The sequence below is a fragment of the Papilio polytes genome, unplaced genomic scaffold, assembly GCF_000836215.1.
Source record: "Papilio polytes unplaced genomic scaffold, Ppol_1.0 DF824135.1, whole genome shotgun sequence".
Taxonomy (NCBI): Eukaryota; Metazoa; Arthropoda; class Insecta; order Lepidoptera; family Papilionidae; genus Papilio; species Papilio polytes.
Window position 1 is genome coordinate 1,455,239 of NW_013525069.1, and position 144,179 is coordinate 1,599,417.

Genomic DNA, 144,179 nt, shown 5'->3' on the forward strand with positions numbered 1-144,179 from the left:
TTGGACGAAGACATATTTATCTAGGCTAGTGTAAGAAAATGTTTACATTCTGTTAGAGTTTTCAGGTTAAGACGACAGTTAAATGAATATAGTTATAAAAATTACAGTTAAATTGCTATAGTTAAATGTGATACTTATAGTTTAATGAAACAAAATAATCTTAAATACTTTAAATTTGTACTTTCTAAACAACTAACTTTAACAGTTCTCAAGTTACTTTCAAATTAGTTAGCTTGATGCGAAACTTTCCACGATACTTGGAAATAAGACGAAAAAGAGAATAAATTGTTAAGCCTGTTTATATTAAACTTTTAAATTGTCTTTAGAATTTTATCTTCTGTAAAAACTCGCTAATTATGTTTATATCGATTTTATTTTTGCATTATTCAACATTTGACATTTACCTTTATTTAAAGAAAAAAGAGGGAAAATATACTCGTATATGGATTCAGGTCCCAAAGCACAACTAGACAAAGGGAGTTATAAAATTGTAAGTAAGATGAAGTGGCACTTACCACTCGAAGCCCATTCACTGCATGCACTGGTCTGGTCACTCTGTCGGTCTCAATCGAGTCAACTTCTGTCAAAAATCTGAAGGCCAATATTGCCCTGCTGTTGTTCTCGTACGTGCTAATAGATTTCGTCGGTACTGGTGCGAACACAATACCGAACTACCGTCATCCGCATCCTTAATATGACCGAGAAATTTAAATTCGATAGTTCGCCGTCAAATATGGCGTACACATATTATATACCGAACAGAGTTTATGCATTAATAATAATGCCTTTTCAATTCGTTTAAAAGGAGTAACAAAACTTTGCAACAACAGGCTTTGTACCGGAGACTGAGCTATTTTTAGTTGGCGTCGTGTTTCTTAAATTAATACAAAGTTCGCCGACAGCGATGTTAATTCCTTTCAAGTGAAGACAATTTCCATTAATTAGTTACAAGGGAAATTTTGTAAAGGTTACGGAAACACAAAGGTAATTTTTTTAGTAAACTGTTTATGATACATAAACGAATCCTACGTGTGATTTATGTAAGAAAACAATGTCGCTATAATCTTTACAATAGTATTTTATTTGAAACGAATAGTATCAAATACATATTTTTTTAAATTAAATGTACTACTAAATATTCATAGTAAGAAAATTATGATGTGTACAAGCTGTTTATTTTACGTTAAGACCTTAATTTTATGGAGCTTCTGATGACAGGGTACGCGCAGAGGTGGAAATTTACGAGAGAAGAGGCCCGTATCTCAATTACTTTGTAAATAGACGTTCTTATTTTACACGTATGTTTAAAGTAAATATGCGTCACGTTAAGTTGACTTATTACTGTGCTGAATTAAATGACGTTAATCTGTTAGTATGTTGATAACAGAATTGAATTAATTGCAAATTAATCATTATTAATATTTGCAATGTAAAATTACAGATAATAAAAAAATTAATGCCTTATTAATATTGGCATTTTTATATTTTTTATGGATATGCGTGAATATGTATTTATTTTATCATTAAGTTAGATAATATAGAATTTAATTGATTTATATATTAATCAAAATTAAAATGGTTTAAATTAAATTTGTGACGGCGACTTTCATTGTTTTGTCGTTGTTGAGTAGCGTAATTAATTGTGCGCCTTGGGCGATGTTGTAATTTGTGTAATTGCCGCGTCGAAAGCGAGAAATTAATGAGTTTGATGTACTGTCAGTAATTTATCTCAATGTGCAAAATGGCGGCACAAGGATTTACCGTTTCCTTTCAAAGGCCCTTCGTACACGAGGCAATTTAATGAACAGAACCTACCGATTTCAGTAACTAAACTATTTTGCAACATTCGTAGGGGTTCGTACACGCGATGTCAACATTTTTATCCAAAGCCAAAACGGTTGTCCGCCATGTCAAAATCGTGGTAAGAAAAGTCGCAGCGACTTTCAAGATGGCGGAGCTAATCTATGTAGCTGACATTTTAAACACTAAAAAATTAAATCGTGTACTGACCAAATAGACAACTCGTGTTGGCGACATTGTAGTGGTTACACTATTTACGACACAAGTATTATAGATTTCAAAGATTTGTCATCTTGAGTGCAAAGGGCCTTATACTACAGCTCTGACTTAACTTAATTCTACATGTTACGTTCATTGAAATTACATTTAAAGGTAAAGTAGCATTTGTAGCGTTAGAACTAAGAAAACGTACGTATAAGCTGATTTTAATCTTATAGAAGTATAGTCATAATTTTATTTTTCATTTACAAGCTTTTTAGAATAAAATGTAACACCTTTATACATTAAAAGTTGTCTAAAATTCTACCCGATAAATTTGAATTGGTCGCTAACACTGAACACTTGTGTATAAGTTATAATAAATTAAATAGCATGATATAAGAGAATTATTTGAAGAGCTCAGTAAACAGCAGCATGTCTCTACGGGGAACGTAAACTTTCAATTCATTTACATTATTTTAAGTTTGACGAGTGCTCGCTCGTTTCGTCATTTAGAATTGTGAAATATTTTATTACCATGTGTAAAAGTCTCAAAAAATGATTACAAAGCGCATAAAGAATACGATAATTATTTAAGAAAGTTCAATTTCATTCTTAAATAGAATTAAGAAGGTAAAAATGAAAGCAAAAATATGAATCCGATCTCTTAATAAAACTATTTTATTTACAATTGTTAACTTTATACGTCACAAAGACTTTATAAAAATGAAATCATCTTATAGAATATTAGTAAAATAATTTTATTTGCAGATAACACAATGAAAATTTACCAAGAAGGGATGATTGGATTCGATAATTGAATTGAAGGCGTCTGGGAGCCTCGCCCTAAACCGACACTAAGAGGATTTATTTGGCAACCTCCGAACCCAGAGTTTAAACATATCTCTATGACAACAATAAAGCATAACTTGAAACATATCCCGGCTTCACAACGATTTATTCGATCTACATTTTGTTTTAGATTTCAAAAATTAGCTCCGTCTCTAAATATAATGGTATTTTATTACAGGAAATAAGGAAAATAAAGACATAAAATACATTATTTCTTCACTTCGTCATACATTATTAATTAAAATGACAAGGGTGAACTTTGAATGGGCACTCAGCGTATGCAACAAAGACCGTTTCCGTCTCCAGTAGACGCTTGGGAACGAGGAATATTTTTATTTAAATATGTTACTAAACTTTCTTGACTCGTAAAAATATATTCATTTCGCTTAATTCTTTCGAACGCTCGTCTTTCTGTAGGCTAAGACACCCGAGGAATTAACGGACAGTATTTCATGTCTATATTGTAAAGAAAAAAGATAAGATCATTTTACTAAACATTTTTTTGAAAGAGAATCGCACTATAACCTTAAGCGGATATTTAGTACCACTAAACAACTACTTAAGTATCCATTAAATTGAATCTGAGGAATTCCCTCAGTATAACCTTGTAATAATCTCACTCGCCAGAGGGCGCCATAAGAGATGCGGTACAAATATCAACAAACATGCAGTTGACGTCAAACTTGAAGTTTTCTCTGCGGTCCGGAGAGATTGAAAATCTTCTACACGAACTTGTTACTAACCAAATAGAAAACTGGATGAAATCTCAATAGTACACTCCTATACCTTTGTTGTCGAAACTAGAACTTTCTAGAATTTCAATAAACTATTACATGTTGCCGAACTATGAAAAACAAAGAACTGCGTATCCATCGGGAACCTCACATTTTTAGGATTAAAGTATATGTTCTTCCAGGCTTTTTATTAAGATTCGTTCAGCTATTAATGCTACAAACTTTAACAAACATCCATCCATCTAAACTTTCATATTTACATATTTGTAAGATAAAACAAAAGAAAAACAATGTGTTTTTAAAAATTTTTGACAGTCGTAACCAACAATTATATTTTCATCGCGCAGAGTATTGCAAATTAAAACTCTCTTTATTTAAATATCGAACTTAAAGTTTTCTTAAAAATATCATGCATAAAGTGTGCTCAGAGACCCTGAAATTATTATGTTCACTGAAGTGGAATAACGGCCTCAAGTTTGCTTTCATCTCAACGGATCTTATCGAAATACATGAAACGATAAGTTATTGCCATACCAAATACATTTCTTTTTATATTTTTTTTGTAGAATACTAATTAATTTGAGAGGAATAACTGCATAATCATCACAATATACGTCCACGAAAGGGCATGGAGTCCACTTTTAGTTTGACTAGGTAATAGTCAACCACGCAGAACCACCCATACTAATATTTGACATGATTTGATAAATGGACAGCAACCTCTATAGCGTTCGTCTATTTATTTTATTCGTAGTCCGTAATCTGACGGAAATACTGACGTCGGTAATTTGTCTTTGAACCTTTTTTCGGGTTATAAATGAACATTTTAAACGGAAAAAGTAAGCGAGTGACGTTGAAGGAACATTAATCTAGACAAATGACGATCGCAACGCAATGATTTTTAATTTCAAAATCTGGGGATCTATCACGAATATTTGCGTGTCAGTACGAGAACATACTCGTATTACTTTACGTCCGGTATCCGCTGCACAAATGTAATAAAAAAATGTTGAAAACGTTACGAGGACGTGCTCACGACTATTCATGATAAGCTCTTGCAGGAGCAAAACATCATTGTGTGCAAATTTATCACTATGTGATTTAGTGATGAGATACATTTGGAGTAGTCTCTATTGTGCCTTGAATCTGTGTGAAACTTCAGATTTTCGAGATATCATCCTTCATCAACAAACATCCATCGATCCAACTAAACTTTTGCATTCATAATATTAGGAAGATTTTTGGTTACTTAAGTTTCGTTGTGATTTTAACATGATATGAAACGCTTATTTGATTTTTTAAATTTACGGAAATCTTTTCCGATTACAAAATCTTTGTAAATTTCTCATAATGTGATAATGAAAATAAATTAAAACCCTCGTAATGGTTAAATCATTTTCTAATATTCTTACGCTTCGTTGCTCCAAAAATTTCAAAGACGAGATTAGGCAAATGCGGTTTGGAAAGCCGTCCGCATCGTTTCCTGCTTAAAGTCAGGATCAAATTCGCATCACTGCGGTTCCTATCCCTGGCACCAATATTTCTTTCGTTTCACGCATCGCCGCACGGAAAAATCGCCTTTTATGAACTGTCCCGAAGTGTAATGCTCCTATTGCGGTTGTCGATTTTATAAATTCATTTTCATTTATTACATCCCTTCTGTTTTATACATCGATGTAAACATTAAATGTATAACATTCCTAAATAAATACGTCTAAAACTTTAATATTGGTATACTAAAAACTTTTTCTATCAAAGCATGTTTTGTACTTTGAAATATACGGTTAAAATGTAGTACACCCGTATTTCGTTGGAATTTCAAAATAATTTAAATATTTGTTAATAATATTTTCGTATAAAGTATTCAAGGTAAAAAGATATAAAAGTGCTATTGCGATACAATCCAACGGAGCATTCGCCAACGCGTGAAATATTTAAGGTAGATTATTCAGTCAGCTTGAAAGGGGTATTTTGGGGGCAAGTGAGGTGAAACTCGATACAGATTATGGACGCTTTAGCAACCTTTAACATACTGACGAGATTTTTTTTATATTTGTACGGAAAGTTATGAACTATACTATTTTTACTACAAAAGTACCTTTTTGTGTCAAAAGTATTAAAGAAGCCATAATTTTTAAGTTTTTTTTACACAAGAAATGGTTCTTACAAAAGCCTATTATACTGAAACAAAGTAAAGAAAACTGCAACCGTGAAAGAGTTTTAGCTTTTAACAATTAAAGTATTTTCACTTTGACTCACTGTATAACTTTGTCCAGCGAAAATGAAATATAAAAAAATTCATATTTCAAAAGTCTAATGAAAAATTTCATTTCGAAATATTAACTAAAATTTGAAACAGTTTGGAAATTTGTTCATCTTTTACTTTCTATTAACAATGTTTACATAAAAATGACTTCTCGTAGGCATAAAAAAGCTCTTTTGTCTTGTTACCTTAACTTTATTTATAGAGTAGTTTGAGCGGAGTATAATCTGTTGAATTATTCAGGTGGGCTTCCAGATTCTGTGATGGAGATCGACTACATGACAGTTGTACGAACTCAATTTTGCTATGACTAGATTTTTTAGTAAAAAAATATTTATACAGTAAACTCATCTCACAAATTTAGCGGGAATAGCTAAAATGATCGGAAGTTTTTTATGATAAAAGGCAAATGAGTGAGCTTTTATTTCGCCGAAACAGCGAAGTATCCCCAGCCCATAATGCAAAGGGTTAGAAGGATACGGATGCGTTATCTACCTTTATTGGGCAAAGAAACGTAAAGAACGCGAATATTTTCGACCCCCATTCCTTTCCCTACTTTCTACTTTCTATTTGTGTGAAACGTTTTACAAAGTCTCTTGTTACAAGTATATTTATGATTGTAAAAGCTACGATAATTTGATTTCTTTAAATATTTAGAATAATTTTGACATTTGTGTCTTCAAAGTCGGTTGTTAAAACCCAAGTAATCCTACGAGATTTGAGATTTACTTTTCGAAAATTGTATCCGATGTTTCTCGAAAAGGATTTTCGCCTATCGCATTTGACATCGAGCTGACTGAATAACATATAAGGTTTGCAATTTCTTTTTACGCTATTTGGGTTAAAAGATGTTATGTAGGAGTTTTCACAATAAAAATAAAAATAAAAAGGAATACGTAATGTATCAAGAAATGCCTCGGGAATATTAGAGAGAAACGACGCGCTTCGCTGACTCGGAAACAAAGATCAAGAACGAACAGAGGCCGAGTGGGTACGGTGGAGATATAAATGTAATTTTATTGTCATATAACATACCGTACATTGTCAAGGAAACATCTATTTACACTGTCTATTTATAGCTCTACAAAATAAACACATTTAGTTTATTAGGTAACAGTTTTTAATTTTTACCTCAAAACAATAAAAAAGATTTAGAGCGCGCGCACACCTTTAGCTAAACTATCGCACAACTGTGTAGTCTCGCTTTGATTCCTATGAGCTTATATGGAGGTGCGCACACTACTTGATTTCCAGTTGTGCAACTAAACAGTTGAAGTGGCTGCGAAACAATCGACAATCGCCCAACAATTATGCGACAGTTTAGCAAAGATGTACGCCACTCTTAACGTGATAACGTCATAAGCCGAACACGCAGGCAGATCATACCTCAATTTCGCTTTTACCATACTCTCGCTTGCACACTCGGCTCAAAAATATCATTACAATGATTCACGATTTTTCCTGCGTGCAGCCAGCTTTCATCAATTTGATGTACTCTGGTGTTTGGTCAAAAAGCTTCTATGTCGACAAAATCCAATCACGTAAGTGCTGATCAATTTTTATGGCGGTAATTAATCAACGGAGAGTACGAGTACATACGCCTGCCTGTATGCGTGGAGAGAAATATCTAATAAAAAAATTTCTGAAAGGAAAAATTCTCTCAAAATCTTTTAATTCGTACTAGCCTAAAGCAGTTTTGGGAAAATTATTTGTCCAAATTTTGAAGTAACATGAAATGTCGTGTTTTTATCTTACAAAGTCAAATACCTTTCTTTTTTGGTTAGAATAAAATAATGGAATTAAAAAAAATGTTTTCGCAATACTAGAAATATGCACAACATTCATTACACAATCCTAAAAATTACAACAAGTAAAAACCACACGAAAATATAAAATAAAAACAGGAACATTATTAAAACATAAAGATTATTATTTCTATGTCGAGATCAAGGACAGTAAAGCTGTTATGGGACATACCTTAACAGCTTCTTTTATAGCAGCAAAAGTTGGGCGCTGAACAAAATTGCCCCCAATAAATAATGTAGGCGATCAATTGCCTCCCGTAATGAAAACCCCGATCTGCTGTTGCCATAAACAAAATCCTCTTTTATAGGGTAAGATAGCAAATTTTACACAGCCATTTCTTAGGCGATGAAATCCTTTTTACTCGTAAAATGTCTTTACATGTTCCTCTATCAGTAGCAGTAAAATGCAAGATATTATTCAATAAAACTGCAAGTTTTCTGAGAAATCTTTGTTTAGTATTTGAAACGTAAATGTATGTGGCTTACGTTATATCATTTTGTAGTAATAGTTACAGTACATTTTTATTGTAATGTTAAAAGAGTTGAATTATTATTTTCTCACGAAACTAACCTAACCAGGTTCTATTTAATAATTACAGTAACAAGTAATAACATCAATGCTGATGTATAAAATGAGTAAACTGTTTATTTGTTGTTACAGAGAGTATCGACAAATCTGGGGAAGATCCCGTGGTAGCTGCTCTAAGACCATACAGCGCGCCAGACGAAGACGAACCCAAAGAGTCAGCCGAACTCTTCCACAAACTGTTCGGCAACATCTCTACAAACACTCACAAACAAGAATCTATCGATGATGTGTCTTTACTCGATCACTTGTATAACGTAGAACATAGTTACGACAACAACGAAACACAAAAACTGACTATGGAAGATATTTTAAGTGTGGACAATGCTAAAGATAGTTTATTTAATGATACTTTAAATGATTCTGACAATATGACTATAGTGCGTCCAACTGTGCACGAAGATGTAGTGACTAAATTTTTAAGATTGATAGAAACGCAACATTTGTTAGGTGAAAATTGTACAGCGGGTACACATTTAAATTTAGGGGAAGGAGTGGTAGATAGATATGCTCAAGAAAGGTTTAGGATAGAAGCGGAGGTAGCCGTTAATAGAGCTAATATGTTGACAAGGTTATGGAAATATGCGGGGCCGTCTGTAATGCATAATGAATATTTGTTGCACGCGAGTGTATTTTCTATGGTGGAGTTCGATGATGACGTATTCGCGGCCGGTAATTGTTACGACCAATATCAATACAAGGACTACCAATTATTTTGTCCGTTCGCATACAGACTGCCCGAAGGACCAATTCTAGCAAAGGATCTGGCTGTTGAATACAAATATTTAAGTAACACATCAGAATGGTTTTACATCGCCCGCAAGAATGCTGAACGAGTTATTCGTAATCATAATCAATTTAAAAGGGGTAAGTTTTCATTGTTAAAATGTATATATCTCGTTTTAACTTTGTATCATAGCAATATTAACATAACATCTTAATTACTCCTACGAGAATAACAGGGAAGGACATCAAGCGATGGCCACTTGCATCTTGCGTACTCGATGCTGCGTAGTGTGAGATTTGTTTTGTCGTAAAATATTAAAACTGACTATATTTTTAATTTAAAAAAAAGAAATTACGCTGTAAACAAATGCGATTTAAAGGAATATGCTTGCATTTTCGGGCTAATTGTAGCATAACCATCAACTTTTTGTCAAAATTACATCGCTTACCGGGCAGTACATAGTCTGCAAGCTAAATCTAATCTTATACACAACAGGTTACAACACGTATACGTATAACGATACAGCACATACTGAGAGAGAGTTCGACGAGATACTATCAGTGACGTACGAGGACGGCAAGTGGTCCAAGCCGTACTACGACTGCGGCGGCGGTAACATCTGGATGTTGACGTACACCGTACCTTTCTTCGGTTACAACAATGGCACTTATTTCTTCAAGTAAGTTAAAATTAATTGTATTTTCAACATAGATATATAACCTGTTACATTTATATATTTACTAACGTTCCCTGCGATTCCGTCTACTTGGAATAAAAAAAAATGTGCAAACATCAAATTTCTTTGTAATCCGTTCACCAATTTCGATTACAAAATAACAATCTTATCTTCGCATTTAACATTAGTAAGACTGATGTAACTCTTTTCATGAATGTTACGGTTTCAAATTCCTCAAAAGCTGAAATAGCTTGTACAAGCGTATGTATAAATATCACTAAACACTTGGTGTTAAAATTTTTTTGATATAATAATAATATATATGATAATAATAGAGACAAAATTCTGTTTAGAAAGTCTTACTTAGAAATTCATAATATAGGTTATTGAAAAAAATTAAAACAGACTAAAACATGAGAAAGTGTTTGGAATATAAAGTTCTTTGATAAATTGATCAAAGAAGACACCCATTTTTACTTAGCGGTTTGGCAGACCCAATTTTAGACAATTCAGTAAAAAATCTTTTAAAACTTTGTAAAATTTGTAAAACCTTTGAGTAACTTATTTTATTTTCTTATATATTTTTATAGAATTTTGTAAATTACAACTTCATTATTGTTATTGCTTACATAAAATATATTTGCAAATAGATGTTATCAAATAACGAAGGTCAAAACAATGTCACAAAACGCTAGCACGATTTGCCTAATGTTCTTTTTTAAAAGCAATTTAACATTCTGCCGAGTAAGGTGCAATATAACACTATAAGTGTTCTTTCCTGACTTTTTGATACAATTTCTTGATACTGGAAATAAGCGTAATTCGTAAACTTCATAATAAACGTAAACGTACAAAACATCATTACATTAAAATTATGCCTAGAGAAATAAAACGGTTATAAACGTGTTATACTACCCTTTCTATTTTGGGGTTGTAAATAATGTTGTTAGTATATGTGTTGTTTGTTAAATGTTTTACAGTACTCAAACACATTAATATGAAGTAAAATGTAAATTATCAAGTAAAACAATAACATTATAAATGTGAAAATCTAAATGGAGGGATGTTTGTTAGAGCTTGTAGCCCAAACTGGTGAACGAATCTCGATTAAAGGCATAGATGTAGAGCATAGTCTGAAAGAAAACATAGACTAAATATTTTACTTTTTTAATTTCACGCCAACGGAGTCACGGACGAAAGCTAGTCAGTAATAAAAGGGATAGCTTAACCACTGTTAAAATTTGCGTGTTTACAAAAACAGTACAAAAACGGTATTGGTAATTTATTTAAAAGCGAGACAACAATGTCAAAACATCTATTTATCCTTATAAATAAAGCTTTCCATTTGATGACATTTACAAATTACCTTCAATTCTTAGACAGGCATGTACCGTATCAAAAAATGAAAGCGTAAACCTTTTCCTTTTTATCGGTTCCGTACGTAATTTATTTCTTTTCTAACATTAGTATACAAAACCAGCAGAACTCTGATGGGTAGAATATTCTCGTATCACTCGTAATCCAACATTTATGTGATTTTTTAACATTAACATTTCCGAGCGTCTACATTTCTTCAACTAAGGAACCCTAAATTGGTTACTTGTCATTCGCCAGTCCCATTCGACAATGTCGGGGCAATAGCTGAGATTGGGTCGACTGATAGACCGGGCGAAATGGATTATTCTGTGACATCACGAAAGTATTCAATCGGTAGATGATAACCGTTTCACCTTTGACAAATGTTATTTTTTACATTTTTCCTATGGATAGCAAACGGTTGACTTGTCTATACTGAGTTAGTTTTTTTTTTTTTTGTCAAGTATCTAATAGAATCTAGTAGTTCAAAGTTAAATATTCACTTATTAAGTGTGAAATAAATGATTAATTTTGTTAAAGAAATATCTTATATTATGACTAATATTTAAAAGACGGTATAATTATGGCTTTTATTAAGGACGCACTCAGTGCTTCATAAATATTAATTATTTCATAAAGCAACATATAAACGTGTTTATGCCATTATTAGTACCTACTATAAAGATAGACTCATTATACTATTATTTCTGCCCCGCACAGCCGCGTTGTGGAACGGTCTGTCCTCGATGATATTTCCAAACCAATGCGACTTAGGGTCCTTCAAGGAGCGAGCCTACGATTTCCTCAAAGGCCGGCGACGCATATTTAGTTCCTCTGGTGTTGCGGATGCCCATGGGCGTCGTTGACCACCTCTGTGTTCCCGCCGCTCGTTTGCCCCCTTCTCATTTAAAATAAAAATACGTAGTAGTAATAAAACTGTGTGTTCATTTGTTTTTTTTTAATTTTGTGTCTTTAAGCATGGCAATAAGACTTTAAATAAAAGTCTTCTATAATACATACTAGTAAAATATTTTTAGTTACAAGAAATTAATCAAGGTTTATCTATAACTAGCTGTTTCCGTGCGGCTTCATCCGCATGAAATTATATAAAAAAACTTAATTTTATTGTTTACATTTGTCAAATTATCAATACCAAATGTCAAAATGACATAACATGACCAACCTTGGCAACCTTGCTACCTTGATGTTGGTAGCAACTTATTGTCTCTTTCCCACATTAGGGTTTTAATTCAAAATATTTACCCCCTAAGTTCATTTGCGTAAAAATATATAGCCTAAAGCGTGACGTAAGGTTAGGGCTTTTTATTAAAAAACGAATTATTCAAGAATATGCTGTAATTGTTGACATCTTAGGCAACAAAGAAGTGTGTGTTTACGCTTTATTATAATAGTATAGATATAGATATAAAATGTAGATAAATTATTTCGCAATAATTTTAACTCAACTTGCGGCCTGTTCTGAATGTTACTAGGTCAGACATTTTTCTTTGCACGAAATTATGAAGCATAACGCACGAGTATTTAATTTTTTTCATAAAGATAAAAGTGTCCATCGTAGTTCTTAGAAATTCAAACTGTATATGATGTTTCTTAGAAATTTAAACTGTGCAATGTACAAATAAAAATTTAATGAAAATTGAATAATGTTGTATATTTAAAAATTCCGCTTTACGGAGATTGTATTTGAAAGAATTCAATATTTGCTTCGTTCATTAAATTGTTGATATTTTTTATTACTCGTAAATGGTTATAATTCTTTTTCCTTTTACCTATCGTCTACAAAACGTGACACACGTTCACATCAACGTCGCTCCTTTCTCAAACATATCTTAAGTAACCTATCTATGTGCACAGCTCGACCATAATGCTTACAATATTCGTGTTAAGAGCCACCGCAAGTACAAATACACCCGACTAAATGCCGATAAAGTCTGTGATATGCTGAGTCAATTAAGCTATTCTTTTTTATATCTGTCACTAGATGGCGCTATCTAAATCATAATGAGTTGGTTTTCAAAAGTTTATTTTATAAAACATTCATTAAGTTTAGAATAACTAGATTTATACACTTTCTTTACTGTAATATTATTCAGTGCATATATCAGTTCGCTGAAGGAAGGCATTGTCTACAGCTTATCTCACGCACCAACATTCACCCCGGTTTAGTTTTTATACTTTGTTACATGGTATTTTTTTACTACAATGTGTGTGTATTATGAGTAAGTTATTTGAAGAGATATTTATTAAAATTACAGGTGGCATAGGTCGTGCCAAATGTTCATCCTCTCAGAATGTTGTGTACCTCTTTGAGTAGGAATATTTTTGTACTTAGTGACTGTCTACATCGTCCCTTAGTGTGATATCCATACATACACTGAATTAGTCACCTAATTAATATCTCTTAATGTACTTTTGTGAAATGTTCATTATTAACTAATGTTCACTTTAGAGGTACGAGTGGTATCGACATAGACTTACGACGCGTCGACATCGACCAATGCCCGCTCAAGCCCGGCTCCACGCAACTCAATATATTTGCAGGAACCGATAAATGCAAGAAGAAAACCACTGAGGTAAGATTTACATTTAAAAAATAATGTATCATTTACATCTCTATGCATTTTATATAGTTATTGGCTTCTTTAATTGACGTTGTATTTAAGAAAAAAAAGTGACTACAAATAAATTTTAGCGTAAAATATTTAACTTCATGCTATCACGAATTAAAAGTTACAAATTCCTCATACAGCTGTACCACTTAACATGTATTTTAAGCAACAAAGTTGCAATTACAAACATCGCTACTTCAACAAATTTACTTTCTCGCACGAGAACATTTTCTCTTCAAACTTCAACATGCGGATGGTGTTTAACATGAAGCATATTAACTTTCTTCATGCATTGAACATGTAAACAAGCACTAAACGTATAATTGTCAGCTGCCATGACCTTTTACATGTTAATGTGTAAAATTAAACATGTATTACATAGTAATTTAATGGATATTGAACAGAATAACGGGAAGTCAAAGATTATAAACACTTAAGATGTTAAAAAACAAACTACTACACTTAAAGATAAGGTTTTTACTTGACCTTTTAAATCCAAACGCATCCAATTCTGTAGTAAATAAAACATTAAGTAGTTAAATTTTTGACAAACAAAATAATTAGATTTTTTTCTTTTGTGTCTGTTAAATGTACTCCGTTCAATTAATAACCGCCAAATACAAATTGCTGTCATAAAAGAGATCTAAATGCGAATTTATTTCGTGAACAAAAATTTGTTGAAGGAAAATAATTTATAAAACACCGGTCACTGAGGGATTCTGTCCATCAAAAAGCAGAGCCGTATTTCTTTGTTCCGTAAAGAAAATCGGCTTAAGCTTCGGGGACTTACATAACAGCGGCGAAAAATTGAACGGCGCGGGAAACAGATGTTTTCAAGACCGCTCTTCACTCTTTTAAGTCTATGCTTTGTTGGAGTCATTTATCAGAAAGTTTGCGGCAAAATTATACTTGTGCAGTTTGCGGAAATGTTTCTTGATTGTCGGTGTTTAAAATCCACTTCGTACAAGCAGTTAAAAGGGATGTTTTTGAAAGATTAAGTATTTTTTGTAGAAAAAATGTTCCTTTTTCTATTAATCAAAATCTTTTATTTATAAAACTCTATATCACTCAGTCTTACTCGGACCATCAGAGAAATTTAAAACATGAATAATTATCAACAATTTCTAATTTAAACAGGTACTTTTTCAATCAAAGTTAATGAGGTCTATAAAGCGACAAACAATACTTATACGACTTGACTTTTCTTTATCCTGTCCGACAAATTGCTGTATTTTCCGAGAACAGTAAGCGCTCTGACAAAGTAGTCAATTACGGCTATACTCTGGAGGCTTGTTTCATAATGAATTCTTTGTATAATAATGATTTCCCAGTGCGTGCCTGTACCCGGGCTGGGGTTCAGGCGGGGCTCGTACCGCTGCCTCTGTCGCAGAGGATTCTACTTCCCCAACACCACCGCAGAAAATCGCTACTACAATGGAAGCGATATTGAAGAGGAGTATGAGAAACATCTTTTGGTAAACCTTTTGAATACTACGAGTGTGTTTCATTCCTCTCTTTAATTTGAATTTCCTTTCAGTTTCTAATACTGTTTTAATTTGCAGCATCAGCTTTCTCTGTACTCGATGATCTCCGCGTTCGAGTGCCTGCCATGTGCGGAGGGGTGCGAGGCGTGTGTAGATGGGTCGCCGTGCGTCGCCGCCCTCAACTGGGTCGTCAGAAGCTCCATCTTAGCGTTGGCCTGCTTCGTCATATCCTGTTTGCCGTTTATCGTTTACTTCACTATTAAGTACGGACACGTCAGGGTGAGTGGTGAACGTGTACTTAGCGAAGAGTGGACTTACAGTAGGGTGACGTAACCTTTCTTCTGTACGCCTCCTCTTTTTACTTCTTTCAAATGTTTTACGTGCAGTGGTCATATCGCTTTGGCAAAATCAAGTCCACGTACTCCATTTCTAATGTAATCAATACTTCAGCGTCTTGTATGTTGTCTTTCATAATCTAGGTTGTCCGAGCGGCCAGTCCAGCGCTTCTCAGAGTGATAGTACTGGGTGCAGCTCTGATCTACTGCACCACGCTAGTGATGTACGGCAGGCCGACCGTCTTCACCTGCACGCTGAGGGTCTGGCTCCGGGAGGTCGGCTTCTGTCTTACATATGGAGCGCTTATGCTCAAGACATGGAGGTTCGCAATATTTGTTCTATCAATGTCTTTTGCTATTTTTTTACCTACCTTAAAATGGATCAACGATCAAACACGTAATGAATCAAGTAAACGCTTTATTAAAAAAGTAGGGAGTAAACTTACAACCCGTGTCGAAACGTCTTTTAGATTGATTTATTAAAATAATTGCCATAACTTGGGTAACCTTACATATGCTTTCAACCATTTGTATTTATTAAAAGCAATTCGTTTGATGTCACCGGGCGGATCCGACGCTCGGTTTAAGATAACTCGTTGATTTCCCAGCCCCGGGATCATTTCATTACGGAGCGAGAAAATTTCTACGAGTCGCGAAGCTTTTAATAAAACCCTCAACCTTAAAGGTCGACATCTTATTCAATTTCCAGGTCGTAAATATTTAGATGACACGGTTAACGCGAACTCCGGCAACTGGAGCTACCAAACAAATTGTATTCATTTATCCCGGTGACGACTTAACCTTGTTGTGCGTCAGATTTGTAAACATTTAAGTACCACTTGACATTGCAACTTAGGGAAAGATATTTACATTCAGGAGAAAATAAACTATAAAGCCTTTTAACCCCTTCAAAGGTGGCAGTAATAATAATCGCTTTGAAAAGAACTTATAGAAAATTAGCTTTCGCCTGCGATACCGGTCGCGTGGTATTTAAAAAAACAAAAGAAGGTATGTGTTCTTCCAAATATTCAGACATCCAGATCAGTTCAGCCTTTTAGGCTGCAAACTCTAACGAACAACCTTCCAAACTTCCGCATTTATAATGTTAGTAAGATTATCAACCATTTGTGTTGCTTGCGATTTCGTCCACGTTAATTTTTTTTTAAATCGGCCTAGTAGTTTTTGCGTTATTTCAATAAATACAAATCTTTCTTCTTGATAATATTAGTATAGATTTGATAAAGACTTAATTCAACAGGATATCAATGATATTCGAAGTGCGGTCAGCGAAAGCTGTGAAGATATCAGACATGTACCTGCTGCGTCGTATCGGTGTGATAGTAGGCGTGGCGTGCGTGCTGCTCTCTATACGGACGCTGGTAGCACCGCCCGCCGTCATCGTAGGCCGCACCAGAGAAGACCTTAAAGCTTACTTATGTAACACTGACTGGTGGGATCATTCCTTCACAACATGTGAGTATATGTAGCCAACACATGAAAGACAAACATTAGTGTGTACAAACCCTACAGTTTTCCTATAAAAGTTTATGACTATTGCTTATGCTTGAAGATTTACAACCTACAAAACCTAACGTATGTGCCTTACCTTGTAACTTGTAAATATTGTCTTTTAGTGAATGAATTGAGAGTTTTAAGACATCAGAGTAAAATAAAGGAGCTCATGTCATTATAGTGTGATTTGTTTGTTGTCAGTGGAAGTGATATTTCTGATGTGGGGCATCCGGTTGTGCATCATGGTACGGAAAGCGCCTTCAGACTTCAACGAGAGTCGCTTCATCTCGATGGCCATCTACAATGAGTTCTTACTTTCTGGCTTCCTTAATATATCTATGTGAGTAACATTACTAGTCCTCCATACTCTTACTATTGACGCAGAGTCGTTAAGTGTTCACATAGAGAGCCCAATAGTATAATTTTATCAAGCAATAATATGCACTATGATTTTTCACCAAACTATGTTATCAGTTTCAATTTTCGTAACAATTGTTTTAACAACAACTATACGCTAAGGATCCTATGGAATGTTTAAATAAACCGCAAATGTATACTATTATAATAAAGCGTAAACATACACTTCTTTGTTGCCTAAAATTTCAGCAATTACAGCCTGTTTTTGAATAATTCTTTTTTCAATAAAAAGGCCTACACTTACGTCACGCTTTAGGCTATATATTTTCACGATATTAAATTTAGTGGGTAAATAAATTGGATAAAAATACTAATGTGGGAAAGAGACCATAAGTTGCTGCCAACATCAACGAAACAAGATTGTCATGGATTAACATCATTTCATGTCATTTTGATATTTGCAATTGATTATTTGACACATGTAAACGATAAAATAAAGTTTTTATAATCTGCTGCGGATGAAGCCGCATGGGAATAGCTAGTTACTAGTATACAAATAACAAGTATTGGAGTACTACCTATATATTTAGTTAGAAACGTAACCATTCATCAAGTCTTATTGCTCAAGTCTGATTTCAATCAAATTGAAAGGATTACTTTAGTTAAATGTTGTTTTGTCATATATTCCACAGTATCGAAAGGTTAAGTGATTAAGCACAGAGAGGAATTATTTGTGAACGTTTTGTTTTGATAATAACTTGATACAAACCGTCAAAGTCAGGTTATTTGTTATTTATGTTATAAATCTACAATTAAAATGTAAGTTTGTTATAAGAAAATAAATGTTGATTATTTTTTCATATTAATATGAAAAAAACAATCATGGATATATGTTTTGATATAATCTTCCTTTCCAGGTTGTTCTTGCAATCTCCAGCGAATCCGGATTTACTCTACATAATATTTTTCTGTCACACGCAACTGACAGTCACGTTACTCTTGCTGTTCATATTTGGAAGTAAGGTAACGAATATTTTAGTTACTTTATAAATGTACGTGAAATCTTTTAGCGTAATAGATCCACAAAACAGAAACACTACGGATTTGATAAAACTATTTAAGAAAATACAATAAGCCGGCAGACTTCAAAAATTATGACTACGCTATTTCATACAAACTATATAACATACAATAGGAATAATATGTTGAAAATACGCCATGTTAGGCAGTTGTTTTTGTTTTCAGTTTGTTGTATGTAGGAAGAAAGCTGTTTATAAGTGTAATATTATTGCAGGCGTATATGGTGTTTAGAGGACACGGCAAGGACGACAAGGACAAGACAGGCAAGTTCCGAACCCGACCTGCTGACTCTACCTACACTATGACAACAAACAACACACATTTTTGTGACAATATGACTGAACGAGAATTAGAGGTAAATAATTTTTAATGACTATGAACGTAATATCTCGTTTGCCTTATAAGTTCTTTGACAAAATGTTGTTGCATATTCTGTTTTTTCTTTAATTAGGAGGAATTCAAAAAGCTGTGCAGTCAACTCGATAGACTACGCGAGCGTTGCGGCTCCAGTTCTAATATTGCGAGATGTATCTCGGAGATGCGAGAAGCTGCAAACCGCAATGAACGCAGAGGTAACTGCGCCGAGCACTCAGCACCTTTAAGACTGAATAACGTGTTCAACGCAGTTGCCGGCAGACTCATGTGCAACGTCACCCCAGGGGAGGAGTCCAGTAGTAGTGGCAGGGATATAATTTGTGAAGCACCACCTACTTGTAGACAAAGAGCCACACCAACTAAAAGCGGGGAAACTAGCAATGCAGAACAAAGTCAAACTGACGTCACAACTGACTCGCCGAAAAAGAAAGACGACCAGGAACCCAATGAGGAAACACAAAATGGTGTTTTTAGAATATCCGGGGAAGCTAATTGCAGCGATGTTCGGCCACCAGACATGTCTAACATAAACGCACCGAGTACTAGTTCTGCGAACAGAAATCTACCAAGTACTAGTACAGCTAGAAATTTACCCAGTACTAGTAGGGACAGTAGAGATATACCAAGCACTAGTACGGCATATATAGACGTGCCGAGCACTAGTACAGCCTATAGAGACGTACCGAGCACTAGTACGTCATACAGAGATGAACCGAGCACTAGTACGGCATATAGAGATGCACCGAGCACTAGTACAGCATATAGAGATGAACCGAGCACTAGTACAGCATATAGAGTTGAACCGAGCACTAGTACATCATACAGAGATGTACCGAGCACTAGCACGGCATATAGAGATGAACCGAGCACTAGTACATCATACAGAGATGTGCCGAGCACTAGCACGGCATATAGAGATGAACCGAGCACTAGTACTTCATACAGAGATGTACCGAGCACTAGTGCGGCAAACAGCGATGTGCCAAGCACTAATAAAGCTAACAGAAATGGACCAAGCTCTAGTACAGTCAACAGAAATGATCCAAGCACGAGTACAAATAATAAAAACAATAGTACAAGTGATAGAAGTGAAACGAGAACGAGTCCGAGTGCTTCAGAATCAGTGAGAGGTGGTGTGAGATCAGGACACGCTAGAACTCATGCTATAGTTATTAATTTAGATGACAAAAGTCGTTTCACGGAAGAAGTGACAGTGTGAAAAGTGTATTTATATAAGGCGCGGGATATCTGCCGATTTAAAAAAATAATCCCCCGCAGTTCTCGTGAGATAGTCCGTTCAGTACTGTAACCGTGACGTCATGAGGCAAAAAGTAATAACTCAGCACGAGTAATGTCTGTACTTACCACTGAGTATTCACTAAAATATATTAATTTAAAGCAATATTACCAAATACATTGTGTTATTTTTAAGGTTTTAATTATAATTTAAGTTTATATTGTTATGTGACATATAAATGTTTTTGATATCGGGTTTAAATTTAAAATATTTGAAACAGTATTATAGAGTAACCAAATATAAAAAAAATGTACATGCTAGTCTTTTCTGTGATTATTAGTTTGTTAAGATTAGAAACAAAAATATGGATAATATTTCGATAATAAAGCATATCAGATTTGTTTGTTACTTGTATATAAAATAAAAATATTAAAACATAATAGTGTTAATATTTACTTTATATTTGATGTTATAAGGACACTGTTATTTTAAAAACTTTGTAGAATAATGTTAAAATGATTAAGTAATTAACTACGTTTATGAAAAAATTTACTTCACATGATTTTATTCGTCAAAATAATTTTAATTAATTTCAGAAAGATCTCTATTTATACAATGACATGTACTTGTAATATATATAATGGCTATGAAAGACGATTAGTGAATATGTGTTGTAAATATAGATATAAGTGTTAATGTATATGAATGGGGTTATCTTGGCTTCCATACATCAGTCATACAAATCAAACTTTACATTTAAACATTAGTAAACTATTAATAAAAAATTCTATGAAATCTACAGATTAAAAAAAAAACTTTATATCCAATATTCATAATCCAATTCGCTTTCATTATTCATTAGGCTTTTTTAGATCTCTGTATTGTAGAGAAATAAGATTTCATGTATACTATAGAACTTTTTTTTATTCTTCCTTGATGTTCAAACTTCACCTTCTATAAAAATCTTGTTTAGTCCTGTTTGAGTTATAAGTTGTACCGGCCAAATACTGAAACGGCATCAAATATGTAACAAAGTATTAAACACTTAAAACTAAATATAGCGTCTGGCAGATTATAAGCGACGATTACGTGAAGTGTTTAAAATTCGTTTTAGAGTTTGGCCGTTACAAAACGTGATTTTATATACGAATTGATCGTAGTTGTTAGTACATCTAATTCCAACCACATGAAAGTTGTAAAGGTCTCAGATATGAGCCTTGAGGAATCCCCACTCTGATATGATTTAAACATTTTGTTTTTGTTATCTAAGTTACGTTATTTATTAGAAAAAGAATTTATAAATTAAAACATTGAAATTGTACATTATTGTATATTATATGCTTTAATTGTAAAATTATTATAAATATTAGTTTATAAGAAGCTAAACAATGTCCGCATTTATAAGGCTTGTCGATTTTCAACGGAGATTCAAAATATTGTATAAACGAATACTTTAAATTCTCAGTAAGCTAGAATATCTTCTTCCTCACATTGTATTACGTAGATAAAAGTGATCAGATAAAAATATTCAAAACAGAGATCATAATAAACTGAATTAAACAAAATATTAATGTGTTTCATTGACCGCACCATTTTTTTAATTTTGTTCAAACCTCACTGTAAAAACTTTTTTGTTAAAACAACGTATAAAAATAAATCAATTATATTTCAATTGACAAATAACGAAAAATCGAATCAAAAACCTCACGTCAAACATGATACATCGAATTTGTTGAACATCGAAGCGTGAGAACAGTTATGTAATATTTATTATTTTACGTTGTTTTGAAATTATAAAAATGGCTAAACAATTCTCATCAACATGCTACAAATTATATCAATTCCAGGTTTGAATTAAACTCTATTATTTCATATTATGAAACTGGCGATCCCATCTTTTAAATCTCATGTCTACCATATACCCTTCCTGTCGGTATCCGTTTATTTATTTTTTTATATTATAAGGTGGCAAACGAGCAAGCGGCCACCTACTCCACCAAAATGGTGAAGCGACCGCTGCCCATAGATTTCCACAATTGCAGATGCTTTGCCTATCCTTAATCGACGGAGGAGACGCACATAAAGAGGATATATCCCTTGTGTCTCCGCCGTCAAATCCACTTTTCCTTCCCATCCTCTCCTCTCAAGAAAAGGGTGGATAGGAAAAGGGACAAAAATTAGGCCTCCGGCACCACACTCATCAGACGAAACGCGGAATTGCTCCCACTTCACGCCTGTCTTCTGTGTGGCTGTGATATTACAAAGGCTATTTTATTTAATGAGATTGTTGCTTTCGATTAGCAAAAGAATTTTTAAAATCGAGTAAGTAGTTTCAACAGTAGTAACTTACAATCAAAACTTTTCTGTCTATAATTATTTCAAATATTCAGAAAATCTTGTAATAAAGATGAATCTTAAGTTATGCTCTAAATATGTATCATTTAGTAAAGAAATAAACAATTTCTATATTCTTGACAAAATTATGGTTAAAAGCTTCCATCCCTTAATAATTTTTTATGAATAAAATCCATTAATAGCCAATATCATAATTAATTGTCTATTGTCTACATATATATTACATTAATAAATAATGAATTATAATCCTAATGAAGTAAGAAAGTTGATCAATTTAGTAACCTCTTATTAATAGGCATTTGTTGTAATTCGAACATACATTATTAATAAGACCGCAGTTAATAATCCTTGTTATAAATTGTCCTATAAATATTCTTATTCCAGACCGTCGATGTTTAAAGAAAAGTCTCTTATTATCACTTCTTACTTCAGCGCATATTTTAAACAGTGTTTCCGAAGGCAGGTATACCATGGATGCCTGGGAAAAACCATTTGTAGGTCGCTCTGTACGTACTAGAAATATACTATACATGTTTTATCCACAACTTTAAACATAACCACTAATTAATTTATATTTAATTTTCTAGTTTAGCATGTCTCAAGCGTCCTGTAATCAATACGCGAGCGAATCTAAAAAAGCCGTCGAATTTTTTCGATCCTGGCTGCAAACGCATGAAGAAGCTCAGGTAATTTTTGAGTCATTTATGAAGTCTTAGATGAGTAATGAAATTTACAGCAGTATAGTTGGATCGCTTGACCGGTATAACCACGACCACACAGAAGACTGAAGAAGTGAAGTTAAAGTGGAAGTGATTTTGTCTCTTGATGGAGATAGACGCGGACCGTATCTCGTCCAATGCCCCTCTCCCCAAGACTTTCTAAGAATAGATGGGAAGAAATAGTGGATTTAGGAAAGAAATATCCTCAATATAAAAGTAGAGTCGATCGTTCTTTATTTCTTTTATTATAGTAGTTGCATAAATTTGTCCAAACACAGATAATGGTGGGCAGTGTGCTGATCGTATTCGGGCTATGGTGGCTGGCCCGCACGCTGTTCGCTCTTGTCGTCAACCTACTCTGTCCACTTCTGTTTGTCCTGCTTGCTGTTGTAAGTTCTTAGACTTATTAAAAGTGTACTTATAGAGCGTTTCATAGTAAATACATTTCGGTACAAAAGTACAGTAATACATTGTAATAAGTAGTAAGTTTGTTTTTATTCTTTAATTTATTTTAATTAAAAAAATTAAAAAAAAAATAAAGTGCAAAACACGATGAAAGTAATTCTTTAATAGTAATTTTCTTTACAGATTTGCGTGCCACAGCTTCGAGTATCTCTCTTGGGTCATAATTATCCAGTAGTTGCGAATTTGTTGCGAAGTATTTTACTCAAAATGGCCGATAGTCTCAGTACCACTGCCTAGCTTGTTCACGTAATAAATTTCAGTTTTTAAATATGTTTTTTAGTAGTTTTATTGCATAAAATAAAACGTTTTAGTCAGTTTGTGTTGATAGTGTTTTAGTCTGAAACACATTAACAACAAAAGGTTGAATAAGCTAATGGATGGATGGATGGATGTTTGTAACTAATTGTATGTAACCAGAATGACTCAACGGATCTCGAAATTTGGTATAGAATTTGGGTAACGGCCGCTTCGCCATTTCGGCGGATTCGGATGGTCATATTATTTAAAAAAAGTTAAACAGTTTTCTTTTTAATTCGGTCTTTATTTAAAACCAAATGACTTCCGCCAATTTCGATAAATGAACAAGAAAAACATTAAAGTTAAAAGCAATCGGAAAAGCTGCAAAATTTGTATAAAACTTTACAAACCTTTTTACCTCAAATGTAAGAGCAATCTCAATTCAAACAGCATAATTACAAAGCGATTCGACTGCGGAAAGTTGCCAACTTCAACACAAACCAAAGATTATTTGAAGTGAAATCGTTCGCCAACCAGAACACCTTTAATTTGCTTCTAACAATTTCTACGAAGAAAGTTTAGCAATAAAATGTTTCTATACAACTTCACTAATTATTAAAAAAATATTTCCATGAAAAGGTTAACGGACCACTTTCCCATATCTTAAATTTAAAGTTAAAGTGGTAGAATTTCGCTTACACTAAGGTGTCTCTTAGTCATATTTTTGTTTTATAAAGAGAACCTTAAAAAGAGACACCTGCCTAAGAATACTTTACGGACTAGTTGGTGGAAATCATGATTCTTTAAGTCATAGAGTAATATTTAAAATCAAACAATAATTTACAATGTTATTTTCGGTTAGTGTTTTAGAAATATAATCTTTGGCCTTATTAATATACTAAAAAAAGTTTCCTAGAATGATATTTTCCCTTATCAGTGGAATATAACAAAACTAATAACAAATAGAGGTTGCCGCCAGTTCCAAGAGAATTCATGTTCAAGTACAAAAGTATCACAAAGCCGAGTGATATTGAAAAAGTACGCGGAGAGTTCGCGTGTTGAATAAACATGTAAACGTTTCATCAAAAAGTTTGGACAAAGTTAAATGAACACGGAGACTGGAAAGATATTTAGTAACATTACATTCAGAACCCGAACTTATTTTATATTCATTAAATAACTTTAAATTTTAATGAGAAATATGTGACAATTATCAACAAAGATTATTGTATACCAAACTTCACTTTTCTAAAACACCCGCCGGTTCCGCCTACAAAAATACTACAACCCTGTACTTGTTACATTATCAGGACAAAAATACACACAAGAAATATGAGTGTCAGCCGTAACTTGTCACAAGCGCGTCATTCCGTGTTACTTATTTTGTTAGCGCGACATCGCTCGTCAATCATTCACTACACGGATTGTAGTGAAAATACATTTTCCGATGTCTCCAGCAAATAGAAATTAATAATAGAAATAGACCCTACGTTTAACCCACTGACATATTAACTTCATTTGTACTTGAGTTTAAGTATTGTTTCCAGATTTTAAATGATCAAATAACCAAACTTATCGAGGCACATTTATTGTCCCGCGAAGTTTTCAGCATTCTGTCGTGACTGCTATTGATTTTGCTCTGATAGGCTTATTAAAACATATAATATGTGTATACCACTGTAAAACGCGGTCGATGGTTTCACCTTATACCTCTCCTCCTTAATTCGTGACGTAGGAATTCCCCGCATAGCAAGTTTTTCAACAGGACAAAGCCATTAATCGCATTATAAGGAGGTTCCACTTTTAAAAATTGTTGGGAATATTCGCGTTATAGGGTTTAATTTCCCTTAAGGGCCCTCCCCTTACAGTTTTACTATATACGATAATCTTGTCATAGACAGATGGCTAGTGACGAGTTTAAGGCATCGAAACACTTTTAATTTTTCAGATCTACGTTCAAGTCCTGAGCAAACTCATGGCTGTAGACTTGTCTCAAGTCATCCTTAAGAATCTCCAACTATTTCTAATGATACAAATGACATACTTTTATAATTACAACATATTTCATACTTCATATTAATATTATAAATTCGAAAGTTTAGATGGATGGATGGATGTTTGTTAGAGTTTGCAGTCTAAACTGCTGAACAGATTTTGATAAGATTGTTATAGTAGTAGAGGATAGAACAGTGTTTGTAATCTCATGCATGTACTTTCATTTGATTTTTGTTAATACCACGAGGACGGAGTCGCGGGCGAAAGCTAATTTATACTAAAAAATGAAATGACTGGTAAAAGAAACACGATTATTTGTACGTTGTTGCACTGATTACTGAATTTCAGAGAAACGTATATCAAATAACACGGCGTACGCCACAAGAATAAAATTTGGCAATGAGCAGCGATAACGTAAACATTGCGGGAAGCTGACGGAAATACGCGAAGCAAAAATGTTTTCAGTAATTTGATTTACAGTAAAATATTTCTGGTAAATTTCATAACCAAATAACGTACTTGTAATATTTTGGTAGACTGGCTGTTGCCCAACACTTATGCAGGAAAATTTAAAAGTTACAAACCTTTTCGATGTACCAGGAAATTTTATCCAGATTGGTTTAAAGAATACTATGTGAATGCAAGATACCTGAAGTGTAATTTTCAAATTATTTCTATATTAGTTACAAAGTAAAATATAAATTTAAATAAATATAAATTAAGTGCACGAAATAACAATTAGGACCGTTATAAATAAGGAAGGCGAGTACAATAACCTGTTTATAATGAGTCTTGTGGGAGCCACTAAGCGGCCATTTTGATAATAACGCTCGCCTTTCCAATAAAATAAACAATACATTATTGATAATAAAATGTCAGAAATTTCATATTAACTTTTTAAAGAAAAATCTGTACGAAAATACTGAATGAAGATATAATAAAAATAGTGTTGTTCTTATAAATATATTTTAATCGTGCTATTCTAAAATGTCAACTCCTAGAACGGAGGCCACGGAAGGGGAACAGGGACATGGGGTATTCTCTCTCCTAAATTAGTTACGAGAGTATCTGGGGCTCTCGGGTGCATAGGATAGGGCCCTAAGCACCAATACCGAGGCTCCGAGATGGCCGTAAAAATGTGCAGGACGAGCTGCATTCGTAGCAAAGCGTTGGGGGGTCAAGGTCGCGTTCCAAATGGAGATCCCGTGGCCCCTCGTTAGCGCTGTGGGAGACCACCGTGGGGTTTTTAGTTGGTGCAAGCCCAACATCAGTTATCTTTACCTATAAAGTTGAGTATGCGTCTAGGCCCCACGCTAAAAAAAAAAACAAAAAAAAGGTGGACCGACGACTTAGTGCACACGGCGGGAAGTCGATGAAAGGCGGAGGACCGCATAATGCGGAAGGTCTATGTCCAGCAGTGGGCAGATAAAGGCTGGTGATGATGATGATGATGTTAACATTCTACATTCATTAGATATAAACCGTACAGAAATTTTAATTCAAAACATCGTCATTTGCATTAAAACGTAGATAAATCTTGTCAGCTGTAGATACGAAAATCGTAAAGGTAAAACTTATTACCACACAATTTAACTTTGAAACTCGCTGCTCGATTCAATAATTCTGTTATGAAACTTTCGCCAGAGTTTTGTAATTACGCCGCTTTTGCCAGTCGTGAATTGTATCAAAGAAAATTTAACACTTAAATACTTTCGCTTCTAATTACGAAATTCAACATAAATAAAGTATTAGCCAATGATGGTGAGTCGATGACTTTTGTTTTGAAATTTAATATATTTCATTTAAGTTAAAATTGTTCATTATAAAGATATACTAAACTGCTATATATATGTAACACCTATATGAGGAAACAACCAATAACTTTGAACATAAACTAATTGAAATTGAAAATAACACTTCAGAGTGATATTTCATACTTTAAATTTTGAAATAACAAAACTTTCACAAAAAGCGATTAATACTATTCAAATTTAGTTTACCTAAACATTGTTACATTTATCAAACAGTTTTCCAGCAACAGTAAATATTTCATTACTTTAAGCGTCAAAACGAATGGGTATAGTAGTATAAGTAAAGTATAGTAACAAGTGTGATTTTCCATATACTAAGTGATTTGACTGATTTTAAAGATTCACATATTCTATTCTTATACTTTTTCGTAATAGAAATATAGTAATTTCAAGTTTAATGTAAACTTTGGCATGGATTTTCTTCAAACCAATATTTTCTTCAGAGTAAAACAAGATAAATGGACATTTGCGTTGCTCCGTTGGTAACAGAGTTTCTGGAGAAACATATCGAATAACGCCCAATAACTGAAGTAATGTTTTCCTTATTGTACACGTGGATTTTATGGTAACATATTTTTTCACTTATTTAAGAATTCAAATCAAATTTGTTGAAATCTATTGTATTAGTATTAATAAAGAGAACTTGAACATTTTAACAGTGTTTTGTAGTGGTATAATTGTATTTATGAAAAAAAAGGAACTTACTAGTGTTATAAGGATTACGTAACAAAAAAAAGAAAAGAAAAACGAACTGTGCAAGAAAGAGTACGGACCAAGAGTCTGTAGAAGTTGAAAGTTGATATAAAAAAACAGGTCGGCCAGCATCAACAAGAAAGAACATGCAAGATCGTCCGGTGAATTACCACGTCGGCACAAAAATTAAGAGCCTAAGCAATACCACGTTTCGTCAGACGTGTTTGTGTGCCAGAGGCCTAATTTTATAGAATTTTATATACAGAATTCAAGTGGCAGAACTACCATTTAGCACCTTATGAAAAAAAATTAAAGCAACCAAAAACTACTCAAAACAATTCAACATTTGCATAATAAATAGATGTTATAAAGCTATATTGAACGTGTCATTTAATGTGGTAGGAAGCTATAAAATTGTCCGAGACTAAAAACGTCTGAATACGAAGTTAATTTACCGCGACGGAGAGATAAAGAAACCTTTCAAAGAAAGGAAGAGGTCTTTTTAACGCTTTTCATAAAATGTGAGTAAATTTATTTAATGGCTTGCCGACGTCAAATGAGAATGTTACCGCGTTGCGGTTAAATATCTTTTAAAACATTCATTGTAATACGTTCGTAATGTATCATATTCTTTTTTACTAAAAGGTGACAAACAGAAAAGTGGCCTGTATTCGCTGAATTACGAAGCGATCGCTTTCAATAGTTAATAATTAATCTGACTCAAGAAGAATAGAGTCCAGGCTTAAAAACCTAGCATTCATAGCTTCAAGCTCTTAATTATGAAGTAAAATAAAATCGAACATAGATGTATAATTCATAGGAAGGGCATAAATACTTGAGCAGGGAATAACTCATTAATTTAATATTAAACGTATAAATATTTAACGTTGTTAAGCGATGTAACTTAAAAGTCGCCATTTTTTCATATAGAATAACATAGGTGGCCGTTTCGGAAACTTGAAGATGTTCAACTAAGTTCAAGTAAAAGCTGTCGTAAAATTTAACGAGTTGTGTTGAGTGTTTCTTCACATTACGTTTTGGACATTTGGAGAAATATTTTTCCTGTGTTACCGACATATTTTGATAATGGACAATTTACTAAATGCCTAGTCTAATGAAGTAAAACAATAAATTAGAATAAAAAATTCTTACTGATAGCATGTTTATGATTAGTTTCAGCATTAGATCCTTATCAATACTTGTACAAATAACTTACTTGAGTAGTTATAAGGAAAAAAACAGTCCGTTGTTCGAAAGCTCATAAGGGTGCGCATTTAGTCGTAATTTACTTTGTACTTCAGACCTTATAACAAACAAGCTTATCTCCGCTCAAGGCCGAACATTAGGGAAATTAAAATTTCCGCTGTATGACATTCATTTCTACAGTTATTAATATCTCTAATGAAAAATAATATTTATCAACATCTAACTAGTAATAATAGGAAAGTACATATACTTGGAAAATTTAATAACATCTGCCTTTAATACAGTCATCTTAATAATATTGTAATTGTTTAGATGGATCGATGTATGTTTGTTAGAGTTTACAAATTTAAACTGAACAAATCTCGATGTAATGTACCACTACTGTAGAACATGGTCTAGACCACAAAGCCTTCTAATGTTTTTTAAATTCCACACAGACGGAGGTAGGGGCCAAAATCTAGTGTATAATAATATCAATGCAAAATTTTCAACTATTATTTAAAAGGTAAACAGTGCGTATGTTTAGTAGTTCGTTAAAAGTTTCGGATACGTCCCTAATTTGGTAAAGGTCGAGGGACTGCCAGTACAAGCGGTAGTAACATATTTTTACACCAAATAAAACCCAGACTCCATTTAGCCAGATATAGAAATTGTAGCATTGGCCAGAGAATAAGCGATAATTTGAAGATTTCCAATGATTATTAGACACTTTATTAAACTAATTTTAAACAGTACCCGTTTACTATACAGTTTTCATTACCAATATTCTAAATCCACAACTATTAAATAATAATAAGTGCCTATTTCGTTACATTGCTTGACAATTCTCGCGTGTTTTGTGGCCCACGCGTTGTTATAAAGGTTTCCACTGCGTGAAAGTGGTAATTGCCAATTTTGGAGGACGACGCCGTATGTTTTTAGCATAATGCCATAATATAAGGTTTCTTTACGGTAATGTTATAGTTAAATTCAATTAAATATTGAACATTACAAAATGTCCCTTACGATTTTAACAGTCAATTAAAGTTTAAAAGACATATTTGGCGCTTGTTTGATTTGTATCATTTTAGCGCTGACTTTCGCGTTTGGTAGCAATGCTGAGGAACCAAACTAATAATAGAGATAGAATTAACTATCATTAACATCAAAGTTCGTTAAAGTCGGGAGGAAGTGAAGACTGTCATTTCCAGGCAATGACTTATCCATTCATCGACATCAGTTATACCTTCGAATAGTAGGTTCGTCGGTTTTAAATACCATCTTTTGAATTCATTATAGTGTAAAACTTATTCCTATTTATGTAATATTGTGTCGGAAGCCAAGTAAATAAAATCGATTCTAATATTTTTTACTCAACAGATCAATGCTTCAAGTAAAACTGTAACTTAGAACTAAGCGTCTGTAGCGGGCTTAATATTAGAAATAAACGCGCGGCTAAGCTGCCGGCGTCGCTTGCTGCTTGCGTCGACACCATTTGTCTTCCGTGGCTCAGCTCAACCACACCGTCATTTGTCATACCTTGCACCTCTAACATTTCTAAGCTTAAATAAAAATAGCTTATTTTATCGCGAAGGTAGAAAGTCTTTCGCAAGCCCTGTGAAACTGTAATACAACGGCAAAAATAACTTGTACTCTAACTCAAAAAGAAACTAAGAATTTACGATTAACTTTGTGAAAACTGCTAACGACTTTTGCTAAACTTCTCAACAATGTGAATCTAAAACTTTGACTACCTTCTAAAATTAGTATTTACAGAAAAAAATATATCAAAAAGGAGTCATTACACAAATCGGATCATTAATTCTCAAGGTCCATAAATCATTCAAAAACAGGGCTACTTTTCTTTGTTTAAAAAGTTTTGTGTTCAAGAAGAATTATGCATTTATTACGTAACAATCATTAATATTATTATTAATTAAAGCTCTCATTTGGCTTTTGTTTTCTATCGATTCAATTTAAAAAATAATCATAGTAATATTATAAATGTGAAAGTTTGGATGGATGCGTGTTTGTTAGAGTTTGTAGCCTAAACTGCTGAACAGATCTCAATGAAATTTGGCATAAATGTAGAGAATAGTCTGGAAGAACATAAAGGTCACTGGGTTTTGGTTTTTTAACATCACGCGGACGGAGTCGCGGGCGAAAGCTAGTACGTACATATTTTTGCAGCTTACTGTACATAGACTATGACGTCATCAAATTTAGGTATCTAATAATACTTGACGTTTATTAATAATGTTTCATATATCAAAACACCCTCTACCGTTAAATCCGTACTGACATAAATATCTGTAATTTGTGAAGCATTTATTCTAGTTAATGTCACACGGAGCTTTATCTATGATATCCTCAAAGAATTACATTGACCTTTCACATTCGCTGGGCGATCGCCAATTACTACAACTAGTATTCGAACAATACTAATGTAACGGCAGTTGAGTTCTACACTAAGACACGGTGCGAACGTAGATGGGTTTTATTAACAACTAGCTGTTCCCGTGCGGCTACATCCGCATGAAATTATATAATAATTATTGTTTACGTTTCTTAAATTCTCAATTGCATGTCTAAATTACCGTTACCATAACCATGTTTCTTTATGTTGGCAGCTTGTATGCTTTATGGTCCTCTTCCCACGTTAAGGTTTTTTCAATTTTTTGAACCCCTAAGTATTATAGTGTAGCTTTTTATGAAAGAGTGTATTATTTTAAAAAAAATGCTGTATTTGCTGACATCCTACGCCACGAATTAGTGTTTTATTATATTAAGTATGACACGACGATATCACAGGCTAACATTCAGAGCTACTAATAACACATTTATTTAAAAACTTTTTTGATTATTTTTTATCAATATTTACTATGTATCCAGTGATATGTAAATTGAACATTGTTTCGGACAGTAGTTAGGAAACTGGAATGAAACAAAAACCATCTCTGGCCGCGAAAGTTCCGACCGAAGCGGTAATTACAGCGCCCAGCCCGCGCCTGTCACTACCACTTTTTTATCTCTACAATCCGCGTTGAATTTCAAAGTATTGATGGTCAATGTTCTATTGAATAGCTAATTTGTGTAAATAGATCTTCACTTAGTGATTAATTTCACTGGAATTTTACATGTCTTTTAACCTGGGCAATTTACAAACCGGCGGAAATCGCGATCACACGGTGACAATTGAATTTATGTACAAACAATTTGATTATAAATGTATTATTTGGTTTTATATAAAAAAATTATAACGCAAATAAAATTATGAAAGCATTAGGAAATAAACCGGACTAAATATTTTTTGAAATGTAAGACATCTTTTTAAGCAAACTAATGTACGGTACGTGAGACTTATTGTAAGTTGAAGTACGCTAAGAGAGAACATAAATAACTTTTAAAGGAAATTACATCTGAACTGAGACGTTGTTGTGACGATAATGTAAATTAAACGTAAAAAAATGAAAGAAATGTAATTCAAATATATTACTTTAGATAAATAAATACAATATGATTTTAATACATCTGTTTTTCCGATGTTACGGACATATATTTGCAACGGATTAATTAATATTTGGCGAATCGATATTCACTTGTCCCCATCCCTATTATAACCATACTAGCTGTTGCTTGCGAATTCGTCCGAGTGCAATAATTTTTTACGTGAATCAAATAAATACAAAAATACAAATCTTTCCTCTTTATAACATTAGTAGATGTACTTTGTTTCTCCATTAAGTAAGACTTTTTACTGCATAATTTAAATTCGTTTAATTTTTGTCATCGATAATATCCGGCCGAGGTCGGTTTGAACCGGTTCATACTGGAATGTTATAAATGTCATTTCATAGATTTTATTTACGATAGCGCAACGGAAATTACACTGCGGTGCATTACTGTACCGACCGTACCTCACTCGCTACTTATTTTGAATATTGCTGGATACTTTACTTTTAATGGGTTTGCTTTATACATTTTATGATGCGTAAGTGTTTAACTGAACAATTATGAAACATGTCTAGTACTACAAGTTACTGCTACTGGTTAGTCTATGTAACGTAACGTCAAACCACTCACCTTAGGGTGTCCGCCGGGTCTGAAACTAGTCTGAAACCAAACACGAGATGAAACCTGATTTCTAATTAGTAAGGATCACTAAAGTTTTAATAAGTGAATAAAATGAATGTTTTCAGCATCAAGTATCTATATTATGTTATCTAATATTAACTATAATTTAAACCTTTCTGTTTCGTATAGTTATGCATTCTGCGATATATTCTTTCAAAGCTGTTTACTTTTTTAAAGCACTGCAATTTGATACAGCTGTTACAACAGTGTTTAAAAAATAAGCTATAAAAAATGTATCACAGTTTGCCTGTACCGAATAAATAGATATGACATTTTTAAATGTATGTGAAATAAGGAATATCTTAAAATTGTTACTAAAATAGTGAATACTTAACTTAAATAACTCTACAAAGTTTTGTTACTCCCATTTATTGCTATAACAATTCTAGACAGTTAGTGAAATAGATAAAAAAGTTTGTAATCAATTGCAACGTGGTGTGAAAAATTCTAGTTGTGTTTTGTAAAGTTCGCGGCATCTGTTGTAGTTTTATTCCGTGCAATTCGCAACATCTGTTCCGGCGATGCCGCGGCATAAAACGGTGCTGCAAAGCCATATTGCAGTTTTATTGAAGTCAATACGGACACGCGGATGCCGATAAATTATAGATTAATTTTGTTAGGTAGAAGCGCAACACACCTTCAATGTGTTGACTAACAGAAGAAACTTAGGCCGAACACTGAAGAAAGTACTGCTTCCAGAGACCGATGTGTCAGGAAATATCACCTTATATTTAAATATGAAAAATAAATCGTTTAGAACATAAGATGTGTGTTCAGATTTTCGTGAACATTTTTACAAATACGTGTTAAGGCAAAATTAGTTTTAATGAAATCGATACGAATGTGCAGTTTTTTTTAATAATCCACATACAAAAATGGTAAATTTAAACATTTCAAAAAACGCTCAAACTGTAACATTTCGACGAACGTACAGCGTTTTATCCAAATTATGCAAATTATAGTTTTTACGAACGATTTTCAACTTGAAGTGCGGAGAAACATGAATGTGAAATACGCATTTAGAAACCGAGAGCAAACTTATTTGCAATATATATTTTACAAACTGGCGACGTTGTTAACATAGCAACATGTTATTTTTAAAATAACATTCATATATGGGAAGGAGGGTTAAATAGAGACAGTTTATGTAACAGATTTTTGATAATTATTTTTTAAAAATTATTTTTTTTTCTTTTATATTTTTTTATCTTTACACCAATATAATCACGTTATATATGAACATTTTCTATCAACCGATATCTTAATCAAGATATAAAGCAATGTAAAAAAAAATATTTTGGATGACCTCTCCTTACGGTGCCACACAAGAACACAAACACATCTAACTGAACAAAAGGGATGATTGATGATGATGATTACAATATTATAAGCGGTCTGTATCCTAAATTACTAATACCTAAGTTCTAAACAGATTTTAAACAAAAGTTTTCCGCTAAATTTTGGATGGTCATAATTTGCTTAGAATAGTGATTGATGATTATAGTTTGGACATGAAAACAGTTATGCCTGGGATTCTACAAGATGTCTTTTCTCGCAATCATTGTATTTTTATTGAAATCATTTGTAAAAGAAATGAATAATTTATCGATACAAAATGCTAAGGAATGGTCACGTATTAATGTGGTCTGGTTTACGCTGATATCTGAAACGTCAAACGAAAAAAATTGCAAACGCCATCAGCGAAAGAAATAATCGACGTTTCTGCAGAGTTGAAAAACCAACTCTTTTATCAATAATATAATTGAGTTATTCAAGTAAATGTAATTGAGGAAGAAAATTATTTTCCTATTCGATGACAATTAACATAATTCGTTGCTTTTATTATTTTTAAAACATTTAATACAATTGTTACTATCGATATTAATTTAAACACTGAACTAGAGTGATCGCCAGGAATGCGCGCATAACATCTATTCTTCTAATGACATTGACAGCTGTCAGTTAGAGATGTGACGTTTATGCCAACACTCTAGTGTTGTGCCAATTCTACAGCTCGGTATTAATTTTCTTCTTAACATAATTCTTAACTACGATGTTTTATAAATTCGATAGTTTTATAATGATACAATTTCGAAACAAATTTCTTATTGAAAATGTAAAATAAACGACGTGAATAAATTCAATTCTAGTATAAATATATACTTATTTAACCTATAAAGGCTTTGTGGAGAGAAATGAGCATTGGATATCGGCCAACATTATTGGAATAGAGTTTTTGCTTTTACTCCGGCTTTTTATTTATGATTGCTAACTATGTGCCTTTTTAATTTATTACTGTAGCATATTTTAATAATTCATTTATCTGAATATATTTTTTTTTATACTTCAGAACATCTTCTCTTTATATTAGCATGTACTCAGGATAATCTCGCCGTTTCTTCGAACAACATGATTACTGGACTCTACTTGAAGTGTTAGCTTTTATTATCTTATCATGCTGATAAAAGCCAACAATTTCCCAACTAAGCAAGCATGGCAATGTTAATGTTCTAAAATTGGTAATTAACTTACCGAGCGGATCTTAAGTGATTTTCCAAACTACTGTTTAAATTTACATTCAACTTTGATATCTAGGCCGGTTCTCACCGGTACTGCAATTGTTTGGATCTATCACAAATAGACATGTTTTTCTGTATGTCTTGAGAAAAGTCAAAAACTTCTGGGCCGATTTCAAAGATTCGTTCACGAATAAATAGCTTCTTTATAACTGAATAACTCAGGCCATAATTATTAATTTAAGTTATCGGGCTATGCAGGTTTGTATTTGATTTGTATCACGTTGAAAATTCGAGTTTTTGCATATTATAAATGCACTATTTAAAATTTACCGACATTTCCGATCCTTTTAGAGTAAAACTGGATAAAAAGTCTTTGTTAACCGTGAAAAAGGGACATAAATCAGTTACAGCAGTTAGTGGACAATTCTGTGGCGTAATTGTTCAAAGAACTCGGTTAAAATTTTAAAACAGATTGCAGATAAATGAGGACGCCCCTTTTTTATTGTCAACATATCTTCAAATTCGTGATAATCACTCTTGTGCAGACAATTATGAATTTGCATTTGTGCATATTTCACTTACTAAATCTGTCAGTTCTAATCTGTTTGTTAATGCAATTTTTGATGGATAATTTGTATTTTATTTATCTAGGTAAAGAGAATCAGGCGCGATACAAAATTTAAATTCCACGAAGACGGATTCTAGCTATAAGCTAGTATGTTATACCACCTATGTGTTCGTCGCTGCAAGCTAATCACGTACGCAGAACAACTGTTGCGTGGCAACAGGCGCGCCGGCTGCGCTACGCTGCCCTGATTTATTGCACGTGACCAACGTACAAGTCATCTTCACATATGAGTACAGAAGGGCGGAATATTTACACAAATATGTAAACGCTACTTGCACCGTAGAAACACTTGTAAAAATCTATATTTGTCATTATCTTCAAACTGGCACATCAAATGTTTTAATACAAGTTGTGATAGTAAAAGGCAATAATCACAAATCACAATGAACAAAGACCACTTTTCTTTGTTTTATCAATAACTATACAATGAAAGAGTATACAAGTAGATTTTTTTATTTCAAAATACAAATTAAAACATTCAACCACACATTTTTCACGAATAAATGTTTCGAAGCTGTTTTTTGTGTAAAATTTAAGATGAAATTCTCAGATTGTCCTCAGAATTCGTCGATTTGGCGACATCGATAACAGATTCATTGATATTACTTGTACAACCCAAAGCGACTTCGGTTTTCAGGGGATTTTTGTAATTCATTAAAACAGTTAGAGTACCTTGCTCGTAGAACCAGGTCGCGGTAGTTGCATTCACAATTTCCGGGATGATTCTCAAGTCCTTGAAGGTGGCCACACCCTGCGCCTCTGCAGTTACCGAGATGACGCGGTGTTTTATCTGCACCTTGATGCCGCTCTCCGCGAACTCCTGCAGATTGTACTTGAGAGAGTACAAGTCCACTCCGGCCAGCACGCGCACCCGGCTGTAGGAGCTCTGCTTGCAACTGTCGTACACCTGCTTGTCGGCAGAGATCACATGACGAGCCAGCTTGTCGAAGTCACTTTCCTGACGATGCTCATGCCACGGGTGTCCCCATCCGGGACCATGTTGATGTCCGGGCTCATGGTGAGGTCCAGGCCAATGGTGAGGTCCAGGCCCATGGTGAGGTCCAGGCCCATGGTGAGGTCCGGGCCAATGATGAGGTCCGTGTCCATTAGGGAATTCACCTGAATCCGGACCCGAGTCATCAGAATCACAATCGTCGTCATCCCCATGATGAAAGTCAAAGTCATGATGAAAATGGCCAAAAGCCATATTTAACAAAAGCAAAAAAGCAAACAAACGATACATTTCGTCTGAACGACTTCACATAAATTGATTATTAGCGAACTAGTACAACGCTTATAAAGAAGATTGTCGAGCGTTTCAATGTGTGTTTATGTAGACTTATCAGGGACTTAACTGACCTTTAACCGGCACTGATACTAAGGTGAATGGGTTTTTTGAAGTAAAACATATACTGTTTCAACGCAGTATGTCTTCTTTTGAGGTGATCGCCACTAAGCGATCGACCCATTGAGATTTTTTTTTCCTATTAGGTCTGTTGAATGTATGAATTCGATCAGCCAAATGCGAAAAACATGGGTCCACCGGTCGGTAAATAGGTCAGCCCAACAGAAAATACCAATTATTTAAATATTTGAACTTGTGAATCTTACCTCTTTCTTACTGGAATTATTAAAGCCAAATTTTGAACGAATGTTTTTTAAGGTTTGTAGCCATAACGGCTAAACGGATCTCGATGAAATTTGGCATAGATCTAGAACAAATCCTGGAAGAACACATAGGCTACTTACTAAGTTTATTTTTAACTAGCTTTTCCCGTGCGGCTTCATCCGCGTGGAATTATAAAAACATTATTTTATTGCTTGTATTTGTCAAATTCTTAATTTCAAATGTCAAAGTACCAATTACCCTACTATGGCAATTTTGCTTCCTTGATGTTGGCAGCAACTTATGGTCTCTTTCCCACATTAGGGTTTTTACCCAAATCATTTGCTCCTAAGTTTAATGGCATGAAAACATATTGCCTAAAGCGTGACGTAAGTGTAGGGCTTTTTATTAAAAAAATAATTATTCAAAAATAAGACGTCAATCTTAGGCAGAAATGAAGTGTGTGTTTACGCTTTATTATAATAGTATAGGTTGCGCGCGGACGGAGTCACGGCCAAAAACTAGTTTTAAATAATCTCTAAGTTAGTTACTTTTTATTTTAATCTCTGTTTTATCATTGAAAACTGATAGACAAAACACAAAGATTGTGAAAATTAGTATATCCGCCTTAACACAACAATACAACAGAAGTTTCGGGCGGAAACTAGTGACATAATATGTATTGTTTTCGACTTGTATGTATGCAAGCGTGGACTTCCACTGCTAACTCGTTCATACATAAACGACCTGGAGCCTGGACCTGGATTTTAATATGTAATTTCATACGGAGGAAGTAGTGGGTAACGGCTAGTGTTAATGTAGAATATAATAATAGGTTGAACGAGCAACAGTATTTTTCTTCTATAGGTTTCCTCAATATCGTAGGAACTACAGATGCGTTGCCGGTCTGTGTATAGTTTTTATAGTAGTAAGTTTCATATAGTTTAGACCTTTTCACATTTTGAAATAATTACAATTTTTTTAATATTTCTACACAATGTTCAACAAAGTGTATAGGAAAGGAAAGTGTGTGTAGGAAAGTAATAAATGAAATAAAAAACAAGAAATTGAAGATGAAAGGTTTTAATTAATAACCACTTAATAATATTAAAACTAACTAAATTATGTCAATGAATTTTTAAAATACTTTTTGCTGCAAGAGAAACAATGTTTTAATACATGTTATGATAATGAAATATCACATGATCAAGGAGTAACCGTTTTAATTTAAAAATGACTGGTCAAAAAAGTACACATAAGTAGCTAAGTGTTATTTTAAAGTACAAATTAAGACATTTAACAATGGCATTTGAGACTATTTTTTTTTTCATGAATAAATTCAAACTTTTCAAAGAAGTTTTTGCTGCACAATTTAATGTGTCATTCTCAGATCGTCCTCAGAATTCGTCGATTTGGCGACATCGATAACAGATTCATTAATATTACTTGTACAATCCAAAGCGACTTCGGTTTTCAGGGGATTTTTGTAATTCATTAAAACAGTTAGAGTACCTTGCTCGTAGAACCAGGTCGCAGTATTTGCATTCACAATTTCCGGGATGATTCTCAAGTCCTTGAAGGTGGCCACGCCCTGCGCCTCCGCAGTTATCGAGATAACGCGGTGTTTTATCTGTACCTTGATGCCGCTCTCCGCGAACTCCTGCAGATTGTACTTGAGAGAGTACGAGTCCACTCCGGCCAGCACGCGCACCCGGCTGTAGGAGCTCTGCTTACAACTGTAGTATACCTGCCTGTCGGCAGAGATCACATAACGAGCCAGCTTGTCAAAGTCGCTTTCTTCTGGACGGTTATCATCAGGACCATGGTCAGGACAAGACCCAGGGAAAGGCACGGGGCCAGGGAAAGATCCAGGACCAGGGAAAGGTCCGGGGCCAGGGAAAGGTCCGGGGCCAGGGAAAGGTCCAGGGCCAGGGAAAGGTCCGGGTCCATGGAAAGGTCCGGGACCAGAGAAAGGTCCAGGGCCTGGCAAAGGTCCGGGGCCTGGAAAAGGACCGGGGCCTGGGAAAGGACCGGGGCCTGAGAAAGGACCGGGGCCTGAGAAAGGACCGGGGCCTGGGAAAGGACCGGGGCCTGAGAAAGGACCGGGGCCTGGGAAAGGACCGGGTCCAAAGTCGAGGCCATGAAATGGTCCATCATTCAGCTCGTGCGATCCTGAGTCCGAGTCACAATCAGTGTCATCCTCATTACTAAAGTCATAATGAAAATGGCCTACAACAAAGTTGGACAAAAGTAAAAACGCCAATAAACGATACATTTTGTGAGAACGATTTTCTTGCAAGAAATGATTGTTAGTAAATCAGTACAGCTCTTATAAATGGGGTTGTCGAGCAAAACATAACATCTGTTATTTACGTATACAGTCTTATCAGTAAATAACACTTCCACTGCTGCCGCAGAAAAAAAATCTCTCATTAAACAATAACTTCAACTGAATTGACACATAGGGAAATGGTAGGTGATGCACGCGGGAATGTTATAGACGACAAATTTTATAATTCCGCGCTAACGAAGTTTGCGACAGTTTGTAAATAATATAATAACCCCAAGTCCAAAGATCAAGAGTTTATGAGTTGAACAAAGAAATCTAATACGAGCAAACATTTACCGTACCGCAGTTAAAGTATTAACTGATCTTTGACTGTACCGCCGATAACCAGAGCCGTTGGGTTTTTTGACGGGAAACACGTATTATTCACAAGTACTATCAATTTAATGTTAGTACTTTGACAGTCCATTATATTCTTAACATATCCTACACCACTTCTTTAGAACCAGACTAGCTTTTAACGGTGAATTTATCAATTCAGAATTAAAAATGGAGTAAAAACAAGGAGTATGTTACTTAGTAATCATGAACAGATTGTTGAAATACTCCTTGAAATTTCTGTGTTTTTTTAATCAAAAATATTCTGTCATAATGTTTTTGTCAAGGATGACTATGTTTTTTTTTTACACAAATAAAATAAATATTAAATTGGAGTAACATCGTTTTTTCTTCTACATTATAATTATTTCAACACAGATAAATCAGTTATCAGAAATACTTTTTGAGTAACGTACAAAAACAAATCTTTCTTCTTCATATTAGTAAGTATAAATTTGTTTTGGTAGTGCATAATTTCGTTTTAAACGTTTCATAAACATATAAAAAATGAAATTAAATGCTCTAAAAAAAAACAAAACCGACTTCCAAACAAAATACACTAAAAACAAAATATTCTCAAAAAAAACAGTACACTAAAAAGTAATGAAATAGTTCCTTGAAAATAGTAAACCTACCTTATTGTAACTGTTATATCTATATTGTACAATTATTATTACTTTGATATCTGTGTCAGTCAAGGTATGCAGTGATATTTCTACGTAAGGGTTTCCACATTTTTACCCTAACAATTGACAATTAAAAGTATAGTAACGATTAAGTAATGAATCTACATTGACTGACACCGACTTCAAAGTTATAACAATTTTACAATATAGATATAACAGTTACAATAAGGTAGGTTTACTATTTTCAAGGAATTGTTTTGTTACTTTTTAGTGTACTGTTTTTTTTGAGAATATTTTGTTTTTAGTGTATTTTGTTTGGAAGACGGTTTTGTTTTTTTATTAAAAAGTTTGTTTATTTCTCTATTTTTAGTGAATCTAAACAACGTAGTATGATAATCACTAGCTTTCAAACAAAGAATGACTTATCTAAATCGGTTATCTAAGAAATTAGTAAAGAACTAATACATCGTTGCGATCATTTACTCATAATTCTGTGCGGCCGCGCGCCGCTGTTGCCCGTGAGTTTTAATATTTTGATAACTTCTAGAATCTTGGTCAGAATTACATACTGTAAAAGGCATATATGATCTACATTTAATACTCTATCGAGATAACATATTTATTTGGATATGAATCCTTCATACCAAATAAGAATAAAAGCGTTTTAAATGAAGTCGATTGCATTTATTTGACGGTTTTCGCGAAACGAACGATTATTGTGCGACAACCTTAAGAGATAGATATACGCTATCGCGGACTTTAATATAGCTTATTAAATGAACTACAATTCTTTCATATGTCATTTTTATGTAGATCTTATAGTTTAGGCTATGTAAGCCAAGAAAGCAAACTTTGTTCCAAGTTGGTATTTTTTTCTGCGACTCGTAATTTGCTGTTTATGATATCTCCTAAACTATTAATCGGAATTACACAGTTTCAACGGCATTTATAATCTACATTAAATTCTCTTGATGACAGACACATTTATTTGGAGAAGGATTCATACCGAACACGAGTAATAGCGTTGAAAGTGAGGTGTAGATTTCGAGCGATATTTTAATGAAAAAGTGGTTATTGAGCGACAACCTTAATAGATAGATATATGCTATTGCTGACTTTTATTTAGCAAATTTAAAGGGCTACAATTCTTCCATACATCATTTTTATGTAAGTCTTATAGTTTAGGCTACGTAAGCAAAGAAAGCAAAAATGACCCGAAATTTCGTCGCGCGATTTTGAGCTGAACTATTTAACTACGTCGTAGTCTTAGACTCCAAAAAAAAAAAGAATTATCAAAATCGGTCCACTAGCGGCGGAGTTATGCCGTAACACACATAAAAAAAAATAAAAAAAAAACATATCGTCGAATTGAATACCTCCTTCTTTTGGGAAGTCGGTCAAAAATAGACTCTAATATGATGCAACATGTAAGTACGACTTTCTTATAGCTTGGTAATACACAAAATCAATGTACATACTTTGGGGATATACAAAAACATACAGAAGCAGCATTTATTTTCTTACAACTTTTATTTATTTACAAACGGAGAAATATAATATGGATTGATGACAATACTGTTGTTACAAATTTATACATAAAATGTTTTTATACATTAAGGGCAATGTCCAAAACCTACATCTAATTACATTTTAAAGATTTTGCATTTTAAATTAAAAGCTTAATTTTAGTCCCTTTCCTTTCCAACCTTTTCTCAAGAGGACAGGATGGAAAGTAAACGTGGATTTGACGGTGGAGAAGACGCATATGAAGGGGGAATGTCCTCTTTATGTGCATCTCCTCCTCCGTCAATTAAGGATAGGAAGCGCATCTGCAATTGCGGATATTTATGGGCAGCGGTCGCTTTCCATTTCGGTGGATTCAGGTGGCCGCTTGCTCATTTGCCACCTTATATTTAAAAAAAAACACAATCCATTAAAACTATATAAACGACCTGAAGTGGCACTTTAATATGTAATTTCATACGGAAGAAGTAGTGGGTAACGGCTAGTATTAATGTAAAATATAATACGTTGTAATAGCAACAGTATCTTTCTTCTATAGGTTTCCGCAATATCGTAGGAACTACAGATGCGTTGCCGGTCTTAGTAAGAGTATAGTTTTTATAGTCGTTGTATAGTAGTAGTATGTTTCATATAGGTTAGACCTTTTCACATTTTGAAATAATTACAATTTTTTTAATATTTCTACACAATGTTCAACAAAGTGTATAGGAAAGGAAAGTATGTGTAGGAAAGTAATAAATGAAATAAAAAAACAAGAAATTGAACATGAAAGGTTTTAATTAATAACCACTTAATAATATTAAAACTAACTAAATTATGTAAATGAATTTTTAAAATACTTTTTGCTGAAGGAGAAACAATGTTTTAATACATGTTATGATAATGAAATATCACATGATCAAGGAGTAACCGTTTTAATTTGAAAATGACTGGTCAAAAAAGTACACATAAGTAGCTAAAATACAAGTTAAGATTTTTAACAATGGCATTCGACTATTTTTTTTTTCATGAATAAATTCAAACTTTTCAAAGCAGTTTTTGCTGTACAATTTAATGTGTCATTCTCAGATCGTCCTCAGAATTAGTCGTATTTGGCGACATCGATAACAGATTCATTAATATTACATGTACAATCCAAAGCGACTTCGGTTTTCTGGAGATTTTTGTAATTCATTAAAACCGTTAGAGTACCTTGGTCGTAGTACCAGGTCGCAGTAATTGCATTCACAATTTTCGGGATGATTCTCAAGTCCTTGAAGGTGACCACGCCCTGCGCCTCCGCAGTTACCGAGATAACGCGGTGTTTTATCTGTATCTTGATGCCGCTCTCCGCGAACTCCTGCAGATTGTACTCGAGAGAGTACAAGTACACGCCGGCCAGCACGCGCACCCGGTTGTAGGAGCTCTGCTTGCAACTGTTGTACACCTGCTTGTCGGCAGAGATCACATAACGAGCCAACTTGTCGAAGTCGCTTTCTCCTGGACGGTTATCATCAGGTCCATATTCAGGACAAGAGTCAGGGAATGGTCCTGAGAAAGGTCCGGAGCCAGGGAAAGGCCTGAGGCCTAAGAAAACAGCGGAGCCTGGGTGAAATCTGGGGCTTGGGAAAGGAGGGAGGACTGAGAAAGGATCGGGGCCTGAGAAAGGATCGGGGCCTGGGAAAGGCTCGGGGCCTGGAAAAGAACCGGGACCTGGGAAAGGACCGGGGCCTGAGAAAAAATCGGAGCCTTGGAATGGACCGATTTCTGAGAAAGGATCGGGGCCTGGGGAAGGCTCGGGGCCTGGGGAAGGCTCGGGGCCTGGGAAAGAACCGGGACCTGGGAAAGGACCGGGGCCTGAGAAAGGAGTGGGTTTAAAGTCGAGGCCATGAAGTGGTTCATCATTTAGCACGTGCGATCCTGAGTCTGTGTCACAATCACTATCATCATCATTACCAAAGTCACAATGAAAGTCGCCTACAGCAAAATTGTACAAAAGTAAAAACGCCAACAAACGATACATTTTGTGAGAACGATTTTCTTGCAAGTAATGATTGTTAGCAAATCAGCACAGCTCTTATAAACGGGATCGTCGAGCAAAATTGAACATCTGGCATATACATATACAGTCTTATCGGTAACTAACACTTCCACTGCCGCAGAAGAAAAAAATATTTTTCTCGCATTAAACAATAACTTCAACGTTTTGAGTTTCACACATTATAGGCTGCTTTTTTTTAATTCCTCGTTGTGAAAATGCCGACCGACGGCTATCTCCGGAACGGCTGCACTAATTTTGGCGGGACATTGACAGGATGATAGCTGATGCACGGGGAATGTTATAGACGACAATTTTATAATTCCGCGCTTACGAAGTTTGCGATAGTTCGTAATAGTCGTAGTAATAACCCAAGTCCAAAGATCAAGTTTATGAGTTGAACAAAGAAATCTAATACGAGCAAACATTTACGGTACCGCAGTTAAAGTATTAACTAATCTTTGACTGTAATGCCGATAACCAGAGCCGATGGGTTATTTGACGGGAAACACGCATTATTCACAAGTACTATAATCAATTTATTATTAGTACTTTGACAGTCCATTATATTCTTAGTCACTATATTTAATCTAATTTCAGAATTAAAGGCTATATTATTATTATTATTATATTCTTAAAATATCCTACACCAATTCTTTATAACCAGACTAGCTTTTAACGGTGACTTTATTAATTCAGAATTAAAAAATGGAATAAAAGTATGGAGTATGTTACTTTGTAATCATGAACTGATAAATCAGTTATCAAAAATAGTTTTTGAGTAACGTACAAAAACAAACCTTTCTTATTCATATTAGTAAGTATAAATTTGTTTTGGTAGCTCATAATTTCTTTTTGAACTTACTAATCATAGAAATCTCACAAATGCCAAAGTTTAATGTATGCATGGATGTTTGTTAGAGTTTCTATTTGTAGCCTAAACTGCTAAATGGATCTCAATGAAATTTGACATAGATAGTCCCAAACAACACACGTATAGAAAGGTTTTGGTACTATCAACTCTTTAGCCTTTGATAAAGTTAAAAACTGAGACGAGAGTTCTAAAAATAGACTCTAATATGATGCAACATGTAAGTACGACTTTCTTATAGCTTGGTAATACTCAAAATCAATGTACATACATTGGGGATGTCCCCATCTACGATCACATCTACGCTGGCTCACGGGTTAAGCGATTGTCTGTAATCTGCAAGCTTTTGTTAAATCTCCACCGTTCACCAATTTGTTGTTCAGCATTGGGTCAGCATGGCTAAGGGCATCTCTGTCCTCGATAGCGAAGTATGTGAATCGTATTATTATACAAGATTGCTCTTAATTTTAAAAAGATCGTTAATAGAATTATTAATGCTTGTTTATAATTCTATTTATTCTATACAAAACTATCAAAATCAAATCTTTACAAGTCTGTTATGTTTGTATGTAATAAAATGATAACGAGATAGAAGAATGTTATATTTACAAAATTGTTGAATTATTCTGTTTTAACGACATCGGATTTTGCAATTTTACGAGAATATAAAAGCGATCGCTGGTAATCCCGCAGCTCTGTTCAAATTTACAATTTTATCTTCATCGAGAATCGTTCGTTATTTTACAGGTGCTTGTTTTAATGTACTTTAAAATTGAACTGATAACATATTACCATCCCTTTCAGATGTTAGCCAAAACTTTACACATCTGTACACGTTTCTAAGCTATGAAAATTATATGTCAATATGCCAGAACCTCGTAATAAATCACCGCACTGAAATAGAAGTCTATAGAAGAATATAACATATGACGATGGCTGGCATTCCACAGCCGGCGGTTTACGCGGAACTTTCTGCCTCGCACAGCCGCGTTGTGGAACCGTCTGTCCTCGGCAGTATTTCCAAACCAGTACGACTTAGGGTCCTTTAAAAAGCGAGCCTACTATTTCCTCAAAGAATGGCAACGTATCTACAGTTCTTCTGGTGTTGCGAACGTCCATGGGCGTCGGAGACTACCTCTGTGTTCCCACCGCTCGTTTGCCCCATTCTCTTATATAAAAGTAAATTAAAAAATAACACTGAAATACAAATGGTACCAACCTAAAACCATTGATGTTGATTAATTGTAAATCACAAACATTGTCCCTTTAATGAAAACATTTAAAAACAAAATTGATTTAACTTCAACAAATTCAATCAAAAGCCCCTACGTATTGTCATAGCTAATAAAATATTTATAAAGCAAATATTTTCAACGTTAATTTATATCTACGTGACATTGTCAGAAACCAGATCGGAATGCTTTTGTTGAATGCTTGTCTATATTCAAATGAACCCCGGGATTTCTGACAAAAGAATTTTGATAATTGGATTCCACTGAAATGTAATACAATAAATGTGATAGAAAAATGTTAAAACAGCATGTATATAAAAGCTTAAAGCTAAATTCTTAATAAAGGTAATGATGCAAAAATAACAAAGAATATTTTAGTTCACACAACCTATAGTTAGATCTAGAAAGAGATGGATGGATTGCGTGAAAGGTGACATGATCAAAAAGCTAAGCCGATCTAGACGTGCCTGAAAAAAATTTCTGTAAACTTGGCTGTAACTAAACATAACAGATTCAAGTTATTAGTGCTGCGACACACACATGTGTTAGAGACTAACAAGTAATTGTGTTATAACACGAATAAAAAAATCAAAGCAATGAATACTATTTCCTTTTACTAATTGCCATAAACTATGTTAATGTTTGTCTTTATTTTTCTGAAGTAACTAGTTCATTCTTACAACTTCTTTAAGAAAATTATTTAAAAAATATTTTAAATATTTAAGAAGTTTCTCAAGATTAAACCAGAAGTACCGAGTCATAAAACGACCTTAACTTATAACAAACTCCGAAGTGAAGAAGTTATTCGACATAAATCTCAGACGGCGAGCGGCAAACAGAAAAACTAATAACGTACGATGTGAAATACTGTACGTGCTGACGACATGCTGCAAGTTACAAGCGTTTACATCCTGTATTTGCGCGCTATGAAGCGTTTTAAGAACCATTATACCCTGACCTTAGCGAGTCATGCGGTAATAGAGTGTCATGAAATGGTGCAAGTCACATATTGAAATCTTTTGGAAATAGTCAAGTCAAAATTACGTTTGTGTCGACATAAAAACTTGGACTATGTTCTACCTCTTATGCCTTACGCCTGTGACGAGTTATTTTATTTTCGCATGGTTTATGACGGTTGCATAATTTAGGGTGGTGGAGGTTTTTACGTTCGTATAACGAATTACGCGGCGTAAGGCAAGCCTTGAGGCTTATCCTAAGCTTTCCATTGTCTAGCAAATAGTTGACTGTGACACAAGCAGCTCACAATTATAAAGCAAATGACTATCGTCTGAGATTTGTAAATTCTCCCATTACTTTTTATTTTTTATTATTTCCTCATTTCCAAATTACATCATACAGCATTCTTGTCACGTTTACTACGAAGGTCGTGTGTTGTTTTAGGTCAAAGGACGACAGGTACGCGGAAATCTATTACAAATTCGAATTTGATATTCTGTGAAAAGGACCGCCTTAATGAAATATCTGAAATAAGATGCCAACATAACAATGTAGAAGAAATTTCTCTTATGAACAATATTAAAGTGTAAAAAATCGTAACAAAAAAATAAGTCAGATGAAATGTTATCATCCGCGACTAAATATTTTTTTTACTTTTTTAGTATTATTTTTAATTCTGTTTATAGATAATGGAATTTAATTTAAAATCTTTTTGTGAATATATTAAAACGGCTTTCTTTGAAAAACAAAAGCAAAAAATATATTAAACATGAACCAAATTAAGAATCGTAAAAAAAAACAATTGGTGTAACTATTAAATAAATTATTTTTCAAAATAACCAAGGTAACGTAGCAAAGTTTCAAAGCTTGTCACAGTTAACTTCACTCGTAACGATTTATTCATTGGGTAAATTAATTAAATCCGTAAAATGTAAAACTTTTCCAACGTTCGTGGAACTAACATTTAAACATTCATGCAATTCACGTTGACGATAAAAAAATATAAATTTTTAATGTTACATTCAAAAAACATATATTAAATCAAATATTTTATGCAATTTCATAGACAGATTTGACTTTCGAAATTAAACTCAAATTATGTATTAACTACATTAATATTACAAATGTCATAATTTCGATGTTTGTTAGAGTTTGCCGTCTAAACTATTGAACGGATCTCGATATGTGGTAGAGCATAGTCTGGGAAACACATAAGCTTCATACTTAACTATGTATTTTTTATTTAATGAAACTAGTAATTATAATTTAAGTACTGATATTCTTGTTTAAAAATTATGTGAATATCGGTACGTTTGTAAAAACACGCTGAACATGTTTTTACCAAAGTAATCCACTTAGAGCTAAGCGAAGAATCATGTTCGCGTAATTGGCATAAAGCTAAACATTATTGAGATGGAAAAACATTTAGGCGAAAACGTTGGATCTCATTTATTTGGATTTGCTGGGATTTGATATTATTTCTATAAAAATACTATTCCCTGTCCTTCTCCATCATGTGAAGAGCACCACAATAACCTCCATTACCATTCACTGTGAAGTATTTATTTAATAACTAGCTTTCGCCCTCGACTCCGTCCGCGTGGAGTTACAAAAAACAAAAGAGAGTAGTCTATGTGTTCTTCCAGACTATCCTCTACATCTATACCGAATTTCATCGAAATCCGTTCAGCAGTTTAGGCTACGCACTCTAACAAACATCCATCCATCTAAACTTCCGTGTTATAAAATTAGTATGATTTTGTGTTGAACGCTTTAGAGGATGCAAAAGAATTTTTCTATTTATTTATTTAAAGCCACTCAGCACATGTACTGATCTTCCGTGGTCATTGAAAATATATGAAACGCAAAAGGTATCTACTAAATTTAATAAGTTGTTATACTCAAAAACATCGAAAAAAAGACCAAAAAATGAAAAAATTACGCGAGTGGGATTCGTACTTGGAGTTTTCAGTTTTTTTTAGAATTTCAATTCTCAAGTCCACTATAGGAGTTTTGTGCTGTGAAATTAACAGTTAAAACGACAACTGAACAAATACATTTTGTTCGTTTATTGTAAACAAGGTCATTCACCGGCGTATGCGCACCTTTTATTTCTTAAATCAAAACCCTCACCAAAATTCATCGTTGTTCATATAGCTGAGGTGTCCGAGTGGTTAAGGAGTTGGACTTGAAATCCAATGGGTTCTACCCGCGCAGGTTCGAATCCTGTCCTCAGCGACAGTTTTTTTTATTAATATATTTTTATTAATTAAAGTAACTAGTGCTTTACCACGATCCTTTCTTACTTTAACTGGTTAGTTGTACTTTTATTGTTTTTTTTTTAATGTAATGAAATGAATACGTTAAATTGTATAATTTCTTACGTGAAGAAATGAATATGTTGTTGCCATTATTAACATTTATTCTGCTATTCATTTTTATGTCAAACTAGCTGTAGCCAGCGACTCGGTCCGAGCGGTGCGTGCGTAGCATATGTATTCTTTCAGACAATGCTGTACATCTATGCCTAAATCTATGAAGATCCGTTTAGCCGTTTAAGAATACCTTTTAATAAACATCCATCTAAATATACAAACTTTAACAATTATAATATTACTAAGAAGTAAGATAATATATGATAGTATTAAAAGTACAGTCGCGGAAAACCGCAGTGTTCCACTTTAGGGAAAATTGCCTTGTTGCCTGCAACAAATTCATCAAGACGAGAAAGGAACTATCCGTGTATCACTAACCGATTTTTTACGCACATATGTATTTATTTATAAGCTGCATTGTATTGGTTATTGTTCCGCGTCTTATTTTAAATTGTTCAAAAGATTGTAGTTTTTAGGTTGTACACCGCCAGTTTCTCCGATTGTACATCAAGAGCCTGTTAGAACAAATTTGCTAAACGTGACTCCACGGAGCTTGTAAGTACACTCAAGAGATTACAAACATAACTTCGACTGTTAAATGCTTTAATTTGTCAACAGTTCGCAATATACTCATATTACACTTCTAACTATGGCTCAACTAATGTTTAATATGGTTAAGCCGAGCTCAAAAGTACTCTACATGAAATAACGTTTTCCTTTAGTTTACAATGTAGGTTATTTTTTTAAAAGTTTCTGGAGAATTCCAGTGTACTTCGAGGAAATGGAAACCTTACGCATAATCTATGATTTACCTTAACACGTTGCCTATATCAACACTAAACTTAAAATGCAGATATCAGGAATGGTCAGCCCACCACCAACCATGGCCCCACCGACCCTCAGGTCATACGGGCCGAATCGCAGGAGGGCGCACACGGTCTAACCGCATGCACCTTTTTGACTCCCTACAAGTTACATTGTCATTTATTTGTGACAAGTCTCCCCCTAATGGTGTGACGACACAATGGACACGAACATGTTCGCATGTATCATGAATATAGTAAACTCTTTTGTGCATGTTTGGAATATAGTTTATCAATCCCGACACCAGGGGTAAGTCAATGGATACTATGTACAGCCCACGCCGGAACCCAAGTATGGGAAAATACTTCCCGTAACGCATGGACCATGTTAACATCTGCGTAAAGAACGCAAATGTTGTGTTTTGTACAATCCTTAGATATTCTATTTCGAGATTTTTTTTAGTAACAACTAGCTGTTCCCGTGCGGCTTCATCCGCATGAAATCATGACAGTTTTATTTTATTTTTTATATTTGTGAAATTATCAATAGCAAATGTCAAAATGACATGACATTACAAACCTTAGCAATCCTGCTTCCTTGATGTTGGCAGCAACTTATCGTCTCTTGCCCACATTAAGGTTTTTATCCAAAATATTTACCCCCTAAGTTTAATGGCGTTAAAATATATAGCCTAAAGCGTGACGTAAGTGTAGGGTTTTTTACTAAATAAAGATTTATTCAAAAATATGCTGTTATTACTGACATCTTAGGCAACAAAGAAGTGTGTGTTTACGCTTTATTATAATAGTATAGACAAATACAAAAACATACAGAAGCAGCATTTATTTTCTTACAACTTTTATTTATTTACAAACGGAGAAATATAATATGGATAGATGACAATACTGTTGTTACAAATTTATACATAAAATGTTTTTATACATTAAGGGCAATGTCCAAAACCTACACCTAATTACATTTTAAAGATCTTGCATTTTAAATTAAAAGCTTAATTTTAGTCCCTTTCCTTTCCATCCTTTTCTCGAGAGGACACGATGAAAAGTAAAAGTGGATTTGACGGTGGAGAAGACGCATATGAAGGGGGAATGTCCTCTTTATGTGCATCTCCTCCTCCGTCAATTAAGGATAGGAAACGCATCTGCAATTGCGGATATTTATGGGCAGCGGTCGCTTTCATTTCGGTGGATTCAGGTGGCCGCTTGCCAATTTGCCACCTAATATTAAAAAAAAACACAATCTATTAAAACTATACTATTTCTTAGCGTGCATTGCTCGTAATCTTCAATCACATCAATATTTTACAAATCTTCAGGAGAAATAGGTGCCTTTTGTACCCTAATCGTTGGATAATCATTCTCACATGCCAGATCAATCTCTTTACGAGCCTTTAGTTTGTTTCCCATTACTACGTGAAGGTGCCCATCGATGATTTTCCATACAGCACCTTCCACTAGTACGTGTTCTGGTAGAATCTTCAAATTCCTGTACACTCTACCATTTTCCAAAGTGACATCAATGTATATAACTCTGTTGGTAATCTCGATATTAATACTATCTTCTACGATATTGTCAAGGTAGTATTTGAGTACGTAATATCCGTCAGCGCTTGTGACAGTCGTTCTGCAGTTGTACTTGGAGCAGCTATGTCTTACTTGCGAGTCAGAATATGCAACATTACGAATCAGTGAGACGTAGGCAAAGTAATCTTCATTACCATAGGACAATAAGGAACTGTGTCCGATGGCAGAACTGATCAGCAAAATAAAAGCGAATACTGAATACATTTTTCTACTGTGCTTCTTCGATTGCCAAAAATAAAATTCTTCTAGTATTTATACAGGCACTTTGTTGTAATAATTCGTGTGACGTGTTGATAATAACGGTCTTAAACGGAATTCTATTAAGGCGAAGCATTACTAAATACTAGCGGTCGTCCGTTGACATAAATTCGGTCATAATGAATAAAAGGAAACAAAACATTTGATAATATCTTTATACATTTCTTCTCTAAATTAAATTCACCTGCAATTGCAAATTCATTCTCGTGCGTAATCTTACTTCTTACTAATATTATTAATACGAAAGTTGAGATGGATGGATGGATGGATGATTGTTAGAGTTTGTAGACGGGTGAACAGATTTTGATAAAATCTCGTATAGATGTAGAGGATAGTCTGGAAGAACACATAGGCTGCTCACTTTTGTCTTTACTATTTCCATGCGGACGGCGTCGCGGGCGAAAGCTAGTTTACTTAAAAATAGATACATAGATTTCGCATTACGTATGTTCTTTAGTCATTTAAAAATTATTAAAAGGCGTTGGGGAAAAAGACTTGTCATAGATAATAAAATCAATTAGAATTAGACCAGAATTAGAAAATGGCGACAAATCGTTGGTTTCTCTAAATTTAAATAACTTTTATGTCTGATTCTGTTTTTTAACTTTATTTTGTGTAATAAGGATTACGGTACTCACAATTTTAATGTGTTTGAACCTTAAGTAATGTTAAATGATAACGAAAAAGGTTAACTAAATTTGAGATTAGGTATTTCTTGGGTATTAACGCTTGCTTTTTGTTACGCAATAATTATTGATACTGGGATATTACACTAATTCGTGAATTATTACAGAACGGGCTGACGAAGAAACAAAAATGGGACGGTAATTTAGAAAAAAATACCTCCTAAGACCACTAAAACTCAGTGATTTAAATTTGTGATTATAGTAAAAAATTTTCATACAGAAAGTAAGCTTATTCTTAGCTCTTTTATATTTATTTCACTTTTATTTGGATTTTGTAACAGTTTTTTTGATGATTTTAAACAAACAGTTAATGTACAATGACTTATTGCAGGTTAGGTTATCTACATTTAACCATTTGTTAGTGTTTTTGGTTCGATAATATCATGAAATGCGTTTCCCGACTACAACAACTTGAGTTTAACTCCTTTGACAGTTTAATCGAACACTAATCACTATAATGGAAAAGAAATGGAGACTTTAGCAACCAGCATTAAAACTGATTATAATTTATTATAATTAAATTAAAACAACACTGTTTATGTATTCATAACCATCCTCGTTGCTGTTAAAATCATTGCATAAAATTAATAAAATGTAGCAGCGCAGTAATTCGATATCGGCAGTTAAAAAGCTTTGAATGTGTCGTAAAGCACTGCGTTTGGAAGGTTTATATTATGCCAGTATAAATTGGGAAATAATAACATTATATACCGTTTGACTGTATTAATAGTATCTCAAGTTATATTAATGAATATGTCACACGTAATATAGAGGAAAATATAAGAAGGAAAAGTCGATTTAACGGTGGAGGAGATGCATCGGAAGGGGAAATGTACTCTTTATGTGAGTCTCCTCCTCCGTCAATTAAGAGTAGGCAACGCATCTGCAATTGCAGATGTCTATGGGCAGCGGTCGTTTTCCATTTCGGATTCAGGTGGTCGCTTGCACTTTTGCTACCTTATATTATAAAAAAAATGCTTGTACTTGGCTATGTAATCAGAATCATGTTTTTAAAAATTAAATTAGGATTTAATTTTTAAAGTACGTCCCCTTCGGCTATTATTACTTACTGAAAATGGTAGAGTAAATTTGCCTATAATACATGAATAAGTTAACTATAAGGTCATTTTTAACTTTTAAATTTTTCACTGAGTTCTAAATAGTATCCGAATTAGATTTATCATCATACTTCGATATAGATCTGTTGTAAAACCTTAGTGATACTCGTAAATCCAACGCGGTTATTTTGATGATAAGCCGCCGTTACTTCGAAACTTGGAATCTCTCTTATAATGTAACTTCGAATGAAGATAAAATTTACGATTTAAATGTTTCTTAAACGCCTTTAAAGTCCTGTTATTATTATTACTTTACGACATTTATAAGAGACTGATGAAACGCCATGCAGCACGGGCTTGTGCGTATAATAATAATAAATCATTTTCATAGTAATATTTTAAATTTGAAAGTTTATATCGATGTATGGGTGTTGCTATAGTTTGTAGCCTAAAAGGCTCAACAGATTAATTTTATTAGATATAACAGTGGTAGTGCCAGCTTTAACATCTTAGCACGAATGGGCCGGCACGCCCGGTGTAATACCACGACCACACAGAAGACAGGCGTGAAATGGAACCAATGCCGTGTTTCATCTGATGAGTGTGGTGCCAGAGGCCTAATTTAAGTCCCTTTCTCTTTACCACCCTTTTCTTATGAGAGGATGGGAAGGGGAAGTAGATTTGACGATGGAGGAGATGCATAGGAAGAGGAAATATCCTCATTATGTGCGTCTCCTCCTCAGTCGGATAAGGGTAGGCGACGCATCTGCAATTGCAGATGTCTATGGGCAGGGGTCGCTTCGCCATTTTGGCGGATTCAGGTGGCCGCTTAATCGTTTGCCATTTTATGTTATAAAAAAAAACAGATCTCGATGAAATTTGGCATAGCCAATTTGTTTTTTTTTTATTCCACGAAGACAGAGCCGCGGGTGAAAGCTAGTATTTATCATGTTCAGTTATGTGACTTATCTAGATAAGTTGTATTTGAGATATAGATACAAATAATTCTTATCATCCGTCATCTAAGTACAGCCCTATTAGTACGAGTATACAAATCGGTTTGAAGATTATGTACTAAGGACAGACTTCTTACTCTAATTTCTGCGGTTACATTTTTTAGTTCATGTACAACAATAACAAGGACAAAGGTTCAGTAATGTGAAGTAAATATTGTTAAGTTTACCACATCCATAATATTGTGACAAGTTTTATGACAAGTTATCTTACTTCACGGGAATTCCAAATTAATAACAATTTTATCTCTTAACGCTATGACCTTACAATCGTCCAACAACTACATTACATTATCAGTAACTTACACTAGTTTTTGCCCGTGGTTTTAGACGGATTCTAATTCCGTTTCCATATTAAGTCATGCAAAATGATATCATCATCAGCTCACTACATAACATCGCTGAGAAGTTTGGAGCCTACTCTACATTAGGGTGTCCTGGCCATAGTCAACCACTATAGCCTACTGCGGAATGACTTCACAAATGTCTTTAAATTTCTTCGCAAATATGTGCTGGTTGTATCGCGATGTTTACTTTCACCGGCACGATATTACGTTGAAGTTTTCTATCTTAAAAGAAGTTTTTTCTACACTCCTTGTAGGACGCGACAAATTTTCAAACCAACATTTTTATATGTATATCTATACAAGTAAGGAGGTCGCTATATCACACGCATGTTCGCAGTTAATTAGTAGTCACGAGATGTATCGCTACATAGCTCTGTTCCTCTGTATCGGCATCAGCAGCGGTGGAGCCACTTGCCACGACAACCACTCTTGCAAACTGAAGGAACGTCTCGAGCGCTACAACAATCGCCAATTCGAAAGAGTGTTCGACAAAACTGCGCGCTTCCTCATCTCCGCGGACGAGGAGTGTCACCACAATTGCAACATTCAAACCATCAACCAGATCCGTGATATATACCAAGCCGATGGCTACTATTTGAGGTACAACCTACCAAATTTCAACGAAGAAGATTTCACCATCAAAATCAAACACCGCGTCATCTATGTCAACGCTGAGCAAGAGAGTGGCATCAGTTTCAGAGATGTTAGAACGTTGCCACAGATTATAAAACCGTACGATGGTTTTTGGTTTTTGGAATCCGACGATTTAGTTATTAAGTTTAAGTACAAGGGAGCGTTCGGTAGCGAAGTGGCAGCAGACTGTAATGAATATATTAGTAACACCATTCAAACTTTGCCGAGGTCGACTACTGGGACGCTGAGATCTGGAGGGTCAACGTAACTGTGGATTCAAGTGAAAAAGGAAATTATTGATCGTTGTTACATATACGACTCTGTACACCTCCTTCCAACACAACTTAGCTCCTTGAATATGTAACCTTAAGTAGACCATATGTCCATCTTGTACACTGAACTTAGTTTAAATGTCCATAAACAAGTATTCCCTATATTGTAATTGTATTTTTATGTATTGCTATACAATGTAAATTTTAAAAATTAAAAATGTAATTCAAACAAATTTTATTTCTTTCCCGACATTTTCAAGTCCATTTCAAGACAATAAAAATGACTTAACACCATGGTTTGTTTTCACTAATTGTATGTTTTAAATATACAATACGGGAACACCTATTAGATCACACGCCCCTGGACAAATGCAACCAGAAAAAGTGTAGATGCATCACAAAACTTTGAGAATGTAACGCTCGCTTCTTAAAAGAATCTAAGTAGTACTACTTGGGAAAACCGAAGATAGACCGTTCCGGAACGCGACGTTTCACATATGTGATGCCACCAAATATAACCTAGTAATAATAATATTACTAGAGGTATTCCACGTTATTCTATTATCAATTAGATTAATATCTTTCAAGAGATAGTTTACAAAAGCCTCGAACAAACTAATTCCGAGTTTGTTCCCAATTTCATAATGACCTCTAAAGTCGGAGTGGGCTTTGGAAATTTAGTTGTATATGTTAATAACTTTTAGATGAGTTTTACGCTAATGGAAACAATTTCAAATATAAACGTTTCCTATGAAATACGAAGTGTAAAGCAAACATAAAGATTATGGCTTTAAGACTGGTGCGTTCAAAGACGTTGGATATGAAAAAAAAAGTTAACTATGTGTTCCCCCAGACTATCCTCTACGTCTATGCCAAATTTGAGATCCGTTCAGCCGTTTAGGCTACAAGCGTATTGTGTTTAACTAATTAGTTAAACTAATTAACTAGGCTACAAATCTTAAATAGTTACTTCACTTTGTAAGCCGATAACTAAGTCAAGGATTTAATTAATTTTGTAGTTAAGTTAAGCGTAGTCTTATTAAAGACGGTGCTATATATTTAAATATCGGTTTAAAATTCAGTCGTTAGTGAACAATATCATCGTATTAAATAAAAAAAACTGTAAAATGTTACCAGTTAGTGAGAATTGAAAAAAATTAAATCCGAATAAATGTAGGTTGTTTTAAAAATGCAGGAAACTGGCCGCATAAAATCATATTTGCACGTCTGAGTTTAAAAAATACGGAACGTGTGAGTGCGCTTACAAATCTAATTAGAGTTACAGCTGCAGCATATTCGTCTCGCAGTGCAGCTACATACAGACACGTTGCTGAATGTTGCAGCAATTATGACACGCTTAATTGTTATATTATTCAGAACTGCATAAGATTCTTAATGCGAACACTGCGAACTCTCTACACATACATTATACTATAATTTACGTAGGTTTTTGTTGATCTATTGTTTGTTTGATATGGCAGTTTTTTTAAGTTAAAAAAGATAAAATTATACGGACGCTCGTACGGATGGGTTCAAAGCCATCATGCGAAAGCGCTGCGCCTCCTTACTGCAGCGAGTATATCACAGCCCTTAAAGCAACCTGAGTTCAATTAATTGTGAGTTTTATTTATTAATTTATATTAATTTTACCTAAATTACGTTTAATAAATACATGACACAAATACCTTTACAAAAACTCGCCCCTGCTTACATTTATATACGACACACATGCACACGCACACACGCGCAAAATCACACCAAACTGCTCTTAACAAAAGTGTATCTTTCAACTTTAGTAACAATTTACTTTAAAAAGTAGAAGATAGTAATTAACAGATGGCTCTGCCTCTTGAAACATAGGTATTACTAGTTCAGAAGAAAGAGTCCTACCGATATTGTACAAAATTGTTTTGGTCCAATGAATACTTGCTATTTTTATTTTATAGTGACAAACAGACAGCGGGAATCGGCTTTGTTGAATATTATGACGTGCAGAACTTCTTCAGTGCTCGTTTTCTAATCTCAATAATTTCTAATTGTCATTTTACTAAGTAAATGAAAATTATTTATTCGAATAACATACATTTAAACATTAATAGAGAACGTTGTGAACTAACAAGATCTGCTTGTAATTGTATTATATTGCGAACTATTACGCCGCTTGTGGCAGAGTCAGATTGAAATTACGGCTCAAGGAGTTTCTTACCCGTTTATTATTAACCTATTTGTAAGCATATACGCATATTGTGAGTTGAAGCAACAGTTAAAGTCGAGATACAGTTAGGTTACAAGTTTCGTAGAAGGAAAGTAGGAAGGAAGAAGGTTGGAACGTGTAGAAATTCGTAGATTTTTTTTTAAACTTTTTAACTATAATTTAAGAAAAGTTGTTTTTTCATCCAGATTATTTCTATTTTAATCCCCAATCGTACGATTTTATCGTGAATTATCACGTTTTATTTGTATAAGAACTAAGTAATGGAGATGACAATGCTGCCGTAAAACAAAAGACTCACTCCTTGAAATGATTTATACATCGATCTCTTTGTATTTACCTTCTTCATTTCACAAACATTGCATACGGGGTGATTTAACTCAGTACCTTTACTTTCCTACAGCTTCACTGAGGTCCTATCACGAATTTTCATGAGAACGATTTCGTAACGTCAGTGACAAAATACGTATGGTATTATATTTTTACAGCGCACCGGGCGTATGTTCACTAACAAATTATATACAAAGCTAGTCGATAATGTTATGAATGTTCTCGCAAATGTCACGCAAATATTCGTAATAAACCCTCAGAAGCCAATGTTTGGAAGTTATTAATTAGCGACTGAAGTGAATTTGATATACGTTGTGAAGATGTATGAAACATCTTGCTAATATTAAATCACAATTTTACCCAGTTTATGTACTAGAATATAACATGGGTTAACATCTTTTCTAATATAATAAAGCGTAAACACACACTTCTTTGTTGCCTAAGATGTCAGCAATTACAGCATATTTTTGAGTAATTCTTTTTTTAATAAAAAGCCCTACACTTACGTCACGCTTTAGGCTGTATATTTTCACGCTGTTAAACTTAGGGGGTAAATGTTTTGGATAAAAACCCTAATGTGGGAAAGAGACCATAAGTTGCTACCAACATCAAGGAAGCAAGCTTGCCAAGTTTTGCCATGTCATGTCATTTTGACATTTGCAATTGACAATTTGACACATGTAAACAGTAAAATAATTTTATGCTAATGAAATCGAAATCGGGAACAGCTAGTTAACTAATAATTGGCATGATTTGAATGTATTTTAAATGTTTTTTTTTTTATAAATTGCTCTATTTATTTCTGGTAAATCTAATCATTTTAATTACATAATTTCTCTGTGGATAGATTTATTAGGACTTGATCTCTTAAACGAATTTACACATTTGCGTTTTAAAACAAAATATTTGTTATTATTTCCGCATTGCGTTGTTCATTAAATATGTAAGGAACGGTAGCAACAACAAATCAAGTACTGCTTAGGGACGCGTTAAGTTGCGACTGTTGCAAAAGTTGGGGTTAAGTGACAATCCCTAACGCGCATTGCAGCAACAACCCAGGACACCTATAATTATAGCAGAGGTTTTCAGTGATTGCGTTTTATTTGGATTTTAAAGAAAATTACGAAGTAATTAAGAAAAATAAATGTAGGTTTGGATAATGACGTCTTTATTGGTCACTACTTACTGTCAATGTCAATTTATTGTGATAATGACAGGACCCCCGCTAGCACTAATTCCTGATACACACTAAGGCATAACAGTAACGTAGAGTAATCGATAGTGCAGTACGGATATTGTTAAAAATCACCCCTACTGTTGAAACAATACTGTTTTATCTTTAATGCAAGTACTGTTCTACCCAAATGCTCTGCGTCACTGTAGCACCTGCGTATGAAAGAGGCTTAACGGCAGCTATTAACTGACCGGATAGAGATGTGATTCGCCGAATTCGCACATCCCGTATTCTTGTTTGTAATCTTTGCTGACTCATACAGTTCTATCGCTAATTTTCGCAATTCGTTCACTTAATTGAATCGAAGTCTTCATTTGTTAATATATCAAGCTTGTTAGGACGGTAATTAAATTGTCTGCTGAATTACACACAATTCTCTAAAGAAAGTGTCACAAAATAATATTAGGACAATTTATGAAGTATATGTATTTTTTGACAATACAAAACAGTGAAATTCACCAGTAAATAGCAAAAAACGCCCTAACTCCTTAAATTTCGTTTGATTACTATAGTTGTTTTATCTTGTATTTTCATTTGACAGTATTATTGATGTCCACACGTTGACAATGGATCACACGGGCTTCATACGTGATGTATCGAGCCGACGAGTTGAAACACTATTGTTGAGAACATTCATCACAATCGCACCAACGAACACCGCGACGTGCAATTCGTATACGTTGAAAACTTCCACGGCGCCCATTTATTTGAACTGTAACACATAAAATAATAGCTAAAGAAATTTATATCATACTTTCAACAGTGGTAGAGCCCGCTTTAACATCACCGCACGAATGGGCCGAATCGCCCGGTGCAATACCACGATCACACAGAAGACGCTAAAACCAGTACTGCGAGAGATTTCGGACGGACGTAAAGAGAGACGCAATTGGCTTCTACGTTTATCTCTTACAAGCTTTTTTTAAACAATTAGAGGCAGAGCTAGAATACGGTAATATAGTCGAATGAGGAATTCAAAAACACAACACCGTGATCCGATGTACGTGGGTTGTGATTAGGCTAAGAATGTTTGCTCTTAATAATCTGAATTCCGTACTAGCCATTAAATAACTTTACAGATCCTGTATTTGCATACTACTTAAGTGCTACAGCATTCATAATCCAACAACTATAAGCCTTTGTTCTATTAATGTAACCTGCGAGGAAAAGTTTGCGTTACTTACATTAAAACCTAAAGTTTTAATGTATTTTCATTAAAGGTTGCACCACTCAGAGTTAACAGACGATGCAATCTGATGAAAGCATAGTTAAAGATAAAGTTTAATTTTAAAACCTTTCTATTTTAATCGGATAAACGTTTCCGTGTGTGAAATATAAACTTTAATGAATACCAAATATTGTAAATGTAATAAAAAATTTCGCTGAGGACAGGATTCGAACCTGCGCGGGTAGAACCCATTGGATTTCAAGTCCAACTCCTTAACCACTCGGACACCTCAGCTACATCACATATGGTGAAATTACGAACCCATTTATTGCTGATCAGTTAAAAATACAAGCACATATAATTAACACTTGTTTAAACATTATACACAGACTCAAACTATTTATTTTGCATTTGGAAAACAAAAGGTGCGCGTCCGCATTACGTTATATTTTCTTGTCAGAGCAAATGTTACCAGATTATACATTTAACTACTGAAATTAAATTAAAGAGGTGTACATATACGTACATACATACACGTGTGTGTGTGTGTGTTACTTATATTATTCAATGTTTTCTGTAACGTATAAACAATGACAATTCATAATAATAGTTGTTTGCACCACATACAGTTAAGTTTCTTTACTAAGACTCCGTAGTTAAGGTTGCTTTTGCAATAAACACAGCATTCGGGTCTCGTTGGGACAGCGAGAGATATGACGCGCCTGCTAATCTTGTCCTGACAAGGATAATGACCTCCTAATTACTGCTTACCTCCCTTAATGGAGATCACAAACATATGATAAAAGTTCCTTATGTTTGACTCTAACGATCGATCGATGTTTATTCGATTATTATTCGATCGTATGTTTTAAATACGAACGATTCTTATCGTATTAAGTTGGTACAACGTACTTTCAAGCGTTACAAATGTAGCAAAAACTAATTTTCAACTGAGATAAATTCAAATCGTTCGGAAGAACGTTATCTGCGCTCTAAACCTGAATAGAAACTGCCTCATTCAGGAAGAGAAATACGCTCTTATTTAAAGACATATAAATGCTATGAAGTTAGTATTACCATATAATTAGCAGTGTTCTTTTATTATCGAATAAAGTAGTAATATTATCGATTTTACAAAATGTTATGTCGATAATTGAAGAAAAGAAATTTACATCACTAGATCTTATCTTTTGAACTTTAGCCTGACAATCGCATATGTCGATTGATTCCCTCGAACATAAGTAGTCGACAGTGCTATCGCTCACGGCGTACAGTTTACTTAAAAATGTACAAACTCCTGTTTCTGTTTCTGCTGTTCGTTGCTGTTGACAGCTATCGTTGTCACAAAGATGGCTCTTGTAGACATAGACACAGACAATACGGGCAAGCGCGTTACAATAATCGCCATTTTGAAAAAGTATTTGAAGATATATCCTCAAGCGTAATCAATATGGACAGAAAGTATCAAGCAGTTTGCGGCAACACTACAGACCAACAGATAAGAGAATTTTACGATGTAGATTCTTATAATCTTAAATATTCCCTTAAAGAATATTCTGAAGACAATGTGACTATCAAAGTGCAACACAGGGTGATGTATTTGAAAGCCGTAAAGAGTCACGTGACAGTATTCAAAGATATTAGGATACTCCCGACAATAGTGGATGCCAAAACCGGGCAATATTTCAAACAGGACGATGATATTGTTATACAATTTTCTTATAAAACGAATCTGAAAATAGAAAATGTTGTCACCTGCAATAATGACATTAACGATGACATTCTGAATCTGACTAAAGTAATGATAAGCGATGAAGATTTGAGAATCGCGCAATAATCAAGTGGTTCATAATGTTGCAGTTTTGAACATTTTAAGACATGCATAAATATTGTTACATTTTACAAATTTAATTATTATTAAAAGTTTTTATAATGAAAATGGTTTACAATTTTTTTTTCGTTTAATTTTCCTTCCAATATTTTCTTCCGCATTAAAAGTTTAATTGTGTCAAACATAAAACCAGATAATACAAAATAAATACATTTTACATTTGTGATCTTATTGAGGTATATGAGTGCTTAGTTTCCTAATCTATTATGTACTAGTCATGTTTTTTAACTAAAAAGCAATAAAGTATCAACACCTTATACTCTCACCACTAAACACTCGTATACTTTATATTTAACAATATTTTTCTCCGTACATCTAACTTATACTCAAATGTTACAAAGTTAGCAATGGGTACATTTAATTTAACGCATCGTAAATGTTTAAATTTAGATACTAATTGCGCAGTTAATAATGTCATGTTATTATAATCTGCGACGCATAACATTATCTTATAAACTTTTAATAATAAAGTCCCGACTCTTGACCTTTCCTTGTTTTGATATCTACCACCGATAACTTGCCACTCGCCAGTTATTCTCATATTAGAATAACTTCTTGTACAAGATGTATCGCTCCGTAGTTTTACTGTTTATTATAATAAGTGTCACCGAGAGTCATCACTGCCACGGTGACCACGACTGTATAGTCAACTTCAGATTGAATCGTAATAACAACAGGAAGTTCGAGAAACTCTTCGATAAAGTGTCTAGAAATGTCATCCTTGCAGACAGAGAAGTGCACCACGGCTGTGGAGCAACCACCACTAACCCAATACATGAATTAGTCGGTTCTGACTCCTACGTCCTTAAATACACGTTGCCGGAGTTTACTGGAGCAACTTTTAGCATCAGAATCAAACATCGAGTGATATATTTCTACGCTTACAAAGCAAATGGACTTTCGTTTAGAGATGTGAGAATTTTGCCGCAAATTGTACGGACACAGGATGCTCAATGGTTTATGGAAGATGGAATCGTAAATGTCTTATTCAATTACAAAAGCCCGATAAAGACCGCCACGGCGAAACTTTGCGGGGAGTACGTTGATGAAGCAATCCTGAGTGTTCCGATGACCGCGGTAAGCGAGGATAATTTAAGACAAGGTGACATTGGAAGTGCGTTCGTACTTCCTAGTAATGTAACGTTTGGTGACAGCGTTTTATTGTAAGTCAAAATTTTTAATAAAATTGTGTTACAGTTGTAACTACAGATCTTTTTCTTGTAAATAATGTTACCTTTGTTGTACTGTTTATCATTGTTTGTTTACTATGCACCTAGATATACGAGTAGTTGGCGCATTTTTGCTACATGTGTTAGTGAATTATTTGTATATATTTTTAATGAGTTAATTGTCAAGTTATGCTTTTCACAGATGTTATCTTCATTTGGCATCAACTTTACTTAAATAAATTGATTAACAAGCAAACATTTCTTACAACTTTGCTATTTTGAAATAGTAGGCGCTGCTACAGCAATTTGAGGAAAAAGTTAAGCGGCTTACCCGTGTTATGTGACATTTTACATGGACACTTCATAAATTCCTACTTCCTCACCCAGAGCACCGCAGTTTTGACGCATCCTATACATAGGCGGTTTTAGAGTTACTAGCACCTGGGCTATTTTACAGCGCTTCTTTTTTTAAGCACTTTCATAGATAAAAGTGTTTACGAGTTATGCAAAACTATGCGATTCGCCGACCTGTGACGTAATCATTTTATGCCATCTCTTAGAAAGATTTTAATAAACATAATTAATTAGTATAACATATCTTTATAGTTCTTTGAGAGGAATCCATATTGATGCAAAGATTACATTTTACTACTACTACTACTACTATTCAGCCATATGACGCCCACTGCTGGGCATAGGCCTCCCCCAACGATCGCCACGATGATCGGTCCTGTGCCTCCCGCATCCAGGATACTCCCGCAACCTTGACCATATCATCGGTCCATCTTGCGGGAGGCCTACCCACGCTGTGTCGTCCTGTCCGTGGCCGCCATTCCAGGACTTTGCGGCCCCATCGGCCGTGTGTTCTACGGGCGATATGGCCAGCCCATCGTCACTTGAGGTTTGCAATTCTTCGAGCAATGTCGGTTACCTTCGTTACATTATAAAAATATTTAATTAAATTACTGTTGTTTTTAACAATAATTAAATAAACGTTTTGTTTAAAACGTTTTTAATTTAATATGTTTATGCAAGTGATAGCTACTTTGTTAAAAAATAAAATTATCATTGTTTACACAAAAGATAAAGCTAATTGTTTTCCAGAATTTGTACGACATCTACATAAAGACATGCAAACAAGTTTATAATCATTATTTTAATGAATATAATCGCTAATTACAGTAACGATTCATGTATATTAACGGTTTAAATGAACCTATTGGTATATGAAATAAAACAATATTAAATATAAAATTGTTTATTTATCACCTATTCTAGATTATATTTAGTAACGGACTGGCACGAAATCCACCTCATCTTTAAGGTCCACAGCGTACGTGGTAGCCTCCACCGCCTCTCTGTGTGGTACCTCGTTTGTAAGCAGCTCCGTCTCCTTGGCAACGTCTCCTCTAGCTACACCTACGTCTGCATCTGTGTTATCGTCGTCTCCAGTCGTATCTTCTCGGCTCTCCGGCTTGAACTGCTCCGGTATCTCCGTTACGACTTCTGTGGTCGTCTCCTCCTCATTCGGCGTAGATAGAAGAGGGAACACCACTTTCAAAACGCCATTTTCAAACGTCCAACTGCCGGTGACATTGACAATGGCCGGTAACGTCCTCATGCTTAGGTAACTGTTTTGTCCAACCTCCCCTGCGCTTCTTACCGCCTGGATCATCAGAACTCCTTCACGGGCTTTCACTTTGATATCCTGTTCCTCGAATCCATTTAATGGAACTGTGACTTTATATTCATTTGTCTTAGAGTCTATGCCTTCGCTTGAGACGCCGTTGGGGAACCGCTTAGTAAACTCGTTAAGAAACTGGTCAAGCATAGACATCTCCCGCGACAATTCTGCCCAGAACCTTCGAGTATCGAACATGTTGTCGCGGAAGAAGTCGTTATCGTTGCCGAAATAAGGTTCCATTCCGAAGCCTCTGTGGTCGAATTCCTTGGAACCGAACGGAGATGGGGGGCCGTAGCCATGGTGATGGCTTCGATGGTAGTGGGGCGATGCGCTGACGCATGCCAACATCGCGAATAGCACGAATGCGAACATTATCTTCTGTATGCAAAATGACAACTGCTTTGTCCTCAGCCCGGCGTCACTTTATATAGTTCGCGGCGCTGGGTCACAGTTTATCAAACGCTATCAGTACTTTCTGGACGTTGGACAAACGTTCACGCTCATAGGTAAGAGGTCGTATTGTTTCTCGGAAACTTTGAGAATAAACATTAGTCATATTAAATTGGAATACGTATAAAAATATGTTTCCATAACTACTAGTAAAACTGCATTCAGTAAATGTTACTAAAAATAATCTAAATGCGAAAATTTGGATGAAAGGATGTATGTTAGAGTTTTTTACCTAGAAAGCTGAACGGATCTGGATGAAATTTGGTATAGATGTAGAGCGTATAATCTGGAGAAATATATAGGCTACTTTTTTGATTTTTTTATGCCACGCAGACCGATTCACGTGCAAAATCTAGTAATCCATAATTTAAAAAACTAAGGAGAAAAACAAACAAAAGTGCACAGTGGTAAATCCCCTGGGTTAGGAAGAGGTGAAGTTTATCTACAAAATTGATAACATACGCCACTTATATGCTAACTTAACCACTGAGAGTATGGTGAGATTAGTAGGTCTGAATAAGTACGATACTGTGTATTACAACTAAGGGTCCCTATTATAACTAAAGCAACCGTAAAGAAACATAATTTTTTACTTGGCCATCGCTCTGCCCATTTTTATTATATATAAAACGGCTTAACGGATCTTGATAAAATTAAGAACACATGTAGAGCATACTCTAGAACATAATACGGGCTACAATTTTTTTTTAATTCGTAGGTTAATCTATACTAATATTATAAAAATAAAAGATTTCTATTTTTGGATTTTTGTATGTATTGAAATAACTAAATAACTACTTTGCCGATTTCAAAAATTCTTTCACCATTAAATAACTTTATTATTATAGGCTACATTTTTTAATTTCACGCCGACGAAGTCGCGAGCAACGGATAGTAAGTAAATAAAGTATTTTGGAGTTGAACGATTCATTTTCAAACTTATTTATTTTTACATATATTCATTTAAAGTTTCGATATCTTTGTGCGATACAATGATTTCTAGGTAATTACTTGTTTGCAACTGTTTCTTGTTTATACTGACTCATTGGTGACAAAGTATCATAGAGAGATAATGCTGTGGCTATTGCGTTACTCTCTGCGTGATTCAAAGAAAACAAAACAAAGTTATAATAATCATATCTATACTTCTATACTATTATAATAAAGAGTAAACACACACTTCTTTGTTGCCTAAGATGTCAGCAATTACAGCTTATTTTTGAATAACTCATTTTTTAATAAAAAGCCCTACACTTATGTCACGCTTTAGGCTATTTATTTTCACGCCATTATACTTAAGGAGTATATATTTTGGATAAAAACCCTAATGTGGGAAAGAGACCATAAGTTGCAGCCAACATCAAGGAAGCAAGATTGCCTTACTTTGTCATAATATCATGTCATTTTGACATTTGCAATTAATAATTTGACAGATGTAAACAATAAATTAAAATTTTCATAATTTTACGAGGATGAAGTCGCAGGGGAACAGCTAGTATTATAATAAAGCGTAAACACACACTTCTTTGTTGCCTAAAATGTCAGCAATTACAGCATATTTATGAATAATTCCTTTTTTAATAAAAAGCCCTACACTTACGTCACGCTTTAGGCTATTTATTTTCACGCCATTAAACATAGGTGGTAAATATTTTGGATAAAAACCCTAATGTGGGAGAGAGACCATAAGTTGCAGCCAACATCAAGGAAGCAAGATTGCCAAGCTTTGTCATGTCATGTCATTTTGACGTTTGCTATTGATAATTTTACAAATGTAAACAATAAAATAAAATTTTCATAATTTCATGCGGATGAAGCCGCACGGGAACTAGCTTAACAAGTGCGTCGTCCCAGCTTTTCTACCAATAACTTTATTGTATTCGTCTCAAAAGCAGGGCGATATAATTGTAGATCAAACGAACTTGCCAACTTAGATCTATATTATAAGAGGATTCTTATTCTAAGATGTAAGATATGAATTATTTATTTACTATTAATATAACTAAAGCATATTGTACGGTCCCTTCCGATACTGCAGTATTATTATAAATGCTTTACCTACACCTGTTTATTATACATTAATAATAAGGGGTCTAAACTACGTGTCGATGCGTGCCGATATACCAGAAAATTGGTTTTCTTATCTAAATTTCCTTTTACAACACCGTATTCAGAATCTTGTTACATAACAGGGTTACGAACATATATTTATTAATTCTTATTGATGTTTGCGATGAATACTAGGTTCATTTAGAGCCTTTTAACTTTACTAAGTAATAATAAATAAATAAAAAACTAACACTCCACATTAATTCATTTAGAACAAGTTCAACAGTGGTAGAGCCCGCTTTAACATCTTCGCACGAATGGGTCGGCTCGCCCATTGAAATACCACGACCACCCAGAAGACAGGCGTGAAGTGGAAGCATTTCCGCGTTTCATCTGATGAGTGTGGTGCCAGAGGCCTAATTTTGGTCCCTTTCCCTTATCACCCTTTTCTTAAGAGAAAGCGATGGGAAGGAAAAGTGGATTTGACGGTGGAGGAGACGCATAGGAAGGGGAAATATCCTCTTTATGTGCGTCTCCTCCTCCGTCCATTAAAGGTAGGCAACGCATCTGCAATTGCGGATGTTTATGGGCAGCGGTCGCTTTCCATTTCGGTGGATTCCGGTAGCCGCTTGCTCGTCTGCCACCTTATGTTAGATAACAAAAAGTTTTTAAAAATCAGTCAAGCAGTTTAAGCTTTAGGCATTGCGCCTGCTATATTTTTGGAGCAATTCCCCAAATATGTATCACCACATTGGTTTCGATAAGTATATTATTGTTTTTGGGCCATGATCGTTACAACACTAACGTTCAAACTAAAATGTATGTGTAACCATGACAACACCTTTTATGGAAAGGCAAAGGTTAATCCTGTTACATGAACTTTAAATAAATCATTTTACAAATGCCGCTTCTACAACCATACCTTAATTTAAAACACATCAAACAATTCCTTAAAACATTTTAGTGTTTTCAGCGCCATCTCGCGACGCATATTTGCTTCTAGACGGCATTGACTTTCGAATTGTTCAACAATGTCATCATCAATGTCATAGATGGCGCTGTACATAATAATTTAGTGTTCGCAAGATATTAAAAAATTACAGTTTTGAAACATTTATTCAAGTTAACTTAATAATTTACCCATACGCAATGCCTTTCGATCGAACCAAAAAATGTAATTAGATTCATCTAAAGATTATCTCGTCGAATTAAGGTTAACGCGCATTAGTCCACGCCATATACATCAGGAAGGCGCGCGTTCACTCACTTGATCGGAATAAATGTGGGGTTCCTACTAAAGCTGGCGATTTAAATGGCTAAGCGACTTACGCATGTCGCCGACATATTCTTTCATCGCCATCAACAGTCTCTTGCTTCTTGTCAAGACTGTCGGTACAAAAGTTAGGATGATTTTCTAGATAGCAGTGCAAATCTACACAGTTGTTATTTTTAAAATTTGTAGTCGATACGCCTGTAGTGACCGAACGATATAATAATAATGATAGTTTTGCAGATTTACGTTTTCTTGTGTACAACGTACATAAATGGCACACAGAAAAAGTTTTTTTAATAACGTTCGATTAATTATTTGGTAGGGTTCTTACAATCGGTTAAAATAAATTATTCGAAACGTTAGTTACTATGATAGAAAAGCTAACAATTTTCTTACTGCAATAATTTTCTTTTTTATATACTATTTGTCATACTATTTGTTTTAATGATATGATATTTTTATATTAAATTAGAGTTGACAAGAACGCGTCAACCTTTAAACTATATTTCGGCTGTAGCTGTCGGCTGACGTAGTCGCCAGCGTTATCAGAACGAATAGTTCGTGGGTCAAAATATGTATTGTAGTTCTGTTAAAAATAGATACAATTTTACGTAGCATTTGATAAGCAGTGTATTTAATCTTAATATAATTAATTTCATACAAAAATCTTTTTCAGGTGATGATAAATAAATAAAATAGAAATTCGGCCAACAATCAAAGTATATAAGTGATGACAAGAAAGATTTTGGGGTATAACATAATAAAAGTATTTTTTTTAATTGTGTGTTTATAATTTGAATAACTTTTTATTGTTACATTTGATTTATCGCAGGACACGACCCATTCCGCTCTAGTGTACTAAGTACGATTCAAAACCTATAAAAGTATTTTCACCAGAGCGTTCGATGGATTCTGCTATTTGGTCACTACACTAGGATCCTCTTTAGCTTGCTCTTTGGCTTTCCTTCTTCTTCTCTTCTTCTTCTTCTCGGGAAGTTCTTGGTTCCTCGGGCAAGGGCCGTTAGCTGGGGGCATCAGCGTCGTATGCATTGGCAGTCTACCTACAGTCGCAAGTTGGAAAGCTGACAGAGGAGGTTTTGGTGGCTTAGTTTCCTCCGCATTTATAGGGTTAGAAGTTGGTAGTGTTTCGAAGTAGCTCGGCTCCTCAGTTGGTCCTCTTCTGATCACTGCAATACCAAGAGGTTTGTACCTTGCTTGGTGAGTTTGTCCGTCCCGTCTTTCCATTTTTCACCGAACGAATAGAAGATATTGGAAAGAAGTAGTGTCACCACTTTGTCCGGCAGGGAATATCTCGAAGACTTCTAGTAATATCTTCCCGAGGATGAGCAGTTTCCCTGCCGGCTGGTGCGTGCCGTGTGTTCAGAGAGCTTGCATGTGGGGATCTGATGCGTTTCCGCAATTCGACCTGTATTTATAGTCAGACCGAAGTTTACGCTAGACTTATCAATATCGTTTGTGAAATTTTCTTAGTTATTTAAGTATGAAACAAGGTTTTTTTTATTATTTCTGATTTGGTATTGATAATATGAGGAAGACATTTTTTTTCTTTTACATTTGAGAAAAATAAAAAAATAAATCACACAATATTGTGTAATGGTAAAACAAAAGTTTTTTAACCGACTTTTAAAATGCTCCTTCTTTCTAATTTTCCCAATTCATTTGTCAGTTACACTTTTAACTGTGCAGTCGTACTGTACAGTTGAAACTAACGTGTGTAGGCAAACAAATTGTGTAACAATTCAACTGTCAGTTAAAATTTTGCCTACACACGCATAGCTTTAACTGACCAACTCGTCTTTTCAGTTAAAGTGTGTCTAAATACTTTTGATTAGTTTACAATTCACTTCAAATTTAGTAGGGATGGGTTGTGTAAAATCCCTCATGTATCTTATCGATTTTTATTCTTATAGAAGTTGGAATCGATAGATTTATAGTTATGAATTTAAAAAAAAAAACTGTTTTCAAAAATGACCACAACAAATAATGAGAGTAAATAAATGTTTATTACTACTACAGCCGTACGTAATCGAATTGGATTTCGCTATTATTTCTGTCATCGCTAAATTCTCTACACTATAATCAATACTAGAATTGTCCTATAAATTAGTTAATAAGAAAATAATAATTTGATTTAATTCGATAATTATTTAAACTGAATATCGATACTTCAAAATTGTTCGCCGCATGTTTGTTTCGTCACTATGATACCTGTCTATTAAGTATGGCATTTAATTTCATACAAATTAAATTCGATAACTTATATGCGCTATTTATCAAACTAATCTATCTTATTTAGACAAACTATAGATATGAACATCTATAGCGGGCTTTAGACGTAGACAAAGACATTGCTTACTTTATGAGACTCTTATGTTATTGCGCACGGGTTGTAGTACCTATATAACAATCGCGGTATTTTATCAGCGATATCCCCTCCTCCTATCGTTATCTAGCCCCTCCTCTTTTCTATTTAAATGCTGTTAACTTATTTTGCACTTAGTGTAGATGTTTTTATATGGTGAATTAAATTTAACATTGGTTTTAAATTCGTTTTATTTTAATTAAAACTAATATTGGTGATGTACAAATGCGTCATTTATTACCTCTGTGTTTTAATTGTTTTTAATGTATTCGTAAATTAATTCTAATTGTAATGAAATATGTATTGTAATTAACTGATATTAGAACGATATTAATTAAACTTATGTTATTGTTGTTTTAGCTACTGATATACGCTTTACCGTTATTTTTCTGGGTTTTACCTCACTTCCTTCGGTGACACTAATTGCACAATGTTAATAAATTACATTGCAAAATGTTACACAAGTCCCAATAAATATTAGAAAATTTATCAGCTAGCTGTTGCTCCCGACATTATCTGCATGGGATTCAAAAATGCTGTTAAATGTATCCTGTGTTACTCAGGCATAATATATCTTTCTGAAAGGGCGCTGTTTGTGAAGGAGCGAAGATCAAGGGGTAGTAGAAATAGTTTTTTATTTTGTTTTTTATGGATAATACTTATCAACATGTGGTCCAATCTTTTAATGACAAACTGACAAGTCATCTATGAGGGTTGGTGGCTCAGAGGTTTGAGCACTAGAATTTCATACGTACATAATTTATCCCTCGTTGTTATGGTGAATGAAAACATTGTGATGCCTGCACATATCGGCGGAAAAATTCAAAGATATGTATGAAGTTAACCCGCAGTGGGCCAGCGAGGCTTACTAAGACCTAGTTACTAATTAGGGTAGGCTCCGAGCCCCTCAGTGGGGACGTATAGTGAGCTGGTGATGATATGGGTCTCCAGTGATTATACGCACCTTACTATATTTAGTTAATTTATACTTTTATTTGACAATTTTTCGACTGTCTAAGTAAGCAGTTAACGACCACATTCATGACGCACATTTAAACCTAACAGGAAATAAGCCAACCACTATCATTTCTTAATTACATTAAATATCATGCTAGCAAAGCGATCCTTACTACATCTATGTATTTATTTATTTACTATTCTTACTATTATTTATAATATTTATATGATTAACTATTGACCGCGACTTCGTCTGCGCGGTATAAAAAAAAATAAGCAGTGTTCTTTTAGATTGTTTACAACAAATCCATCCATCCAAAGTTTCGAATTTTGATTTTCTTTTAACTTATACTTAAAGCTCTTTTTGTAAGAGGATCTTTGGTCCAAAAAAAAACATATTGCTTATCAACAATTGCGAATTATTTATCAACAAGGTTAATTGGAGTTATTATTTTTATAATAATCTGAAGATGAAACTGAAGATCGAAAAGTTCACAAAAACGTGTTCAATATTTTGTTAACCCCATCGCAACAGTTTCATTTGTTTATGAATACATTGCACAACGTTATTCAAGTTAATTGCACAATATTTCGAAATAATTGTCGTTAAGTCGATTCGATCTTGAGAAAAAACTTAATAACTTAAAACTATTAAACATAGTTGACAAATGGTAAAAAAAAAGCTAAAAATTCAAATAATATAGGCATAGAACAAATACAAAAAGATTAAACACTCTGTAATTATTAATGAACTAGCGCCCGCGCCTACGTCAGCGGGAAATTAAAAAAAAACAAAAGCAAGTACGCTATGTATTCTTCCAATCCACCTCTACATCTATACCAAATTTTATCAAAATCCTTTAAGCGGTTAAACTACAAACTCTAACAAACAACCATCGATTCGCTTTCGTTCTTGTCCGTTCATTCCGCTTCTTACTAATGTTATAAAACTTTCGCATTAGTAAGAAGTAAGATAGAAAACTTACGGAATCGCTGATAACATATCAAGCACATTGCATTTCAATGTAAATTAATTTATTCAGTGCAGATCATACAGGCTAGCTAGCTGCGACCGTTAAGGAACCCTAAAGGCACTAATAAAAACTTAGTTACAAGAAGGTATGTTCCCTTTTCTTATGAATTATGTCCTGTTTACAGTGTCAGGACGATTATATTCAACGTTACACAGAGTAAATAAAAAGTGAGAGGAAAAAGTAGACAGCTAAAATAAAAACAGGCAGCAACGACCAACTAAGCAATAAGACCTGGACGTCTTTGAATTCACACAGCCATATAGAGCCACTAAGGAACAACTGCCTTTTTATACAATATTTATCAGCCGTACAATATTCCGGGATTGGTAGGCCAATGTAAGACGCTGATGCCCCCAGCGAATGGACTATCAGAAATTTAGCAGCAAAAAGAACGAAAAAAGAACGTGTAAAAAGCTGGAATCGATAATTATATTTTACCAATGTAATAAATTAACAATGAGTAATAAACAAATAATGATATTAAAACCAATGGATATCAAACGTATAATATAGAAAAAATATTGAATTACAGCTTTAGAAGTACAAAATTGTTTATTTAAAACAGCTTAGTAATTAAATGTAGTTATATTTTTTAAAACTATAGCTTTAACCTACCGAGCTTTACCAAAACTCTAAATTACCGGGTAACCCCTAGTATATGTAAATATTAATCTAATTTCTTTATATTGCGTATCATTGAACAAGAAAACGTCACGGTAAAACCTGTGGTTATAATTTTTTAGTCAATGTATTTGACCCATGAACTGATAACGTATTACGAGCGACGTCAGACGCCGCGGGCGCATAAATAGTGCGACGGAGCGATGTTCAGGCACAGTACGGCCAGTACTTCAGTACTGGTCGGACCTGTCCTCGACGCTGCAGTCAACCATATCACACGCGGCGATACGCTGTGATCTCACGACGTGTACTAACCCTGTGCAATTAAACTCGCCACTCATAAGAAGAGAATTGACCTTAGTTGTTCTGCCAAGAAAGTGCGCAAGCAAATTGAATAGTGTCTACAACTGAATTAATAGATTAACTTCAGTGTGTCAACACTAGAAAGGGAAGATGACACGAAGAAAGAAAAGCAAGTTTGCTGGGAGCAGCAATGGCGCCGTTGCCGTCCCCGCGCAGGCACAAGCCGCGCCTGCTTCAGCCAACCTGCAAGCTAGCGCTGTGGGGCCCGACGTCACGTACACCGTGCCGACATGCCCTCGCACGGGGTACTGCCTACTCGGCCCCCGCCCAGTGTACCCGGTAATGGGGCCCCGCCCGGTATACCCGGTCCAGCCCTCGCCTGCTCCGCGACTAGCACACCTCCCAACTGGTCCCCGACCGGTGTTAACATCCCAAGGGCCTCGTCCAATAAACCCAGTAATTGCATCCCACCCTGCGTTTGCCCCACATACTGGGAAGGCGTCCCAGTCTAGGACTGCCACGCAGCCAATGACTGCTGCAACCGGACCTCAGGTAACTCACCAAAAATTAGCCCCTGAAGATAAACAGAAAACATCGTCTGGGGATCTCCGGGTCAAGTCATCGGATGGATCCCGTCCCGTGATCGCATCAAGTAACAGTAGTAAAGGCGCCACAGCGTCCCTTGGCTCTTCTACACCTAGCGAAGAAGCTAGCAGTGTTATTTCGGTTGCGTCTACAAATACCTCGGATGTCAAAGGCAAGAAAAAGAAGCAACCGTACAAGGTCAAGGTGACATATGAAACGAAAGAGATCAACATTTACCCTCGGCAGCCGATACTGATGGTGGAGCGTCTGCAGAACCTCGAGTACCATGTGGGAGAGTTGACAGAGGCGGTAGGCAGGCGGCCAGCTGTCTACCCGCTCGGTCGCCGCGTGCGCTTCGTACCCGAGACCGCTGCAGAAGGCGCTGTGATACAGCGCTACTTGTCTAGGATCGAGGCACAGGAAAGGATCTCTTGGTGCTCCTATTCGTTGCCACCCGGCAACAGCTTGAAAGTGACCGTGAAGGTTAAAGTCGTCGAGCGCATCAAAATAACGGACGACCTCGCCAAGCTTAAACTGCAGGAGCAAACTGAGGAGCCAGCACTAGCAGTACAAAAAGATTCCGATGTAAAGGGTGTGTTAGAGGCGATTTCCAAGCAGAACGGGAATAGAGATAAAAAATCTGCACCAAAAGATAGACATGCTATCTCAAGCAGTGAAAATAAAGATAATGTAGGAAAACGTAATGCTATTGTAAACCAAATGTCTACCTCAAGCTCTGGACAGCTCGATACAACGCCAAAAGAGAAGCAACAAGTTGCAGCCAAGATCAAACTTGGTCTCACTGGCTCTGTGCAAAGTACCAAGGTAAATGCAAACCCAAATAAGATAAACAAGAGTGCCATAAATCCACGACGACGAAAAAAACATGACAATGAACCAAAGAAAATGACTGAAACTGAGAAGACTGCAGCCGCCGTGAATCCTGCACACGAGCGAGATAATAAACTGCGTATTGTAGGTGTATCTGGACAAATAAATTATTGTTCAAAATAACGTAATGAACGATTAAATAAAGTTTTGTCGCAAATATTGTTATTTAAATTTAATTCTCACCCCTTCTTTTAACTAACATTTCTGTTGAACATGTAGGATGTATAACTTGCCGTTATTAAATTGAAATAAAAGCGGTATTCTGTAATTTATTATAGCGCCATCTAGTGTTCAACTGAGAATATAAAGCAAAAATTATATTACCTATAAATAATTAAGCAAACGTAAGATAGATGGGAGTCTAATAAATTTTGTAATTTCAATTTTCTAATGAAAACAAATGAATGAAAATTCTAGTTTATTGTGAAATGCAACAACCTATCAAGATTATTTTAAACTAGTAATACATCCCAGCTTCGCCTGAGTGATAAACAACGTGTGTCTCATAAATATATTTCCTGTCAAATCCATATCCTTCCTCATGATGACAATGTAGCTTTCTAAACGCGAATTAGTTAACTAAATCAAAGTTAGTTAGAGTTGGTTTAAGTCTTTCCCTTCGCTAAAATGCAGTCAAATAAACACTAACTTATTATTAAAATTATTATTGCACATTCCCAATTAGTTAAAGCAGGTAATCAATTTATGAATCGGGGTAGCAAATCCTATAATGACGAAATGATTTGATTTTTCATAATCAAACAACAAAGAAAGGGGACTAGAGTGAAGTTTAATTAATTCTTAAAAGTAAAGATTTAACATACATTCATACAAAAAGCAATTAACAAAATACAACCATACATTAAATGCCGAAAATGTTTAACAAATAGAGACATTTAAGTTTGTTCTTCTTCACCTTGCCTCTTGACAGGTCCCGTTTGGATGATAGGAACGATTCTCTCATCAGAGTTCTTAGGAGGTGCTTTCAATGGCGCTGTGACGGTGAGGACACCGTCTGAAGACAGTTTTGACGTCACCAACTCGGCCTCAATACCTTCAGGCAGAGGATACTTCCTGGTGAAGCTTCTTGAAATAAAACCGTGCTCATCTTCACGTTCCTCATGTTTAGCTTCCACGATTAAAAAGCCATCAGCAGTCTTCACCGATATCTCTTCAGGAGAAAAGTGTTGGACGTCCAGGTTCACTTGGAATTTGTCCTTCTCCTCCTTAATCGTGGATCCTTCATCACGGTCTGAAGCTTGAAGGTTCCGCCAGGGTCGGTAGTAGTCTCTGTTAGCTTGAGGCACCGCAAGAATTGTCAAATAGTCCTGAGGTGTCAGACCCAAGCCGAAATGTTGGTCCGTCAAACGACGAGTTCGCGGACGCTCGTATTCAATGAAAAACGGATACATGGACATTTTCACAGGATTTTTTATCACCTTCACAAGTCACAGTGCAGTAATATCGCAGAAAATCTGAGTACTACTAATTCGCCGGTACCGCTAGCATGTACTACGCAATCGCAATGTTATCGACTGATGCCAAAGTATTGTAGGCGGCAACATTTATACCGATAAATGCCATCTCGCGACAGGTAGAGACTTCCAGATCGTCTAGAAACTACTCGAAGCGACTACGCCCGTACAGTGGTTACCAACATTTTTTTGTTTATATGCGTTTTACGTCAATGCAAATAAATTATATTGATATGTTAAATTGTAATTTTTTTGGACATATCAAAATATTCAATAGATTATTAATTCATTATGAATTTACTAATAAAAATTTGGTCATTTTAAAATTGTCGCCACAATAAATTCTCAGTACGTAAGTACTTTTAAAAATTACAAAATATTTAACAGTGAATTCATCGAAACATCATTAAAGCATTGATAAATTCTATATTCTATCAATTTCTTATTCAATGACTTAAAATTAACAATTTCCATATTTTGACATGAGCCGCTAATTGTTTGTGACACCTGATTATTATTTCTACTACTCGTCACCAGAGGTCATATGTTGCACTAGAAGAGCATTCTAGAAAGTTATTATTACCACTACAGCTTTCTACTAATATCAATTTGACGTTGATTTTTTTTCCTTTTCCTTTAAATAATCGTGAAAAACATAAAAGAAAATTAAGTATTGATTAACAATACAAATGTTTGTTTTGAAAGTAATGAAATGTCTTAAGTGTTCCCTAGATGGCAGCACTTAGCTTCCAACCCAACAATTTTAAATCTCGATTTTATATTATGCCTTCATTATCCCTTGCTCCTTACGTGATAATATTTTACAGAATATTAATATGCCGCTAATCAAAAACTAGTAACAGATATTAGTCTTTTAATTACTACAAAAATCTATTTTATGAATCGTCAATTTCGCTTTATACCTATAATACTAAAACATAAATAAAACTACCAAGTTTTGAATGTAGGAGTTAAATGTGTCTGTACCCAATAATATGATTTGTTCCTGGGAATGTTAGATTTTTTTACAATTCTAAAATTGACTTTCATTAGTAAAAGACTGATTTTTTTTTTTTTTTTATAACATAAGGTGGCAAACGAGCAAGCGGCCACCTGAAACCGCCAAAGTGGCGAAGCGACCGCTACCCATAGACATCCGCAATTGCAGATGCGTTGCCTACCATTATACGACGGAGGAGGAGACGCACATAAAGAGGACATTTCCCCTTCCTATGCATCTCATCCACCGTCAAATCCACTTCCCCTTCCCAACCTCTCTTTATAATAAAAGGGTGGTAAAGAGAAAGGGACTTAAATTACGCCTCCGGCACCACACTCATCAGACGAAACACGGAATTGCTTCCATTTCACGCCTGTCTTCTGTGTGGTCGTGGTATTACACCGGGCGTGTCGGCCTATTCGTGCTAAGATGTTAAAGCGGGCACTACCACTGTAACTGATGTACTCGTAACTTAATTACTGCCAAAATAATTTAGCAATTGCTCACTAAGTAGGTTTTGGTTATATTTTTGTATTATAGGTGAAGAATAAATTCAACCTTTAAATAAGATTGATAATTACATTATTCGTAACAAAGACCAAATATAATATCGTTAGATTGGCTGAAACATATTTCGAAAATTTAGAAAAAAAAGAAAAGAAAAGCCCCCCATTGCAAAGCTAGAACGGACCGGTAGTAAATATTGAATATAAAAACAAAATTAAATTATTTTTTTAAAATTATCAGATTTTGTCAACCCTAACCTCAGTGCATCTCAGTGCAACTTCATGTACGAGGTAACTAGGTTGGTATAATCCGCGATCAATACACTTGCCCGGGGAATATAAAGGTGCGTCCACACTATACATACATGAAAATGTAGTCGTGGCAAGAAATATTTTGAAATAAAGTCATATCAGGAAACAATTTTGTGATAGTGATGAATCGGATAAAAGATTACTAAAAATGCGTTTAATTTGATTTACTAATAATACACACTTGTATTAAAGTTACATTGACATACACTTTAATGTGACAGAGTTTAGGTGCATTAATTTTTTTTAATTTTATCGCATTTTAATTTAATTTAATTAAATTTGTTTGTCATAAAAATGCACTTATTTCATTTTTTTGTGATGAAACGACGTAATTAATGCTAAAATCATCGTGAACTCAAAACTGAAAATTTTAATGTCTGGCTGAAAACTATCCGACAGCCATATCTTTTTTATGCGCGAGCTGTCTGCGCAGTGGTGTATTCGACAGGTGAAAGCCGGCCGTCATTTATTGCAAACAGGGACATAGCTGGGAAAATGTCGAGCCTTCTGCCGCTGTTGCTGGAGCTGGACGCCCCGCGGCGACCTCACCAACACATCTCGCTGACGCTCGCCCCTGACGAGTTGTTTGGTGTGCTTAACCAGACCCGGGAATACTACAGGCCATGGCATCAGCTCTCGAAAATGTTGCTAGACTCTTCTTCTACCATAAAAGCGGAAAAGAACAAGTTTCAAATAAATTTGGACGTGCAACATTTCGCGCCCGAGGAGATCACGGTGAAGACGTGCGATGGGTTCGTGGTGGTGGAAGGCAAACATGAGGAGAAGCGCGACGAGCACGGCTGGGTGAGCAGACAGTTTCGGCGACGGTACGAGCTGCCAGCGGGCTGCAGTGCTGAATCGGTGCAGTCACGCCTGTCGTCCGATGGCGTGCTCACGGTGACGGCGCCGCTGCCGACGCAGGCGCCTGACGAGCGGGTGGTGCCAATGGTCCACACGGGGCCCGTACGGACCCAGACCCAGCCCGAGTCCGCCTGGGGCCTGCTGGACGACGGCGAGGCACCTGCAGTTCTCAAGACTCCCATTGAAAACGGCCAGTAATTGCGATGCGTTAATTTGCGCCAACTGCTGTATTCTTTTGTTCACTTCAAGTTAAATTTTTATTCAACGCTTATTTTTTGGTATTACGTTTAGCAATGACTGTTTAAATAAATTATTGTAAGATAAGTTTTACCACTTTTTTATTTTGATATTACTTTAAATGCAAAACGGAACCTGCGCTCGTAGTACCACGATCTTTGGTGGTTATTATTAAAAAGCTGCCCTGATTTTAAAAATACATTGTAGTCTTCATTAAATTCATATAAACATCTCAGTGATGTCTATGCCCCAAGATTGATAGACACAAACTAGACAATTTTACAATGGTAGACCCTTAAATATGCAATTGGTAAAAAAATTGGAGGTAAATTAGTACAACATATGGTAAATAAATTAAAAAAAACTTTAGAAGTTATTTTTGGCAAACCAAGTTTAGTACATAAATTGCTGTAAATACTTGATTTTAGAAAAAAATGCCTGAAGTTAACCTTTACTAAGATACGTTACGATTTTCTATAATTCTCAAAATAAAAATACAGAATACAACTCATGAAATAAATTTATTTACAAACTTAAATAATGTACCATAATACAACAAGAGCAAGGTATCACCTTTGGGTTTCCATAAATCAGTCTTACAATAAAAATATTACAGATCAAATAATAATTGGTAATACACAAAATCATTTTAGGGTAGGCACCGAGCCTCTTAGTGGGGACGCATAGTGAGCTGATGAATATAATTTTACTCAGCATTCGTCTAATTCAAAGATTCCTTAGGCTCCTCGCTGTTGATGGATTTGATTTCCGGCGAGCTGAGTTGCTTCTTGACGGGACCAGTGGGAGTTATTGGTACAATCCGTTCACCGATTGATGGCATAGGAAGAACTTTAGGCGCTGTGACGGTCAACACACCATCTGAGGATAATGAAGATTGTACTGTATCCGGCAGACATCCTTTGGGGAGTGCGTAACGCCTCACGAACTGTCTGGAAACGTAGCCATGTTGATCTCGCTTCTCTTCGTGTTTACCTTCCACTATGACGTTGCCGTCGACAACCTTCACGTTGATCTCGTCCGGAGAGAAATGTTGCACGTCCACGTTCACCTGGAATTTCTCATCGTCCGAACTGATTTTTGTATCGATTTCATTAAGCGCCAGACGATTGACAGCTTCAGACAAATGTTCCATAGGTCGCATCACATTCTCCCATTCTTGTAATACATTTCCAAAAGGTCTCACAAATGGGTGATTGAAGAATTGACGAGGAACCATATCGTACGATGGACGGAAGAAATCTCTGCCCATCGAATGGAAAGGTCTCTCCATGTCGTAGAAGAACGGAATGATCGACATTTCGAACACTTGTTGCTGTTTTCACTAAGCTTTCTCAGAGAGTATTCACGTTGACAATACTACGTCATTCCGCGCGCGATTGGGCTTTATATAGTCGGCACAGCGCCACCTCTTGTTAAGAACGCGAACTGACAAGAACATTCAAGAAAGCGCTCGCTTTGAGATTTCCAGAATGAATAATTCGTGACATCATACAGTAGTTGTTTGAATGTTCTAGATTTACTTTGCGTTTTAGCGCCATCTAACGTCGAATAGCAAAAATACGTATGTATGAAAATACTGTTTTTTTTCTTCATTTAATAACTTGTAAGATTCTCGAACTAAATGAACATAAGTTAATCATTTTTATTACTAAATTACATATGTTTACGTCAATTATTGTCAATTATTGCCTAAAATATATTTGTAAATATAAAATAGATGTCCATGGTGCTTTACACTTATTATAATCGACTACAAAAAGGTTCTACGGTCTATGATTCGATTTACCTGATTCTTTCATTTTTTTGATGCAGAATAGTTGGTATTTGGTCCCAGATTTTGAATATTAAAAAGGATCGAGTAGTTTTTAAGTTTTCTTTTAAACAAGCGTACCAGATGTCTTGAAGTCGGTTTTCGTTTTTCGATCAACATTATTATTTTTAACTTTATGTTTGCATCAATGTACAGTCAGCTTCCCGTTTATGTTGTATCACAAGTTGCATTCGATAAGAGTGTAGGAAGGTGCTCACAGTGTCAATGCCATTGGAAACTCATAATTGAGTCATACGATAACGTATAATAGATATGCTAATATTTTTTATTATTTCAACGATATTAGAGCGTTGATCCGAGTTCTTTTATCAATTCAGAGTTGTAACTATAAAAAACAAACAGTCAAAGAATAGCTTGTTATCATGAATCTTCACACGATAACCTTAGGTAAGGCGTTTGGCCGATCTTCCTAGCATAGCAAATTAATGCATAAAACTGCTAACCCCTCCCCCCGAATATGGTAAGAAGGGGGTGATGTAGAAATCTCATCTAGGGTGCTACACCGATAGACAAGTGGGATTTACTGACTGACTGTATCCCAGATCTAAGAAGTATTCGAAGATTACCAACATTCGGTTCCTATTCTTGAAGTTTGGTTGTAAATTGAGCAAACGTTTATTTAGCACTAGTTTTCGCCTGCGACTCCGTCCGCGCGTAATGAAAAATACCAAAAGCAATTAGCCTATGTGTACTTCCAGACTATCCTTTACATCTATGTCAAATTTCATCAAGATTCGTTCTGCCGTGTAGGTTACAAACTTTAACAAACATCCATCCATCCATCCATCTAAACTTTCGATTTATACATCTTGTTTGCTTGTTGCTTGAAAGTTGTGGTACTATAGTGTTGCATGAAAGATAGTGCTTTAAGAGAGGACTTAGTAGCAGAATCTGTCCAATCATGTTATATATATTTACATAAGTATTTATATAGTGATGTTATATACCGCCGAGGCAAGGGGCTATCAAGCACGCCCTCAGTTGGCGATTGCGCTCGCTCGGACGCTCGTGTGAACTATGGAGAGTAAATTTTGTTTTATTGCTGTAGTGGTTACTGCTCTGTGGCTCAGGTGAGTAACCAATATGTTGATAAAAGATCGTTTTGCATTAAATTCTGGTACAATCCTGCATTGTTTGTTATTCTTCAGTTTGAGGTTTTTTGAAAAGCTACATGATTTTTGACAAAACTACTTTATTTTTATCTAATCATGCTTTTAATCGACTTCCCAAAAGATAGAGGTTATTTTTTTGGATCAACGTGTTGATGTTATAGAAATGATTTGCGTTTCATTTTCATTATATTGCTGATCAAACTGACCATAGACAATGTTGGCGTTAGTGATATTTCATCGAATTTTTGTATAGGAATTCGCACTTGTTATTTGTGCCAATTATTGTATTGATAAGACTTCACTTGGATAATATTTATAAACATTATGCAATGATAATGCGAATAAATAAGGGCGACGATTAATCTTAGGGTCGAGTTCATGTCCTCGAATGGTAGAGTTAATTGGCATTAGTCTGGTTAAGGTTTTCTCACCTCGCAAAGTAGTAAACAAATGTAAAACCAATTTTCCCTACCACTGGTACTGATTAGGAACAGAATGATATTAACATAATACAACCTTTTGCCACTACAACTAGTGTGTTTATCAGTAGTAGAGCCATCTACATCTTCGTCTATTGCACGAATGAGCCGACTCGTCGAGTGCAATACCACGACCACACAGAAGATAAACGTCAAGTAGAAGAAATTCCGCGTTTACAAAAAAAGATAATGCCAAGTGGATAAAGCGGAGAAGAGGACGCATAGAGATATCTTTTGGTGCGTGCACTCCTCCTACGATTAAACATCTGCAAGTGCAGGGCAGTGATTATTACGGCGTATCCTGGCAGTTACTCGGTTTGTTACCTTATAATGTATGTATTTGTAGAGTGGAAGCCACACCATCGCGAGCCAGTTCCGAAGTATGTTTCCCGCCACATTTCGTGTTTGGTGTTGCCACCGCCGCCTACCAGATAGAGGGCGCTTGGAACGTTTCAGGTATTAGGCTTTAAGAAAATTCTGAATATATTACAGTTGTTTCGAAGCAATATTTCTTAATACAAACCAGGTAAAGGCGAAAGTATCTGGGACCGGTACACGCACACCCATCCTGAACGCATCTTCGACCATAAGACGGGCGACGTGGCGGCTGACTCATACCATCAGGTCAAGGAAGATGTCCGTTTGTTGGTAGAGCTCGGGGTGCACCACTACCGCTTCAGTATCTCCTGGCCGAGGATACTGCCTACTGGACTTAGCAAGTATGACTTACCATATTGGTATAGGACGATTTTTATAAAATCCATTCAGATTGCCTCAAAAAAGACGATTTACTATTTGTTATGACCTAAAAGACTTTTAGCTTTTAATTCTTTAAATTGCTTATTCCAGTGACATAAACGAGGATGGCATAAGGTACTACAGCGAACTAATAGATCAGCTACTTGCTAACGACATCATACCCATGGTGACCCTATACCATTGGGATCTACCGCAGGAGCTGCAGGACCTCGGCGGCTGGACTAACCCCATCATTGCCGACTACTTCCACGACTACGCTAAGGTAGTACACCACATACATTCATTTGATTCACCATTGGTTTTATTCTTAACTCATTAATTCATTCCAGGTTGTGTTCGAGCACTTGAGTGACCGCGTAAAGGTGTGGTTTACGTTCAACGAGCCGCTGTCGTTCTGTCAGGAGGGTTACGGCGGCACGGACGCGCCCGCTGGTAACAGCAGTGGCTTCGAAGACTACCTCTGCGGGCACAACGTGCTGCGCGCGCACGCTAATGTCTACCGCATGTACGAACGCGACTACAGACACACGGGAGGTAAGGAAAAGAGAAAATTAGACCAAACACTCGTGTTATAGAGAGATGTTGTTAACTAATTAAATGAAACAGGTGCAGTTGGCATAGTTCTGGACTTCGCTTGGATGGAACCCGCGAGCACGACGGCTGAAGACCAGAAAGCGGCTGAGACGGCGCGACAATTCCAAGTGAGAAGAAGCTTTACCGATTTTTAATACTTAATTTAGGTATCGAGTGCAAGATAAATAAATATTAATTTCAGTTCGGCTGGTTTGCGCACCCCATCTTCTCCCCCGAGGGTGACTACCCGCCCGTGATGAAGCAACGTATCAAAGAAATCTCCAAACGCCAGAACTTCCCACGCTCTCGTCTGCCGGAGTTCACAAAGGAAGAGGTGACTTCCCTACGAGGCTCCTCCGATTTCCTCGGCCTGAACCACTACACCACGTGTCTAGTGGCGGCGGGTAGTGGCAAGATTTACCCTCAGCCCTCCTTCTATACTGACATGGGTGTAGTCATTACACAGAACCCGGACTGGCCGCGGACTAATTCCACTTGGCTAAGGGTACGTATTTAATTCTCTACCGACAAGTTTTCAAATATTTGAAACGTTCTTTCCTCAGATTCCGTGTTGTTACTTGTTTCTGGTCAGAGAACGCTTCCTTGATTTAGCAGCTGTTGTCATTAACCGAAGTCTATTTCAGGTGGTACCGTGGGGTTTCCGTCGGGCGTTGAACTACATTCGCGTGTCGTACAACAACCCCCCCGTGCTGGTGACTGAGAACGGCGTGTCTTTGCCGCGGGGGGCACGCGATGTGCGGCGTGTTCAGTACGTGGCGAGTTACTTGCGCGCTTTGCATCAGGCGTTGAACGATGGCTGTGATGTGCGCGGCTACACACATTGGAGTCTTATAGATAACTTCGAATGGACTAGAGGATACTCGTGAGTATATTTCTGGAAAGGACGTGGGAATCGAGGAAAGAGTGAATTTATTAAGGGATTATCTTTTTTGAATAGTACAAGGTAGTGCATCTGGAATACACTGTGACTTATTTTTTTGTACAGAGAACGTTTCGGTCTATACGACGTGGAGTACGCGGCCGCGGAGCGCACGCGCACGGCTCGCCTCTCAGCGCGATACTACGCTAAGCTAACGCGCACGCGTTGCTTACCAGACAAATGGGAATAAACACTAAAATTGTATATACTTTATTTAATTGTACAATACGTGAATTGCATACTTTTATATTTAATTTTGTACAAATAAAAAATTGATTATTTTTAATTAGCTATTTTTAATTTCCTATTTAATCTTACTAATATTATAAATGCGAAAGTGTAGATAGATGGATGGATGGATGGATGGATGGATGTTTGTTAGAGTTTGTAGCCTAAACGACTGAACGGATCTCGATGAAATTTGGCATGGATGTAGAGCATAGTCTGGAAGAACACATATGCTACTTGATTTAGTTTTTTTTTAATTCCTCGCGGATGGAGTCGCGGGCGAAAGCTCGTTATTTTATATTTTATATCAAAACAACAAAATGTTATAAAGGTACCGTATATGGCGGAAGGGGTAAATATAATAAATAAGGAAAATTGGATTAAATTTCAAATGCATTTTATTGAAAATGTTTTCCTTAAATTAATTTCAATTAAAAATTATACATTAATTAAATAAATCTTAATAATTAAATCTAATCGATGTTTACGGAACATAGTGACATGTAAATAATTTTATATGTACAATCAATATTTGAATACTACTAACTTATGTTTAGGAACTAATTTTAGTAAACCATTTTGTAACATTTCATGTAAATTGATAAAATATTAAGGAAACATACGATATATAGACCATAAATAATTAAATATGTATATTTAATATATTTTTATACTTCAATAATAACTATTATAATGAAACGTTAACACACACTTCTTTGTTGCCTAAGATGTCAGCAATTACAGCATATTTTTAAATAATTCTTCTTTTTAATAAAAGGCCTTACACTTACGTCACGCTTTAGGCTATATGTTTTCACGCCATTAAAATTAGGGGGTATATATTTTGGATCAAAACCCTAATGTGAAAGAGCCATGCCAACATTAAGGAAGCAAGGTTGCCATCGTCATGTCATTTTAACATTTGGTATTGATAATTTGACAAATGTAAACAATAAAATAAAATTTTCATAATTTCATGCGGATGAAGCCGCACGGAAACGGCTAGTTAAAGTATACAAGGAATGTAAAGTAACACCAATTATCACGTTTACTGCAGAAAGTAAAATCATAATTCTTCATCTGTGCGGGCCAAAATGCGCCCCCAAATGATATTTCCGCCAGTGCTTGGCAGGTCTTTTTGAACCCACCAGTATAAAGATAGATTAAATTGCTATAACTTTGTGGAAACATAATGTATACATTTTATGTAATGTAAACACCTGAGATAATTGTTTCACACTAGCGAGAGGGATATAGTTTTCTTCATCCGCACCAGCTTAAGTGTCGTGTCAGGTCGATATCGGCCTGTTCCGCAGTGAAGGTAAAAGAATGTAAATTATTCGTTTAGAGAAATACGAATATATAAATACATAGTTTTGAAAACATACGTTATATGCAAATAATACTATTTAAAATATAAATAGAAAGTTATAGATATACTGCTTATTAGTTATTTGGTAATTAATAATCTATAATAAATAATTTGTTGCGTTTTAAAATTACATCTTTATTAATCAGTTAATAATGATTATAAAGAAAAAACTTTTCTAACATTTTAATATACTTATAGTACCTTCAGTTAAATTCATATTTCACTGGAGTGAAGTTAGTTTCTTTGATGTAACGCTCATAAAAGTGTTACAAAAATACAAGAGACAGCTTATTAAGTAAGAAAGTAACTTGACAATGTCTCATGAAGTTTTAAGCAGTTTAGTTATAAAAGCGGTTTTTCTTTATTTTTTTCAAATAATCTTTTGAGTTAATATTAAAATTGTTTCACATGTGAATATATTGCGTGTCTAAAGTTGTGGACGCAAGTGAGCGAGACAGACGTATACGAATACATCAAGTGCGAAAGAGATAGAAAATGTCTCTCGACTCCTGCGGTTGTTTTGAGCTATTTGTTTTTGTTGCCAACTTCAAATAGTTTGTTGTCGCGTTTTATGAAGCTAAATTCACTCCGGTCAAATAAAAATTATGATTTACATTATATTAAATACTATAGTATATCTTATATTTAATATTGTTACAATTAATAATATTTTTTTTAACAATAAATTCGGTTTTTAATTCATTTTGTGTATATTCGATATAATTCCTTCCAAAATAACAAATAGAATACAAAAATTGCATTAGCGAGTTTTAGAAACAATTTTTAACTTTCAATTGCATTGTTTTCCTTCTGAATTAGTAGAATTTTTATTCACTTTTCACTTAAAAACATGAACAAATATTCTTTTAATAATCAGGTAAAACAATATTAAAACCTCTGTCATTTAATTACTTTGGCTTTATAAATGTAAACATTTTGTGAAAGTAATCAGGTTATTATTAATATATTGTACTGTGAGGAAAATGACTTCATAGTCTTACATATTATTTATATAGCCTCGATATAAATATTGAAATACAATTCAAAATGTATAGAAAAAACATCTATAAAGGCACATACGAAAATAGAGCACCTCGTTTCCTATTTTTTATGTAACAAATCAAAATCAATTATTTTCGGTAAATTTTCTTATAATCTAACTTTCTGTTGGTCTCATTTTTAAAATATCCTATTATAATTATAACTACAGACATTTAAAATTAAAGGAAGTAAAATACTGCGAAAAGTTCTTTTAAAAATCAGCCTCCAAACAGTGAAAATATATAATAATTAAAACGAATAGCACAGATAATAAATGATAACCCTCTATGGGAAAGCTACTCTGTGCGTTATGATAAAAACAACTAAATAAAAATCTCTAAGTGTAATTACACTGTGCCGAGAGATATATAAAACAGACAAAAGTCTTGAGAAACTGGATTTTTTCTTAATACGCCTCTGTGACTACTCTATGGTTTCTTGTAAGTCTTTGTTAATCTTACTAATATTATAAAGAGGAAAGATTTGTATTTTTGGATGTATTGTAACATCAAAAACTACTGGACGAATTTCACTATTAAAAATGTATTATCACTGAATGTAACATAAGTTATATATTTTATTTAAGGCAGGTAAAGTCGCGAGCAACAGTACTCTATACAAATGTCTGTTCCTTCATAAGTGCAGAATTTTATTTGATGATGCCTCTGTTATTAACTACTCTGTGGAAACTGTTTAGTAACCTTAGTATGTATGGAAGCTACGCCTGCGGCATCCTGCACTGGCTGCAGTCCTCCATGCCGTCGCTGAACTCCTCGATCTGCAGCGTCATCTCGAAGAAGTTGTACTTCTCGTGCACCAGCCGTGTCGCCTCTTCTAGAACCTTCTGCGGGCTGACGCCGCTGCCTGTAATACAACAAATTCAATAATTAATATCAGCCTTTATAAAAAGACTAAATAATGTGCGGATTATACTAGGCCAGTACAGTTGGTCAGTAGCGTTTAATAACTGGACTGTCAATCAAATGGCATATTTGGAACGCTAACTGGCGCCAGTAAGTCCATACAATCTATGACTATCGCAACTGGCCAATTGTACTTGTCAAGTGTAATGGCATAATAGATATCATCGATCAAAAAAAGTAATAAAAAAGTTGACATTTAGTGAGTACGTATGCTTCGGTGGCTCAGTGGTTTAAGCACTTGACTCGTAATCTACAGGTCTTAGATTCGAATCCCGCTGTACCAATGTGATTTTTGATTTTTCGAATTTTCATATGTACATAATTTACCCGAAGTTCTTACGGTGAAGGAAAACATCGTGATGTCTGCACATATGGGAGTAAAAATTAAAAGATATGCGTGAAGTCAACCTGCAGTGCAGTTACCACTTAGGTGATGTGAAGTGGTGTGGGGTCGTGTGAGGTCGTGCGAGGTGGTGCGAGGTGGTGTGGGGTGGTGTGGTATGGTGTGGTGTGAGGTGGTGTGGGGTGGTGTGAGGTGGTGTGGTGTGGTGTGAGGTGGTGTGGGGTGGTGTGAGGTGGTGTGAGGTGGTGTGAGGCGGTGCGGGGTGGTGTGGTGCGAGTACGCACGTATGGCGAGGTGCGCGGAGAGCGCGGTCTTGTCTAGCGAGAGCGCCCACATGCGCAGGTTGTGCACGCGCTGCACACCCGGCAGCGACAGGAACGTGTTGGCCACCTCCTGCCACACCGCACAATATATACACACCTTTATCTTTTATCAATAAAGCGTAAACACACAATATTTTTAATAAAAAGCCCTACACTTCCATCATCCTTTAGGCTATATATTTTCACGCTATTAAACTTAGGGGGTAAATAAATTGGAAAATAACCGCCCTTTGGGAAAGGGACCATAAACTACAAGCTGCCAACATTAGGGAAGTAAGGTTATTACGGTAACGATAATTTTGACATTTGCTTTTGACAAATGTAAACAAAAAGATAAAGTTTTTATAATATCATGCAGATGAAACCGCACGAGAACAGGCAGTACTATTATAATAACTGGTACAACATATCGTGCTGGCCTTTTTCTTTGCGTCGCTTTCTGTGTATTAAAAGTAACGCATCTGCAATTACTGTTGTCTATGGGCAACGATCACTTCGCTATATTGGCGAATTTCACAATGTATTTTGTACTATAAGTTTAATAGACTATGCGTTAATCCAGTTGTAACAAAGTTTAATGTATGGATTTAACATACAAAAGTAATATTTAAATCGTAAATTCAACTATAAAATTGAACCAGTAAACAGACCTGGAAGTCGAGTCCTCGCGGGGAGCCCTCCATCAGCACCAGCAGCGTGTCCTTGATGATGTTGAAGGTGGTGATGAGCACCAGCACGGAGAACAAGAATGTGCAGATCGGGTCCACCAGGTTCCACTCCGGCTAAAGAATAACAAAACAGAAACGATTATTTACTGACTAGTGTTAAGAAAAAATTAAAAATAAAGTAATTTTATTAATTTTCCCCTTGGGCAGGGGACTGGCGTCCAAACTAGGGTGGCGTCCTATGTTGGATCACCAGGAGCCCGACCCACAGACCACAATGAATCTTATAATAATAAAAATAAATAAGTATGTACAGAATGTAAAGAAAACGAAAAAGAAATTAAAATTAATTAATGATTATATGAGGTGATGGTGGGTAATGTGTAATGTGTAGTGTTAAGAAGGATTGGCGCATCACTACATTATTGGCATATACGTCCCGTCCCTATCTGACAGCTGTCAATGTCATTCTGACGTATTAGAATAGCGCGCCATTCTGGCGGCAGTGGTCTGAGTGTTTGATTTAATTACGTTGCTGCAGTTATATTAATGTTCTTTTAAAACTGGCTATCGCCCGGGAATCCGCTCGCGTGGAAACTTTAAAAAAAATAAGCAAACCAGGTGTTCTTCTAGACTATCCTTTAGAGGTATGCTAAATTTAAAAATTTAAACTTCCGCATGTTTAACATTTTTTTTACATATATAGGATTGTGATTCAACATCGAGCTCAAAAGATTCTTTAATGTTACTTTACTTAGGTTTTATCAGTCTTTTTGGCTCTATAACCAACTGTATCTATTTCTGTGATTGTCTTGGCGTGGTATAGGCGCGTTATGAGGAGGAATGAATCGCATATAACAAGAAGGATGTTAGTTATGAGTGTGATATACCGAGAGAGTGATATGACGTACGATATGTGGACAAAAACCTGTAACGCCATTACTGGAGTAGGATAAGGAGGTATGTATGTAGATGTGTGAAATGTGTGAAGGTTCAGGCGTGTCGAGGTCACCTTGAAGTATATGACGAGCGCGGCGACGAGCACGCCGAAGCTCTGCAGGAAGTCCCCGAGCACGTGTATGAAGGCGGCGCGCACGTTGATGTTCTCGGTGTGGGCGTGGCCGTGCGCCCCCGCCCCCGCCCCCGCCCCCGCCCCCACCGCGTGCGAGGACGCACTCTCCGCGTCAGAGTCCGTATTCCTCTCCTGAAAACAATTTAGAATAGAATAGAATGTATATTGCAACATAGGAAGAGGACATTTCCACTTCCTATGCGTCTCCTCCACCGTCAAATCCACTTTTCCTTCCCACCCTCTCCGCTTAAGAAAAGGGTAGAAAGGGAAAGGGATTAAAATTAGGCCTCCGGCACCACACTCATCAGATGAAACGCGGAATTGCTTCCACTTCACGCCTGTTTTCTGTGTGGTCGTGGTATTACACCGGACGAGCCGGCGCAATCGTGCGAAGATGTTAAAGCGGGCTCTACCACTGTGAATACTGACGACATATCTAGGTGTTAGTCGCGACTCAACCCCGTTAAAATAAAAAATATAGCCTATATTACTCAGTTTTAACATAGCTTTTTAATGGTGCTAGAACTCAAAAATTGGTCCAGTAGTTTTTGAGTTATTTTAATATATACAATAATCCAAAAATACACACACATAAAATAAAAAGATATCAAATAAGCAAACTATTATGTTAATTAATGAAAACAACAACATTTGAACAATTTAGAAAATCTTCAGAAACTAACAGCTATATTTAGTCACCGCTTACCTTATTGTTAAGTACGGGGTTGGTGCCGCCGTGTGTGTGCCCGTGCCCACCGTGCGAGTGTCCGTGCTGGTGCAGCGTCAGACCCATTCTGCAAACACGAGAGCATTCATCATCACCAGATTACTACGTATCAGATACGGGCTGACGTATCAGATACGTAGCACTAAGAAGTTTAGAGTCTACCCTAAGTGGCGACTAGGAATTAATGAACCGCGCTGGCCCCATACAAATTGACTTCACATATCTTTGGATTTCTTCACCGACATGTGCCGAAAGTCGAATAAATTATGTGCATGTTAAATTCGAAAAAACGAAAATCAAATACAAATGTGATTTATGTACAAACATAGCGAGATTCGAACCCAAAACCTGTGGAGAAGTCTTGTTTTCAAACCCCTGTGCCACAAACGGTCACATTAGACATTAGATTAAGTAATATCTCTCAAGTAAGAAAAAAGTTTTTTTTTTCTTTTGTAAAATAGTTGCAAATCGGATTAGATTTTAGGTGCATTATGTTGTTATTCCTAAACATTGTTTTGCTGCATTTGTACTCATTATAGTGCACTCCCGATGGGTTACCAATTCTTGTTACTTTATAAAGACGTTTATGTAAGTTAATTAATAAATAAAAAAATGAAGTGTTGTCCATACATAAGGTTAACTGCAACACCGACTGCGGAGGTGATGAGCATAACGGTGGCATCAATCTCGAAGGTGTTGTATATGACGCGCTGCACCGCCATGTACACCAGCACGCCGGTCACCACCCAGATCAGCAGCACCGACGTCAGCGCACCTATCACCTCCGCGCGGTACCAACCGAACGACATCCTACAAACACACATCGTTTTTATTCATAACTAAAAACGCTTGACCACGATTCCACCTAAACTGAACTAACTGAAGTCGAAGGATGGATCACACTACAACCGGCAACCAAGCTAATTTAAGTCCTTACTTTAGATGGGAAGAAAGGGAAATAGGATGTAACGGAAGAGAAGACGCACAGGATTTGGTGCCGGAGGCTCAATTTTAGTCCCTTTCCGTCCACCTTTTTCTTTAAGAGAAGTATGGATGGGAAAGTGGATTTGACGGTGGAGGAGACGCATAGGATGGGGAAATATCCTCTTTATGTGCTTCTCCTCCTTCGTCGATTTATGGTAAGCAACGCATCTGTAATTAGGGATGTCTACGGGCAGCGGTCGCTTCGCCATTTTGGCAGATTTAGGTGGCCGCTTGCTCGTTTGCCACTTTTTTGGATAAAAAAAATAGAATGAGGGTATGTCCTCTTTCTGTACATCCCCTCCTTTATAGATCAAAGGTAGGCTATGCAACTGCAATCGCAAATATCTATGGACATCGATTACGCTATATCGGCGAATTCTAGTGGCCGCTAGTTTTTGCCACCTTATGATATAAAAACTTTATTCGCCCCCCCTACTATATTTTTTTTTAATTCGGTCGAGTTCTAGTTGAAGTTCGTATATTTGACTTACTTTCTTGTCGCTGGCCTGCTGGCGACCCACAGCGAGAACAGTGAGATCATAAAACTCGCGAAGTCTGTGAGTAAATGCGCCGCGTCCGTCGCTATCGCCAGGCTGTTTGATATGTACCCACCTACAAGAATACGTTTACGATACAGGGTGATTCTTTACGGACAGAGCTTGTGATCTGTTAGTTAAGAATCGACCTGTATATCGGCCTCTACTGCGTATAATACGTCATACATTAGTAAAAACTGCTAAAGAACCACTCTATCTGGGGGTTACGTAACGTCATCCAGACCGAGATTCCAGTAGTTTCCTTGTCATTATCTTCACCACGTTCACTTTATCTTACTATACCATTAACTTGTATCTTTCTTTATAAAGATTGCCTTTGTTATGTTATTGATGACCTAACAATAACTTATAAGTAACTTGTAATACAACAATACACGAGCCGGTCCAAACAATTAGGTTTACGATTACGGTTCCTGAATAAGACATTGTTTTAAATCGAGTAACAATAATCGATTAGGTCAAGCGTTGCCGAATGCATTGGTGTGATACACAATTGTATTTGATAACTAGCTTTTCCCATGTGGGTTCATCTGCATGAAATTATAAAAAAAAATATTTTATTGTTTACATTTGTTAAATTCTCAAAATACCAACTACCTTAGTATGGCAATTTTTCCTTGATGTTGGCAGCAGCTTATGGTCTCTTTCCCACATTAGGGGTTTTTAACCAATTTATTACCCCTAAGTTTAATAGCCTGAAAATATATAGCCTAAAGCATGACGTAAGTGTAGGTGTTTTATTAAAGAACATCCAAAAATATGCTGTAATTGCTGACATCTTACGCCACAAAGAAGTGTGTGTTTACGCTTTATTATATTAGTATAGATAGAGAAATTCTGTAGAATTCAAATCAGTTAAGATAAGCTCTCACGTTAGTATATGTCTTCTTTGTTATAAAAATGTCAGCAATCACATATTTTTGAATAATCATATTTTATAATCCCACACTAACACGCTTTAGCTATATTTTTATGCTATTAAACTTAGGGGGTTTATAGATTTAAAAAAAAATCTGCGAGAAAGATTCAAAAACAAGTTAATATCAGCAAGGAATCATGGTTGCCATGGTTACCTAAGACAATAGCAAGGGCCTTTGTCATTAGAGCATTTAATTTTTGTCAATTTAAAGTATTACGGAATCTAAACAATAAAATAAAGTTTTCAATGTCATGCGGATGAAGCCGCATAACAGCCAATAAGCAATAAGATAAGATGCAACCGTTATTCATGAAGGTTACTCAGACAAGACAGCAAACATCCTGTATATTTTATTCAGTTTCAACGCGGTAAGATGTTGCAATTTAAATACTGGTGTTACAATGTGGTACTTACCGACAATTTCTCCTATCATAAATATAACGCAGAGTATACTCGCGATGATGAGTTTTCTCCGCGCTCGTTTGTCTATGTCTTCGTTCCGAGATCTATGGCAATGTCCTGGAAAAAAAAAAGGTTTTCTTACTGTTTAATAATCAGAAATACCGATGGCTTGTGAAAGGCAGATGTACTAACATTTGCACAGCCCTGACATTCTCCATTGTTCGGACGGGAATAACTCACGACTTCAGCGGTATTTATGTTTCCAATACGATATAAAGATGTCAATGACAGTACCGGATTGGTTGAAAATTGTCAATGGCTACAAAGGTAGAGGAAGACCGAAGTATGGATGGATTGTGTGAAAGAAGAATTCAGATATGACGGCTGATAAAAATGTATGGAAGAACAGCATTTTGTGCCGATCCTCCATAGGCATAGGGGTGAATGATTAATTCCAATGCTGAGTAGGCAATAGACAATAACATTTGGCGTGTGTAGTGAAGTTGGTAATATAATGAATACTGACTATCGGCATCAGTGATGCTGCCGTTGCGGTGGCCTGAGCCTTCAGGGTCCGTCTCTGTGCGCTCGATGACCGCACAGCAGCCGGTGCTAGGGTTGCCATGCACGCAATAGATGACGCGGCGGCCTCGTGCTGGCGTGCCTGTGCCAGTGCCGTACGACGCCTTTCCATCTTTGAAGCTGCAAAAACATTATTAAACTTTTATCCTATTGTATAGACATAAGAGATTTTAATGGTTAAAGGTATTAGTCGTTTTCGAAGATTCTGAAGACGTTTTCTTTATGTATAATCAAGTATGGGTTGAAAGCATTATGTTTATATTTGTAAGAACGGAATAATTCAAAGCATAAAGGCGATGTCTATTTCATCGCTGCACAGCAATTCACGATTCTATGGATTTTAGGGCTGTCACTGTCACAAACAGGCTTTGTTTAACATATTAAACTTTAGATTGTAATTGTATTTAAGGATGTACAAAGTGTAGGTTAACTGCAAGATAAAAATTGTATGCTAAGAACTGTGAAGCAGTAGGGTTACCTCACAATTTCATTGACATCAAAATACTAAATAGTGTCAGCCCTAGTCGCATTGATGTTGGTGGTACGTAGGCCGACTGGACTATCTAACTAAATTACCGTGTTTACAGCAACACGAGGCAGTATAATAACATTACAAATTGAATTTGATAAGATAATCTGTTTGTTTGAACAGTAGACGAATAAAAATACGAACATAGACAGTAGTCGTAATTATTATTATTATTGTGTTAGGTGCGTTGAATCATAATAACTAAAATGTATATTAAAAAGATACAGCACAAAGATAGAGCACAAAGAAAAGACAAAAACCTAGACAGACAAAATTTGTAAATGCATTTGGCACGTTTTTTTCTAATAGCATTGTAATTGCAAACAAAGGTTCCGTTATAAAACACAATGAGCAATGTTCAGTGCAATCCGGTCATCCTAAGATTGAGCATATAATTATCATATATTAAAAACATAATCTATTCTTAGGTTATTAACCCATCAAGAAATCAAACGACGACTAATATCTTGGATTACTTTTGCACCAAAAAAATCAGGTATATTCCCAAATCGACACTTAACTTAAATATTAAGAAAAATCAGCACCGAGACAAAACTAAGTGACCATTAAAAAGGCTTTTTCCACTGTTTTGTATCTAGATGAAATTAGGAACGGATGTAGACTACTGTCTGGAATAACCTTATTATTATTCGCGAGGTTCTTTTTGAATACCGCGAGAAGGGTTCGAGGCAAATTCTAGTTACTGAAAGGACATTAATATAACTGTAACTAGCGTAATTAACTAAAAACACTCAGAGCCAATGATTCCGCCAGGATGGCGCGCTATTCTAATGACATTGACAGCTGTCAGATAGGGATGCGACGTCTATGCCGACAATCTAGTGTTGGGCAATCCTACAAAGCAGTACCAGTTTTTTTCTTAACATTATGTATTATTTTCTACTTACTGCATTAGCCGGTTTTGTCAAATAACTAACAACGGGAGCAATGACAGCTCTGAACAAGTGACGGCTGTACAATGATCGTACATTTTGAATTCGTCTCAAGAGTATTAAGAGCCGGTTAAGTGGCACTTATGTGTTACGAGATTACATTGTTTTGTCTGCGCGTAGCTAATTTTGTTAAGTAAATTATATACAATGAAAGTAGCAGGTTATTAACAGATTAAACTTTTAACTACTTTAAAGTTCTTTTCATCTGTACTAATGTTATAAAGAGGAAAGATTTGTATTTTTGTATGTATTCAAAAAACTCAAAAACTACTAGGCCTATTTTAAAAATTCTTTCACCGTTACAAAGGTAATTTATCTGTGAGTAACATAGGCTATATTTTTTTTAACTTCACGCGGGCAAAGTGGCGAGCAACAGCTAGTATTAAATGAGCCGAAATATTAAAAAAATATCAATAAATTGATTTGAAGTTACAAAACTGCAAAATGTACACACTGCCCACAGAACCCTAATTTTTGACCGACTTCCCAAAAGAAGGAGGTATTGTCTGTATGCTTTTTATTGCAGTGTACTTTAACAAATTATGCAATAATAAATAATTAGTCTCAACGCCGATCGAGAAATAACTACATACATATTATACTATCTTATCTAATCAAGACCTCAGGACCTTGTGCATTTTAACCGATTGGTGACAATTTAACTATAGTACATTTTATTCCTAAAGGTATGTTCAGCATATGTTATCAGCTCCTGGTATCTCAATTTTTGTTATTAGAGCGAGATGAATATATACGTTTGTTATAAGTGTGACAGAGAAAGGATATGCTGCGTACAATCTTCGAATCAGAGGGTCTACCATGAACATTTTTGTAGTACGAGATTTGTTGGTGTACTTTTCGCCCGAAAACTGCACATTTCTAAATACAAATTTTGTTGATGATGTGACAAAAACGTTCTCACGAATGTTCATAATAAGTCATTTTTACATCAAAATTCGTAGGATCAATACGGTACAACAAAGGTCGTGTAATGGTCATTTATCAACCGTATGAATTTGTTAATTCATTTTCACAATTAATGTTACCAACTTATTAGTATAATAGTGTACCAACCCACCAAAAATAGTATTCTAGATATTAAAAAAATGTATGCCAAGGATATTGCTTGTCGGTAGGATTTAGAGTACGAAAAAACATAATAATGTCATAACAATAGTTATCAGTGTATGTTGTAATAACGTTTTATTATCAGATATTAAAACATGATTAGCAACTTTTTTAATTTACTGGGTTATTACACAAATATTTTTTAGCATTTCTTGCCTTTCCTAACATAGGTAAGTGAAGTTTTTTCTACATGGTAACACCGTGACATTGAAAATTCTATTGAGTCAAACTCAACCGCAATTCAGCTATATAAATGTGATAATATTCCGTACAAAAAAACATTTTCTCACGATATTGTAAGACCTTGGTTCAATAATAATTCTACAGAATACGTGCAAACCAATAAATCTTAGACCTAAAAGTGTTATCAGACAAAAATTGGACGAACAAGATATAAATAGTTGCCTCAATACGTTAGAAAAAAAATAGAAAAATAAATCGCTCCGGGTGTTTTTTTTAATTTTTTTTTATAATAAAACGGGTCAATGGAGCTGCGAGAACAAAGAGGTGGTCAACGACGCCTATGGAGATTCGCAACACCAGAGGAACTACAGATGCGTTGCTGGCCTTTGAAGAAATATCCAAAGTACCAGCGCTAAACTTAGGGCGGTGGATAGTAAGTCACATATCCCTAAGGCATAGTAAAATAATCGCCGAAGAACTCGCGAACAGGGCATTGGATAGTGTTAAATCCGGTATTGAATATTTATTTCTTGATAAGGTATTACAATGAATTCTCTGTTACTATCGACGCACGTTTAACCCTATTTCCTGTCGTCTTCGCCGTTGCGGCGACGCGGTCACTCAACTTTTTATGTCGAAAAACAACTGCCACCGGTTATCTGATAACACGGTTGTAATATTTTTATTGCCTTATCTACTGATAAGTAAAAATCGGTGCCTATCAATTTGATCATAGAGTATTCGGATCATAGAAGCACTTAATGTAAATGGATGATTATTGTCTGTCCTCTATACTCGTATAATAAAATTGGAGTGTCTATTTGTGATATCAGAGGAGGTTTCAGGAAGATGATGTATTTGCGTTGCTGATAACAAAAATCATATTTTTTTTTTATCCGCGTTTGTTTCGGGTAATCCCCGAAACGGCTGAGCCGATTCCGACCGGACTTTTACTGAAGGGTAGCCGACATAGACGGGCATATTACAGGCTTTTTTTTCTTAACATTACGTGGATTAAGTCGCGGGTAACAGCTAGTTTTAATTATATTACCGTGATATAATTTAAATAATGGGTCTATAATAATTTACTACTCTGTGGTAATATGTTTTGTTAATGGGAGTTCAAGTGAATTATCTGTTGCTTTATCGATATTAGTGTATCTCGTAAGTGTTGCTTTTCAACAACGTTTTACATTATCTGCCATCGACATTGTCACACACAGAAACCACTTGTAGTTTTAATTATTTCAAAAGCTTAATCACATACACATACTTAGTTTGAAAAATTATGACCCACTAGATTATAGCCGCGACTCCGTCCGCGTGGAATTAAAGAAACAAAAGTGTGTTCTTCCAAACTATCGGATACATCTATTCTAAATTTCATCGAAATCTGTTAAGCCATTAAGGCTACAAACTCTTACAAACATCCATCTAAACTTTCGCATTTATAATATTAGTATGATCTTTTGAAATCCTTATGGGATACAATTTTAACCATTCTGTGCTCTGTGAACATTTTACTCAGGCAGTAAAAGTTATGTATCACAAATTACACGTTTTACGAGTTTCAAAAATTCATATATATTCGAGTTTGTTGGTTTTTTCAAATTGTGGTAATCATTTTTAAACTTTCATTAACAAAGTTAATGTTCATAACTTCGTTGCAATCTTGATAAAACGAATAGGAAAACAGAATTACAATGGGATTTAAATCAAGAAACTTATGGCTAAGACGAAAATTAGTTTACCTTACTGAAGTGCTTATGCTATTAACAAATGTAACTACGAGAGAAAAACATAAATATGTTTCAAGGAAAGTATTCTGTCAATTTCTACTGGAGATCATACAACACCACGAGTTCTGTTTGCCTTAAAAAGCACTAAAAGTTAGCGACAGTCTAATGTAGATAAAAAAATGTATTTGGCTTGCCATTGAAATTACAGTGCATAATAATTTCATAACCAATGCGTCGCAACAATTGCACTCAATGCATCGATGGCCTTGCCAAGGTCAGATTGCATTGACGCGTTCGTCATAGGTTTGGGTAAGCGACTGTAAAGTTTGACATTTTTCGGCTATCGTACATCACGCAATGCTTTTTCAATGTTAATAACCGTTCCTTTTAGAGTAATGTATTATTTTAGATTGTATGTTCTTAGATCTCGGTGAAGTTTGGTATATAGAACATAGACTGGGAGAACACACAACTACCTATCTACGAAGTCGCGGACAACAGATCGTTTTATTTTATTGTATTGGGGAATTATTAACTATAGCTATACTTTTGATATAATCATCAATTTTAGCAGAGAAGTATTTTGGGATAAATATGTTAAGCGAGATGACGGTGGCCTATTTTCTAGTCCCTTTTTGCGGGTAGCAATTATAAAGCGCATGAAAAATTTGCTGTATGATAACAATGTGTTCTAGCTGATCCCATTCATCCGCATGAAATTATACAAAAAATCATTTTAATGTTCACAATTGTCAAATTATCAATTGCAAATGTCAAAATGACATGACATGATATCAAACCATGGCAACCTTGCTTCCTTGATGTTGGCAACAAATTATGGTCTCTTTCCCACATCATGGCTTTTATCCAAAATATTTACCCCTAAGTTAAACGGCGTGAAAATATATAGCCTAAAGCATGACGTAAGTGTAGGGATTTTTATTAAAAAAAATTTTAAAAATATGCTGTAATTGCTGACATCTTATTCACCAAAGAAGTGTGTGTTTACGCTTTATTATAATAAGTATAGATAATACAGATACACCTATATTGTTGGATTTGAATATGAAAAGACAATGTGTCTCTTATCTTTTAGACAAATACATTTAACCTAAATTTAATAGTCTGTAATAATAGTGAGAAATGAAATCGAGTCGTCTGTTTATTTGAATATAACTTTGGTAATGCATTCACGCTTTCTGATTTTATCATGACTTTCTCATGAGGGTCTTGGAGAAGCAATGGCACACACATAGACTGAGACGATATAAAGAAGTCGAACGACAGAGGTCGGTAAAGGCACACTGACAGTGTTTACTGAATCAAACTGTACAGTGAAATCTGAACGTCTGTAGTAAGCTCTGAAAATTATTGTACATAAATAACAATAAACCCGACAGAATAGATCGATGCCAGTATCCTACAAAAGTATTTTAATATTGAGTTTAGTTAATTATGTTAAGAATTACATAAACATAATTATAATTTGTAAACTTACAGCACTAATGGTTTTTCTTCGTTCATTTCCCCGTAAAACATCCGAAAACAAATAAAAAAAAGTAACCACACACCCTAACAATCACTAATAAAACACTATCCGCAATAAATTATTTTTAAATGGCCAATCTTTTCATTAATTCCAGGCCAATATTCAAAACACACTGCACACGGAATGGTCTGAGAAATAAACAGCATTAATTAGCTACTAGACATGTCAAAGTGTGACGTTAATTTGACTAGTGCTAGTCACAGTCGATCCGCGAAGCAGGAAGCGGTACAAGTCAAGTCTGAGGACGCACTAAATCGAACCCATCGAATTTAATGTTATCTCCGAAGCGACTATCGCAGGGCGCTCCTTAACTTCACATTAGTTGATAAGGACACGATGCGCAAATACTACCGACTATATGATAAACATGGGGTGTTATTAAGATAGTTATCGATAAAATGTCACATTAAAAACATTGGTTGCGAATTCCTGGTTCCTATTAAACCGGACTCGAGCTGGGTTATTAATTTCCCCCATAGCGAGGTTACTTAAATAAACGATTTTATTTATTTGTGTCTAGCTATAAGATGTATAAAGTAAATAATATTATTTCTTAAGTAATCGACAATAATTAATGGATGCAATAAACCATTTTCCAACTTTCACACTTTATTAATTGCAGATTAAAAATCTGTTCTAATAACGTTATCTCATTATTATATCGAACGATACAGTAATAGACCCTGCGTTGATTCTATGCATGATATAAAGTCGCACATTACGTACATTAAATAGACGTATGACAATTATTTATGTCAGTAATAATTGAACATTTGCTCGTTTAAATTGAACAAAACAGTATTGCATATATGACATGTGGATGACGATGAAAAGACGTTTAAGTGCTAGCTTAATAAGAATAGGCTAAGTATTCATGAATTAAGACGATTTAAAAAAACTTTATACAAATCTACCGCGATATAAAATAACTGATTTTAAACGCTTCGAATTGCTGTAATTTGTAAACCTGTCTTAAAAATTCTAAGTTAAAAAAAATACAAACCAATAAACAGTTCAATACTCATGAAGAGTGTCAATTTGTATATACTTAGATATCAATGCTATTTCCAAGGAACAAATATAATTCTTCTTGGAATAGATTCAGTACCGGTAACGTAACTAACGGTTGTCAAGCGCTTCCATCCAATGATAATTGTAATGCAACTCTCATTGTAGTTATGACCTTTGTTGTACTGCATACAACATATGCTTAGTGATATCGAAGCAGAACACAACTGTATATACCTTTTTATCTATATCTATACTTCTATACTGTCATAATAAAGCGTTTACACATACTTTGTGGCATAGGATGTCAGCAAACACACCATATTTTTGAATAATTATTTTTTTAATAAAAAGCCCTACACTGACCACACGCTTTAGACTATATATTTTCACGCTATTAAATATTATTTATTAAACTTACTTACACGCTATTAATTAAACTTAGGGAGTAAATAAATTGGACAAAAACTTTCATGTCGGAAAGGGACCATAAACTACAAGCTGCCAACATTAGGAAAGCAAGGTTACTGTGGTAACAGTAAGACATTTGCAATTGAGAATTTGACAAATGTAAACAATGAAGTAACATTTTTCTAATTACACGCGGATGAAGTCGCACGGGAACAGCTAGTTGACTTTATAACATAGGTATTGTATTGCAACTACGACATTCAATGAAGAATTGAAATAACTAATAAACTACCACTGATCATCATAAGACATAAGTTGTTTTATGCGCGGTTTACACTTGGACAGTAGCGCAGGCCAAGCATGGATGGTCTCAATGGCGCCAGTGTTCACATCACACTACTTGAATGCCCAGTCCAGTTTCATCTTTAATCGGCGCTGACTGATATAATGGACGTCAACGTGGTCCACTTTTAAGAGCGGGCGCAGAACTTTGACTAAACTATCACATAACTGTTGTGCGATTGTCGATTGTTTCGCAGCCAATTCAACTGTTTAGTTGCACAACCAAGTCGAGTAGTGCGCACCTCCATATAAGCTGATAAAAATCAAAGCAAGACTGAACAACTTTTAAACGATATCCAATTGCAATGTATTTCAAATATGGAACACAAATAACCGTCTATTTCAGCTCAAATCTATTTAAATGAGCAGGATAGTTGACCGTTAGTGACACTAAACGTGTCGCATCCAATGGCAGAGATAAGGTGAGCAAACAGAAGTAAGCAGGATGTTGGCGAGTACTCAGTTATCTAAGACAAATATTTGACCAACGGTAGGTACTGGCCAGATTGGACTGAGTCCATTCATTAGTATTGTTATTTCATACCAGCGGTATATCCCGATTTCGCACGTGTTGAGATTTATATTTAAACATTAAAAAAATATGTGGTGCTTAATTTCGTTTTGTTTTTCATTATTTTTAACTAAATTAAATATGTACAGTCAACAAACTAACATTTTCAAAGTTAAGTAATTTTTGGTTGTCATGCGTATTTCCTTTTTTCTTAGGACCAAAAATATTCGTTTCACACATTCATATACGTTAAATAAATAAAATGAATATAGATGGTTATTGATACATTATATTAGATATATTATTACATACAGACATGGCGAAATAGTTACCTATGTTACGTAATTTCGAGAAAACACATAGTTTTTAATTTATTTTTAGTATTTCCTTATTAATACAAGTACTAATTTTATTTACCGTCTAGTTTTTTTTGTTAAAAAGGTGGTATTACTGTCTGTAGACTTTTACCCCAGATAATATACTATTGCGTAACACCGCTAATCTTTTTAATAGCGCCCATATTTAAAGATAAAAAAATTACATATGTAAACAAAGATTTTCCCACCGTTTCTGATACGAGAGTAACGCACATAAATGCTAATTAACATCTTTTCCAGCATGACGTCTTGAAAAAAAATATTTACAACTAGCTTTTGCCCAAGACTTCCGCGCGATTCAGAATACCTACTATCGTCGACTAGGTAAAGAATAAAAAAAAGTATTTACACATGCAGTTTACTTGAATATTAAAAAGTTATTTAAATATGTTTTTGTGTCAATGATAAATTATAACTAAACAAAAGTATGCATTCAGGGTTGGTGATAAGACAATGTGGTTAATAGTATGTTGCTGGGTCAATGCAAGAATAATTGAAAATGTATGCCAAATTGAAAAAAATAAATAAGGACATACATAGGTTTTACATAATTTACATAATTACATAAACAATAAATACGACAGCCATTTTAGCAAAAATGCAAAACCTGAAATTCCGACAATTTGTTTTTTTTTTGTAATTTTACAAATCGTACACCCCTAATATATCTTCGTAATGCAATTCGCTATAACGAGTAACGCAATCTGGAAACTTCGATTTGGAGTAGTGAGGAAAAATTAAAGTTGTAACTTTCTTGGCCTCTTGTACATTAAGAAATTGAACTAGAAATTTAAAAGGGTTTTAATTTAATAGGATATAATAAACTAGGATATATTTACTTCTTACTTTGACAATAATAATTAAACCAAAAATTAAAATGTTTCACCAAAAAATGTTTTACTAACTTCCCTGAATACCTAATACTGATTTAATATAAAAATATAGATAGAGTAAATAAAACTAAGACAGTTGTTATTAATACCTGTTTACAATATAAAGAAAAGAGATAAATCAAAAACATAATAATTGAAAACACATTTGAAAACATTATTATTACAACTTTCCATGTTTACAGTTAACCTTTCAACATAAACTGGCTAAATATAGTAATTATTTTCAAAAAATAATTAATTAGTACTTTCAATAATTAAATGGCTATTATTTTATCCATGTTTTTGTTTATTGTATTGTAAAAAATCCAAACACAAATATTGCAAGCACACTGCAATTCTTATTGGATAATTTTGAAGTTTTTTTTCTAGAAAATTCTATATCTGAGTTCAACCAATATTTTGAAAAAAGAATTACTTTTGACTTTGAATATTATAACAAAATGACAGCTCTGCTACTAGTCAAATAACAATTTTGTTTTATTAAATTAATTTCGAGGAAAGAAAAAATGGCCTTAGTTAATTAAATATTTTAAATGCTCCATTTTAGCAAAATGAAACATTTTGTGCTATTATTATATTTTAATTAACGCAGTACTAATACATTTAAAAAGTTAAGAATTGCCAAATGGATGGTTATTTTGTATATATAAAATTACTGGTAAAAAGTATTGAATAGTTAAACTTACTTGTTTATCGTCTGTGAACCTTGATTCATAATTTTGTTCTTGATTAGACAGCTGGGGGTTTCAGATTTATCCGTCACGTACTGTGCCTCCACATCTTCCAAGATCGCAGCTCGATCTGCATTTGTTTGGTTCAACTTATCACTAGACAAACTTTTAGACCTATACCTAGCGTTCAATGGAACTAATGTTTTATCACCGAATGTGCCACTCAAACCGTTCAATTTAGTGTCGTTTTGAAAATTATCGTTCATTATTTTAGATGACATCTCGAAATAAACAAACACAGCGCATGTACGCTAACGTCAACGTAATGTCAATCTTAACTTCGCCGAGCAACTGACGGTTGCGAGCAGAAACCGAACGTTTTGCCAGCGCCCGACGACGAATAAAACAAGGCTACTCGGCCGAATTAACAACAACACCGACACTTCGTTATATTTATTAAGTTTTTTCTATATTTAATTTAGGCGCATAGCTCTCTGTGACGTTTGTTTGGTTAAAAAATTGGTCCGTTTATTTCAATGTCGGAACACTCGGAACGCAAACAAGAGTGACGGCGAAATCGATTCTATTGTAATATAAATTGAATACATTGCGAGCGGTCAATAATACAAAACAATAGCTGGTGAATTCAATGCAGGGAATATTAAAAAGTAAGGAAATAAAGGTGGCAGTCGAAAAAAAATAGGAAGTATGAATAGGATTCTCCGTTTATTTCTTAAATATTTTAAATTTAATTAAGCGGCACAAATATTCAGTGTGACAAAAAGTTCTATTTATAAAAACATCTATAGATAATTAAATTATTACACTTACCTTAATTTCAAGTTAGTAAACAGTAACTAAATTAGAAATTTGATTTAATAATGAAGATGTTGATAGTTTAAATGCAACGACGACGTTTTCGAGGCTGTATGCTTAACCTTTGCTGTACGCGTTCTGCTTTTTAATAAACACTAGTTTCTCGCATCTGATATACCAGGGCTTGTCAGCCATTTTCTATCTACCCACTATAAAACACTCATTGACAACTTTATAATTTAATTCTACAGATTATATAAAATAGATGACACAATATTTAGTCTGTATTATTTATATCTAACCTAAAAATCGTCTACACCGATTTAAATCAGTCTCTATAATAAATCATATAATTTTAAAATACAATAAAGTTATCAAATCGTCATGGTCTACGCTATTATATGAATAATATACATGTTGTTTTATAAATTAGTAATGCATCATTATTCGCAAAACACTAGAACGACTAGCGACGTTCTGTGCATTTTGTTATTAAAAAAAAACGATTACAACTTTTACATTTTGGGTAATCTGTGCAATTAATTTTATATTTAGATAATCATAATCCACTTAGCCATAGTACGTATACTGCAATATCTGGATTTGTGATTTTGTCATTTAGGTATGAATGCTTTATTCTTAGTATAAAGCCCGATCACAAGGCATTAGCAGTACTAGTTTAGTATTGTATTATCTGTGGCATTATTATATTTGCGTGGCATGTGCCGAAGCCGCACCGACCAATCAAACGTGATCGGATTTTTGACGCTTGGCAATAAATAATGATCGTTCATTTAATAAATGTTATGTGAAACATTGCTGTGAATAATTCGAAATACGTTATTAATGTTTTATGTGCGAGAATTTTTACTCATCGGTTAATTAACATACATATAAGTTAAATATATTAAGCAAAGTTTTGGCAATGAATTGATGAACAGACTTTCTTTTTTCTTCTGAACCTTATTGATTAAAACTTCATTTAAAACTAGCATTTGTTGAAACAATTTCTTGTTGTAAATATTTTCATATTTATAACTTCAAAACATCATTCATAAGTTTAAAATATTTCATCATGTTTGTATATTCAATTCTTATCTATGTTTCGGAAGGATCTAGAGAGTTCTTTCATGTTACAACATAATAAAGGTGAATTACAAGGAAATTCTACGCTACGATGTAGTATTGCTTGTGAATCAATCATTCAGCCAACATCGTTATCTCGTATTTACACATCACACTCCGCAACCGTCTGCTATCCTGTCTTTACACGCACAAACATTGAAACAAGTTTAAGTTCGGTTAACATACTCTAAAAAGCCGGCTTCCATTGCCCACAATTAATATAACATAGCCATTATTACCCATAGCAAAAACATACTGTTTAATACAAACTCTAACCGCTTTGAGAGTTTTACTCGTGTGCAACTTTGCCGATGGCGTTGCATAACTCAAAGATCAAAGAGTAAGTTTTGCGCAGATGAGCGCGGGACGAACTAGTTAGTAGAAAGAGCAGTCATCGAAAACCTTTTGTACAAGTCTAATAATAATGTAAATAAATATATGAATAGGAATAACTAATTATATCTCCTAACGTGTTATCCGCAGAAGACAAAATAGTGCCTGATTTTCGTGATAACTTTCCACGGACTAATTGTTCCTTCGTGATCACACAAAAACCATATTTATTCGAGGAATAATTATCGCATTAAAGTTAAATAGTTACTAAGTGCGCTCCTTAGTGAAGGTATAATAAGATATCTTGATGATACGAGTAAATTTTAGTTTGGAGTGTCGCTATAAATGTAGGTCGAATTTGGTATAATTTGCAAATTGCGTGAGTCGTATAATCTTCAACATAGATTCTTAGTAAAAATATATGTTGTGTGAAATACGTATTACATATTGTTGAAGTTTAGTGATTTAGTTTACACAACGTTACCGTTTCGCGGTATCGTTACAAAACAATGTGCGATCGCGTGTCTTTCTCTATAAATGCACACGAATAACAAAACTGTTATTCGTATGTGACAGGGTCGTACGTGAAATTTTATTTTGGAAATAAACTATACTAATATAATAAGCGTAAACACACTCTACTCCGTAGCGTAGGATGTCAGCAATCACAGCATGTTTTTAAATCATTATTTCTGTAATAAAAAGCCCTACACTTACGACACTCTTTAGTCCATACATTTTTAAGCTATTAAACTTAGGGGGTAAATAAATTGGGAAAAAACCTTCATGTGGGAAAGGAACCATAAACTGCAAGGTTGTGGTAACAGTAATTTTGACTAATTACTGGATTTGAACGAAGATTGCTTAGGTCACATATAACTCAGCTACTGTCCTAGACGTGGAATCTTTAAAGCAGTGTATAAGCATTTACCAAGATAGTACGTACTAATCGAGAATATTTTTATAGTTAGCGAGAATATACAAAATCTGGCTTTAGGGCTCTTCGATCGTCTTTACATGCTAACTTTATAAAAAAATTGTATTTTTGTATGGATTGAAATAACTCAAAAAGTACTGAGCCGTTTTCGAAAACTCTTTCACGATTAGCTACGTTATCAGTGAGTAACGTCGGCTCCATTTTTTCATTATATTTCAATTTCACGCAGACAAAGTCGCAAACAACAGCTAGTGTTTTATAAAATTCAATCATACTAATATTATAAATGCAAAAGTTTAGATGGATGGATGGCTGGTTGGTAAGAGTTCGTAGCCTAAACAGCTAAAGGTATCTGGATGAAATTTGGCATAGACGTAGAGGATAGGCTGGAAGAACACATAGGCTGTTCACTTTTTTTTATGCCACGCGGACGGGGTCGCGGGCGAAAGCTAGTAATTTATACAACAGGGATTCCGATGGAGTTGTTTAAAACTAACTGAAATATTGTGGAAATCACAAGTCGCGTCTATTTTGTTGTCACGCATTTAGACACAATAAGGGTATTGTGTTGCCGTGTCGTGTCTATATGCGTCCTGTTTGCGAACTGTCCTCGGGAAAACGGCGTTGATAATTTGACAGATGTGTATCAAAATTGACCAAAAAAATTGTTTTTTTTTTACACTTTTCACGTTTGTATAGTTGACAACTGTTTTTCATTGAATTACTGTTTCTTTGTTATAACAATATTTGTTATGGCCTTGCTGGTGATGGTATAAAAGAGGTTAGAACCGGCACTGGATATCATACTTCATACTAATAGTATAAATGCGAAAGTTTAGATGGATGGATGTTTGTTAGAGCTTGTAGCCTAAATAGTTGAATGGATTTCGATAAAATTTGGTATTGACGTAGAGGTTAGTCTGGACGAACTCATAGGCTTCTTACTTTGTTTTTTTTTAATACAACGTCGCGGGCGAAAACTAGGCGAAAGCCACACAGAAGACAGGCGTGAAGTGGGAGCAATTCCGCGTTTCGTCTGATGAGTGTGATGCCGAAGGCCCAATTTTAGTCTCTTTCCCTCTCCACCCTCTTCTTGTAAGGAAAGCATTGGATGGGAAAGTGGATTTGACGGTGAAGAAGACGCATAGGAAGGGAAACATCCGGTTTATATACGTCTCCTCCTCCGTCGATTTAGGGAGGCAACGCATCTGCAATTGCGGATGTCTATGGGCAGCGGTTGCTTCGCTATTTTGGATTTAGGTGGCCGCTTACTCGTTACCCACCTAATAATGTAAAAAAAAGTTCTTTACAATGTAAAAAATCTCTTTATTCGCGATCTCGTTATGCGCGTCATTCATTCGCAAAAGAAATGTAGATAAAACAGTATTCGAGTTAAAACATTTGATAGCAGTTTCTCTCTGCGCAGCAAATTTTCGGAACGTACCCCACGAATACAGTAATAGGCTGAACACAATAAACACGTGCGTACACAACGTGAATTCAAAACTTCAGCGTTCCGTGTAAAATTAGCCTTATTATGAACAGTTCGTCAAAGCAGCAACTGCTATAGCTTCCTCTAAACATACCGATATCTATACATTTATGTATGACACTGGTTTCGCTGAAATTACGTGCACAATACATTCGTCCCCATTGTTGTGAACAGCGAAGTTGCCACATGAAGTAACAGTCTATATACTTGTGATAGTGGATTAAACGTAATTTAAGGCTAACTAATTTTCTGATTTGTTGTATAAATTGCATCAATAAAGACATATGTTTTTACCTTCTTTATTTTGTTTTCAAACATCATTGTTGTATAACAAAGCAGTCTACGAATTATTTGATTAAACTTATTAATAAGTCAGCATAACCAATCGAAAGTGAGTTAGATAACGTACTGTGTGGGTCAATTAATATGCGCTGTAGTATAGTATTGCACGCGCATTGGTAGTGACCCACTAATTTTGGTACAGTGTGTACTTGGCTGCCGCACCGCGTGACCATATCCCAACTGTGACTGATCTAGTTGTACAATACCTTATGTCATACTAGCTTTCGCCCGCGATTCCGTCCGTGAGGAATTTAAAAAAAACAAAAGTGAGTAGCCTATGTGTTCTTCCAGACTATCCTCTATATCTATACCAAATTTCATCGAAATCCGTTCAGCCGTTTAGGCTACAAACTCTAACAAACATCCATCCATCCCTTCAATAGTCAATGCAAACAACTTTTAATCTAATTTTCTTTGTGATTTGAAAAAGATGGATCAGAATTAAATATTGTAGACGAGTTTAAACCGAAAACTAAAAAATTCAGTAAGAAAATTGCGGTAAAACCTTCGCAAAGCGGACACACTTCCGGGCAAAAACATCGCAATTCGTCGTTTATTTATGTAATGACAACCACTAGGAAGAGGAAACTAATTGTTTTCTATTTATTACAGTCCAATGGGCGCAGTGCGGTGATGTTGGTGGTTTTTACTAAGGACCATTCGCTTCTTCCTTAAAACGAACGATAGATTCACAAAGAAATACCAATTTACTCAACCAATGTAATAGAATGATAAATTAAATACATAAAGTGTAAAAGAAAATAATTTAATGAATGTTTTAGTTAAAACCGCTACGTGATTACCACAGTTCAGTAGCGATATGCTGTATTGCTTTTAAGTTTTTAATAAATAAATTCATGGTTTTAGTGGAATAGGTTGGTGGAATATTCCACATAACCGTATTCATTAACCTATTACCTAACTAAACCGACAAGTTTATTTTAAAAAGTTAATAGCAATACCACATATCGCTACTAAAGTGCGATAACCACGTAGCGGCTTAAAGTGAAACATTCATTAAATTATTCAGTTTTACACTTTATTCATTCCACGGGGTAAATCCTAAAAATATAATTTATATTATATATAACCGCCTCCTTCAAATATTCCCTTTGCAAGATTTTCTAACTAGTTTCTTTGCTCAATTATTTTTGAAGGCGTATTTATAAATAACAAAGTACTATATTTTTGTTGAATATTTCACCTTAACTTGCAAAAAACTAATAAGTAAACAAAAAAAAAATACGTTTTGATCACGTTAGTTAAGGCAAAGTAGTCATCTCGATAGTCTCGTGTATTACGTTGTTGGAATGTATTACCACTTCGATGTACTTCAGTAGTTTCCTCGTTGTTTTGTAACCATGGGAACTTGACCCAGTTGCCGCGGAGAGACACTCGACCTTGAGACTGACCAGCCGTCACCGCTGAAGGTCAAACTACATAGTATGGGGCCCTTATAACACGAACAGACAGGTGACGTTATCGGAATCAGTAAGATAATAGGAAAATGGTTATCATGTATGTTTGAAACGTCATAATAGTTTTGGTGTTAACTTAAATATAATAATTAACACATAATTTAATTTGAATTTACTAGAAGCAGAAGTAACCTAAAATGTTATCAAACTAACTTGATATTTAGTTTAGTTTTTAAACTTGTTTGTTTATTATGCTATTTGACAACTGAAGTTTCTAGAATTAATAAATAGTTTATCTAATTCTAAGCAACGCGTGTTTAGATAAACTCCATCCTCCTGTCGATGAAAAATTATCGGAGATAAGATATTTTTATCTAAAAATAAACACTTTTAAGATACAAAGATTGTAGACTATTTTTACACATGACGTACCATTTTGTATCACCAATAACCTGTCTTTATTCTTTACATAGTATTAGGTAAAACGACCGCAGAATTTATAGGGTCCAATTTAGAGGATTCCATTTCCTTGCCTGCCAGATGCTCTGCATCATATATTGTTACATATAATTGTTATAAAGCTCTCACACACATCAAACAACACAAATAACAATGTTAGACACATTTTCTGTTTGTTACGTTTTATTCATAAAAGACTTTATGAGACGTATGCCCACGTACAGGGCGGCAGTATACATCACGAGGGACAAGCCACTTATATAGTTGACCTGAGACGAGAGTCTGGTAAAGAAGTTACCGTACACATTGGTGCGAATGTCTATCGCGCTGACGTCCTCGTAGGTGGCACCCTGTGGCCGCAGCTGACTGGACACACGCAGGTACGCGCTGTGCCCCGCCTCCAGCGCCCCCGATATGTCCCCGTCTCTGTACATGTCTAGAGTACCCCATTCCACGAATCTAACGTTCTCCTCCTCTGTCCACTTCTTTAACGCTACGTAATCCCCACATCTTGGTACGAACAGATCCTCGATGTCGCTCTCCTTGTAGTTCACAGGGTGCGCCGCGTCGCTTCCGAACAACTTCACCAGTTGCTCGACGACCTCAGCTTTAGAATCGTGTTTATTTAATTCGTATTTCACGGCCTTTAGAAAACCTACCAGACATGCCAGCCGCTTCTTACTTCCCGTGGCGGATATCATTGGCCGCTCTATCGCCCACACGATAGGTCCACGGATGCTAAGGATTTCGCCGCTAAAACCGTCTCTCCTCCAAAAGTCTGTCTCGTATCGAATCTTAAACTTCTTAACTCCGCCAGGTAACATGAAGTGCACAATATCGGCGTGGTGCGGCGACATCAGAAGCGGCTCCACGTCGATGTCGTCGAGCTCATCGGGCCGCAGCGCCATCGCCAACAACCTGCACACGTAAATATCTGCGTCCCGAGTTTCCAAAATTACTTGCTCGTGTGAGTATGTTCGGATGTTCTTGATGGAGTTTGCGCGCAAAGTGATATCGGCTACGCTCTTCTGGAGCTTGTGGGATAACAGTTTCCTATAGTATCCTAGAAGTTTCTCTCGCAGCTTCATATTATTGCCGTCGATGTAGTCTCGGCAGCCGTCGTTCCTGTAGCACTGATGAAGGTAAAACAGGACGGAAACCGAGCGCGGGGGGACGCCACAAACCAGTCGCACTATGCTTCTCATGATTTCCCGGGAGTTCGGGAACATTAGCGCGCCGCAGATGTGTCTCTCCATGGTAGTCCGGTCGAAGTATAGGAGTTGCTTCCTTTCTGAAGCGGATGGTGTTTTCGAAACGCAAAACAAACTAATCATATGCTCGTCTATCATACGCTGATACTGGTTCAGTTCAAACTTCTCGAATACTGTGAGGTACTCAAAGTCGTGGAAGTTGTTGTTGCAGGGCACTGTGAGGCCGTTGGTGTGCTCGAATACTTTGTTGTGTGTGTGCGGCATATCGAGTGGGTTGAGTACTTCGTCAGGTATAGAGATTTTAAATTCCTTAGCGTACATGAGGAGGAAGCGGCGGGAGTAGCTGTCGAGGTTTTGTTGCGTCGCATTGTCGTCGCTATCGTCAGCATTATCGTCGTCATCGAAGAAGGTGACCATGTCAATCTTGGAGACGCCCTTGGGCGGGCGGGGCAGGTCGATCACGACGATGTCAAGGCTGTCACCGAACCTCATCTTGAGCTTGTACGCGATGACGATGCCGGGCAGACTTCGGCCCAGTACGATTACATCCGCCTGCACGCCGCCGCGCCCCTCCTCCGTGCTCTCACACCGCTTCACCATAAATATACTTTAAAAAGTTATGTTACAAATAAAATGATTATCGTAAGTGTCAGAGAGACGTTTAAAAAGTGTCAAGAGATAATAAAACAATCAATAAGGTTTTATATCTTATTAAAACATTCAATGATAAATTTAAATTACTTTAGAACCCTACACCTCTTTTAAATACAGTCAGAACGAGCTGAAACTAGGCTTCTTAAATATCAGTTACATCTGGAAGTAGTTGTCTAATTTATTTAATAAGTGAACATGTGCACGCGACGTCCGTCATGTTGCAATGTTTATCCGCTGGACATTTTTAGATCGCTCCTAAAGCGGGAGGTCGTACACAATTTCGCAACGAAGTCCGATTTGGTTAAATAAATCGATTTTCCTGTATAGAAAATAATTAACATGAAATCTTTACACGAATCTTGGTAAGGTGTAGTTCTGTGTATTAGTATAACATATGTAAACTGTGCGTGGTATTCTGTTTATTGATAATTGTTAAGAGTATTTCTTAGTTTCCTCTTTACTGAAGAAATTCTTTATGTGAAGGGGTTAGAATCTAGATTGGAACTTACTTCTTTATCGTAACTGTATGTTTTGATACTCGATTTGGCCTTATTTTTATGTAGTTACATTAAGGACAAAGTTGTTATGCTCAATTGAGTACCATCAAGTCGTTACGTATACTTGAAGACAGTAATAAGCAATTCGCTGGTGTAATGGCAACTGGCTATACGTGTGTTCAGCTCTGAAACGGTTAAACAGATCAACTCACAGCAACAGGTGAGCTGCAGCTCAACGATTAATTAAGCAGCTCACATCTCAACGCGAACTATTATAAATATAGGAGCTAAGCTGCAAACTGTCCGGTGATTTGCAACTCACGCAAACATACTACGCAGGTACTTGATTGATCTACGATCTGGTTCTCTGATCCGCTTCACCCATACGAACCGTAAGCTGATCTGTTGATCTTTAGTTGAGTTACCCATGGCAACTGGCAACCAAATAATAATATCGTTGTGGACTGAATCATTTGAATGAAGACGCGACGTGTGCGAACGTCACTGCCACGCCCCCGCATCACAAGGTCATTAACATGATATAACGAGACAACTTTAATACCAACGCTAGTAGTTTTGTTGATAAAACAGAGAAAATTATGTTTGGTGTATATAGCAAGATTGTAAGTACCGCCAAAATAATTAGTTTTATCCGTACGTTACGTTGTAATTTAAATGTAAAATGAAGATACAGTGATCAATTCTTCCTTTCTAAGGATTAGAGTTGGTTCTTGATAGAAGATCTTGTCAATAGCATAAGTAGGTCTTACATGAAATTACTTTAATAAGTTAAGGTAATATAATAGTTAATTATTAATTGTATTTTGCGTATCAAATTTTAAGGTTATAAAAAATTATTATGAGTAGAAGTGATCGTAATAAACCTGACGAGCTATAACCAACAGGCGGAGGGTCGCTATCGCTAGGCGGTCGGATACCATAGCGTTTCTCATTATGTCTGCAATCATTTCGGGGCCATAAAACATACGTTTTTGAATGGCCTTGGCAATGACCTACAAGCTATGACCTTCAGACGTAAGTTATAAATCTAATATTTGACATTAATAATCCAATCGCATTTTTAAAAACCTTCGGGCAGTAGAGCAAATAGCTTCTAGAGCAATATTACTTTCCTATTTCATTTGGGAACATTAGGGCGCTGTAAAAGATAAAATTGCCAATTATTTACGATTTACAGGCTTTTCCATCTACAAACATCAATGGCTTCTATTAGATAAATATACTTTAGATTTTTATTTTCCATTTTATCATAGCTTGTTTTATGGCCCCTACGGTTTGTTGAGAGGAAGTCGCACACCTAGTATTCTTTCAGCAAATTTAGTTGATAAGAATTTATTCGTGTAAATATACATGTTTTTGTTAAAAACGTATGTAAATTCTTTGGCAGGTATATTTTTATGAACCTATGACGTTCAATAATCGTTACATCTTTATCAAGTTCACATTTTTCCAGTAGTCTTTTGTTTTAAAAAGAAAACCACTCGAGAAAGGTTAACGTATCTGTGACGTCATCGATTCAGATAGATTACCCAGATAAATATGACACAGATACTGCGCTACTCGTGTAGTACAACGTGAAGTATAACTGCTTGCATTTTCTGCAGTCGACGACAAATATATTAACACAGATAAAGACGTATGCCTCAATCATGTCTTACTATACTTTTACTATTATACTTACTATCAATCTTACTGCTAATGGAACGTAATCGCGCCGTTTTTTATTATTTTTATATCATAAGGTAGCAAGCGAGTAAGCGGCCACCCGAATCCGCCGAAAAGGCGAAGCGACCGTTGCCTACCCTTAAGCGACGGAGGAGGAAACTCACTTAATGAGAATATTTCCCTTTCTTATACGTCTCCACTGTCAAATCCACGTTCCCTCTCTTCCTTTACTTCAAAGAAAATGGGTGGGGAGGAAAAGGGACAACTAGTTGGGCCACCGGCACTACACTCATCAGACAAAACGCGGGATTGCTTCCACTTCACGCCTGTCTTCTGTGTGGTCGTGGCATTGGACCGAGCGAGCCGACCCATACGTGCGAAGATGTTATAGCGGGCTCTACCTCTGTTGAACGTAAATCGTGTTTGGCACTTGAGTTGGCTCGTAGAGTAGAAGAATATTCTTGTACATGATGTGCCAAATCAATTTGTTTACTATCCCTACGCTCTATACTTTTTTCTAAGTATTAAATTCATTATTTCATTGCTTCTTAGGTCTTGATTATGTTGTATAATGTAATTATACATACGTGTTGATATGTTGATATGTTTCCGATGTTTTTTATTTGTCTGTGCAAAAAAAGAGTACAAACGGCGTGACTGTTTAATTTCTATCAACTGTAACGTAAATTAAATATGAACACAAGTAAATATGTAATGTAAGTGTGTCGTTTCAATTAAATTTTCATTGTTAAATATCATATATATGAAAGGTTAGATGGATGAATGGATGTTTGTTAGAGTTTGTAGCCTAAAGGGCTGGACGGATTTCGATGAAATTTGGCACAGATGTAGAAGATAGTCTGGAAGAACACATAGGCTATTCACTTTTGTTTTTTTCAATTCCACGCGGATGTAGTCGCGGGCGAATGCTAATACACTATAATCTACTTCAATCCTGGTTTTTTGAACTAAACAAAGACCCTCTCATTACAAATCTTATTTTATTCCTGAACTATTGCTGTTACAAACATTAAATACACATTCAGTCAACAGTCAGAATGTTAAAACCTGTGCAGACTGAAAACTGTACACTTCAAGTTACAATGTTGCCTACACAAATACCTTATACTGTTCAGTTAAAACTGAAAGTGCGTAGCCGGTTTTATTAAAATACGTAAAAAAGATATCACAGCGATATAAAAAACTGATAAAATTGGCATTCATACATTGCAGCAACTCAAAGTCAATGACATTGATATCGTAAAAGCTGGATATTTATGTCAGACAGCGCCATAGAATTAAGGGGAATATGTCAGTAGGAGAATAACAATTTTTTGTTATATTTCTCGGGCAAACCTAAAAATCAAACAATCATCATGAGTTGAAATTATCTTTGTTTAAATGGCTTGTTTTTTTTTGTAAAAAAAATCTCGTGTAATCGTGATATTACATTAAAACTATAAAGAATACGATATGGAAACAAAATCGCGTTTAGTTTCATTATGTAATCAAATGAAGATATTTATAAACTGTGCAGTTACAGTGAAATGTCTTGTTAAGTAGTCGGTGTTTGCAATTTCATAGTCAATATAAATAAATTCGCGAGAGAAGCGGCTTCAGTGGGGGCTAGAGCGGTGGACGTGCGCCCGCGCACGTAGGCACCCTCCCGCACTGTGTCCATTGTTACACGACACGACACACTAATCATCTTGCTTAATCTTAATATCATGTTACGATAATAATTATCGGTTGTGTTGCCTAGTCTTTTGGTTAGAGTCGTGTTTCTATTGTTTTTTTTTTTTAAATGATTTGACCATTTTGGTTTTAATTGTTCTCCAACAACATATACATTCAAACATGCAGTGCAATGACTCCAGACAATTTTCAATTGAATTAACTCATTGAAGGAAGAGATAATGTTTACGAATATTGTTTACGGGCAATTGGTGTAGGTTATGATACCGCTATTAATCGATAATAATTTTATAACTCTTAAGAAATGATAAGCTTGTGAATTTAATTTAGCAGTTATCTGTGCGTGCAGTCCCGTACTTCTCTGTTCGAATCAAAGTTCGTTAGATAACATATTGACTTCCTAATGAAGTTAATTCATCGTTTTATGTTACTTTTATCGTTATCGTAAAGGTAATCTATAGTGTAATAAAATTTGTTATTATTTTGATGCTGATTTCATCATAATCCAAGTTACTTTTAACTTACGACATTTTCATTTTATTTTTTCAGTTTAGTGTAAAAGAGAAAAGCTATCTGCTATGTTCAAAAAACTATTTTAACGTTAACGTCTTGACGTTATACATGCCGTGAGACAATGAAAACGCGCATGCCCCGGTAGGTGGCAGTGCGAATCGAGCCGGACCCCATTTATAGCGGACACTGCGAGCGACGGCCCCGGCCGGCGGCGGACGATCGCGGATTTGTATTCAGATACGGGATACTTTATTGTGCGATTTAGTTGCAACCTTGTCCCGCCTGGTCTTGTATCGACACCGGACTTTCGTTTCGTTTGACCTGTCTGTGAAATTCTTATGTCTACAGCAATGTGGTAATGTATACACACAAGAATATCATAGACAGGGCAATGAAACAGATGTCTTGAATATGCAATATACGCCTCAGATTAAATATAAAAAAATAACAAACGCATTGACGCTATATTTTGAGAAAGCATATATCAATTTGTAATCGCTATCGCTTGTGTTCATACTCGTATGTTAAACAATACATTAAATGTAACCAATTAATTAATTTAAATTAGCAATTAATAATACGATTAATTAATTAGCGTAATTAATTAAATTTTATCTTGTAAGATATTAATGTGTTAATAATATGGGGCATTAACTTTGTAATATCATCGAGAAAAGTAAATAAACATTAGTTTTGATCCTGAATAGACGAAAATTTTAATTTAGTTAGTTACACATACAACTTCTCCGCCTTAAACGTAGACATACATTTTCAGTTTTTTTGCCAAAATACCAAATGAGATTATCAATTTTGTTTGCATAAATATGCATTTAGGAATATAGTAAGCTACATATTTTAATATGTCATAATTATTTAAATAATTCGCCTCGCCCACATGCTGTTAATATAGTTTTTTAACAATAGGTGGCGTTAATAGTCGTATAAATTTATGGAAATAATCGCATTTTTATGTGTTTTATTATTTTATTTAATTTAAATAAAGTGCCTTGGAAAAAAGATAAATTTTTGTATTTAGGTAATTACCATACTGACTTTACGATTACTATCTTACAACTGTCATGCAAATATTTCTTGATAGTTCTCTGAAATATATTTCATAGTTAAAGTTCATAATGCTGTTTATAGGACGGCGCAAATCATTATCTTGTCAAACCGCGAAGATACGTAGCAAATTGATCTATTATAAAGACACTAGCTGTTCCCGTGCGGCTTCACCCGCATGAAATTATAAATATTTTATTTTATTGTTTATATTTGTCAAATTATCAATACCAAATGTCAAAATGACATGACTAACCTTAGCAATTTTGCTTCCTTGATGTTGGCAGCAACTTATAGTCTTTTCCCCACATTAAGGTTTTTGTCCAAAATATTTACCCCCTAAGTTAATAATATTAGTAATTATAATATTAGTAAGATTGAAATTGCCGAAAACGTAAGGATATCATCGCAATTTCCCTTTTAAAAAATTGGCAAATGTTTAATATGTCTTTGTAATTATCTGTCTTCTGTTAAAAAAACGTATATAAATAGACGAGGGAATTTGAAAATAGATTATTCCCGCCACGCGGGACATGTCACGTGCGCGTCACGGGAGCGCACTGAATAGACTTCTAGATGGGACGTGACCTGGACATGCGCCCACTAACCGCTAACGCACCTGACAGAAGTCATGCATGCGGTAGTCAAGTGTTCCTGTGATCATATCTCGTATGAATCAGAACCTGAGCGATATCTTCCTGAATGACTAGGGAATATTGACTATAGTTAAATGAGAATATTTGATGATATCAACTCGCTGAGACAAGAGACATTTCAATCTATTTAGAGGTTAACTTTAAGCGAATGGAATAATGTGGTTTAGAATCTTTTGAACCTTTCCAAAACTTAATATTTAAGCATTAACATTTGTAATAATCAACATATTTAAGTAAAAATCCTTAACATACTTGCTTATGCATTACTCGCAACAGCTACGAGTACAAGATATTAATAATTTAAAAGAGATAACATACCTGTCAAGCGTGTAATGGCTTGAAATTAAGGCTTTTAGTAAAATGTTCCAGACGGGCATATATTATCACTTTGTAGTCTATAATTATTGCCGCTGACACTTTTTTATTTTCAATGTTACTTAGTATTTTTATTTTCCAACACAATTTATGCTTGTAAAGCCTATAAAATCTTTAAATGTTCAATTGCTTAACGCCTGCGACACACGGCCAGTTTTAACTGAACAGTCAAACTTTACTGTTAAACATGTCGGCTCTCAGATTGTACAGTTTAACTGATAGTAAGCATTTTTGATCTTTTACACTGTGTGACTGTTCAACTAAAATTGGCCGTGTGTAGCGGGATTTAAAAATATGAACAAACACGATTTCTGCATGCAGTTATTACAGAGTAAAAATGTAACTGCGACGTTATTTATCATCTGCAACTAGTTTACTGGTAGGCGCTTTGATATAATCATTTGTGATATAAGATAAAAATCTTTTTAAACCGAATTTACATGAACATATTATGCAAAAAGTTTTTTAACATCGTTAAGAGCAATTATTTATTTACATGTGGTAAGAAGTCTTTTACTTACGCCTATCATAAACTAGCTTTCGCTGGCTTTTCGTTCGTGTGGAAATAAAAAAAGCAAATGTAGCGAACAAATATGTTCTTTTATTCTTTGCTGTGTATCTTTGCTAAAAATGATCCATCATCACACCAACAAAGTTGTAATATTATTGAAAATCTACGAATAAACAGTGAGGTTATGTTCAGATATCAAAGAGTAAAGCTTCTTTGTAGAGTTATCAGTTTGAATTCGAGAGTCTGTGACAATATAATCATTGAAAGCATCAAAAACGCTCATCTGTAACAAGATCTAAGGAACTATATCGACTGAATTTGGACGTGGAAAAGGGAAATATAAAGTAAATAGGTATCAAAGTCCAATCTATTTATAAAGATATAGCATAGATACTGTATACGTGTTAGACAAAAAGTCTTAGACCATCAGTTCTCCGCCAATCCTCGCAGACTTCCTCTATAGATTGCTACTGGAAATAAACTGTCTACGTGCTAATTGTAATCAGCTGTTTATATTTATTTTGGCTATCGACAATAAAATACAACATCGATAGCGTTCTAACCTATAAATATTTTTAAAATACCATTAACTAATTATATATGTATAGTTTCGCAGAATTCAACAATGACGTGTTTTATGAATATTTGGAACTCATTCATTATGCGTTTCTTACTTCACTTCTCTTTATTAGTTAGGAAACTATTCTCGTCATAGTTTCCTAAACTCACTTGTAATTATTACGTTTCTCTATATGTATTTACTATGTAAGTAATTTCTCGATACTGTAAACAAACGTATCGCCAGACGAAACCACAGATAATATTAATGGCGGATGTATCAGTTTACGCGGCTTTAATGTCAAATTAATGTTGTCCAAATCTTTATTTTTACCCTCTGAGAAAACCTTTCATTTGTGTTCGAGTCTCTCTGGTGCTTGGACTGGTTTTGGTACTTTACGTTAAACATGTGAGGTCTAAATGCTTTAGAGATCCTTACAAACTTAAAATAAATAGGACTAGCTGTTCCCGTGCGGCTTCACCCGCATGAAATTATAAAAACTTTATTTTATTGTTTACATTTGTCAAATTATCAATTACAAATGTCAAAATGACATGACATGACAGTATGTCCTTGTTTCCTTGATGTTGGCAGCGACTTATGGTCTCTTGCCCACATCAGGGTTTTTATCCAAAATATTTACCCCCTACGTTTAAAGACGTGTAAATATATACCCTAAAGCGTGACGTAAGTGTAGGGCTTTTTATTTAAAAAAAAAATTAAAAACGTGTTTTAATTGCTCACATTTTAGGTAACAAAGAAGTGTGTGTTTACGCTTTATTATAATAGTATAGATATAAGTTTGAAAGTATGTAATGATTATTACAACAATATCAATTGTGCACAACGTTCTTAAGTTAAAGTGGCTTAAGTTACATTTTAATTCTCTAAAACTTGTGTCTAAAAGATAAAATATAAGGAATCCTTTCATTGGAACTTTATACACTTCGGTAATTTCCCAGAAGCATCGGCCCGGTGAACTGGAAGGCAAATTACACACAACAACGCTCGTGCGCCGAATGTACGAAAATTGAAGCCTCGTTGCCGCACGCAAAAATGTTTACGAGAAGACGCTTACTCTATCTCCGTGTGTTTCCACTACAGAAATATATGTATAAACATTTAAAAAACAACAATCATAATAGGGTAAATTATATGATTAAGTATGACCAATACATTGCATAAAGAGCGGCAAACTCAATTCAATTTAGATGATCACAAGCCGCGTCTTCGTCTCTTCGTCGGATATCGTTACTAATAGATTGGTCGTCTTTTTGCATTGTTTCTGTCTGTCGCGACTTTAATCAGAAGCCAATAATGCATGTCTTTGATTAATTAGTAAATTATTTTAAGACTAGCCTAGATATGTTCCGTAGGTTATAATCTTACAGGCTTTACTAGGATTAACTTTTTTATTATCTTTAACAATAACTAAACTTTTATTTCAAAGAAAAAATAATTTTAATTACTCTCAATAAATATAAAAGCATTCTTCTTTCGTCAACAAAAGCAAATGGGAATGATTTTGTAGCATAATTAGAATTAACTGATTTTAAAACGGTATGAATTTGAGAAATAAAAACATACAAGAACATTAAACTCCACGTGACGACTTGCCTACGTGATCGGCAGGTCGCTGCACTCATTGCAAATATCAAATCTACACCACGATCAGCAGCCCTAACCTACTAATCTCAGATAAACTAAAGCGTACCTTAACACAGAGTATCAAGGTTAGATTTCGAATGATCTGGGCGCTGAACATGAGTTCTTCCTGAAGATTTGCGAGTTTCGCGTTGCTGTAATTGGTACCTTCCCACGTCGCCCCTCGCTCGTATGTCATTCGATCAGGTCGTATGGAGCTACTGTGACGCCATTTATGTCATCTGGTCAATTACTGTGCCATATATCGGCTTTGGGAAATTATTCTCCTTGAGCTTTTTTCTAAACTTTATTTTGATAAATCAATTCGTTTACGTATGAAAGGCTTCAGCTATCGCAAATATTATAAAGATGATATTGTATTTTTTATGTATTGAAATAACTCAAAAAGTACTGGGCGGATTTAATAAATTCTTTCAGCATTAAAAAGCTACGTTATCAGTGTGTAACATAGATAAATTCTTTACTAATTTTTAATTCCACGCGGACAAAGTCGCGAGCTATAGCTAGTAATAAAAAAAACACAGCGATTTTTATTATTCGACTAGCTTCGTCCAGGAATCCGTCCGAGTGGAATAAAAACTAAATAGCCTATATGTTTATCCAAACTCTATCCAAATATCATTGAGATTCGTATAGCCTACAAACTATCAAAAACAATAAATATAAACAGTAAATATCAATATAAATCACATAGACACTGTCGATAGGATAAAAGTAATCTAAACCTAGATAGTTTTGAAAAAGGTATTTCCCCTCCAAACCACCAAGCGACTTAGAGTTCAATAAGCTATAAGTACACAAGGCTACGCGAATCTGCGACTTCAGTCTCTAAGCGACTTACGCTATACAATCCCATAGATCACACAGGTAAGCGACGCAGACATGTGACAGTGTATTGCATAAGCCACTTAGTAGACTATTCGTACAACTGATGTCCGATTGTCGATTGTTTTGCAGCCAATTCAACTGTTTAGTTGCACAACTAAAAATCGAGTAGTGTGCACATAGGTATCAAAGCAAGGCTAAAGACTGTATGATTTTTTAGTTTCATGTGTGCACACGCTCTTACTAAAATCGTAGATTTGCATTACCTTATCAGAAAGGGCTAAGTTATAAAATAGCAAAACAAACACTGAAGTTACGGTAAAAATGAACTCGTAAAATATAAATAAAACTGGAAAATGCTAAACATAAGGTTTTCTTATCGAGGACGAAAATAAAGTTTAGAAAATATCTTGTGCTGTAATAATAACATTTATAATATATCGCCTTTTAAAATAACGCGAATCTTGTCTCATATAGGTCACCGTTCGTTATTGCTTTTAATAATCGCATAAATACATACGAAATAGTTAATAAATATAGCACCACTAGCTGTTCCAATGCGACTTCATCCGCATAAAATTAGAAAAAAAATAATTTTATTGTTCACATATGTATGTCAAATTATTAATTGCAAATGTCAAAATGACATGAAATGATGCCAAACCATGGCAACCTTGCGTCCTTGATGTTGGCTACAACTTATGGTCTCTTTCCCACATTAGGGTTTTTATCGAAAATATTTACCGCTAAGTAAACTTAGCGGCGTGAAAATATATAGCCTAAAGCGTGACGTTAGTGTAGGGCTTTATATTAAAAAAAAGAGTTATTCGAAAATATGCTGTGATTGCTGACATCTTAGGCAACAAAGAAGTGTGTGTTTACGCATTATTATAATAGTTTATATTAAATACTATAAATGCTAAAGTTTGGATGGATGTTTGTTACCATATACAACTTCAAATTCTTCTATTAAACCGATTTCGATGTAAAACGTAGTCTAGAAGAATCCATACCTAACATTAAAATGATATTTAAGTGCTTAAATTATTTGCAGTTACATCAACCAGTTGAAAATTAAGTGCATCGTTCTGGCAATTTAGAGCAGGCGATTTCAATTTAGGAAACGACTCACACTAACTGCCTCTTTTGAACGCCATCATGCAAATAATGTTAAGGACGTTTGAAATGCAAAAATTACACCGGAATCATTTTATTGCTTGATTCTCTGAGTCCCTTAAGATTTTTAAAAGCAATCAAGTGACTTAATTCTGCTAATTTACCTAAAGATTTTATTTAGCTAACTACAACTTAAAAAATGTATATGCCTTCATAAATTTCGATATAAAGTTTTTAATATTATCAAAAAAAATATTAAAGGAACGTGTGTTTATTATTTTAAAGGTCGCACAAGGTTAAACAAGGACAATCGAAGAATTATTTAAATTGAGCAAAAAATATCCGTCTATTATTTTTGATGATTTGGATTTAAAAAATTAAAAAAAAAAACACTTATAAAGGAGTTTAGATATTATTGTATTACGTGTAAACTGCACATTCAGAAATTCTACGATGATTGTGAAGCCAAAAGAAAAATTTAGAAAAGACATCTTTGACTAAATTATTACGCGATTGTCGATTGTTTCGCAGCCCATTCAACTGTTTAGTTGCACAACTAAAAATCGAGAAGTGTGTGCGCTTTTATATAAACAAATTAATCAAAGCAAGACTAAACAATTGTGCGATAGTTTAGTCAAAGTTGTGCGCGAGCTATTTGTATTTATTTATTGAATACTAACACTAATTGTGAAAGAGATAAACGTTGGAATGTGTATGATAGCTGTAGGATAATTCTTTGTTCATCATGACCTAATTATTGTTACCTGATAGCTCCTTGTTGTCGATAATCAAGTTACAAACTGTTACATTTATTTATGTCTTTCTTTTGTTTTTACTCATAAGTTCCGTGTCTTTGTATTGTTAGGAACAAAATTAGTACCGTGCTGTAGAGTTGGCGCAACACTAGATTATCGGCATAAACGTCACGTCCCTAGCTGACAGCTGTCAATGTCACTAGAAGTATGGATAGATTGGCGCGCATCGAAAGTCTGGCGAGAAGTGTTGCTTTGAGTTTAAAGCGACAGTATCAATTAAATAATTTGTCTAATAGTTTAGATGTATGGGCAAAACCTAGTCTAATTCGCTACAAAAAAAAGAAAACAAGTTCACCTAAATTGGTTTTTATTATGTTTTGTGGTTTCCTGTAAAAATCCCACAATCATGTGTCCGCTTAGTTTTATCAACGTGTTTTAAAATATTTTCCTGATGATTCTTCATGTGATTATCTTAAAAAACGCCTTTCTAAGTCAGTACAGATTAGTAAGGAAACTAAAACAATCTGGTCACAACAATTTTTTTGCTACTATATTGTGGAAAGCGATATTTACAATCTTAATCTATCAAAAACATTAAAAAATATGGTTAATTCTAAAAACAATGTCTGTCTAGTATAACATTTGTATAGAAAAAAACAGTAAAAACTTTTATACGTAACAATTCTACCGGGAAAGTACCAACTTTATAGACGTATGTATTAAATCTTTTCCACGTAAAATGTCTTTATTGACAAATCGTCGCTGTGAACTTCATCAGTCTGTCTGTGGAGGGACTGGGAAATCCCCAAGAAGCTTTGTCTGGTCTATAATATTTTCGATATAGGTAACAATCCATTTTCCAGACTTTAACAGAGACATGCGACATTGACGTCAACCGAAATACCCAATGCTGTTTTATTACGACTCGAAGATTTAAGAATTTACTTTCCTTAATCCGTACTGACGTTACACGGTGTAATGTAAGATGCTATCGAACATGCACGTTTATGGAGGAACCAGTGAGCAACGGACCGCTCGATGCCAATAAACGTTTCTAACGTACATTACCCCTGTTACATTGGTTAATTAATTAAAAAAATCACGATGACTCATCAAGTATTAATCAAATACTCTCAACGATATCTTATCATTTGTAATCTACCACTTACATTCAAAATATGCCTTGACTTGTTGTTGAACTTTCAAGTACACTTATTAACTTACGAAGAGAGTGCTCGCAAGTAATCAAAAAATAATGTTCACTCGGAAGACTACTTACAATTTAAAGCTTTTTAAAGGTCACTTAAAAGCTTGTTATCTTAACATTCCATGGAAAAAACGATGATTCAGAGCTAACTCTAATGCATTTTACATCTTGACTTAAAAACTTAAACATATCGCTATAACTAAACAAAATATGACGATATATTAGAAAGCGATCGGGGGTGCATCCCGTTGGGACGATCAGCCTACTGATCAACCCATTGAGATTTGGTCCCATTCATCAGCCTAGCAGGAAACACTACGATGAGATCGTTTAAGACAATATAATTACAAACTAACGTTTCTTTAATTGACATCAGAGAGAAACCTGTATTAAGGGAAATTAGGGTTCCTCGCTAGTAGGAACTATATCCTTGTATACGTTAGTTATGGAGTTCTGGAAACTTCAACGCCATACTTCGTGCCGTTAAGTTTTCCTCAAAGTCTGGATGCTGTAAGATTTCTGCAACTGTGGACGTGCCATTGACCACGCGTTGTTTATCAAATTCAATGTGCGAGGTTACTTCTCATGAATTAAAATGTATGCAACCGCGTACAGAGTACGTGTCGCTAGAAGTCGATACTTCCACGAATTTACGATTTACTTATCCTTACGCATATATTTGTGTCGATTGATTATGGGAAGAGTTTTTCCTGATTTTAGATATCACTCGGACATTTATACCACACTTTTTATGAATATTACTATATCTTTAAGTTTTAAGAAACGAGAAGGGACAAAAAACGATGTGCTCATAAATAGACTTCTAAGGACTTTTGTAATTCAAGAACTGAAGATACGTTGCTGCCCTTTGAGAGATAACGCTTCTCGAAGGACCCTAGTCTTTACTTTATAACAGGCTACAAATAATTTACTAATTCAATTAATTACGTATTTTAATTCGAAGTGTTGGTGAATAGTATATAATTTTTTTTATATAGATAAAATCTTAATATGATAATTATAATCAGCTGTAACTATATGTTTGCTTTCAATATTAATCGAGCAATGAAACTAGTTACTAAACGATTTTAAATTGCAGAATAATTGATTTTACAATCGTGCAAAAAATTATGCGCAAATTATTCATACATAACATTAACAATCCGGAAAAATTTACAAAAACTATAACCTTTTTTGTGGATAATTTTTTTTTTAATAAACGTGAAAAAACTAAAGCCATTTAATGTTTTATGAGAATGATATAACTAAGCGAGTTATTCTATACGACTGGCAACTAATTTAAATAAACGAAATTAACTAGTTTATATTTTTTTTTATTTACTAGAAAAATGACAAAACGCCGTTTAACAGGATTAAAAGAAAACCAGTTTATATAAAAGCTGTTTGTTCATACGTAACAAATTTTAGTAATTTGATGCGTGTAATAAAAGTTAATCGACTACTGTGAAGGTGAGAATGACGTCATCAATGACATCACTAAGGTTTTTGAGTCAATCTAACATAGTATATTATAATCAGTACAATTTTTAGCTTTTGATTTAGGTTTTTTAACCTGTTTTTAGGTTTTAACCTCCAGTTACAACACTAGACCTTAAGACTGTTAACTGTCACGTGGACAGTAACGACAGCAATGATAGGCATTCTGTTGTTTTGTAAAACAATATGCAGCAGAATAAATAAACGAAATGTTTAAAAAACATCCTCCCACTACTATCAATAAACACTGATGAATATAGATTAACTATGTAGTTGTCACTGGCTACAAAGATAGAGAAGACCGAAGAAACTACTTTTTTTTATAATATAAATAGCAAACGAGCAAGCGGCCACCAGAATCCACCGAAATCGAAAGCGACCGGTACCCATAAACATCCGCAATTGCAGATGCGTTGCCTTCTCTTAATTGACGGAGGACGAAACGCACATAAAGAGGACATTTCCCCTTCCTACGCGTCTCCTCCACCGTCAAAACCCCTTTTCCTTCCCTTCCTCTTAAGAAAAGGATGGAAATGGGTAGGGACTAAAATTAGGCCTCCGGCACCACACTTATCAGACGAAACGCGGAATTGCTTCCACTTCACGCCTGTTTTCTGTGTGGTCGTGGTATTATACAGGGCGAGCCGGCCCATTCGTGCGAAGATGTTAAAGCGGGCTTTACCACTGTCAAAAGAAATGTGGAAAAGGATATGCATAAGAAGGGTGTGAACTCAAACATGGCTGACAGAGATGTATAGAAGAGCAGCATACTGTGCCGACCTTACATAGTATAAGGGCAAATTGATGAAACAGGCTAATTGTATTCAAATTTTTGGTTGGAGATTAATCTGAAGAAGATATACCGGTAGAGAGAACTACTAAAAGACTTGCTGAAGTATAAAGACAGATAAAAGAATTTTTTAACCCTTAACATTTATAAAATGTTTTATCGTTATTGATTTATTACAACGGTCTGGTTTTCTCAAGACATTAATCTTTAACACAAAATAGATTTTGTTTTCTTAAACAAAGAATAAACTTGAAAAGAATTATTTACCCAAAGATATCGGATATAAATAAAAGTGGGAAACTGAAATACGTTAATAACACATGTATTCAAGGTTTGGATCAAATTCCTTGAGTTGCTGGCACTAATTAAGTTAGATACATAAAAGATACTAGGTGTTGCTCACGACTTCGTCCGCGTGAAATTAAAAAAATGCAATAAAATATAGCGTAAGTGTTACTCACAGATAAATTACATATCTAATGGTAAAAGAATTTTTTAAACCAGCCCAGTAGTTTTTACGTGAATCAAATACATACAAGAGACAGATCTTTCCTTTTTATTTTACTACTTTTTTATTGCTTTCGTCCGCGTGGAATTAAAAAAATATATATAAGTAACCTACGTATTCTTTCACTGTCCTTTACATCTGTGCCAAATTTCATGTAGATTCGTTCAGCAGTTTAGACTACAAACTCTAACAAACATCCATCCATTTAAACTTTCGTTTTCATTTTATTAGTAAAATATGCCGCGATAGATAAATGTGCCGCGAGAAATACACAGTACGTTTTCGTATTTTAATGAAAATGTATAAAGTCTTTGTATCGTTGGAATACGTCAAACTAACCACTTTAGGCTGAAAATGATTTTGTTTTCAAATAAGTTATTTTTAAAAATGCCAAAAGTTCACAAGTATTTGACATATTCTCTGATATCTTTAACAATATGTAATCAATGTTGTTTCAAATCAAACTATCATATTCACAGCCACTAAAGGCGCTGTCTGTAAGCACGACGAGTGGAAAATTTCACAGTACGATAAGAAACGTCGCGGAACTAATCTTAAAGGAATACAAAATCTATTTCTATTGCAATACGCAGCTACGTGTGTTGTTTATATAACATTTCATTCATTTTGGCAACTCGTCGTGATTTTTCCGAATAAAGATAAAATCACAATGATATGAATTAAATACAGAGACGATCAGTCATTTTCTCTAATATAATAAAGCGTAAACACACACTTCTTTGTTGCCTAAGATGTCAGCAATCACAGCATATTTTCGAATAACTCTTTTTTTAATAAAAAGCCCTACACTTACGTCACGCTTTAGGCTATATATTTTCACGCCGTTAAACTTAGGGGTAAATATTTTGGATAAAAACCCTAATGTGGGAAAGAGACCATAAGTTGTTGCCAACATCAAGGAAGTAAGGTTGACATGGTTTGACATCATGTCAAGTCATTTTCACATTGGCAATTGATAATTTGACAAATGTGAACAATAAAATAAAATGTTTATAATTTTATGCGGATGAAGTCGCATGGGAACAGCTAGTCTGGAATAAAAAGAAACTTTAAAAACATTTCAACCTTTAACAGTAATAGAATCCATCATCTCCCCTGCCTCTGCAGGGGAGATGACGGCGCACCGGGATTTCGTTCTCCAAAGCACTCTATCATCCGTCATCTCAGTCATCACTCCCTTCTTTATCATGTCACCTCTTACGCAATCCATCCATCTCTTTCTACGTCTACCTCTAGCGATGTACCCTTCCACATTCATAACTAACGTCCGTCTTGTATTTAATAGTAATAGAATCCGCAATGACTAATGGTTTGCTGTTACCACAATAACTATTACATTTATAAACAAATAAATTAGGTTGCAAGGAAATTGATCAATAAACAAACTTCTACTGGGAAATTAATGGCGCCACCTTGTGCTAGTTATTTAACAAATGCAAACATCATGTTTACTGTCAGCGAATCTGGACTTCCAAGAAATTTGTGACGAAAACGTGAACATACGTTCTATAGTTATTATTAGCTTTCCCATATAATTTACTGATTTCTTACCATGTTTTTTATTGTCAATTACTAGTGACACCGCGTCACATAACCCTGTTTCCCCTTTCACTCTTAAAACATGGTAAAAAGAGGGCGATGTAGATTTCTCCTATGGGCGTTAAAACAAGAACTTAACCCTTTACGACAACGTAAAGTAAAGTATTTTTAATACATCAAAAATCATATTTAGGTTACACGTGTAAATTGAATTCTAAACGGCGAGAACATGTGTCTACATTTGTACATAGCGTATCTAAACATTCTAGGACACTGACTGTCTCGTTAAGGATCGCGCATGATGATATCTGTAAACTAAATTGCATCAGATAATTTTTCCGTGCCTTATTCATTTGATAGCGGAATAACAACTGCTGGTAATCTCTCCTTAATCATATTGATGAGAACTTTGAGTGTTGTATAAATATACAATCTAATCTTATTATGACTGTAAAAATTACAAATATTGACGAATAGTGCCATCCAAACATTAAATGACTCACTTTTCTAAGTTATTCTACACAAAAGTTTCAGTATTGGCCAGACGTAACAGCATGCCGATATGCCATCTATGTGCGCTTTCGTCTACTCGTCGTTTGCCCACACACGGACATGCCCTTACTAAGTATGCATAGGCTTGTGGCGCTTTGATCACATCCGCTGGTCTCCCAGAGCTACTTAACTATACATATTCAAATATAATAATCCTCCAAGGGAAGAAGATGACATAAGAACGTATGTGACAGTAATTCATTCTATTAGGTATCTACTGAAATTCGAAGACGGTGGTTAATAACGTGAAAGAACTCAGATTTTTTTCTACAAAAAAAAATAGAATATAGCGTCGGTTCAAATCAGTAGCTGGTAACAACTGCCTCTGCAATTCGTTTACATTCATGATTATACTCAGTATTTCCATATGAGAAAACAATAATTATAAATGCCGTTACATCAATGAACTTTATGATGAAATATTTTAACTTTACAAATGGATTTACATTATTTACGTTCGTGTACAAAACCGATGACAGTTCACCTTTCAATCCTTGTTAATTATTCCACATTATTTCGGGTAAATTAGGTCTTTGTCAGCTGAAAATGGTGCGTCTTTTTTCCATTTGCGTATGAGGGAATGCACTTTTGGGGGAAAACTGTACACAATCAATTCAAAGTCGTCGCATCTTTGATGAACGGCCACCGGCCGGCAGCGGGAAGCACGGCAGTTATCAGCGGCGCCTGCGTTCGCTTATCGGCCGTCGTGGTGGGGACAGCCGATTTGCCCAAGTTATATTCTAGCTCTCGCCTCGCTCAGTCTCACACAGCTCCGTGCGCGCACCACACGACTTACGTCATTACGTCATGTGTAACGTTTGTACCCGCGATGTGGCGCCGGCGATCGAAACGCCGCCCGCCAAACCGAACCGCACGCTCGAACGCATGAAGAGGAAGCACAACATCACCACCGACCCTCATGATGAAGAACGCCAGAAGGAGGTCGCCTACCAGCCAGACCTGCTCGCAATATCCACACAGTACAGCAAAGTCGCTTACGATCTCTTCAAGCAGGGATTAGTCCGACTTCAGGAAACCAAGGCTTTCGTGTGAGTACCAGTGGAAATTTTTACTTTCTCCTTCCAGTGGAAATATCGTAAATTCTATAAATCGGTAATCAATAAAATTAACATTTAGTTATAGTTTGTTTGTACAGCTGGTTCTTTTATAACTTGTTGATTTATTTGGTTAACTTTCGTTTTATTTCAATGGAAATGACGCACGAATCGTGTTTTCTTTAATGTTGTTTTACGTAATTTTATAATTAACATTTTTCATTTACGTCGGATCTTTTCAGTCTGATAAACCCTACTGGCAATACTTTCTAAATGTGACATTTTTTTCCATATTATTCGTAATTTTTAGAGCAAGTTTGCCGTGAATTTGAATCTGGCCTCGTCCCAAAAAGTAAATTTCGCTCTTTATTTTTATCGCTTGTAAAAACTCGCTGACTTTTTATGTTAATATAAGATAAAAACTATACATATGTAAAAGAAATCTCTTCAAAATTAAGCACCTTGGACAGTAGAGGCGATTCAATCATTACTTCAAGGCTGAAGAACTAATTATTGGTATTGCACGGTACACGCTCTTTGCCACGTCTAGTCGCGTGTAAAGTCGATTCATGTTACTAACTCAATTGTTTCTATGCAATTTCATTACGCAAGTTAGAAAAAAACATAAAAATTAAACAACTGAAATTGTACTATGACAATGTATAACGATGAAATTATGAAATCCTTTGCCAAATCAGCAGTACAAAACATATATCTCAGTTTTCTCAAAGTAAGTTAAAGGGACAATTATATGGTCTTGTACAATTCAGCAATGGAAACCTACTACACCGTATAGCATTCTTTTTCAATTATAACTTGATTACCACAAGTATTTGCAATATCAAAAGGTTCTATAAATTCAAAACGTTGTACAATTCTTCAAACATTTTCATCCATAACGGATGTTAAGCTCAATTTTATCTCTACTATCAATTGATAAAATCTTAAAAATATGGTATTTTACACAAAGAATCTCGTAATTCTTTGACTAAAATATCATATTTTAAAACTTTCATAAGTTTGCTTTATTAAATTCGCAAAACCTTAACAAATATTTCGAGCAAGCTAAACCTTTAACAATAAAAGTATTAAAAAAATATACTAGTCACAGTTAGGTCGTAAAAGGGTTATAATATACAGTTTGTCCCATAAATTTATATACGAACATTTACATTCTTATTGCAATGTAACTTGCAATTAAAATTATAATTGTTACTAATGAACCTGTACTGCTGACTGTACCGTACTTTTCGAAAAAATTAATTGTTTTCGATATTATTTGCCTACTATACCACAGTTTGTATAATATAATGTTAATCACAGTTGTCTATTTACTTAAAATAGTCTGTTTAGCTTAAGTTTTTGTCCCGTTTTTATATTCGATTTCTAAGTAATTTTGTTGCAATTATGTTTTATAAATGGCAACCTTCCAATCATTTATAATGATCTAATCAAATAATTGTTGTTTGCCTTAACTAGACATTTATATTTTCACTACCTTGCCTTGCGACGACTACGATTAACCTAAAAGTTTGCGCTTGAATTTAATTAATAACTATTTTTTTGTTCGTGATATTGTCTACGCGGAATTAAAAAAAGATAGATGTATCCTTCTAGTCTATGTGCCAAATTTATCTGACATCACTTAAGATACTTTAGAGATATAATAACAAACATCTATCCATCCAAACTGTCGCATTTATTATATTTGCTATCCCCCGTATTTGCCGACGTTATTTTTGTTGTCTCGTCAATAGCCTAATGGTTAATCCGATCACGTGGTCGTGGGTTCGAATTTTAAATATGCTTCGATTTTATTCAAAAGAAATAAGTACTTGATTTAAATTGTTTCCCATTTGATATGGCTATTTCACGATCTCATCCGTGACTATAACGAATTGAAGTACAAGTTCAAAGCCACTATTAGACAAATCGTTATGAATAATTTATTATTTAAAAGCCTACCAGAAATATTACATAACGGTTCGTTTGAATACCAAATGATTATTAGAAAAAGGCATTATTTAGAGATAATTTTACAATTTTAAAACAGTTTAAAAATAAATTTTGACAATGACACTTGCAAATGTTGCATTTGATACGTTATATTTCAGTACGAAATATTAATTCATTTTGTATACCAAAGTGTGACTCCAACGACATTTTCTCGAACTGCACATAAGTACATGGCTTTTTGAAGAATTACTAGTTAATATTTTTTAGTATCCATAACGTCATATCTAGTAGGAAATGTGAACAATTTATCTATGTACGCTTGTAGTCCATGTTCCGTGTCCAGCTACGCGAGTATCACAAATCTTGTATCGGGAAGTGATACTGCCAGACTGATATTTATGGTCACCCGCTCGCCGACAGTTTAAGTATCGGATCGGTTTATATGTAAAATCGATACACGTTTTTTTCAAACTGTATTTTATATGCATACCGCAAAAAATTAATGTAAATGTACAAAAATATATTAACAACTAGACGTAACGAAATAGGTCATATAAAATTTGAATATCCTTTTTAATTATAAATCCTTTTAAAGCAACTAAAGTACAGTATCTTTGACCTTTCAGATTAATTTAACAAATCCATAGATCAATATCTCTTTAGCGGTCGTGTCGGTAGTCGAGGTCGCGTCTCCATTGTACCGCGGCACGATGGATTGTAACTCAATAGTATCCGTCTCATTATAACTGGACACTAAAGCAGTTAGTGCTACAGTTATAAAACAAAATACTACATAATAAGGTCACTGCAGGTTATTTAAGTACAGAATATTACTCTCATTATAACCATCGATATATTTTAAGTATCAGTATAAACAATTGTTTTTACCTTGAAGTTATGTAAACTTGTGCAATTGCTGCCAAATTTCTTTTTCGTATATGTTTCTGAAATTAGCGGAAACCAATCATGTACTATTACATCATATTGTGATGTATTTTATTAACGTAAAGAAACATAATAATTACTTTATAAAACATCGTTTGATTGCGTGTTGTTAATTATAACTGTAACATACAAGTACTTTATTATTACTTATTTTCACAGTAGAAAATCTTTTATAAAAATGTTGCCATCTCGCTCTTTTATCTTTGAAATAATTCTGGAATTACACAGAATTAATATTGTGCAATTTCACTGGAATTACATCCAAGTATCTGTACATCTTTAACAATAAGAAAATAGTTATAATCAATTGCTTTGATAACTAACGAAGTAAAAACCCACTTCACAGATATAAAACTGATTAAATTACTCTATTAAAAGTGAAATTAAGTGGTCTGATTCATTTTCATTGTGTCTTGTAAAAGTATTGTTCAATGTATGCATGTTTTCCAATTTTCCTGTTGACGCAAATAAGTTCAATAGCTTAAAGATCTCAAATCTCACGCAACAAACATCCAAAATCGCAAATACGTCATCTTAACATCGATTGTTACCAAGATAGTGTCAAAAGATTTCTATATCGCAGACAATATGCTGATAAAATTTCCTGCTATACGTTATTTGAGAACAAACGAAATGAGATAAAAGAAAAATCTTTTCTTTTTTTCAAGAGAATAAATTCTTAAAAGATTCCTTACTTAAATTAACATGGAGAAAGGCTCGATTGTCGTTGCATTGTTTAATCTGTGAATGCAAAGGATGTCTGCAATAAAAGCAACAAGTAAGTCATTCTACGTCACAGAACCTCAAATAAGATCAACTGTGGCAACAGATATGCTTTCGTACTTTTCTTTCTTTGTTTTTTCTTTCTGTTTATTTGAGTGGGTGTAACGTAGGCGTTATAGGACACTACCGAAAGTGTTACATAATTTTTGAATATGTCCGTTTTTTTATCTACAACGGCGCTTTTTATCTGCGGGGTGACCGCCACTCGGATACCGGAACATGGGGTTGATATCAAAGGTCGTTGAGTAAACGCAATACTTTTACTTCCTTAGTAACAAACCGTGAATTAAATGAGTGTTTCAGCTTTGTTGCTAATAATCTTTATATCTCACTTTCCTGAAAGAAAAAAAAATACCAGAAAACTAGAATAAGAGTCTCTAAGTGAGAAAAGAGATTCTCCAATCGGTAAACCATTTAGTATTATTGCAGTTAAATTTATCATAACACAGGGTGTTTTCCTATGCCAAAAACCCGTCATTACAGATCCCATGAGATACGTAGTTTTGTATTATTGAAGCAAGCAGGGCAATTTTACCTTCAAAGCATTTATTTCAGTCGTAGGCTTTCTGCCAATACTTTTGCGTCATGTAAGTTCAACATCTCCCTGTATCACGACAGTTGACTGATAAATATCAGCATTTCAGCTATTTCCGTCTACAAACACTCTAAAGTAGAACAATAACGGCCGAATACTGCAACGAATCTTAAACACTATGCTTTGTTAGCGCTGCTTACAATTTTACTGACGTATTTTAATAGAATTTGGAGTTTAAGTGTAGCCTTATCTATTTATTTAAATGTCGTTTCAGTATACGGCTGTTTTTGTCGCTTTTGAATTATATTTTTAGGTTATTTTTGCTACTTTTATACGGCTATGAAATCAAAGAGATCGAACGATAATAGTTAAAATCACAAAAACATCCGCACATTTTCCATAGATGTTAGAAAAACAAACAGCCAAATCAATATGTACAGTTTACGATGTAGTTTTTATTCATTTAGTTTCGTCTGAGTATTTCCGGTTATGGGAGTAACTAATATACAAATTTATGATATTTTGTCATATATCCATTTTGTTTTATAAACACGTTTATGTTGGTCTCAACCAATTCTTATTTTAAAATTACTTCTTACCGTGAAAAATCATGTAATTGCTTTCATTACGCGTAATAAAAGATAAAAAGAGTTGATTTTAATTATCAACTTAATTATAACATGTGTATTTATTTGGCAAATAATATGATAATTATTAAAATACGATCATGCCGCTTATTTTTTTAATAAGACTGGCATGGGTAACTTTTGGCCTTATTGGTCATCAGTTAAACTTTTTTTGCTCTTTTTGTTGCCAGTATTTTGCAAGTCAGTAAATTAACTGTCAACGTGTTAATTATATTTTAAAATATTGTTGCTAGGTTTTATTTTGAGCACAAAAAGTAAGGTTACAAAATCCAATACGAGAAAACAAATCTTTTTCAATTACTCTTTATTGGCTTTTACAGCCTCTATGCTGGTAATTATCATTATTAAGGATTTAACGTTATTTTAACTAATTTATGACTTGAATAAATTAATCTACAATTACCAAGGTTGTATATACTGTTTAAAGCATTTGTTTATCCATGATCACAAAACAGCTATAGTAGAACTAGAAGTGACATCATTACGATGATCTGTCTTTGAATCAGATATTAAGAGCCTATTCATACATAACAATACCCACCTGTGTTTATACATTCTTGTTACGATACATTTTTGATAGATGAGGTGGTGTACACGAACGGAAAGTCAAATATGTTTGAAATGCTTAAATAGAAGTAGGTCTCTTTATTTCCTTCAATACCGTGAATATCTCCATGGATAGCAAAAGAATGTGGATTCATAATTTATCTCATAATCAGAAGGTACATCTAGTCATTATGCAATCTATGTTTTTTGTAAACCGTATCCATACTTGAATTTAATCCAAGATGATCTGTTATTACCATTTCGAAGTCCCTTCCAGTTACCATATTAAGGCCTTGTTCTATCGATGTTTTGTTATTCTAGTTTTTTTGACGACTGTACTTATAAAGTATTGAGATACAGTCAGCATATTGAGTAGAATTGTATAATAAAACCATTAGTTAGTTTGATTACAAAATGATTACAAATATGGATGAAGAATGTTCTCGTAACATCTTTGTAAAAAGTAATATGTATTTTATGATTTTTAAGTAACATTAAAAACAAAAGTGCTTACTTAGTTATGTAATAGTAGCACTTTGCTAACTTATTAAGATTTATGACTTTTTATACGATGCCCACATTTTCCGGTTTTACTTTTTTTAATCTATGATTATAGAAGAACTTGTAACACTAATGCGTCGAACGTTCTATAATTATTTTTAAGAATAAAACGAAGTGGATTTGACGGTGGAGGAGACGCATAGGAAGGGGAAATGTCCTCTTTATGTGCATCTCCTCCTCCGTCAATTAAGGGTGGGCAAACGCATCTACAATTGCGGATGTTTATGGGCAGCGGCCGCTTTCTATTTCGTTGGGTTCAGGTGGCCGCTTACTCGTTTGCCACCCTATATTATAACAAAAAAACGATTAAATTAATCGTAAGATAATTTTTATCATAATGTTATTGTGTTAATTGTACGAATGAGTCAATAGTCAATTCGAAATTCATGATTGTTATTATATAGTAAATAGTTTATCATGTACACCTTTTAATTTGTACCTGGCTGATTCACGCGAAGATCAAAGTCCTTAAACATTTAAAAAGGAATGCAAAGTCTGATACTCATAGTCTATTACGTTACGTATCAGATTTTTGCCAAATATTTTCTAACTAGCTTTCGCACGCGACTCCATCCGCGTGGAATTAAAAATACTAAAGTCAGCATCTTGCGTGTTCTTCCAGATTATCATCTACATCTGAACCAACTTTCATCGAAATCCGTTAGCAGTTTAGGCTACAAACTCTAACAAACTTCCATCCATCTAAACTTTCGTTTTTATAATTCTAGTGTGTTGTAGAACAATCTCATACAATTACGTAATACAGTAATTATTCAAAAGAAAGAAAGCACTACACAATAACATCTCTGTACTTATAACTCAATTTTAGGATAAAAAAATGTTTTTACTAAAAAAAAATCGAAAACCAAGTTGTAACTACATACTAAAAAAGATAATACACTTCTTTCAGTGAAACGAAATATTAGTGTAAACAAGAGATTGCCGAATTCTAAGAAGCGTATGTTTAAAATCAAATTTTCCTTTTAACCCCTGAAAAGAAAAACATGAGCCGTCACCTGCGACTTTCCCAAGAGGCGAGAAACCCCTGAGTACGTGCCAGTGGGCACGTAACAGCGTGTTTACAGTCGCCATCATGTTATTGTAATCTACAGCCATGTGTCCACTACGCAAAGAAAAATGGCCTCTACGGTACGATTGATAAAATGAAACAAAAGCGATTATTGGATTCCGCTCCGACGCGAAGTTAGCGGTCGTGGTAATATTGAAAACTTGCGATTTGATGCATTATTAAAGTGAAGTACTTCTTAATACATACGAAATAAGTTGTAGTTTTTGGTACAGTTAAGAAATATAAATTCATTTTTATGTTATCTGTGGCAACATTAAAGGACAAATATGATTTTTATTGTTTGAATCGATGACTCTACATTAAACAGGTGAAAAAAGAGACCTATAAAAAAGTTAGATTAGATTATCTAACTAATATTATAAATATGAAAGTTTAGATGGATGGATCAATGGATGGATGTTTGTTGGAGTTTGTGGATTAAACGGCTGAACGGATCTCGATGAAATTTGGTATATACGTAGAGAAGACTCTGGATGAACACATAGGCTACTCACTTTTGTTTTTTTTAATTCCACGCGGACGGAGTCGCGGGCGAAAGTTAGTTGTATATATTGAAACACGTTTATAATGTCAACAAAATTAAATCAATTGATATAAGCTTAGTACAAAATCAAAAAATGTAAGTAAAACATTCAGGCATCCAAGGTTGATTAAGGTGGGAAACAGGTCATTTCGTGGACTCTTTGATTCGTCTTGTAAAGCTTCTTTGTATGTTATATTGGGTGATGTTCTCATCGCTGTCATTTAGTAAATGATTGATGAAAGAAATTCCGATTGCGTAAACAAAATATCTCATTTCTCGATGATTCCATCTGCGTACAATACAGCTCAATACAAACATTTGAAGAATTTAAACAATACAAACATTTAAATTATCTTGAGGAAAACAGCAGGAATATTAATCTCATTTTCAATTTAATAGGAATTAAAATAAATCAGGAAAACTTTTTAATTCGGAAGTAAAGATAAAATCATTCGAAATTAAAACAAAACAGTAACGTTATGAATGATTCCATCCTTTTAATATAAAGTCCAATGTATTCTTCTAAGAAAGGAATTCATTCAATGAGAACGAAAATCCACTTGTAAACAAGATAAACATATCAAACAGACGTCAGATTTTATATCAACATCTCTATCGAGCTGAAAACTCACATGATCTCACTGACGTAAAATGTAG

The 144,179-nt window shown here is 34.9% G+C and overlaps 14 protein-coding genes and 2 non-coding genes across 17 annotated transcripts in view; 8 read left to right on the top strand and 8 right to left on the bottom strand.

Moving 5' to 3' along the window:
- Positions 1-8,515: 8,515 nt before the first annotated feature.
- LOC106112004 (probable G-protein coupled receptor 158) lies at positions 8,516-19,989 on the top strand. The gene is made up of 11 exons (XM_013294234.1): positions 8,516-9,105; positions 9,461-9,644; positions 13,468-13,591; positions 14,959-15,102; positions 15,190-15,390; positions 15,591-15,769; positions 16,705-16,919; positions 17,160-17,298; positions 18,233-18,338; positions 18,610-18,750; positions 18,847-19,989. Exons 1-11 carry the CDS (start codon positions 8,538-8,540, stop codon positions 19,987-19,989), a joined length of 3,144 nt encoding a protein of 1,047 aa, XP_013149688.1. The 5' UTR covers positions 8,516-8,537.
- Positions 19,990-21,688: 1,699 nt separating this feature from the next.
- On the top strand, positions 21,689-23,820 carry LOC106099269. The gene is made up of 5 exons (XM_013277757.1): positions 21,689-21,854; positions 22,747-22,868; positions 22,950-23,048; positions 23,360-23,470; positions 23,670-23,820. The coding sequence occupies exons 1-5, from the start codon at positions 21,830-21,832 to the stop codon at positions 23,781-23,783; spliced, it is 471 nt and encodes a 156-aa protein (XP_013133211.1). The 5' UTR covers positions 21,689-21,829; the 3' UTR covers positions 23,784-23,820.
- A 13,355-nt stretch (positions 23,821-37,175) lies between these two features.
- On the bottom strand, positions 37,176-38,029 carry LOC106099375. Its single transcript, XM_013277908.1, has one exon. The coding sequence runs from the start codon at positions 37,989-37,991 to the stop codon at positions 37,281-37,283; it is 711 nt and encodes a 236-aa protein (XP_013133362.1). The 5' UTR covers positions 37,992-38,029; the 3' UTR covers positions 37,176-37,280.
- Positions 38,030-39,492: 1,463 nt separating this feature from the next.
- LOC106099224 (tetra-peptide repeat homeobox protein 1-like) lies at positions 39,493-45,207 on the bottom strand. Its single transcript, XM_013277689.1, has 2 exons — positions 44,988-45,207; positions 39,493-40,463 (listed from the first exon to the last, which is right to left on the bottom strand). The coding sequence occupies exons 1-2, from the start codon at positions 45,169-45,171 to the stop codon at positions 39,727-39,729; spliced, it is 921 nt and encodes a 306-aa protein (XP_013133143.1). The 5' UTR covers positions 45,172-45,207; the 3' UTR covers positions 39,493-39,726.
- A 5,195-nt stretch (positions 45,208-50,402) lies between these two features.
- Trnas-uga lies at positions 50,403-50,484 on the top strand. The gene has a single exon. It is a non-coding gene; the product is annotated as a tRNA-Ser (tRNA).
- An 11,965-nt stretch (positions 50,485-62,449) lies between these two features.
- On the bottom strand, positions 62,450-62,531 carry Trnas-uga. The gene has a single exon. It is a non-coding gene; the product is annotated as a tRNA-Ser (tRNA).
- A 917-nt stretch (positions 62,532-63,448) lies between these two features.
- On the top strand, positions 63,449-64,158 carry LOC106099246. The gene has a single exon (XM_013277716.1). It carries the CDS (start codon positions 63,523-63,525, stop codon positions 64,072-64,074), a length of 552 nt encoding a protein of 183 aa, XP_013133170.1. The 5' UTR covers positions 63,449-63,522; the 3' UTR covers positions 64,075-64,158.
- Positions 64,159-64,692: 534 nt separating this feature from the next.
- Positions 64,693-65,331, top strand: LOC106112005. The gene is made up of 2 exons (XM_013294235.1): positions 64,693-65,205; positions 65,326-65,331. Exons 1-2 carry the CDS (start codon positions 64,693-64,695, stop codon positions 65,329-65,331), a joined length of 519 nt encoding a protein of 172 aa, XP_013149689.1.
- Positions 65,332-66,539: 1,208 nt separating this feature from the next.
- Positions 66,540-67,391, bottom strand: LOC106099373. The gene has a single exon (XM_013277905.1). It carries the CDS (start codon positions 67,351-67,353, stop codon positions 66,583-66,585), a length of 771 nt encoding a protein of 256 aa, XP_013133359.1. The 5' UTR covers positions 67,354-67,391; the 3' UTR covers positions 66,540-66,582.
- Positions 67,392-78,326: 10,935 nt separating this feature from the next.
- Positions 78,327-79,088, bottom strand: LOC106099327 (protein lethal(2)essential for life-like). The gene has a single exon (XM_013277842.1). The coding sequence runs from the start codon at positions 78,943-78,945 to the stop codon at positions 78,424-78,426; it is 522 nt and encodes a 173-aa protein (XP_013133296.1). The 5' UTR covers positions 78,946-79,088; the 3' UTR covers positions 78,327-78,423.
- Positions 79,089-81,243: 2,155 nt separating this feature from the next.
- Positions 81,244-82,011, top strand: LOC106099229 (protein lethal(2)essential for life-like). Its single transcript, XM_013277695.1, has one exon. It carries the CDS (start codon positions 81,316-81,318, stop codon positions 81,877-81,879), a length of 564 nt encoding a protein of 187 aa, XP_013133149.1. The 5' UTR covers positions 81,244-81,315; the 3' UTR covers positions 81,880-82,011.
- A 409-nt stretch (positions 82,012-82,420) lies between these two features.
- On the bottom strand, positions 82,421-83,280 carry LOC106099218 (protein lethal(2)essential for life-like). The gene has a single exon (XM_013277684.1). It carries the CDS (start codon positions 83,234-83,236, stop codon positions 82,640-82,642), a length of 597 nt encoding a protein of 198 aa, XP_013133138.1. The 5' UTR covers positions 83,237-83,280; the 3' UTR covers positions 82,421-82,639.
- Positions 83,281-84,735: 1,455 nt separating this feature from the next.
- Positions 84,736-87,890, top strand: LOC106112023 (myrosinase 1-like). The gene is made up of 9 exons (XM_013294253.1): positions 84,736-84,840; positions 85,708-85,817; positions 85,888-86,080; positions 86,211-86,382; positions 86,450-86,654; positions 86,727-86,821; positions 86,896-87,198; positions 87,338-87,576; positions 87,700-87,890. The coding sequence occupies exons 1-9, from the start codon at positions 84,788-84,790 to the stop codon at positions 87,821-87,823; spliced, it is 1,494 nt and encodes a 497-aa protein (XP_013149707.1). The 5' UTR covers positions 84,736-84,787; the 3' UTR covers positions 87,824-87,890.
- A 2,964-nt stretch (positions 87,891-90,854) lies between these two features.
- LOC106099365 (zinc transporter 2-like) lies at positions 90,855-108,488 on the bottom strand. Of its 2 annotated transcripts, none has more exons than XM_013277894.1 (10): positions 108,081-108,488; positions 97,716-97,891; positions 97,202-97,306; positions 95,803-95,923; positions 94,958-95,137; positions 94,307-94,394; positions 93,541-93,732; positions 92,514-92,645; positions 91,825-91,933; positions 90,855-91,138 (listed from the first exon to the last, which is right to left on the bottom strand). In XM_013277894.1, exons 1-10 carry the CDS (start codon positions 108,344-108,346, stop codon positions 90,993-90,995), a joined length of 1,515 nt encoding a protein of 504 aa, XP_013133348.1. In that variant the 5' UTR covers positions 108,347-108,488; the 3' UTR covers positions 90,855-90,992. The 2 variants fall into 2 exon arrangements, with proteins under 2 accessions (XP_013133348.1, XP_013133349.1); XM_013277895.1 differs by lacking the exon at positions 108,081-108,488 and adding an exon at positions 103,802-104,083.
- A 6,653-nt stretch (positions 108,489-115,141) lies between these two features.
- Positions 115,142-116,860, bottom strand: LOC106099248. The gene has a single exon (XM_013277719.1). It carries the CDS (start codon positions 116,796-116,798, stop codon positions 115,164-115,166), a length of 1,635 nt encoding a protein of 544 aa, XP_013133173.1. The 5' UTR covers positions 116,799-116,860; the 3' UTR covers positions 115,142-115,163.
- An 18,756-nt stretch (positions 116,861-135,616) lies between these two features.
- The window catches only part of LOC106099316 (transmembrane protein 205), a 24,970-nt gene continuing 16,407 nt past the window's right edge, over positions 135,617-144,179 (top strand). The window contains exon 1 of the mRNA XM_013277827.1: positions 135,617-135,930. Coding sequence (XP_013133281.1) covers positions 135,689-135,930 — 242 coding nt within the window. The 5' untranslated portion in view covers positions 135,617-135,688. The remainder of the gene's footprint in view (positions 135,931-144,179) is intronic.

What these genes read in the sequence shown, in the direction of transcription:
- LOC106112004 (XM_013294234.1), top strand. Translation starts at nt 8,538, where the DNA reads ATGGAAGATATTTTAAGTGTGGACAATGCTAAAGATAGTTTATTTAAT. An exon ending in AATGGCACTTATTTCTTCAA is followed by an intron (nt 9,645 to 13,467) that starts GTAAGTTAAAAT and finishes TGTTCACTTTAG; the next exon opens with AGGTACGAGTGGTATCGACA. An exon ending in TGACTGAACGAGAATTAGAG is followed by an intron (nt 18,751 to 18,846) that starts GTAAATAATTTT and finishes TTCTTTAATTAG; the next exon opens with GAGGAATTCAAAAAGCTGTG.
- LOC106099269 (XM_013277757.1), top strand. Translation starts at nt 21,830, where the DNA reads ATGCTACAAATTATATCAATTCCAG. An exon ending in ACAAATTATATCAATTCCAG is followed by an intron (nt 21,855 to 22,746) that starts GTTTGAATTAAA and finishes TTCTTATTCCAG; the next exon opens with ACCGTCGATGTTTAAAGAAA. An exon ending in TGTTTGTCCTGCTTGCTGTT is followed by an intron (nt 23,471 to 23,669) that starts GTAAGTTCTTAG and finishes TTTTCTTTACAG; the next exon opens with ATTTGCGTGCCACAGCTTCG.
- LOC106099375 (XM_013277908.1), bottom strand. Translation starts at nt 37,991, where the DNA reads ATGTATCGTTTGTTTGCTTTTTTGCTTTTGTTAAATATGGCTTTTGGC.
- LOC106099224 (XM_013277689.1), bottom strand. Translation starts at nt 45,171, where the DNA reads ATGTATCGTTTGTTGGCGTTTTTACTTTTGTACAATTTTGCTGTAGGC. An exon ending in AGGCCCCGGTCCTTTCCCAG is followed by an intron (nt 40,464 to 44,987) that starts GTCCCGGTTCTT and finishes GTCCTTTCCCAG; the next exon opens with GCCCCGGTCCTTTCTCAGGC.
- LOC106099246 (XM_013277716.1), top strand. Translation starts at nt 63,523, where the DNA reads ATGTACAAACTCCTGTTTCTGTTTCTGCTGTTCGTTGCTGTTGACAGC.
- LOC106112005 (XM_013294235.1), top strand. Translation starts at nt 64,693, where the DNA reads ATGTATCGCTCCGTAGTTTTACTGTTTATTATAATAAGTGTCACCGAG.
- LOC106099373 (XM_013277905.1), bottom strand. Translation starts at nt 67,353, where the DNA reads ATGTTCGCATTCGTGCTATTCGCGATGTTGGCATGCGTCAGCGCATCG.
- LOC106099327 (XM_013277842.1), bottom strand. Translation starts at nt 78,945, where the DNA reads ATGTCCATGTATCCGTTTTTCATTGAATACGAGCGTCCGCGAACTCGT.
- LOC106099229 (XM_013277695.1), top strand. Translation starts at nt 81,316, where the DNA reads ATGTCGAGCCTTCTGCCGCTGTTGCTGGAGCTGGACGCCCCGCGGCGA.
- LOC106099218 (XM_013277684.1), bottom strand. Translation starts at nt 83,236, where the DNA reads ATGTCGATCATTCCGTTCTTCTACGACATGGAGAGACCTTTCCATTCG.
- LOC106112023 (XM_013294253.1), top strand. Translation starts at nt 84,788, where the DNA reads ATGGAGAGTAAATTTTGTTTTATTGCTGTAGTGGTTACTGCTCTGTGG. An exon ending in GGGCGCTTGGAACGTTTCAG is followed by an intron (nt 85,818 to 85,887) that starts GTATTAGGCTTT and finishes AATACAAACCAG; the next exon opens with GTAAAGGCGAAAGTATCTGG. An exon ending in CTGCCTACTGGACTTAGCAA is followed by an intron (nt 86,081 to 86,210) that starts GTATGACTTACC and finishes TGCTTATTCCAG; the next exon opens with TGACATAAACGAGGATGGCA.
- LOC106099365 (XM_013277894.1), bottom strand. Translation starts at nt 108,346, where the DNA reads ATGTCATCTAAAATAATGAACGATAATTTTCAAAACGACACTAAATTG. An exon ending in TATGATAGGAGAAATTGTCG is followed by an intron (nt 95,924 to 97,201) that starts GTAAGTACCACA and finishes GTATTCTTGTAG; the next exon opens with GTGGGTACATATCAAACAGC. An exon ending in CGCGAGGACTCGACTTCCAG is followed by an intron (nt 91,934 to 92,513) that starts GTCTGTTTACTG and finishes GCGGTGTGGCAG; the next exon opens with GAGGTGGCCAACACGTTCCT.
- LOC106099248 (XM_013277719.1), bottom strand. Translation starts at nt 116,798, where the DNA reads ATGGTGAAGCGGTGTGAGAGCACGGAGGAGGGGCGCGGCGGCGTGCAG.